This window comes from Melozone crissalis, unplaced genomic scaffold, assembly GCF_028551555.1.
Source record: "Melozone crissalis strain CALT ecotype California unplaced genomic scaffold, PUWL_Pcris_2 ptg000062l_1, whole genome shotgun sequence".
Classification (NCBI taxonomy): Eukaryota; Metazoa; Chordata; class Aves; order Passeriformes; family Passerellidae; genus Melozone; species Melozone crissalis.
The window spans coordinates 709,317-852,257 of record NW_026535840.1 but is presented as its reverse complement, the minus strand read 5'-3'; the positions used below and the strand labels follow the sequence as shown (position 1 = coordinate 852,257).

Below are 142,941 nucleotides of genomic sequence, written 5' to 3'. Positions count from 1 at the left end.
CAGGTTTGAAGGAGCTGCTGATAAAGGTGCCAGCAAACAGAGGGAAGCTCCAGCTGCCATCCCTCCATCCCCATTCCCTCTTTTTCCTCTCCCCTGGGGTCACCCTGCTTCCAGCTCTATCCTCATGTGTCGCTGACAACTTTTATGGAAAATCCTTTCCTTAGGATTTTTTCTCCTGAGAAGCTGACAGGCCTCAGAAACAAAATGTAAACATTATCTGCTGCTGTGGAATGCAACAGGTGCATCTGGGATTGGTCTCATGTGGTTGTTTCTAATTAATGGCCAATCACAGTCAGCTGGCTCGGACAGAGAACTGAGCCACAAGCCTTTGTTATTATTCTTTCTTTTTCTATTCTTAGCCAGCCTTCTGATGAAATCCTTTCTTCTATTCTTTTAGTATAGTTTTAATGTAATTTATATCATAAAATAATAAATCAGCCTTCTGAAACATGGAGTCAGATCCTCATCTCTTCCCCAGTCCCAAAACCCCTGTGAACACGGTCACACTCATGTCTCCCAGAGGGGATGCTGGGCTGGCAGCATTGGCACAGAGAGATCCCTTCCTCCAAAACACAGCCAAGAGTCCAGAATTAGTGATGAGGAGGGAGAGAGGGCATTTTCCCTGCTGAGGAGGGAGAGAGGGCATTTTCCCCGCTGAGGGACCACAGGAAAAGACCCATGGGTCGCGTCCTGGGGTGAGCTGGCAGCTGCTTTGCAGCACCTGCAAGGCAAATTGAACCTGGCAGCTGGGATGACCCCTTCCCACAGCCCTGGCCAGCACCTCAGCTGCCTTGGCATCTCTCTAGAGCGCTGCTGGCCATCAGGAGAAGGAGCCCAGGCTGAAAACTAATGACCTTTTCCTTTATGCTAATACATCAGAGAGGCATGAAGGGAATGCAGCTCCAGCAAGGAATTCAGCCGGGTTTTCCATCTCATCTAACAGATCTCCCCCAAAACAGTGTCTGGGACAGCATCCCAGAAGGATGAGGGCAGTGGGAAGAGGAGAAGAGCAGCTATTGCCCCTGGGTTTGAGTTTCCACAGAATTCTGGATTTACTCCCCACCTGCACCCAGGGAAAACGCTCCCATGTCTGGCACAGCAGAGCTGGGCTGGTGAAATCTTCATGTGGAGGCACCCCAAGCTAGCAGAGCCAAGGTAATGCTGAATAAATAAGGAGGAGGCATGAGAATTTCTATATTCCTTTGGCTGCTTTAGAACCCAAACCAACAAAGGCAGGAGCTGAGGAAGAAAATGGGATATTCAGTGCTTTGAAGTCATTCTACAGATGTGTGATGCAAAGGGCTTAATCTGGAGGGAAAACAAGGCACAGCCAGCTGCCTTGTACTTGGCTTAGAAGGTTTGACCTGGCTGGGATCAGAATAAATGTAATTGTGACAATGACAAAGCTGCCTCGGGGCCATATCCTGTGGGTCCGTGGACGTGGCGAGGAGTTGGAAGGAGCAGGCAGAATTTTACAGATTCAATTCTTCCCAATTCGCCCCCTTTGAGGTCTTGGCAACATCAAAGAGAAGTTTGAACAGCCCCACACAGTGCTGTGCCCACAGCATCCCTCACCCCACGGACGGGGTTTGTCCCGCACAGCCCAAATCCCTCCCTGGTGGGATCCAAGCAGAGCCTTCTGCTCCTCCCAATGGGGACCCCCACAGTCCCTCCTCAGTGACCCCTCCATGAGGTTTGAGCACACTCTGCTGAGACATTCCCCATTTTTACCCTTCCATAAATGATTTATTCAGCTTTACCTGCAGCCCAATTACACAGAGTTAAGGGAGTAAAAAACCTTGATGCATGCAAACTGTTGCTTTACTAAATTAGTTTGGTTGCGTTGTTTAGGGTTATTATTTTAATGCATTCTGATCTGGTATCTGTTCTACTTTGCTCTACGAAAAGAAAGGACTGATAAGGATGAATCTCAAACCCTCAATAAAGACAGGATTTAGCAAAAAATTGGCATTAGAGGGTTAGAAACTTTAGTGTTTGAGCTGTGAAGCAGTGAGGAAATGAGGTGGAGCATCACAGCAAAGGGGGTTTATTTCCCACATCCCTCCCTCCTTCCCCAACTTCCCTATTGATCCTGATAACTAAATATGTAATTGCAATTAACTGCAGGCAGAGTGAAGTTCAAAGAGATGCACTTTGCAGTCCTCTGGCAGAGCTGTGTGCGTGCAGGAGGCAGCAGCAGCAGCAGCCCTGCTCCCTCATCAGGAGGAATTGTCTGGATGTGGGATGGAGCACGCACGTGGCTCGGGTTAAGCTGTGACACTCAGAGAATGGGAATGAAGACAGGAGCTTTTGAAGGCCTTAGAAGAATTAGGCACCCAAAACACACAGGCTGGCATTTAATTCCCCTGAAAACCCAGTATTTCAACTGCCTTGCTGAAAAGATTCCCTTTGATAATCCAGAAAGCTGACATAATACCTGACAAAGGCTTCTAATTTTTCTCTTTTTTCTCCGGCACACTTGGGATTCAACATTATGATTCGGTTGAAGGAGGAAATTTGGTCTTATGCTTCTCCTTGCAAGGCCTCCAGCCTTTTGGGAAGTTTCACGGGGCTTCATTATGGTAATAAATGAAGAAAAGCTCCAGCTTAGGGTAACAGGTACAACCTGCAAGCAGAAAAATCCCTTTCTTTCTTCACACCTGCTCTCATCCATCCGCTGCCCATATTTTTAGCAAAAAGTCAACCTAAATATTGAACATTGCTGCACCTAAACCAAACAGAAACATCCAATTTCACAAGCCAAGAGCATCACTGAAGCCCTCCTGGAAGCATCCCTGCAGACAGGGAGAGCTCAGCCACCTCCCTGCTCCATCCCCTCCACAGCAGCTTGAGGGGAACCTGAGAAAAGGCACTCAAAAAGCCAACAAAGTTACTCTGAAGTTACCCCATCATTTCCCAATCCTAGAAAGAGCTGCCCAAATGGGATATCTCTCAGAAAGAGCTGTGCAAATGGGACAGCTCCCAGGGCTTAGGCTGCAAGCTACTGCTGTCAGCATCCCAAGGCTGCTCAGCATCCATGCTCCCAACGCTCCGGATTTTCCCAAAGCCCTTCTCCATCACCGGGGCAAATTATTTTCAGCACCATGTGATGCAAGGGCTGGAAACAGGCTCTGATTGCCATTTTGTGCCTATTTAACCCAAACAGGACACATCAGAGCTCCCCCCAGGGAGTCTCTTACCTGCGTGGGCCTTGGCAGAGACACCTTGGTTGGAAGCCACCAACCGTCCCCCGTCTGGACCCCTCCATGTGAGAAGGACAAACGGACAAAGAAGGATTGGGCAGAGATTAGAAAAAAGGAAACTAAAAAGCACCAGGAATGCTGCAGGCTCCTGACCATGTGGGGAATTTATTGCTGTTAGAAGAAAGCCACCTGCATCAGGAGGGAGCAAAGCCAGCAACCGAGATCCGTATCAGGCGACAGAAAGGAGGGTGGGACGTGATGAGAATTGGCATAAACAGGAGGCTGAGGCAGAAATGACAGGAAAATAAGGAAAGGAGAGGGAGTGTTGGGCTGCATGGCATCCCTGGGTCATCAGATCCAGCCCTCCTGCTAAAAGCAGGAAGGGTTTTATCCCCTCTATTCCCACAGGAAGGCTGCTCCATAGTCCGACTGCTCTGTAATTGTCAGAAACAATCTTCCAGTTTCCAGGCTGAATTTATTCTGGGCCGGTTTATGTACATTTGTTCTTGTGCCAACACTGTCCTCGGGCATAAATAGTTCTCCTCCAGTGCTGCTCTGCCCTCCCCATCTTCCACCGGTGTATTTATAGGCAGCTATCTTCCTCAGCTTTCATTCTGCTAATTTAATTAAGCCAGGCTTTCCTTGTCTCCCCTCCAAAGGCACCCGCTTCATTTCTTTTATCGTTCTAGCAGCCCTTTCCCAGCCCTGCTCTCCAGGCTGGCTCCAGCATCCCTCAGAAGAAAACACAAGGCACACAATCACCAGCAGTGATCTCCCCTGAAAACAGATGCTTGGGAGCACGGTGCCTAATTGCAGAGGAACAGAAACAGGCTCCTCTTTTATCCTGCCAGCTCTTCTGGATCAGTTAAGGACCATAAATAGTGCTGTGGAGCAGGGGCAGGTCCCGGGGTGTTTGCAATGCGTTCAGTTCACATTTCGGCTGAGTTGTCTCGCTGCGATCCCGCACTCGTTCTTCTTTTTCCAATTATGCTACAGCGCTTTGGGAAACCACACCATGTCCCTGGGATTAAATATGATCCTATTTGGTGCTAGACAGCAGCTCATATTGCAAAAGGAGAGAGCTGTGACCAGCAGAGGGGATGGCAATAGGAGTTTTCACTCCTGCTTTTCCCAGGAAAAGAGAACTCCACGGGATGTAAATATTGCTGCTTCACTGAGCACTGGGGAAGAAGTATAACCCATGGACTTCCTGACAATTAAAGACTACGAAAAAGTAGCAAAACATGGCAACATGGGATGAGAAGTTGGACTTTGCTAATCCTTGTGGATCCCTTCCAACTCAGCATATTCTACAATTCTTTTTTATTTAGATATACGTCAAACAACGCCAATAAAATCAGATCTTACATGCCCCTTTTATTTCTCATTTTCTAGCCAGAAGATGTCATTTCCTTCAACATGACGAAAAGGGGACAGATTAATAAATACAGCCTGAGGACTCGATGGTCTTTGAGGTCCTTTCCAGCCTTAGTGGGTCTGTGATTCTGTGAGGGAATTGCCATCCTCTTTCCAGGAGGGAGTTTGTGTCTGGGAATGACATCTTAAGGAAAGCAGAGGCACAGAGACTCAGGATCCTGTCAGAAACTCAGAACGCTGTCTTTGCAGCTGGTGAAGGCTGACAACTAAAACAGGACTCTGCTGAAGAGCAGCTCTGATGATGTTTGTTAGCCCTGTCTCATGTAAGAACTTTCTGTCCTGTTCTCACCAGTGACCCAGACCAGCGCTCAACAACTCCACAAAGAATCCCAAACTTCTTACACTCCATATCAGTCTCCTCCACCCCATGGAGGTGCTTGAAAAGGACAGATTCCCCTTCTCTTTCCTTGCTAGTTTTGTCATTCTGACAAATGGTTGATGTGTTGGTTGAGTTTCTAACGCTGCTGGAAATGGTTGTGGCTTTCGTGTTTTCCAGCCAGCACTGTGATTTCCACAAAGAAATGAGATATCAACCAGCCAGAGCTGTCCCTGGCACCACCAAAAGCAGAGGTGAAGGGGTACAACACTGTTTCCATGGCCATTAACCAGGAGAGGTGCCAGGGCTCCACGTGGCAGAGCAGAGGAACAGGGGATTGTCCCTGTGTGCCACCACATCCCTGCTGAGCTGCTCCACACCGCATCCCCAAACTGCTCCTTGCAGACCATTCCTGGGATGATTTTTGATCCCCCAGCAAGCCAGACAGGCTCCCTCCAGCCCAAACTGAGGGGAAAAGGTGCAGCTGGGGACCAACTTGCTGTAGCACAACCACCAGAGGTAGTGGAGAAAAATGGAAATATCCCCCCAAGAATCCCCAGCTTTTCAATAAATAAGGAAAGCTGCTGTCAAGATGTAAAATAGGCAGGTGTTATTTGTAGGAAACCAAATTGTGGAGGGGTGAAATAGAGCCAGAGGAAGAGTCAGGCACAGCCTCTCACTCTCATTTCTTTGTGGAAATCACGGTGCCGGCTGGAAAACATGAAAGCCACGACCACTTCCAGCAGTGTTAGAAACTCAACCAATGCATCAACCATTTGTCAGAATGACAAAAGTAGCAAGGAAAGAGAAGGGGAAATCTGTCCTTTTCAAGCACCTCCACGGGGTGTTTGCAGAAACTGGGTGAGAAAAACTAGGCAAATGGCAAACTCACTTCATTCGCGATTTTACACCTCTGGGTTGCTGGGGATTTTCTGAGCCAGCATTTTCTGCTCAAAGAGAGAAGTGCCCATTGCAGAGGACTCAAGGAGGTCTTGTAACGGGCTCTCTCAGGTAGAAACAGGCAGATTCAGAGCCAGGGTTTTGTTTGGGTTTTTTTTAAGATCATTAATACCAAGAGAGCAATTGCAAATCACCCAGCACTGTGGAAACATTAACTTTTAATTGCAGCGTGGCAATTCCTACAGCCTGTGCCCTTCTCCTGCAAGGAGCTCACAGGGGAGAGGGCTGGCCAGGCTTCCCCTGGCACTGCTGAGGAAGGAGATGGATGGGCAGCCCCAGGGCAGCATGACTGATTTCCCTCATTATCCAGAGCAGGAAAGTGGGGTGGAAGGGTGGCAGCATCCCTGGGTGTGGGGTTTGTCTTGTTCCAGCTCAGCGTGAGCAATTAGTGGCAGCAGTTATTTTTGACAAGGGTTATGTGTTGCACGACAGCTGGAGAGCCAGGTAGGATGAGCCCTTTTTTCCAGAACAAATTGTTTTTTATTGTTGTCCCTCCTCCAGTGAGCTCTCCCCTTTCCACAGGTAGAATTAAAGTTCAAACAGCTCTGATGCTGCCCAGATGTGGTAAAGGAAAAGGTTGATGGTGAAGCCTCCAACCATCCTGAGTTCATGCTTGCACAGCCTGACAAAAAATGTTCTCAAAACTTTTTTTTTGGTGAAAAAAATCAGTGAAAAAGTTCCCAGAAAAGTTTCTTTCTAACTCACAAAGCTCAGTTTAGCTCTTGAGATCGATCCTTGGTTCTCATTTCCATATTGTTATCACTCCCAACTCAATGCCCATAACACTGAAACCAAATCTTACAGTGAGGCTGCAAAGGGGGTAACAAATCACTAAAAACTTCACCACTTCCCATGGAAAATTCTCCTGCAGTCTCAGTTTTAAAGGCAGGTTAACCATGGTCTGGGGCTTGGTGGTTTAAGGTGGTTTAAGGTTTTTGGAACTCGAACAAAGGCACCAACCATGACACTGTGACACCCACAGGGTGATGGATGTGTGAAGCAATCGCTGCCACTGGCCACAGCAGAAATGAAAGATGGGAAATGGTAAATCAGGGTGGGAAGGAGGAGGAGAGAGCACTGGAGGGCTACCGGAGGCACCGAGGTGGGGCAGCCCCTGGCTCAGTGAGCATTAATGGATGCAGAGAGGGAAAGACTGCCTGGATTTTTCATTGCTCCCTCCAAACCAGCTGCATCCCTCACTCCAAAGGAAAATAAACACCATCTCATCTAAACACATCACTGCAACGCCCTGAGCTGCTGCTGAGCCCTCTGCTGACATCCCAGGATCTGGGCAGGTTGGTTCTCAGGAAAAACTCCACTCTGGCAATTTTTTGTCCTGGCTCAGCCCCTTGCTCTGAGGTGGGAAGAGGGCATCTGCCTGTGTGCATAACTGGGCACGTAAATAGGTCAGCACCAGCTCGTGGGGCTGCTGCAGACACAGATGCATTTTTCTTGCATCCTTAGGCAAGCTGGAAAATGTCACTTCCTCGCTCAGCGATCACTAAACATTTTGCTGCCCTCAGTGCCCACCTGCTTCGTGTCTGCAGTTCTGGGAATAAGCTGGAAGAATAAGAACAGGTTTCTCTTTTTTCATGCATTTTGTTTGGTTTTGGTTTCTTTTTTTTTAAAGGCACACACAGAGTGATTTAGAGCCCAAAACCGGGGTCAATGCCCCGACCCACATCTCGTCCCTGTTCTCACCTGGGCCTCTGCAGCATCCTTCCCCTCCCTTTTTATTTTAACTGTGTAAGGGAAACCCCTAAACCAGCAAGTTTTCATGGGAAGCTGAAGCAGAGAAATGCCTGCAGAGGGGTGAGAAGCTGTTGCAATCCCAAGGGCAAATCCTGACCCAGGAGATGGAAGGAGCTGCCTGTGCAGATCTGCATGCAGAAGGGGTTGCACAGATCCCAGAGGGGCTTCCTTCCCTTAGTCCTGACTCCTCCATCCCTGGGGAGGAACATCTGGAGCAGGAGTTCAGCTCACAGACAGGTGTTTGATGCTGAATCCTGAGCTAGTTAAAACCAGAGGATTTGGGGAGCAGGCTCACAAGCAGGGACGTGGCAAATCCATCCTGACCCCCGTGAGGGGAGAAAGATGAAAAGGATGAGCCCAAGGGAAGGAAAGGAGCAGGGACACTGAACAAAGCTGAAGCTCTCCAGGAAGGTGGAAGGCAGCTGAAGATGCTTCAAAAAGAACTGTGCTTTCTATCTCCTAGCAACAGATGCCAGCAAAAGGAGAATAAAAACAACCCAGGGAGATGGTCAGGAGATAGTGTTGGTAGAGGAAATGGGGCTTTGCCAAGTCTCACCCTGCTGGACCCTCACCCCTCCCCTCCTATGGGCACCACAGCAGTGCCCTCATCTCAGCCAGGCTGGTTTTGCCCCCAGTGTGGCCAGGGTAGGAGGTTTGGGCGTTTTCAGCCCCTCTTGCTCTCTCCCCACCTTAACTTGGGCCAACAGGGCTTCAACACCTGTGCAAAAATCTTGGTAGCTTAAAGAGGGGACCCCAAAACTACATCTAGGATGATGCTCAGCTGAGAGCGAGCGCTCTGCTGGGGTCTTCTGCTGCTCAGTGTTTCAGGCTCCATCTGCTTCCCTGCAAGTGTATCCATCTGCAAGCAGGGCAATATTTACAGAGCCCAAAGCATCTGGCACCAGGAGGCTTTAACCCATTAGGAAATGGCTGGAGGACACCACACTCAGGGCTTTTAAAGACATTTGGAGGGGAGGAAAAAACCCTGTGTCTACAGGAAAATCCCCCCCCGCCCATCTCTGTATCAATTACAGAAGAGGCATTAAAAGGTTTTAGTAATGATTTCTTGTCAATAACCTGGATCTTCGCGTCCCAGCATTCTTATTCAAACTCTCCAGGGAGCAAGAACATCCCAGCAAAAAAAGGGACACGCCACACACACATCACAGCAAAGGCAGAGGAAAGATAATAGAAAGGAGATATTGGGCAGAGAAAAAAAAAGATCAGAGACAGCAATCTGTAGGAACAGAGACAGATCACGAGTTTAAAGGAAGGTGATTCTTCACTCCACGCCTGTACAAATGATTTTCTTCCCTCTGCAGCTCCCCCCTCCCCTCTCCCCTGATGATTTGAAGGCTTTGGGAGCTCTGCAGTAAGTGTGACTGTTTTTCTGTGCAACTCAGCCAAAGATTTAAGTAGGCAGGAGGAAAGCACTCTCCTTTTCCATCAGCGTTCAATAGAGGGGGGGGGGGGGGAAACCAGATACCAATAAAAAAAGGGAAGAAAAATCAGGAAAGAGTCCAAGCTGCGAATCGTTAAAAGCAAACACAACTAGGAACATAAAAACCAAAGAGATGGAGTGGAAAAACACATCCTGGTGATCCTTCCTCCCTCCAACGCTTCTCAGTGTGTGTAAGGTCTTAAGGCACAGATGAATCTGGGCAAACTGGGCTGGCAGGAGCCTTCTCCTCCAGATCTTCTGATCATCCTCAGGAGAGACCCAGGGCAGGATACTGGCCCTGGGTTTGCTCAGCCCTTGGGTGATGGAGAGGAGGAGCACAGGGCTGCTGCTCGGGGTGATAAGCTCTGTGCATGCTGTTCATCAGCTGATTATCAGTTATCCTGCTAATTCAGATTTCTGGGTCCAAAACCCTGCAAAACCCTCTATGGTGGGGCTGTTTGAGGCAGGCTCTTGCGTTGTGGAGGCTTGGTGACACATCCCCCTTGCTGGCCTGAGGAAAACAGGGAACACACAGTCACAACATCCATCTGTCCTTCCCTTCACTAATCAGTTCCAAACCTGTCTGTCCATTTTTACTCCATCTAAAAAAAAAAACCAAAGCCAGAGGAGATTCACAGTGGTACCCACTGGGCACCACAAGTGTTTTCCTCCCCAGTGAAAGCAGGAATTCAGAGGAATTCCTACCTGGAGGAACCACACAGGAGCTCCACACAGAGCCCAGGCACCAGTAAAAAGCAGGCTTTTGAGCCCTGCAGATCATGGGTGGCTCATTTTCATCAGATCAGGAAAATTCAGTGGGGTGGAGCAGAAGCAGCTGTTACTGATGCAATCAGAACTCACCCTCAGACACGTCGTGTTGCAGGAACACATTCTTTCTGTCCTTCCCATGCTCCAGTGGCATTCCCAGCTCACAGAAACAGCAATATTGCAGGATGAGGGCTTGGCTGATTATTTCCTCTTCTTTCCAAGCCCTTCATCTTTCTTTGCCACCAAACATTGCCTGGAGCCCATCCAGAACTTTCCAGGAGCGCAGCGTCTCGAGCGTGCGTGCCTTGCAGCTTTTCCATTCTTCTTGATGTTATAAAACTGTCTTGTAAAAGCAAAATTAAAGGCTTGAGTGCTGGCCACAAAGCCCTTCCCATGGCCATGTTTTCTGTTGTGTGCAACTCCAAGACAGAAGGAGCGGGGCAGAGAGCTCTGTGCATTAAACTTCTTTATAAATCTATTGAAGGTATTTCATCACTTCCCGACATTCCTCTATAAAACCCACTCAGCAACGTTTACAAATTATAAAATTAGCTTTATGTGCAGGGTCCAGGCTAATGGCACAGCTAAATCTAAGGAGCAGGAAAATTAGATGCCTCTCCCTTGCTCGTGGTGGGATTTATTTTGCACCATCCCCTTCGTGGAGTAGAAGAATTTCCCTCCCAAGCCAAAGCTTTCAAAGGTCAAAAGAGGTTTGAGCACTGAGTGGAAAGTTTTGGAGAAGCCACGTCTGTGGGGGGCACACAGGGCTGGATGGCTCAGGGCAACATTTGTACTCCACAAACACAAAACATTTCTGGAAAATGAGGGAATGCAGAAGTGTAATCCCAGGCAAGACAGTTCAAGCACGGAGAGGGGGGCAATACTGAGAATATTCAGGGGAAAGGGGCAGTTTTCATTCATCTCAGGGTTTCACACAGGTGCAAGCCTGGCTGCTGTGCTTGGCACCCTGCCACAACGTTCAGGGAAACCTTGGGCAGTACCAACCCAGTGCTCTCCCAGCCCTTGGCTATAGCTCAGGGCAGGTCTCTGAAGAGTGCTAAAATTCCCATTACAGAGACAGGGCCAGCAGCAGCCTGAGCTCAGCACAGCACAAGTGCCAGAAGGGAGGGCTGGGACGCTCCAGCCTCTCCTGCCCAGCTCACAGCCCCTCTCCAGCACACAGAAAGAAGGTTGATGTTCTCACCTGGTCCACAGGGTGCTGCCAGTCTCCCCTGAGCAGCCCAGGCCTGTGAGAAGGGGTCCTATGGCACAGCAAAGGCACCTCCTGATGCTTTTGGGCACTTCTTAATCCTCACAGAGCTAGGGATCAACACTGCAGGGCAGGAGGGAGCACATTTCACCAGTTCCCTTGTGCTGGAGGAGGAAACAAAAGTTAATCAGCCTGAAGCACAGGGGGCATGAAGGGAGCAAGCATCTTCAAGCTTTACTTCTGTGCTCCCTTTAAAAAAAAAATAATTTCCCTCTGTGGAGTATTAATCACCACAAGTCAGCCTTAGGAAGAGTTATCCATGGAGCCACACAGGCACTGCAAGGACACTGTGTTAGAGCAAGATTATTTACTTTTATAACCTTTATAGAAACAAGAGATAAGTGCATTAGAGCAACGTGCTCACACACAGCAGTGCCTGCCTGATCCCTCCCTGCACCCTCCCCTTTGAGATGCTGCTCTGGATGCCAAAGGCAGAGCCCACAGAGCATCCTGAGCCCTGCTGGGATGGATTTGGGAAGGAGGTTTGATTTTGAGGGGCAGTGACACTCGGGGAGCCACCCAGGGCTGCCCGTGGCACTGTGTGGAGGCAGCAGCACCCTCAGAGCCTCCCACTGCTCCTGCTGGGCTTTCCTCTCCAGCAGGCATTGTCCACCAGCAGGAAGCCCCCCAAGCTCATCAGACACAAATTTTGCAGAGCCTCACATTGTGGGGAGCCTGCAGGGAGCTGAGAGCCCTCCCCTGACAGCCTGACCTGCAGCTCAGAGGGGTGGATGCTCATCACCCATCACTGAGCCAACAAGGGAACAGCAGCTCTGCACTGCTCCCTTCCTCTTCCCCCTCTCCCTGCCCTCTGAGGAGGAGCTGAAGTTCTGCATGGTGGTTTCTGTTTCCCCTGGCCCCTGGCACTGCGGCCATGCCCAGAAGCCAAGCACTCGGGGGTGTTGGGGAAGATGGAACAGGAAAGCCTTATAAATACGATTGTCAGGCAAAAGATTTTGTGAATATAGAAACTATAAGTGAGATGGAAATGAAAGCAAGCATTGAGATACCTCAGTTACTGAACAGCTGGAAAACAATGGTGTGGCCAGCTGAAGGTGATCCCCTTTTGATGGAACAACACCCTCTGCTTGCAGACAGGCCCCAGGGTCAGAGCAGACCCTGCAGCTTGGCCGAAGGGGCCCAAAAAGGAGTTTTTAGGGTTTAAAATGTAGCACAGTATGGTAATGTAATGATTCTTATAGGCTGTATGGAAATGCTATAGGATTTGTATGTTGTACTAGATTGGTTAGTGAGAATCAGAATATTCAACACAGAACATGATTTATTGTATTGTAACGGGAACTTCGCTCTCTTACGTCTTGTCTCTTAGTTCTTAGTTCTTAGTCTTAGTTCTTGCTTCTTGCCTTTTACTCTCTTATGCTTTTACTCTCTTACCCTCTTACTCTCTCACCCTCTCATCCTCTCTGCCCCTCTCTTCTCTGGGGCCTGCTCTGGGCTGTGCCTGGCAGCTCCCAGCAGGGCCCTGCACCCAGGCCCTCTGCAATAAACCCCAAATCCCAGCAGGGCCCTGCACCCAGGCCCTCTGCAATAAACCCCAAATCCCAGCAGGGCCCTGCACCCAGGCCCTCTGCAATAAACCCCAAATCCCAGCAGGGCCCTGCACCCAGGCCCTCTGCAATAAACCCCAAATCCCAGCAGGGCCCTGCACCCAGGCCCTCTGCAATAAACCCCAAATCCCAGCAGGGCCCTGCACCCAGGCCCTGTGCAATAAACCCCAAATCCCAGCAGGGCCCTGCACCCAGGCCCTCTGCAATAAACCCCAAATCCCAGCAGAGCCCTGCACCCAGGCCCTGTGCAATAAACCCCAAATCCCAGCAGGGCCCTGCACCCAGGCCCTCTGCAATAAACCCCAAATCCCAGCAGGGCCCTGCACCCAGGCCCTCTGCAATAAACCCCAAATCCCAGCAGGGCCCTGCACCCAGGCCCTCTACAATAAACCCCCAGTTCCTGACCTGGCTGCAGAGATCTCTGCTCTCCATCCATCCCAACCATCCTACCCATGTCGCTCCTACACAGGGGCAGCTGTTGAATTTTGGGGAGGCATTGCAATTTTCCAGCAAATTCACCTCCCTCCCTCTCCAGTCTGAGATGGCTTTAAAAAAAATCAAAAAAAAAGTCAAAGGTGCATAGAAAAAACACAAGTTACCTCCAGTCTCCGCTAGGATGAGGCAAACCTCAAAGTGAAAATGTTCTATATCCCTCTTTTCCACTTGCCCCTGAACTTGTGTCTTGCACCTCTGGAGCCACCTCCCATTTCCACAGAGCTCTGTGGGTGACATCCTGATCTACAGACACAGAAAGGAGTCTCTGCCTACAAGATAAGAGCCTCAAAATGCAAATAAAAAGCCCCAAATAGCTCAACATCAAACGAGGTCCATATCTACCCTTTCAAAGGCATCCAGGCTGCAAAACACCACGAGCTATGGCTTTGTTTGGAACATTAAATATGATACTAAAAACATCTCCTGTGCTAAAACAACGTGCATACGAGTTTGTTTATGGTGGAACTTTAATCTCTAAAATAACAGGCTTGTTTTGGGCTGAAAAATTAATTCCAAATAATGATTCAAGGTGCCTTGGGCTGGCATGGCCAGGTTTTGGGAGTGGGGGACTACAGGAGGGGCTCCTGTGAAGTGCCAGAAGCTTCTCCTGGCCCCAGCAGAGCTGGTGCAGCCCTGGAAGTCCAGGATGGAGCAGGGATCCATCGTCCTGCAGTCTGCAGAGGAAGGGGATGCTCCTGAAGGAGGCTGTGATCCCGAAGGATGCCCCAGAGAGAGAAGCCCACTGCAGCCTGTGGGGAGGATTCACCTTTGGAATATTTCAAATATTTCCTTCCCGAGGGAAGGACCCTGCAGCAGGGGAAGGATGAGGAGGAAGAAATGGCAGAGACAGTAAATGTGTGATAAAAGTGACCACAACCCCATTTCACAGCCCCTGCACTGCTGGGCAGGAGCAGGGGGAAAATCCAGGAGTGAAATTAAGCCTGACTAGAAGGGAGGGGTGGGGGAAAGGTGTTTTTAAGATTTGGGTTTATTTCTTATTACACTGCTCCAATTTGATTGGCAATAAATGAAATTCATTTCCCCAAGCTGAGACCTTTTGCCCATGGTAGTAATTCCTGGGTGATACTTCCCTGTCCTGGTGTTGAGCCTTCCTTTAAATTTCCTCTCTCCTGTCCAGCCAAGGAGGGGAGTGCAGGAGCAGCTTTGCTGGGCTCATGGCATCCAGCCAGGGTCATCCCAGCACCACACAAGGCCTGAGGAGGCTGGGAATGGTTCCCCAAAGCAGAGAGTGCAGCCCTGATTTAATTAAAGCCTTAAACGTCCCCCAAGCCACACCATCCATCCACCCATCAGTATGATGAAAAGACTGCAAGTTCCCTTAAACTCACCCAGCCACCTCATGAATCTCCTGTTTGGGAGAGCAAGGAAAAATGAACTCTCACTTCATTCTTCCATTTCCACACCAGCCTGGGCCGTTTTGCTGCTCCTGGGATGTGCTAAAGGGAAATATTGCTGTGCAGGGAGCAGGGAGGGGGCTCCAAGCAGGAGCACAGCAAAATCCAGGATGCTGCAGGGATCCCATCCAGTTTTTGGTGTCCCTTGGATGCCCAAAAGGATCCAGAACACCACCAGGCTCTGCTCTGCTACAGGAGTTATTCCAGGTTTTTTTGGTGTCCTTTGGATGCCCCAAAGGATCCAGGCTCTGTTACACTACAGGAGTTATTCCAGGTTTTGGTGTTCCTTGGATGCCCCAAAGAATCCAGAACACTTCAAGGGTCTGCTGCGCTACAGGAATTATTCAAGTTTTTGGTGTCCCTTGGATGCCCAAAAGGATCCAAGACACCTCCAGGCTCTGCTACATTACAGGAATTATTTCATTTTTTCAGTGTCTCTTGGATTCTCAAGAGGATCCAACACACCCCCAGGCTCTGCTGTGAACAGGAGTTATTCCAGTTTTTGGTGTCCCTTGGTTGCCAAAAGAATCCAAGACACTTCCAGGCTCTGTTACACCACAGGAGTTATTCCAGATTTTTAAATGGCTTCAACCAGTTAATAACCATGTGGATTTACTTCCTTTAGGTCAGGCTCATCCTGAGCCAGCTCAAGACAAACTATTTCTTCCTAAACAAATTTTAAAGCAAGGAGAAAATTTGAGGGTGGGGGAAAAATATTCAACAGGGAAGCTCCAAAGAGCATCTTTTTAAAGTTAACCTTAGTTTCATTTTGGCTCCAAACACGGCTTCAAAAAACAGAAGTAAAAGCATCTAATTTCTAAAAATGCACAAAAAAAGTGGTTTGGTTTTTTTCAAATTGCTGCTTTCTGCTGTCATCTTTTTTGTTGAGTTCAACACAAATAATTTCAGCTGACCTGAAATGTTATTTTTCAACAAATGAATGCTTTAAAAGAAAAAGAAAAGAGAAAGAAGGAAAGGAAGAAAATCTCATTCTTTAGCCTGCGTGTGTGTGTGTGTGTGTGTGTGTGTGTGCTACACCACTAATTTTTAGTTGTTGGCTTTCTGCTAGAAATAATGGCACTGACAAAATGGCTGAATAAATTATTCTTCTCACAAGTGTGTCAAAAGGGTTGACAGAAAGAACAATAAAATTAGATGGTGTACCCAAAAAGAAGAAGAAGAAAAGAAAATAAAACGTGCAGCCAAACTTTATATTTTATTTTTTTTTAGATGGGAACCACTGGAAGCATTTCTAGGAACTGAGCACCGGTGTCAGCACTTGGATGCTTGCGTCACTAAAACCCTCTTTGCAATCAGGTTTCCCACCTCACAGCACTACAAACGATCCCAAAAACACAAACCAAGGAGTGATTTTGTCTGGGAGAGCTGGGGGTGACCTCAAGAAGAGCTCATTGCTTGGGGCTGGTGCTGCTCCCCTGGGTAACCCAGCTCCAGGGCCTGGGGGAGGCTGCTCCATTCCCTCATTAAATAATTCTGACTCATGAGCACATCAGAGAACTCGAGCTGTGCCCTCTGACAGTTTACCTCCAGGAAGGCAAAGTTTGTCCAAGAGATCCTTTTGTGCAAATCATTCAGGCAGCATTAGTCATGTTTGTCCCTTCCTGGCCGAGACAGCTCAGGGAATTTGTGTTATTTTCATTGCCTTCCCCTGCACCCTCATCCATCCTGGCCAAGGGAGCTTGCAACTTTATCTCATCTTCCTGCAGCGCTGGAGCAAGACAGAGCTGCTGCTCCTGGCCAAGAGGAATGGCCTGAAATGCAATTTTCATCCTTTATTTTATTTTATAGACAACACAAATGTCCCCGATACCCCCAGGCCGAGCTGGCTTTTGGCCTTCAGAAGGGTCTGAGCAGTAAGGAACAACAGGCATAAGGACATGACTGGAAGGTCAAACATTACTGATATTATATGTAAATATATTTATATTATGTATATATATTTATATGCATACACCTCCACTGCTTTTATTTATATTTCTCTTTCCCTCCTGATTTTTTTTTTAGCCAGGCAAACTACAGACACCCCTCATGCTCACATGAAAAAGATGATAAAAGTGCTCCTAAGAGTAATCCTAAAGTTGTTCAACCCTGCACATTTCTGGTCCCATGAGCACACACCCTGTTGGGTCACATCCTAGGGTGAGAAACCAATTTTTCAGGAATTTTTCCAGGCAAGAGAGAAATGCCCTAAACATCTGATATTTCCCTGTCTGCCTTCAAACCCCAGCACATTTCTGGCAGCTCTGTACATTTGTATCTGACTGCTTAGCAGGGAAAATCTCTTTCTGAGCCATTTCCACCATATAGTTTCTTCTGACATAAATATGAATCGAGGTTATGGCCCGGTATGATCTTCCCAGGAAAAAGTGGAGATTACATCAATGTGACCCATTAAAGCAATCTTAAATACCCACTGATGGGTCATTATTGCAAGTTACTTTCCTTCCTGATGTAAAATTTATTCAATATATTGGAGGGGGAGAAAAAGGTCTCCAGGAAGGCATTGCCTGTGCATGGCATTAATAAAAAGGGACAGAGCAAGGGATGGGCCTGACAAGTTGGAAGAGGAGTTTCCATTTACACAGCCCCTCAGGATGAATCAAAATCCTCCTCCTCTAGGGCATGGAGGCCAAAAGGAAAACTTGAATTAGGTTGTAGCCAGGGGAGGGTCAGGCTCTTCTCCCAGGAAAAAAAGGACAGGGGAGAAGAAATGGCTCCAAGGTGCACCAGGGGACGTTTAGGTTGGATATTAGGAAAAAATTCTTCACTGAAATTGTGGGCAGACACTGGAGCAGGCTGCCCAGGGAAGCGTTGGAATCCCCATCCTTGGAAGTGTTTAAAAAAGGTGTGGTGGATGTGGCACTTGGGGACACAGTTCAGCGGTGGCCTTGGCAGTGAATTAAGGGTTGGAATCGATGATCTTGGAAGTGTTTTCCAGACCAAAGGGTTCTGTGATTCCAAGAAGGAGCCCATGGAGCTGCCAGCTGGGCTTGGGGGCAGAAAGGGGGTGAGGAGCTCCCCAAATCACCACTTGCCCCCTTCCCATCCCTTTGCAGAAAGTGGTGATGGGAGGCAGATGTGAAGCTCTTCCACCCAGGTAATGTGGGGCCTCACAAAATAAATCCCCTCTTCTTCTGTTTTACTCTTTGTCTCTGCAGCCTGGATCTGAATTTATAAACATTTTGCTGTGAGTCAAGTCTAGAGGGCTGGTTGTTTTCTCAGCACCTCTACAATTCAATTTAAAAAATGTATTTTTGAAGAAGGAGGAGTTTGTTAGCTAGGGAAGAAAAAAAACCCTCAAAGCCAAGGCTGAGAGAATCACAGAATTATAGAACCACAGAACCATTTAGGTCAGAAAAGGCCTCCAGGATCATCAACCCCAACCTTTGATCAATCACCACCTCACAACCCCAAAAAGTTTCCAGTTGCATCCGCTTCTTTATTTGCTCCAACTCTCCTCCAATTTTCTGTCTTCTTCGTGCACCTAATTGATGACTCAATTCATTAATATTTTTGCGGCAGAATTCTCTCCCCATCTATAAAGCGGCCGTGCCAAATTTTTTGCCTTAATTATAAACAGTACCTTTTTGTTTAAAGCTTTCTGCAGAGAAAACAGCAAAGACTTCTGTCTCCTCACAAGACAATTATTCAGAATGTTATCAGCAAATCTTCATCTCAGGAGGAGGATTTCTCCCAACACAGTCCACCCACCTATAGATGCACTCAGGACTACAATCAATACATGTTAATTAAGCCGTAGCCCACTCCAATTAAAATTATAGAAGCTGAAGGACAGACATTTGTTTTTGTCAGTAAATTAATTTAAGCATTCATTAACTTTAATTTTTAAATTATATATCACTTTAATGATAAATAATTCCTCTCATTACAGAGGAAACATATGGAAAGGGAAGATAAGATGGGAGAGACTTGAACTCAGGGAGGAATTTGTTCCCCAGCACTTCCCTCTCCTTGGGCACATCAGCAGCCCCATTTGTGTCAGCAAACTGGGCTCTTTTGGAAAATTTGGCTGGCAAGTGCAGTGCTGAAATAAGAACAGAGATTCTTTGAGTATCTCACCTCCTTCTCTGCTGGGAACATGAAAGCTTGCCTGTGAAATCTCAGGGTTTTAGAATAGCTGAAATTTTGTGCAGGCTACCAAAATAAACACTTTTCGGCGGAAATCAAAATATTACCATGCTAACGAGTTTTTTAATTCATGTAGAGATTTGTTTTGCAGCTTAACCCTTCCTGCACATAGGCAGAAAGGCAGAAAGGGTGGTTTGTAACGTGGTGTTTGTGCAGTGCCCTGCACTCTGAGTTAAACCTGTGGCACTAATTAAACAAGGAGCAGGCCAGCAATATTTGGGGTTTTCTGTTCCCACCAGATGCTGCGTGGCACAGCAAAAGCTGATAGGCCAAGAAACACTTATAATGTAATTAAGAAATAGGTTCTGATTGTGACGGTGTGAATGATAACATCTGTATTGTCTCACCCCACACATGAGACTGAAAATGGAATAAAAGTTTTTAAAGTGCCTCTCAGTTGCCCCATGTGAGGCAGAAATAGCCCTGATCTGACTGCACATGGTTTGGGCTGGGTTTTAACCCTCAGAGCTCACCCAGCAGTGCCCATCGCGCCCTCACCGTGAATTTTCCCTGCTCCTCCGCACTGCCAAACTAATCCAGCGTCCCCAGGTCTTTTCCTGCTGGAAACTCAGGGGTGTCTGACATCCCAAGTGCTCTGAGATCACAAGCTCTTCACCCCAGCAAGCAGATCCTCGCAGCTCTTCCCAGAGCCAGGGTGCTGTATAAATAGCAGAGCTGCATTCCCAGCCTCCTCCACACAGACCCTGCCTGGGACTTTCTGTCAAATGACAGAAATCAAAATAGATTAACTGAATAAATTATTCACCCCAGAGTGCCTTTACTGCTCCAGCCTCGTGCTGGACTGGTAAGGACTGATCAGCTTCACAGCTGATGGCTGCAAGCAAACAGCAAAACAAAATTATCCAGGGGAGAGACTGACAACAAAAATGAGTGAGAAAAGCACGAGGTCTCAACCTCTGTGGAGCTTTAGACCTCAGTGCAATTATGGACTCTTCTGACCATATTTCTTCCTTTGAAACAACTGATTTGAAACAAGTTTCTCTCCCCAGCCTGATTGTGCAGTTGCCACCACGAGCCATTCCTGCTGGGCTCTCAGAACACCACATCTGCTGCAAACTCCTGGGGACAGGGACAGGGTCCCTCTCTGAGTCCCACTGCACAGACACTGCTTGTAAACACCTCTCTCCTGCCTTTAATCCAAAAGCCAAAATTGGAGAGAGCCAGTGGCCAGCCAGGACTTCCAGAGATAACCCAGGGCTCCCAACAGCCAGACAAGCAACAACTACTTGTGCCCACACAAAGCAGAGCATCCCAGCCTTCTCAGAGCCAAAATCCACTTTTTTCCATCTCCTCTGCCTCTTGACATCACTGTCTCACACTGTGTCAGCCCCTCCACCTCACAGAGCCAAAATTATCTGTATTCCCTTCCCTCGCCCATGGAGAACCATGCCTGGCTTTGCTGAAGGCAGGGGGATTCCTCCCGCAAGGAGAAGCTCTGCTGCTTCAATTTCCACATTTCCAGGTCAGTGTAAAAGAGAGCAGGGCTCTGAGCAGGCTGAGAGTGGGACCTGCAGCCTGGAGAACTTCTCTAGGAGGAACACACAGGACCTGGGCAATGCAGAAGGTTCCATCACGAGGGAAATGGGGCAGCAAAAGAGAAACTGTGCAAAATATTATTTTATTAGTAATCTGTTTACTTAACTACTGCAGAGATTTTTTAAAAAAAGAGCTTTCTCCCCATTTATCCATTAGCTCCTCTTCCATCCAGCTGCACTGCTGAATTCCCATATTTATGACATCAGTGCATGTTGCTATAGAGATAATTAATTAATGCAACATAATCAAGTCAGCAATTTTACTACTTTACAGCTTAACACAGGGCTGGAAATAGAGTGGGGAGAACACCAAAGCTTAGTTCTGAAAAGCAGGGTTTTTAATGGTCCTTCAAGCCCTGAGAGTTGGGTCTGAAAGTCATTTCGACAGCACATGAAATGTGCTGCATTTGGCATAATCACTGTCATTAGAAGCCCAGAGAAAAATTAGAAAAACAGCAATAAAGAGGAATGAAAGTTCTGACAAAAAAATTACAGGTGGAGAGCAGAGCTCTCCGAGCACCCAGCAAAACTCTTCATCTCCGCCTGGCAGAAATGCCAGGCTCCACAGGGATCTGGCCAAAAAGGCTGCAAGCTGCGGTGTCCTAGTGCCTAATCCCAAATACACCGGGATTTTCCCAAGAGCCATGCCAAAAATCATCTTTCCTGGGTGCCTGCCTTCTCTGCTCGTTGTGGGACCTCCTGAGCCAGCTGCCGATGAGAGGGGGGTTGAGATGTGGGAAATCCAGGACTCCAGGACCAATGTGATTAAGGAGAAGCCATTTATTGTTTACCTTATACACTTACTTATAGATTCTGCCACTACTGTACACACTGATTAAACATTTCTTGTTGGTGCTTTGTCTCGTCCATGCACCTTTCAGGATATGGGACTGGCCACAGTCCAGGTGTGTCAGGAGCCAGGACATCCCTCTGGCTGTCCTGAGCATCCCAGACCCTGCCAGGGGGCTCACAGACCCTGGCACAGAGCCCAGAATGCCCCTGTGGGTTTGATTGTGACCCATGCAGCAAATTACCAACCTTGTATGAAGATCTGCAAGCCACAACAAATTAAGTAGAATGATCGTGAATTTATCACGAGGTGAAAAAGTAGATTTTGGGGTTTTGGTATGGGGGTTCAGGGGCAAGATGGAGGAATCTGGGTGTGTCCAGCCTTTCTCCTTCTCCTTCCTAGCCTCCATCTTCTGCTGTGATGGTGGCACTTTGGGATTGGTTTAGAGTAGAAGCTCATTGTCTAACATAGGTGATAGGTATTGGGAAGTTATGGTAAATATTGTACACTTAGTTTTTAGTATAAAGACATAACACCACCCTGGGGCAGGCAGAGTGCCTGGACTGTCCTGCTGAGCAGACCTCAGCAGGACAGGAGAAAGAATTTTATAGATAAGGAACAATAAACAACCTTGAGACCGAGAAATTAAGAGCTCTGACTCCTTCTTCAAGCGCCGGGCTGGAAAAAGAGACTTTCCAAACTTTCTCTGTCAGGTTCACTCTGACAAGCTAAAGATCCTGACACAGGTGGCTCACAGCTCTCTGCTATCTCCTTCTTGTGGTCTTGGAATTTGGTTTCTCAGCTTCTTCTTTCACATTTTAGCACAGTTCATGTCTTAGTAAATTGATGAATTCCAGAGGGCCCTGAGAGGGTTCTGATAAGCGCAGTGCCAAGCAGGATGGCCGGGGCACACTGAGTTCTGAGGTACATTGCTCCACTGAGGAGAGCTCTTGGCATGGCAGGAGGCTCCATGCCACCCTCAGCCAGGAGCTGGTGGCTCCCCAGCTGCCACCAGAGCCAGGCGTCCCTCCTGTCACAGGTGGGCCACACCAGGAGGCAGGAGGTGACACCCGGCCCTTTCACCTCTCTCATGCCTGGCAGTCAGGTTGGCATTTGCAGTGACAAGGACATCAGTGCCTTGTCAGCATGGCCAAACAAGACACTCTTTGATGGGAGCTGTAATTCCACCCCAGGAGCTTGCCTTCCTACCAAAAACAAGGATGCTGTGGAATATCCCAGTACGTGCCACACTTGCTGCTTGTAACTCCACCCTTTTGCTAATTTAGAAGATTAAAATCAGTCCCATTTTCAGGGGAAGCCTTTTTTTTTTTTTTTTGTCCTGTACTAATTAGAATCTTTTTATACACTTTTCAGTCCAGGGTCTCTGCCTTCTGAGGGTAGAAAGACAAAAGCATCACAGATAAAATTAGGTCACTTAACCCTCAGGATGCTCCCATTCCTCAGCAAAAGTTGCTCCATACACAGTGGAGCAAAGGGGAAAAAAGCTTTAAGAGAGACACATGGAGAATAATTGAGCCAAAAACTGTATTTTTGGGCCAAGAGTGATATCATAAAGCCACGTTTGCCTTCCACAACCATGAAGTTTTTCAGGCTGTGGCATTTCCACGGCAAGCTTCACTGCCAAGCAGTGACTGAAGCCACCTACACTTCTCAGAGAGCTGCCCAGTGAAGAAACAACCAAGCAAATTATTGCTAAATAATTTTTTTTTAATAATTGAGCAGGAAAACCATCAGACCAGACTACTGCTGCTCAGTTTTATTAGCTGTCTCTACAATACACAAAGTAGAGAGACTTTTCCCAAAGGCATGAAGTGATAGAACAAGGGGGAAAGCAGAAGGAGGGAAGGTGTAGATGGGATATTGGGAAGGAATTGTTCGCTGTGAGGGTGGGCAGGCCCTGGCACAGGTGCCCAGAGCAGCTGGGGCTGCCCTGGATCCCTGGAATTGTCCAAGGCCAGGCTGGATGGGGCTGGGAACAAGCTGGGACAGTGGAAGGTGTCCCTGTCCATGGCAGAGGTGGCACTGGCTGAGCTTTAATGTCCTTTCCCACCCAAACCATTCCATGTTCCCACACCCTAGCTCAATTAAAGCAAGGAAAAGTGCACAGTTCTTATGTTGCATTCATGTACAACACAGTTGAAGAAAATTAGGACCAGAAACCACCCAAGCACTAAATGCATCACGATTTGTTTGGAGACTTCAGCATCCTGATTCTCCCCAGGCTGAGCCACTTTCAATGCGATAAATTGCAGAGAGTCACTGAAATCCAGAGCTTATTGCACACCATCTGCAGGCAGAGAGAGCCCTGTGTTCCCAAGCAGAGCTGCTTCCCTGGTGCTGTGACCTGTTGCAGGAGGGGACAGCTCCACCTGAAGGGCTCAGCCCAGCTGCAGGAGGAGAGGGGCAGAACCTGCAGGACAATTTTCCTGCCTCACTTTGGACAGCAACATCCAAGCCACCAGGAATATTTGTGCTTGATCTGCACAAAACCCAGAGGAAAAACTCACTCTTACAGCCGCCAGCTGCTGCTGCTGCAAAGGTTTATGGCTGGAATAAAGAGAGAACACATCCTCCCTAAAGCCAGACGACAGCCCAACCCAGAGAGAGGCAAGAAATCCTCTCTGGTGAGAGCAACAATGAGAGCAACAATTTAGCTTGATTATATCCTTGCAGATCTCCCTATTTATAATGGTTTCCATTATTTTAAATGCAAACTGGTGGGGTTTTTGGGTTTTTTTTTTTCCCTCTGCATCAGCTCTCGTGACCAAAACTTGTCATTAGCTCCTGATTAAAAGAGATTTTAAATGAGTAGAAACAAGCCCAAAAAAGTGCTGCTGCATCCCCCATCCTCCTGTATCAGACGGACTGCTGCAAATGTCAGCTCTATTTACTGTTTGCAGCCCACTAAGCTTTTTTGTCTTGCAAGGAGGTAAAATTGGGAACACTGGATCAGGTGGGAGAAAAGAACAACAGAGGAGAGGTAAATAAATAAACAACCACGGGGCCCATGTGCCCAGGAGGCTTCTGGCAGCTTACACTTGCAACACACATGCAAGTTTGTCCATAGATGCGGCAAACAAATGAAATCAGCTTCGCCAGTGAGAGCCTGACCTTTTCCATCTTCCCCCCAGCAGAAATCAGGCACCAAAAAAAGGGTCAGAAATAGCAAAGATAATAAAGTCAGGCATCAGAAGCACGGGGGGGCTGAAGGGAAAAGACAGGCAGGTGAAAGGACAGGCCAGGGAAACCTGAAATATTGCAAGTCATCCTCTGTGGCCAAAACACCAGGAGATAAATATCCCTGTAAAACAGTGGCAGTGGAGGGCGAGGCCAGGAGAGCCCAGGAGCTCCATTTCCATGCTGGGAGCAGGAGCTGGCCCTGCCCCAGACAGGGACCTGCTCCTTTTGGCACAGCACAGCCCTCAGCAGGACAGAATTCCCCTCCAGCAAGGTGCAGGCAGACACCAAACAGGATCAGTTTGGATTTTCCAGAGCACAGGAAACGCTGCTGATTGTTCCAAGCGGAGGGTTCCTGACCACTCTGATGGCTGAGCCCAGCCGGGAGGGGGTGTCTGAACCCACAGTGAGCTCAGCCACCCCATCAGCACAGCCTGGGCTGCATTTTGGGTGTTTGTGGGTTTTATATTCACCTTAAATGCTGTGCCCAGGTCTGGGACCATCACAAGAGGGATACTGAGAAGGGAACACCGCACACTGCTGTTCTCAAGGTGAAGGAAAAGGGAAGTTTATTTTCTGACTTTAACATTTATAGTTTTCTAAGAGTGACAGTGGATTGGAGGGTGACAGTGCCACCTCTCCAATGACACTGTTGGTCAAACCAACAGTCTATTAACTTTTTCTTCTTATATAAAGGAATGCAAAACAATGAGTTATTTACAGAAAGTGTGTGAGAAAGTTCACTACAAGGATGTAAACATCAGAAGGCTCAGAAAGCCTTAAATAACTAAAGTGAGAGGGATCCTCACCCTGCATCCTCCTGGCAGCACTCACAGCACTCTGCCTTCATTGCTGGTGAGCAAATCCACTGCTCAGAGAGCCCAAACTCCTCTCTCAACCCTCAGCCAAACCCACACTAATGCACTGCTGCCCACTGCACAGGTACTCAGCCCTCCCCCAGGCCCTGAGAGCAGGAAAAGCCAACTCCAATAAATGCAAAGCCATTCCTCTCGATTCCAGCTCTTAAATGCAGCACTTAATTAACTCTGCTGGGGCTGCTCTGGCTCTCTCTGCTCCCGTTTCCATGCCACCAAGGTTAGGAAAACACCTTCTCCCTTTGCACAGCGGGGCCCTCCCTGCTCCCTGCTGGCACCACACCAAGCACAGAGCCCCACAAATCCACCACCATCTCCTCCTGCACAAAGCTGGGAGCAGATGGTGCTGGATTTTCACTGCTCTGGCTGCCCCTGGCTTGGACTCCGAGCCAGCAGCCCTCACCAGGCTCTGGGGCTGGAGTGGAACTGCAGAAACCAAGCTGCCACCCCTCCAGATCCAACATTCCGAGTCAGCAAGGCTGAGCTCTCCAGAAGAAAAGGAAAAGAAAAACAGCAGGGATGGGGAGCGGAGGGAACAACCCAAACCAGATGTTTTAAGCAGCTGGCATGGCTGTTTCTCCCAAGATGCTGATGAAGGCAAACTCTGTGGCTTGACAGACCCCCATCAGCCACCCCCTTCCTGCCAACACAGAATTCAAATCAGCCCTGCTGGATTTAATCATCTTCTCCCCTTAAATAATCAACTGGGGGCAGGACACGAAAAGGATTTATTCATGTTACTTACTGTCAAAAAAAAAAAAAACAGTTTACTGGGCTAAAATAACCTGCAGTAAGAAAAAAAAAATAAAGGATTAAGAAAGAGAAAGAAAACAGAGGAGAGGGGAGTGTGGGAACATCAGTTCTGCACGAGGACTTGGACATGCCCAGGTGGATGTTGAGACACGAGCCCTTCCAGCAGATATGAACAGGGAAAGCAGAGCAGGAAAGGAAGGGGCAGCACACTGCTTGGCTCAGGGTTTGAGCATTGGTTTTTGCGCAGAGCTGAGAACACACAAATTTTTTTGAGCAGAGTTTGTATGACTTGCACCAAACCCCAGCACAAGCTCAACAGGTTGCCCAGCAGCTGCCTCAGCCCTGGCCTGACGGCCTGCATGGCAGCAGACCACATCCTCAAAAGATCTTCAGAAAAAGGGGGAAAAAAAGGTATAAAAGGTATCAGGAGCAGGGCTGCAAGATGCTCCTCCTGCCAGAGAAAGGTCAGGGGATGCCAGAGGCCTGAGAAAAAACAGCAAAAATTCAACGTACCAGGAAAAACAAAGACTTTGAAGCATGACTGGAATAGCCCCCAGCTCTGTCACAGCAGCATGAACCCTTTACAGCAGGGCACACCAAGGGCCCAGAACACAAACGGCTTGAGCAACCTGGCAAAAGTCCATCAAGGACTATTAAATCCAAAGTTACAGATTAACTTCCAGCTCGGGAAGCCCTGAGGCTGCAAAATGCCCCAGACTGGGAGGGAGGCAGCAAGATGTGGGTGCAGATTCTTTCTCAGGCCCCTGCCCCTCACTGGAGCCCCTCTGGGGAGCTCAGCACAGGCAGTGGCACTGCAGATAGAGGGGCTGAGGCCACATTTCACATTTCACGTTTAAACTGTGGTGCTCACAGCGGGAACCCTGCATAGATCAGTTTGGTGATGTTTTGGGCACGTTTCCAACCTTCTGGAGCTCTCCCTGAGCTTCAGGAGCTGTTTCTCATCCTCTGCTGGTGGGATTGAACAGCACATGGAGGGAGGTGCACTGGGAGCCAGACCAGGGGTCCACATTCCCAGCTTGAGGCTTAAAGGAAACAGAAAATAGCCAGCAGGAAAATTAGGCACCAACAGCATGGAATTTTTGTTCTCACCTCCCCTCTGGGTGCCCAGCATCTGGGAATGCCCAGAGGCCTTTCCAGATAAATCAGTGCAAAGGACAACCTCATCACGGCTAATACCAAACAGCTGAAGCCAGGAACAAATTGTTTTCTGCTCCAAGACTGCGCCTCTCATCACGAGTCCTCAGGGGACAAGAAATGGAACGAGATTCCCTCCTGCCGGAATAAAATCAGGATGAGTGTTACAAGGAAATGAGCACAGCACGATGTCCTTGGCCATGGCAGTGTCCTGATCCAGAGGCGCCCAGATTCGGGCACGTGGAGGGCAAGGAGAACACCAAGAAGCTCAGGGAGGCAGAGCCAACCGTGCCTCAGAAATTCCAGCAGCACGATGGCATTCCAGCTCCACCTGCAGGAATTTCTGGGGCTGAGAAAGCCCCGAAGGTGAGGTGGGAAAGGCGGGAAGCTCTGAAGCGAGGGAGGCTGAGGCCGGTGGGGAGGAACAGGCCGCAGGTGAGAGAAGCAGGGAAGGTGGGCAGCCTGGGGGTTGTGTAAAAACACCATTAAATACCTTGGGAAGCCGAGAGGGGTGGGTTTCTTGCCATAATCCCAGAGGCAAATGCTGAATGCGGCTTCTCAAGAGTGCATTCCCTCCCAGCAAGGCCCAAGAATTCCCTGCTGCAGCCCTGTGTCCACCTCCCCACACAGCTCAAGCTCCCAGGAGGAGCATTTGCTGGACTCGGACTTTACAGGATTATTAAAGAACAACGGCAAAATGAAATATCAACTGGCGGAAGGGAACATGCGTGATACAACTTGCATTAAAAAAAAAAAAAAGCAAAATAACTGCTCTAGATTGGGGAATCACTATTGGTATGTCCTTCCAAAATTATTCCCTCCTTTAATTAGATGTTTTGGGTGGTTAGGAGGTCAATTAAGTCTCTGAGATGTTTCAAGAATCCTGACATGATTTGGGCATCGAGCTCAGGCTAAAAGAAGTAGAAATCCAGCTGGTTTCTCAAGTAACCCATTCTGTAGAATCTTTGAGGTTGGAAAGAGCTCCTAGACTGACTCCAACCCCTAAAAAAGGAGAACACCATTAAGAGGTACAAAAAAGGCCTTCGGTACTTTCACACCTACAAAAAAAGCCCCTCAAACTTATTCAATTCCAGGGGAAAACACATCCCAAACCTTCAAATCCGCACAGCTTTAAAAATCTGCAAAATTTTAAAATTTTAAATTTTTTTTAAATTAAAAATTTTTTACTTTTAAAAGAAAGGCCTTTCAATGTTATCTACACAGCAGCAATCACAGGCAGGAAATGCATGAGCATGTTATGGCTCGCATGAGAAATCCCTGCAGGAAAAGAAGGGTGAGAGACAGGAGAATTCCCAGCATGGATCACCAATCCCAGAGAGAGCCTCACCCAGGGAACAAGGAAAACTGTGACCTTGAGATGAGAGCACATCTATAACACTTCTGTAATGATGGCAATCTCCTATTTTTATAAAATAAATATAAAAATATAAAATGTATATAAATATATATAAAAATATATAAGTATATAAGTATATAAATATATAAATATATGTATAAATATATAAAAATATAAATAAATATATAAATATGTAAATATATAAATATAAATCTCCTGTGCAGATAGCTAGGAAGTCATGCATAAAATTCCTGCACCAGGCTTCCAAGAAAACCCCTCATTTTTCTTCTCTGCTGCCATCCCTGTATCAATCCATGGCAAAGCTGTTCCAAATGCCTCCTTTCCTCCCCACAAGACCTAAGTGCTGGTCTATATTCCAATAATTCTGCTTCATTTTAGATGAATTATCAGCATTTCCTCTGTTGGGCTTTACCTATGCAGACGGCAATCATGGGGGAAATAAAAAAAGTGGAAAAAAAAATTTTAAAATTCTGTACAACTTATTCAAAGGCTGCAAATGCCTCACAGCACAGGCTGGTTTTCTTGCATCTCTCTTCAAGCAGAAAAGCAGCACAATATGGACTCAGAGATCTAAAGTGGCAGCTGGACTGACAAAGAAAAATGTTTGGTGGGGTAGCACACGCTCAGCAAAACCAACAGCATCCTAAACTGGATCGTTTTTACCAGCTTTACAACCCAAATTGAGGCTTGTAGGAGACTCCAGAGAATACTGGTGATTCAGAGTTCAAAATGAGCCCTTTTTCCCAGACTGGCTTTGCAGGCGTTTTGGAGAGGAAGAGATGGTAGCAGTAACAAATATAAGAAATATAAGAAATGTAAGAAAATAAGAAATATAATCAATAATATAACAAATATAATAAATAATATAAATATAACAAACAATATAACAAATATAGCAAGTATAACAAATATAACATTAACACACACAGGGACAGACTGAACACCAACAGATTGATATTATCCCACTGAAACACAAACAGAAGCCAAAATGCCTTTTGCAAGGACAGAAGCTGTTCTGAGAGAGCCACCTGGGGAAATAAATCCAACCAAACATCCAAAGGGATCTCCCCACTCCCTGCTCTGCTCCAGCACAGCTCCACCACCAAGAGCTTGGTTCTCTTGTGGCTGGGCTGGGCAGAGATGGGTTCTGGCCAGCCAGAACAGATTCCTGTCACCCTCCCAGGGCCACTCCTCCCAAATAAGCACACACCACCATGAAGGATGAATTAAAACCCGCAGGAGCAGAGGAGAAGCTGCAATTCCATCCACTGTTCAACTTCTCCATCCCAGTTTTCCTGATTTTATATTTTTGGGATCGGTACCTTTTGCCTGTGAGCAACAATAAAATTACTGATTAAACTTTAAAGGGGGGCTGCCTTAGAACCAGAGGAGAGGCACAGCAGGGTAGGGATGCATTACTGAAAGGAGGGTTTGTGTTTTCTACCCCAGCAGCCACCAGGAGATTTACCAGGCAGAGCACGGTGCTGCTGCAGAGTGAGAACCCGAGTGCCTGGAGATGAACATTCCGTGGTAATGCATGCCTGAATAATCCCTTTATTACACCTTCTGATTGTAACTTTAACAAGGAACAAGTTTTACAGCTCATATTTTGGAGAGCTGCAACGGGGGGTTTTTATAAGCATGCCAAGAATTCACAGGAGAACGAGTCTCACCTAAGTTAACGTCTTCTATCAGGGGACTAAAGAGATTTTTCACATAAAATTACCTATCACATGCTGCCTATAAAAAGATGTGGCTGTAAACATCCTGGTTTTAACCTCGGGGCTGGAAGTGAGCAAAAAACTCCTCTAGGAAACCTGTCTGGCAAGCTCTTCCTTCCCTGCCCAGGTATCCCATTCCAGCTGCTGGAGCAGGGCTGAGCTGAGGATATGCAGCCAGCCCCTGTGTTTGCCTATCATTTCAAGTCCACGTTTCTCCCTTTCTTTTTACCTTCTAAATCAAAGAAGAATTAACCTTTGGTGGGGAAAAGACAAATAAAAAAGCCTGCACGGCCCATCTCCTGCAGTGTTGACAGAATTGTTTTCATTTGCGAGCAAATGGAAGTTGAACTCAAACGTCAAATATTCATTTATCAGCATTAACCCAGCTGCCCCTCCCCTCTTTGTCCTCACTCACTCAGGCCTTTTCCTTGTTTGCCTTTCAGTGGGCTCATCAATGCGAGTACAGAGTCGGGTTTGTGCCACAGATTACCCCTGAACTCCTCTGGTGGGACTGTCTGTTCTAGGCAGCATTTAAAATGCGTAAGTAAGTAAGTAAGTAAGTAAATAAATAAATTTTTTATATATATATATATATATATATATATATATATATATATATGTAAATGTATATATATATGTATATATATATGAAATATTAAATTATTATTATATTTTATCTATATTCTTTTATAGCGTTGTATAAAATAAGTTATATATAATATATTATATGTAACATATATATGTTATATATAATATAAATTATATATTTTATATACTATATATAGTGCATATATAGCATGTATATAATATATTATATATTATAAATAACGAACGTTATATATAATATATAACATTTATAGTATAATATATAATATAGTTGCATATATGTATTATAGATAATTATATTAAATATAACATAGTTTAACATATTTTATATAATTATATATATTAACTTATATATACAGTATAGTAATATATTATATATATTATATGTTATAATATTATTTATACAATATATTATATGTAATAATATATCTATAATACATTATATAGTATATAATCTAATTTATTATTGTTATATTTTAGATTTTTAATATATAGATTTTTTATATATGTAAAATTATATCTAATAATGTATATATTATATAGAATTTATATTCTATACACGTAATATATTCTATATATAGAATTCTATTCTATATACCTTCTATTTTATAGAATATATAATTTTATATATTTATATATATTATATATGATATATAATTTTATATATACATATATACACATATATATGTGTGTGTATATATATATATGTGTGTGTGTGTGTATATACATATACATACACATATACATATACACACACACATATATATATATATAATATTCCCTGCCATCCAGGGCAATCCATTCTCATCAATGCTGAGACTCCCAGAATCTGTTCTTCACTCCTTTTTCATTTGCAGATGTCAATGCCTGTTGTCAGAGCTCGATTGTTTTCCTTAATCACCCGCAGCAGTGCAGTAGAAAGCGCTCATCTTTTCGGGGGGTGGGAAAAGCCGCTGGCTTTGTTCCTGCCCCTCTCCATTCCAGAGGATGCTTTTGGCCCTGGGCAATCACGGCTTGTGCTCTCATCTCCCGTGCCAGCCATGAGGATCCTTCCACCGGGAAATTCGGATTTCTCTCACTACAGTTGCTGCTGCCGGAGAGGCGCAGACACAAGGACACGTCTGCGTGCCAGAGGAGGTGCCAGAGAAACCTTAGGAAAAAGCCATGAAAAACCTGGGCATTCTCTTGCTTTGAATGTGGGAAATGGAAAAATAAGTGGGGCTTTGTTGTCGCCTCGTTTTTGCCGAAGCCACAAAGGCGAGGTGCAGAACGTTCCTTTATCGCTCTCCAGAGCCTCTCCTCGGTGCAACAAGCCACTCACCATCTTTTCACTTCTGTAATTGTTGGGGTTTTTTCACCCAGCAATCACAAAGAAAAGCTGCTGAAAGGTGCAGGCAGCAGACTTCTTAAAGAGCTGTTGACAACTCCCAGGAAACTTTTACATTTCGAATGCATTCTGCCCACATTTCCTGTATTTTCTGTGCTTCTTAAGCTCCTCAATTTAGCACACAAAGCTATTTGCATGAAAATAGCATCTTGAGAGTTTCTTACAGAAGACTTACAATACCTTGCCTTAAAAAGAATAAAAAATACACCACATAATTGTAGAATTATGTGTCGAACATCTCAGGTAGCCGGGGTGAGAGGAGAATGAAGCACAAAACTGATTGCAAACATTCTTCTTTCATTTTAGATCCCATCAAGCTCTCATTCTCCAGCTGCCACTCACAATGGTGCTCCTGGATGCTCTAATCTAGTGCCATTATCATTCTCTGAAGGCGAGAAGCACTTTTATTAAAGCAAATACAAATTAATTTAATGGTTTCGCTGTCTGTGTTTCTAAAAGTACATGAAGATTTCCTCTTGACCTGCAGAGAGAAAATTCTGTATTGATACATTCTTGGGTAAACCCACTCCTAATGGAAAATAAACATGCATCTGGTAAGCACCTTTTTCCCCAAGTCCCAGAGAAATGGAACCTGTGATGCACCACCCAGGCCAGCTGAGTGTTAGCTGAGAGGTTAAATCTCCTTCTGGAGGAGATAATCCTCAATAAATCCACCAAACTACAAATCCCACCAAGATAAAATGTTTTGGGTAGCCAGCAACTCTCACCTAAGGATGCTGCACCTCCAACCAGCATCTTAAATTACACCATGGAGTAAACAGGACAGCTGGCAGTTCAACATCCTCCAGATTAAACAAAACAAACACCAAAAAAAAGCCAGAAGGATGTGTTAACCAAATTTTACACTTGCTGGTGTTTCTGGGTGAAAGTCTCATGAAGAGAGGTTGCTCCTACTGCTGGAGGTTGGGATGAGCGAGGTATTTTCCAACCATTTTACTTGCTTAGGTCTTGGAATCCACATTTCTGCTCCAGAAATCCTGGCAAAAAAGAGGAATCTGGCCTCAAGCTGTGCCAGGGGAGGTTCAGGCTGAACATCAGGGAGAATTTCTTCACAGAAAAGCTTGTTAAACAATGGAAGGGGCTGCCCAGTGAGGTGGGGAGGCGTTCAACAAACAGCTTGTGGCACTCAGTGCTCTGGTCTGGGTGACTAAGAAAACCAAACAACCCCAAAAAACCCAACAAAAACCACCAAAACACCCACAAAGAATAGCAAAAAGCTGGAAAGAAGCCCAGGAAGCACATGGACTTTTCTTTGTGGACATCCCAGCTTCGACCTTGCCTTTCTTACAAAAAATGTCAGGACCATCTCCTAAAATGGCACGTAGGAAGAACTTCTTGTAGTGTGAACAAATGCTGAATTATCTTGATGACTGGCTGTATTCAGCACATCATCACACAAATTCATTTTTTTAAAAAAATCACAAGGACACCTCCAAACAGCACTTTGAGTAGCTATTCTCACTATTCTCATGCAAGTGTTTGTGTGCACAAGTGCCAGAAAAACACAAATAGCAAGAAATATACCAAAAGTTAAAAAAAGAAAAATTAAAAATCACTGTGAGTAGAGGAACTCTGTCCCACAAGGCAGCCAGGAGAGGTTTCTTTTTTAACACTTCTGCCTGTTATTGCTGCAAAGGCCGGAAGAAAAGACAAATTAGAAAGATGAGAAGGTGGCAAAGCACAAGGTCAGCAATAATGTGACTCTGAGGTATTATTGAATCCAGTCAAGGTTAATCACAGGAGCCGCGTTTTTACCTCGCTGCCTTCACCAGGTGCCTTCACATGATGTAAGGATCCAGCCCAAGAAACATTAGACTCTCTCATTTCTGCCTCACTGAGGAGTCTTTGCGAAACCCTGGGTAATTAAACTAATAAACCACAAGTGAAAGCCTGGGCTGGAGCCACTTTTTGACAAACACGTTGTGTCACGTTAAAAACCTTTATCCCACCGTGGGCATGGGAGCAGGGGAGGAGAACGAGACAAACCAGCTGATTTTCAATTAAGAGCTGAAATAAAAATGAAGTGCTTTTAGCACTCGGCCTTCCAAGTGCCAATACTCTTAAATAACACCTCAGATACCTGGCCATCCTACAGCCCTGGTAAATCACCTTCATTTGTTTAAAGCTCAGCGGCACTTATTTAACAAGAACGGCTTCAAGCATGACTCAACACAGCAGGTAGCATTTTGGGTGAAGGAAAATGTCCCTGAAGGATGCTGGGAGGGAAGAAATTCCCTTTGGATTAGAAATCACTCTGCACAGAGACCGTCTGTCTCTGCCCAGGGTGAGGCAGGTCCTGGGAATGCTGATGTCCCCAGAGGTTCAGCAGCTGCTGAGGGGTTGGTGTTGGGATTGCAGGCTCCTGCAGGGAGAAGCAAACACCTCAGAAGGTGGCTGAGCTCAGGACACCCTAAAAACCCTCCTCAGTTACCACTTCCTCCTAGCTGGCTTTGCTCGAGGACATCTGGAGTCTTTAAAGCATCACTGGTGGTTCTGGCCTGGAGGTTGAAGGTTGAGTTTGAAAGATGGGTGCTGATGTCCTCACCAACAACCCAATGGATGGGTGAGGGTCCTTAGGAAAAATTGGGTGTTAATGTCTTCAAAATGGGTTTTATGTCAGTACCGGGGTTTGTTACAGAACCCAGTCTGACTTCTGAATTTTTAATTAATGTAATAGGAGAATTGGGCCCACAGGAGCCAACTGCAGAGCCCAGACAGCCTGAACTTTTAATTTTGGGGGGAAATAACATGTTCAAGGGAGGGAATGTGTGATGGGCAGTTCAGGAAGGCTGCACCTTCCTCCTCCCTCAGCCAAAGGAAGAGGGCAACATGCAGCCCGGAGTTCAGCACAGGAGGCTGAGCCCCGTGAAACTGAGAGCGACAGAGACTTCACAGGGATGTGCCTCTCTCCCCTGATCCAAATTAATTGCAGGACTCCTCTGTCTCCTTTGTGGACACCGATCCTTCTCAGCATGGGTTTTCTGTGCAACTGGAGCCCTGTTTTGGTGGGTCAGTGGCACCCAAGATGGCAGTGGGATCCATTGATGGTGGATGGCTCCAAAGCCCCATCTCTATCACTGTTTCAGTCCCTGTAACATTTCACAGCCTATTTATGACCTGTCCCTTGTAATTCAGCCATCTCCTGCCAGCTGTGCACACACTGTGCAGATTCCAGCTTTTCCTCCAGGAGTATCCAGGCATCCTCTGCAAGCTCCCCCTGCCCTGGCCTCTCCTTCCTCACCAGCTCCACCTGGGTGGATGTACCCCAGGCACTGCTGCCACCTCACCATCCTGGCTCTTCAGGGCTGAGGGAAGCTCCTGGACCTTCTCCACCACATTTTAAATGATTTGAGCCTCACATTTCATTAGTGGTGACTCCTCCCTGTCATTATCTTCAGCTCCAGTCTCTGTCTCCAGATCTCTTTGATCCATTTACAATAAGATCCACTTACCCCAATCCCTGACCCCGTGTCTTTTGATGCAACACAACTAACTCTTTGTGAGAGCCTCTTTCCTTGTGCCAAAGAGCTCTCAGGAGCAGCTTTGTGTCACAGCCAAGCCCATTCAAAGGCCCCTTCACACGCTCATCCTGAAGCTCTGTTTCAATCAGTTCTCCTCGTGGAAGTGCTCTTGTCCACACATGCTCCAGGCTCTCTTTGTATGTGCTCCATACAAAGCCTCTCAGAGCCTCAGTGGGGTTTATGGACCAGTGTGCATTAACCTTTCCTCTAAAAAAGCTGAATATGGAGCACCAAGCTTATCTCAAAGCCTAATAAGCAGTGGAGAGCAAGAGGAACAGTGTTGAACTGCCTTCTTGGGATGCTTGGATGAGGGAAACAAGCACACAAGTATTACGAAAGAGTGCTCCTTCATCTCTCTCAAAACTACCAGTAATCAGGATCTAATTTTCTCTGTCCTTTTAGAGCTTGTTAGATTTCTTGAGAAATTAATACCTGTCCTTAAGGTTAGGATGATACAAGCACCAATGATTTGTCAATGGCTCAGCTTCAGCCTCATAGAACAGCAAAATGATCATCATGTATCATTAGGTAAAGCAGAAGTTTCATTATTAAAAGGAAAAAAAAGCATGCATTAATATTCTCTGTGATAAATGCAGAAGCACATCTGATGGAATCATAAAATATCCAGAGCTGGAAGGGGCCCACAAGGATTATCAAGGATTATTAGCTGGATTATCAAATCCTGCTCAGACACCCCAACAACCCCACCCCATGGCTGACAGCATTGCCCAAATGCTCCCTGTCTTGTGCCAGGTTTGGGGCCATGACCATTCCCTGGACAGCCTGTTCACTCTCTGACCACCTCAATTCTGGACGCAAACATTTTTCAGAATTCTAATAATTATGAGGGTGGGGGTTTACATTTTCCATTCCAGGAGGCTCCTGCCTTCCTTAGCAGACACCTGTCTTTCCAAACCATCCAGTGAGACGTGGCCCTTTCCTTAGGGATGCACCCATGCTTTGGGGAGTGGAAAAAAGGCCGGAAGGCTTTCAGCGCACAGGAGCACTCCACTCCTCCACACACCGCAGCCCAAAGGTCAGGACGGTGCCAAGCCATCCACCCCACTCTCCAAACCACAAAACCTGAGGCTGGGAGCCCTGGCAGCCCCAGGACAGGAGCACAGAGCCCTGGGAGGGGGATGCACCCCACACTGCCCCAGCCCAGGGCTGAGTGCTGAGCAACAGAGGGGTCTCTGCTCCTCCCTTTCAGAAGCAAGTAGAAAAAGGGACAAGGCTGCCATCATCATCATTATTATCATTATTAGAGGTTTCAGAAGCAGGAGGGATGGGGGAGGCTGGAAAATGTCACAGGCTTCTTGGGGACGCGACACAGGCTGGCTCGTGGGCAAATTAACACGAGCAGAGAACTGGCTCGGGCTCATCAGGGTAATGAAATGTGATATCCACTGGAGGCAGCAGGGGCAGGCACAGCTGCACTCTGCTGCAGCAGCAGCGATGTCCTTTAGCCAAAAGACTCCCTGGTGAAATGCAAAACAACTCTTGGGCAGAGTGTGTTCAAACAGGATCCGAGGACAGCAAACCCAAACCTCCCCTAAGCAGATCCCTTCTGTTTGTTTCTGGGCTGCACCAGGATGTGCCTGAGAGCGTTTGGGGAGCAGGCACTCAGCAAACCTGCCATTTTCCCTTTCTCCTCCCTAACTGTCCTGTTGTGTAGGGTCCAGAACAAAAGGTCTCACCCCAAAACTCCTTGCTGACTGCACGGGTACAGGCCACGTTCATCAGCCTTTATGAATGACTTACAGCAATTGCTGCCCCACTCAGGGAGGCAAATCCACCTGGCAAACAACTCTGCCCATCCAGACACCTCTTCTCTCCTCCAGATCAAGCCAAACCTCATTTCCTGTGAGGGCAGACACATTTCAGCTCCTTTCACGCTCTCCTGTTCAAGAGCACTGGTTGTTGGGATGGTCTGTGTCATCTCAGGGCCACCAAGGGAATATTCCTTGCTAACAGCTGGGACTGCCATTCCCACCTCTTCAGAAATGCTTTTTGGTGCTGTCCCTGCCTCTGGTCCCATGGAACATCCTTCAAACAGCTCCCAGTCTCTCCCCAGGCTTGCAGATGAAGGCTTGTCTTTTGAGCAATTGCAGTTTTTCTGTAATTCCACCTTCTCTCAGGGCCCTCTGCCTTGCCCTTACCTCCCCATCTCCTGTCATTACAACCAGGTTAATTTTTCTAGGAGCAGGATTCCTGGAAAACACTTTCAGAGGAACTTCAGGGAGATCCTAGGAAAGGTTCTCCAGAACAACTCCATTTTTGCTCTAACATGGCTTGAGCGTTGTACACATGTACAGAGAAGGAAAATTCCCATTACCCAATGGTTCCTCTGCCAGTCTGCTGCAGCTCTGAGTAAAAGGGAGTCACCAGCCCTGGGGAGAGGAAAAATAAACCGGGATCACAGCTTTATCTTCACTTTTCACACTTTCCTTCACAGAGGAAATGCTGCATTGAGGTGTTGGGTGAAGGATAACACACCCCACACTCCCCCTCTCAGCTCAAAACGTGCATCCCTCAGTTCCAAAATCCCAAATTGCTGTGCTCAGGCAGGTGATCCATTTGTTAAATCATTTCTTTTGTGCTGCGTGGACTTGAATGAATTTTAGTGAATCCGTATCCAAAGATGCCAACCCTTGTTCCTGAAAGCCTGAACTGCTGTGGCATTCTGTTTGCCTCAAAACCACATCCTGGGCCTTGACACCAGCAACAGACAGATATTTGTTTCTCCACACAGCTTGTTTTGGGGGTGTTTTTTAGGGCTTTAAATATGCTGTTGCCAAAACGTTGACTTCGCAAACAAAGTTTCCACAGGGAGCAATTTGTCTGCTGCATGGCACCTTAATTTGGATGTGTGTTTTGAGGAGGGTTCAGCAGCAGCCAGGCTGTGGGAGTTACATAAATCAGTGCAATATTCACGTCTGTGTGTGCTAACAAGGAATGAATGCCTCCCCTCCTTCCCTCCCATTTAGCATTTGTGTGTGTCACAGGCACTGCTCCCTGTTCAGGATCTGAGCACAGAGCTTGTCACATGGAATTGCACTGATAAACCACCCAGTTTGGTGTCCTCCCTCCTGTCACACCCCACACCAGCTGCCGGGGGTTTACCTCTCCTGATGATTGACCATGATGGAACAGCACCACCACCAGGGACAGATTTCCTTTGCATCAGGGGCCCCCTCCTTTCCTTCTGTGTTTTGCCACGTGGATTTTCATCCTGCATCACTTACCTGGGAACGCTGAACGTTTAGAGCATCTGCTGTGGTTTTTTGGGAGGGACGCGGCAGCACCAGCCATGAAGATGTTCTGAGGGCTGGAGCATCTCTGCCACGGAGATATCTGGGGTTGTTCAGCCTGGAGAAGAGCCCAGGGAGACCAGAGAGCCCCTTATTTTGCCTAAATGTGGTTGTATGAAAAGGAGTGAGAGTGGCCTTCTACATGGGCTGACAGTGACAGGACGAGGGGCAATAGTTTTAAACTGACAGAGGGAGGTTCAGATGGGATATTAGAAAGGAATTGTTCTCCATGAAGGTGCTGAGGCCCTGGCACAGGGTGCCCAGAGCAGCTGTGGCTGCTCTGGATCCCTGGGAGTGCTCAAAGCCAGGTTGGATGGGGCTTGGAGCACCCTGGGATGGTGGGAGGTGTCCTTGCCATGGCAGGAGGGTAGAACAAGATGGTCTTTAATGTCCCTTTCAACCCAAACCGTTCTGTGACTTTGGAGTTTTGCAGTCTGGCTCATGAACTGAGTGAACAGCTCTTGATTCCTGCACTGCCCCTCAGCTGCAGGTGACCATCACCTAAACCTCCCAAAAAGAGATACCTGCACCGTGACTTGCCAGCGTCATTCAGTGACCTGAACACCTCAGTTACCGTTCTGTCTCTTCTGCTGATGAAATTTGTCTGGCTCTGCATCCCCCAGACACATCACTGATGGGAATCCTCCATCCCACTGACAAAACCCTTCCTTGATGTCATGGTGCTTACTCATTGCTTGGAAACCTGCACATGCTTTGCCCTCCTCATCAATTTTTAGCAGCGGCTCGGTGCCATTTGCCCTCCCTTGATGCTCCCAAAAAAAGCCATTCCTTTCAAGCTGGGCAGCACTGTCCCCCTTGGCCCAGAAAATTATTTATTTATAATTCTTTTGAGGACACAAAAGTTCTCCATCCAGATCCCCAGAACTATACATACTTGGTGTGCCTTGCTCCTTGCAAATAAGGAAAACATCTTGCTGGGCTGGATCAAGCATTTCACAGCAGAAGAGAAGCAGAAGAGTCCTTGTGTCACATTCACATTCTCTGAAAAATCCCTTCGCCCAGGATTTTTCGCCTGGCAAGGTGAGAAGCCTCAGAGAAAAAGGAAAACAATACTTATCTGATTTGATTCTCCTGTGTTTTGCTCATGTGGAATGTGTTTGGAGATTGCTTCAGTGGTTTCATGCGAATTGTTTTCACTCATTGGCCAATCAGGGCCAAGCTGTGTCAGGACTCTGGAAAGACTCACAAGTTTTCATTATTATCTTTTTAGCATTTTGTAAGTATCCTTTCTGTATCCTTTAGTAGAGTTTAGTATAGCATTCTTTAATATAATATAGTATAATAATAAATTAGCCTTCTGAGAACATGGAGTCAGATTCAAAAACCCACAGTTTGGATGTTGCAGGGATCCCACAGCAAGGAGGGGAAGGGGATGGGCTGCCTTGCAGAGTTCAGCTTTCTCCCTCAGCCAGGAAATTTGCAGCGTGATTAAAGTGAAATGTTGGTGTCTGTGTTGCACGTTGAAATATTGATGGAGGGAGGCATAAAGCATTTTATGAAGGGAGGCTTCCACTCTGTGATTTACTGCCCCCAAACACAGCTTTCACAGAACCTGCTTGGGAGGAAAAGGGGAGAGATGAAAGAGCAATTGGGGTTTTATCACTGCAGAAAATGGGAAGGGAATTGGGCAAAGTTAAATACGATGGATTGAGATAGTCTTTGGCTCTGAACTTCACATACAGCAGGGGCTCTCTCACACCTGGGAAAGGTCCTCTGAAGTCCGGGGACATTTTTCCCCCTTTCCTGGTGCCATAGCAATGCTGGGAAGGGGCTACACAGCTTTTAGCTGCAGTGAAGAAGAAGTCAAGCCCTGTTTGTGATGAGATTTGCAATGAAGCACTCACAGCTGGGTGGGAAGGCACAGCAAGGGCTCCCCATCTCCTTTACCTGCCACTCTCTCATTGTCCCTCAGCCCACCAAGCACGGCCAAAACGCTACTTTCAAGTTCCATTTCCTCTGCTAAGCTGAAGAACTTGGCTCTCTGAGCTGACTTTAAACCATTAAATGTTGACCATACCTTTGAATTCAAGTGTTTACAGGTACAATTTTGAACCCCTGGCACAAAGCAGCTGTTCTCCCACAAGCTGAGGCAGAAGGGGAAAAAACACAGAAGCAAAACCAACCAGGTTGAATATTCAAAGCTGGCTCGGTGGAAGAGCCTTTACTAACTGCCCATCTTGTGAAAATACATTTCATTTTAAGGTTTCAGCCTGTTTTAACATAGAGATGGGATTCATCCAACAGGGCAACTTCCTTGCAAGATGAATTTTTATATTCCACGCTCCCTTTACAAGTAATTCACTCAGAGCCATGCAACAAAACACTTTATGAAGCCCCTGGATTTACTGGCTCCTCAGCAGAAAATATCAGCGAGAGGTCTGTGGAAAATTAAATATATGCACATATTGAGAAAAACAGTAAGTGATAGATACCACTCAATGGAGTTTTATGTGACCAATTGCTGTTGGTGGATAGGTGATTTAAAGGTTGCATTAAATATCTGAAGCTTTAACTAATCACTGTATAAATAACTTACAGTGGTGGCTCCAGGAAAACCACTGATTTTCATCTTCTCAGCAGACCTGCATCAACAGAGGTGGATTCCAACTAAGATCTACAGGAGGATGGAAACAGAAATAATAATAATTCCAGGAATGCTACTGGAAAACCAGAGAGCAAAGCTGAGTACAGCAGCCTGCAAGGAGCAAAAATATAATTTTTTGTTCATCTCCAACAGCCACAGTGCCACAGGGAGCAAGGCCCAAGTAAATTGTTGGGGGGGGGGGGGGGGGGGGGAGGTAACAGGGACATGAACAAATATTCATCTTCACTTTCCCTCCTTCATGGCCCCAGAGACATTCTTGGATTCCTTACAAATAATCATACATTATTTACCACCTTTAAAGAGCATCCTGTCTCCTTTTTCCCCAAGGATGGTCACTTGGGATGAGGAGAGGAGCTCAAGCTCCTGCCCACCTTCTCCTTCGACCACCTCACAAGGGGCAGGGAGGGGAAGAAAGAAAAATATCATCAAGGTCAGTTTTCACAGGGATGAGGAAGAAAAGTGCCCTTTCACTGTCCCTTTTGGCTCCTGCTCCTGATGCTGAAATCCAGGAGCTAATGAAGATAGATGGGTTCATCCATACTGGTGGGGTCTGGATGCTAATGAATATTATTTAATGGTCAAGGGCTGTCACGGGGCACATTGATTAATTAGCAGAGTTAGGAGGAGAGTGACTCCAGCAGCACATCAGCTGCTAAGAATAGAACCCAAATCAGGCAGGAAGCGGAGCCAAAAGGATGAGGCAACTGCAGGTTCAGAGCTCACCTTCACCACCAGAAACAAAGGCAAAAACTCTTCCAGGTGGGTTTTGTCCACCTCCCACTGTGGACAGTGTTCACAGGGGTCTGAGGATGAGGGAAGAGACGAGGATTTGACTCCATGTTTCAGAAGGCTGATTTATTATTTTATCATATATAATACATTAAAACTATACTAAAAGAATAGAAGAAAGGATTTCATCAGAAGGCTAGCTAAGAATAGAATAGGAAAGAATGATAACAAAAGCTTGTGTCTCGGACAGAGAGTCCAAGCCAGCTCACTGTGATTGGCCATTAATTACAAACAACCAACATGAGCCAATCACAGATGCACCTGTTGCATTCCACAGCAGCAGATAACCATTGTTCACATTTTGTTCCTGAGACCTCTCAGCTTCTCAGGAGAAAAAATCCTAAGGAGAGGATTTTTCAGAAGATATCATGGCTACACTCCCAGCTCCTGCTAGGAGGAGATGTGTTGTTGCAGGGCCTGGTGTCCCCAGGGAAGGGGAGGTGACCAATCCATGACCGTGGTTGTGGGAGGTTGTCCTGGATTGCAAAGCAAATTGTGTTCTATTTACCATCTGTATGGCAGCTGTCTTCTGTTCAGTGGGCAGATTTCCTTATCTCTTCCACAACTGGGGAGACATCTGCTGATAACAGCTATTGAATGTCACTGCATGGCTGATAAGAACTGTAACATCCCATTGGGAGATGCTCCGCCCAGGGGGAGGAGCCAAGCATTGCTACCCAGATATAATCCAGAGGGAGGAGCCAAGCATTGCTGCCCAGATATAATCCAGAGGGAGGAGCCAAGCTTTGCTACCCAGATATAATCCAGAGGGAGGAGCCAAGCGTTGCTACCCAGATATAATCCAGAGGGAGGAGCCAAGCATTGCTACCCAGATATAATCCAGAGGTTTTGAGACACCAGCACAGCTTCTCCATGGGATTCCCCAGAGGAACAGCAGCTGCCTCTTCTTCCACTGGATCTTCAGAGGCAGAATACATCCTTCTCTACAGGATCCCCTTTCTCCAGCAGAACCACCCCTGACACTGCAGGAGGGCTGCAGCCACATTTCCAATGGGACTGCCACCAACAGCCTGACCCACAGGGTGTCAGGTTGGGTTCCGACTCTGTCAGTGTTGTTTTGGTTTACTGCATTGTTTATTTAATCCTTTTATTTTCTTCCCTAGTAAAGAACTGTTATTTCCTGCCCCCATATTTTTTGCCTGAGAGCCCCTTAATTTAAAATTCATAGCAATTTGGAGGAGTGTTTACATTTTCCATTTCAGGGGAGGCTCCTGCCTTCCTTAGCAGACTCCTGCCTTTCCAAACCAAGAGGTCAGGGAAGGGATGCTCCTTTCCCTAAGGATCTGCTGCTCCTTTTCTGCCAGGGGATCTACACCCCTTGCAGACCTGACAAGAGACCTCAGCACAGCCCTCTCTGTATCCTCGCAAGGTAGACAATTGTAAAGTTTTACTCAGAACTGAGTCTTAAACACTGAGGTCTCAATTTCTCCTTGCTTCAGCTCCCTACCTCTACAAAGAAACCTCCCCCACATCAATTTCAAGCATAATCTACTCAAAACATGAAATCCTTTTCCCCTGTGTGGCTACACGTCCCAGGAAAAAAACACAAACAACAACCCCGCACAACAAGCGGCCTGTTATAGAAGTTTTCTACGCTACTGGAAAACAAACCAAGAAACAAATTGACAAAAGCGACCCCTGGGAGGGGAGAGCTGCACTGAGGAGAAGCTTCCCAGGTGTGTGGAGGAGTGCAGGGAATGATGAGGAAACAGCTCTACCACATGTACGCACATTTGTTAGAGCACACACTGACACAGCTGGGAGACACTGACAGCTCTGCAGAGTAAGACTAATTTCTGAGCACTGAAAATCATCTTGGTGTAAGGCTTGGGAGTAAAAATTATCCAGCCAATCTGACAGACTGGTCATAATTTTGGCACCTAACATCTCAGTCATGCCTGAGCCACAAATTATCTTTCTGCCTCGGCAGAAAGCAGAGATCTTTTCATGGTTTTTGTTGACATGGCAGACTTGACTGCTTGCTACAGAGGCTTGGAAAGTGAGACAGGTGGGTTTTGCACCGTGCTTACAGCCAGCAAACACAGAGGCAAAGAGGGGAAGGATCCTGGCCTGTTCCCTGCTTTGCTGGTTTCCCACAAGCTCTAAAATACCCTTTCTGAAGCTCTGTAAGGAAAAACCACAATCCCATGCTCTAAAGCACAGCTAAATCTCCCAGCAGTATAAACTGAAGCAAGTGAAATAAAAGCCAATCGCTTAAATAAACCTGGAGTATATCTCAGGTTCTCCCTCAAATTTTATCAGAAGATGGTGCCACAAAGACAGCAAAAAACTTCTCCCCAACTCCTCCCTCTTTCTGGTAATGAACACCCAGAACCACAGCACCTACAGTCACATTTTTCTGCTTTGCAGCCCAGAAAGCAGCAGGTATTTTACAGCATCAATTAATAAAAGCTATGCACCACTAATCAAAACAGGAGCCTGCTGCTGCAGTCCACACCTGAGCTCCAGACACAGCAATTCAGATCCCAAATTCTGCTGTGCTGATGAGGTGGGCTCTCACTCCTTCCCTCTCTGTGAGCCCCACCTGTGCCCAGGAGAACTCCAGTGGCACCAGGAGTGTGGCAGAAAATGCCAGTGCCTGTCAATATCACAGTTCTCCCTCCTGCCCTCAGCTGGATTTGCCCACAAAAGCCAGGCTGAATTTTTAAGGAGCTGCTGGGGTGAGACCCTCTCCAGTGTCACGGATCAGCCACAAAAACCCTCAGTTACCTGCTTAAGAAGGCAGAGCAGCTGCAGACACCAGGCTGGAGGGGATCAGAAGAGACAGCTGAGTTATTGCACAGCTCCCCATGGCCTCAGGCTCTGCAGCACCTGTATTTATGTCCGTGCTGGGCACTTGTTGCAAACTGCTGATCAATACCTGGAGAAAAACCCTCCCTTTGCTGAGTGATGCCGCTGCTACTGACACAGAGGCTGCTTTTGGATCCTGCTGCCTTTAGTCCTTGCTGCCATGGTGGTCAATATCACTTCTCCCACTTGCCCTGGGGCTGTTCATCCTTTTTGTTATCACAACAGGAGCAGGAGTTTGGGGAGAAAAGTTCCTGTGTTTTGTTCTCCCTCTTCTTCTGCCCTTGGCCACTGGGTCTGTTCCTTCTCTGCTTTGCAGGCAGTTTGTCCCAAGGCACTGATGATGCACTAGGGGTGGATTCCCTGGTGTGCCCTCCCGGTGGAAACCCTCCCATGCCATGAGCAAACACTGTCTGCCCTGTGGGACACGCTCCCCCTCCTCTCCTTCCCTTTGTGGGGACCTCTGCAAGGACAAGCACCTTCTGAGGGGCTCAGGGCTGAGAGAAACCCTACAGGGCACAGAACCCCTGCATGGTTTGGGTTTGAAAGGACCTTAAAGCCCTTTAAGCCATGAGCAGGGACACCTCCCACTAGTCCAGGGTGCTCCAAGCCCTGTCCAAGCTGGCCTGGGACACTTCCAGGGGCGGGACAGCCACAGCTGCTCTGGGAATCAGTGTCCCCACCTGTCGCAGACAACTTTTATGGAAAATCCTTTCCATAGGGTTTTTCCTCCTGACAAGCTGAGGGGCCTCAGGAACAAAATGTAAACATTGATTATCTGCTGCTGTGGAATGCAACAGGGGGATCCTTGATCGGCCCATGGTGGATGTTTGTAATTAATGGCCAATCACAGTCAGCTGGCTCAGACAGAGAGCTGAGCCACAAACCTTTGTTATCATTCTTTCTTTTTCTATTCTTAGCTAGCCTTCTGATGAAATCCTTTCTTCTATTCTTTTAGTATAGTTTTAATGAATATATATCATAAAATAATAAATCAAGCCTTCTGAAACATGGAGTCAGATCCTCATCTCTTCCCTCATCCCAGAACCCCTGTGAACACCATCACACCCACCCTCAGAACAATTTCTTCCTAAAATCCCACTTAAACCTTCCTACCATCTGAATTCCACCCTTGCAGGAAGCAGCCAGCCCTGTCCCAGCACTGTGACCACCACCCTCCCTCATTCCCCACGGTGCCCAGGGCAGCAGCAGCAGCAGCTCCCTGTGAGAGCTCTCCTGCCACAGGACACAAGCTCTGTTATCTGATTTGCTACCCCCAGCAGGTGGGGCACGGTGGCTTTTTGGCTTCTCAGGATTGCCACTACACAATTTTCCCATTAATTTTGATCCTGCTTTGAACAAAGAGCGCAGACAGCATGTTCCAGTGGTCCTTGCCACTAATAGCAAGAACAAGCAGAGCGCAAGGATTCAGTCTGTGAGAAGCAGCACAAAGCTCATTAGGCTGGGGAGGAAGGGAAGAGGTAATGTAAATAAGAGAGTAACCTCATCAAAAGAGTATGTCTAATGCTAACAAGGAAAAAAAAAACAGTGCTGCACCTGACATGAATACCATGAGCTTCCAGTAGCAAGTTCTGCGTTAGGAAAAATGCAAAATGGGACAGTGTGTCTCCAGCAGCTCCACATACACCACACTCTGTGCTGGGTACTTCCAGCAGGGTGCTTCCACAGCTCCCCTGCTCACCCACCACCCTCCTGGCGTGGCCACAGATGAACCCACGCAGAATGAAACCATCCCCAGGTGTTAAATACCTCACGAGTCTCTGAGCACCCGAGCACACTCCCACAGACAGTCTGTGAGAGACAGGCCACCCCCAGCCACTAGTCGGGCCCTGTCCCCTCATCATGTGCCATGACCTATAAACTTCTCTTTTTCCAAGCAAATCGCTGCCTTAGCAAATCTTTTATCCTCTCACCTTCTCTTGTGGGCCACAGTCACTCCTTCCTCCCAAACCATCCCCAGGTGTTAAATACCTCATGAGTCTCCGAGCACACTCCCACAGACAACCTGTGAGAGACAGGCCACCCCCAGCCACCATTTATCACAAAAAAACCCACTCTGTCTGCTCTCTCAGCCCTCAGATCAGAGGGAAAAACACTACTATGAAACCCACCCAAAGGCAGATTTAGGAAACAAAATCCACAACTCTACCGTACAGCAAAGCTCCTGGAGTTGGGCCCTGTCCCTTCTAGCACCGCATCATGTGCCATGACCTATAAACTTCTCTTTCTTCAAGGAAATGGCTGCCTTAGCAAATCTTTTATCCTCTCACCTTCTCCTGTGTGCTACAGTCACTCCTTCCTCCCAAACCATCCCCAGGTGTTAAATACCTCAGGAATCTCTGAGCAACTCTCCTCACCTGGCTTTGCAGCCTGACGGGTTCCTGGTTCTGATCAGAGGCCTTGTTTGCCCAAAAGCTTCCCTGCCTTCTCTAATCCTACCCCATAAAACATTTGCACAGACAGATCTCACCTTTACATCCACACCCAGGGCCCCTCTCCTGTGCCCTGATTTCTTTTTCCCTGCAATTGCAAAGTTGGGAAAAACACCCCAGGAATTCCAGGACTTGAAAACAGAAATGGCAACCAAATGATCTGGGGTCTCTTCATCAGGAACTGAAGTGATAGGACAAAGGGGAATGGTTTTGTGAAAAATGCATATTTTATGATTGGCTTTTCGCAAATATTAAAAATGAATATAATATGTGTTATGTTAGAAAGTTACGCTGTGTTAATTTTCCTAAGTAGTGTGTTAAATATAGTTTTAGGTTATAACATAATGTTAAAATAGAAACTATGCTACGTGAGATGCTTTTTTTAAAAAGAGAGGAATGAGGTAGTCCCACTAAGATAGCAGCCACAGGACACCCGAATCTTTCAGAAAAAAAGAATTTATTGCTCTATTATTGAGTTCTTCCCACCTTGCTCAGCCCTGAAGACTCAGCCAGGATTCAGAGGAAGAAGCTGACACTGCCCAGACAGAATCCTGTGTTTGAATGGAATTTATGCATCATGGATGAGGTGTATGAATATGCAACAGGCTGTTGCTTTTAAGGGTTAATCCTCTGTTAACGTGGGTCCTTCTTTGGGCTTATTTTGCCCAGAAAAGGTACCCAGACATCTATAACTCTTTGTTCCTATTGTCTGGTATTGTCCTAAATCTTAATTGTCAAATTATTATTACTCCAATTATATTACTATTTTTATAACCATTTTATTAATGTTAAAGTTTTAAAATTCTAAAAACAAGTGATTGGCGTTTTTCGCAGTTTTAAACTGAAAGAGGAGAGATTTCAAGGGCATATTCTGAAGAAATCCTCCTGTGTGAGAGTGGAGAGGTGCTAGAGCAGGGTGCCCAGGTCCTGGTTTTTGGGACCAGGTGGGATGCTGAGAGCCCTCACTCACCCTGTGCTGTTTCAGAACATCTTGGTTTTCCAGCATTTTCCTGACCCCTAGTGACAGGACGTGGCTGTACAGCAGCTGCTTAGCATGCAGTGCCGAACCCTCCCTGAATAAACAGGGAACAAAACTCCTCAACGTGGGAAAACGCTTTCCAGATCTGTCTAGATACGCACTGTGAAAAATGCGTGTATTTCATGATTGGGCTTTTCGCATATAATATTAAATGAATATTATATGTGTTATGTTAGAAAGTTATGCTGTATTCATTCTCTTAAGTAGTGTGTTGCATATAGTTTTAGGATATAACATAATGTTAAAATAGAAACTATGCTATGTAAGATACTTTTTTTAAAGAGAGGACTCGCACCAGATAACAGCCATAGGACACCCAAATCTTTCAGAGAAAGAGAATTTATTGCTCCATTATCAAGTTCTTCCCACCTCGCTCAGCCCTGAAGACTCAGTCAGGATCCAGAGGAAGAAGCTGACACTGCCCAGACAGAATCCTGTGCTTGAATGGAATTTATGCATCATGGATGAGGTGTATGAATATGCAACAGGCTGTTGCTTTTAAGGGTTAATCCTCTGTTAAGTGGGTCCTTTTTTGGGCTTATTTTGCCCAGAAAGAGGTACCCGGGCTGTCTGTAACTCTTTGTTCTTCTTGTCTCCTATTGTCCTAATCCAAATTGTCCAAATTTTTATTACTCTATATTGTTATTTTTGTAACCATTTTATTACGATTAAACTTTTTAAATTTTAAAAACAAGTTATTGGTGTTTTTCACACTCACTCACCCTCTGCCACCCCTGCAAATTTGCCAGAAAACCCAACCTGTTCAACAAAGAAATTTGGGCTGAAAGTCAGGAAACAAACTGGATGGAATACAAGGAGCTTCTTCCCTTGAGGCAGGCTCCAGCTGTGCCCAGGGAAGCACAGAGCTCCAGGACTAACCCATCAGCAAACCAGGCAGTTTGGATGGATTGCCTTTCCCTGGCACAATCACATCCTGTTGCAGCACCTGGGTGACCTTGGCAAGGCCACAACCTCTGTGATCTCAGCCCTGTCTGCTCCTGGGAAGCAGAAAAGATCTGTGACACACGGGTACATCACCTGCCAGAGCCCTTGTGTGTGGCTTCAAGAGCAAACACAGAATGCAAACAGAATTATTCTGTCCCAACCCTGAGTTTCCTATTCTCAAATTTTTGGAGGATGCAGCCTCCTTTTTATTCCAATTTCCCAGCTACATTTCCCTTCTCTCTTTCCCCCTTGGCTGAGGCACTTGAGAGGTTCAGACTCCCAAAATGCCTGATACCAAAGATTTCCCTCTAATGTACAACCCTCCCTTTAAATTTCAATTCTTATGGAATTTAGGGAGTTTTCTTCCCCAGTGTTTCTTTCATCTTTCAATGTCTATTTTCACTGATCAGCAAACCTAAAGTTTATTTGTAAAAGCAAATATCTTTTTTCATTCATCAATCAGTGGAACCCTTCCCATTGTTTCTTTTATCTCGCAGTGCTAGTTTTATCTACCAGCAGACCCACAGCTTGTTTGTAAAGACAAATCTGCCATTCCTCTCAGAATCCATGGCACTCCTGGCATTCCTCTCAGAATCCAAAGCACTCCTGCATACCTTGGACTCAGGTCTGCATCATCATCCTCCTCTGGGAAACCTGAGAAGCAGTCATGAATATGGTGAATCATTTATTTGTCACTTGTCTCTCTGAATTCAGTCAGTATTAGGAAAATCAAAACAAAATGAGCTCAGTTCTGAATTATTGTTGTTCTGATCTAAAAGCAGGATCACATCCCATGGTTACATGTGAGTTACATGGATTTAAGAGCTCCCCAGATACCAGGTAATTCATGAGACATCCCATTAAAATGAGTATCCCAGCTAGCAGAGGGAATGGGGACTGAGGACGGTTAAGCAGTTTATCCAAAGCCACTTGTAAACCACAGCAAAACTCAGATTTGTCACAGAATCACAGAATCTCTGGGTTGGGTTGGCAGAGGCCTCCAAGATCAGCCCCAACAGCTCAGACAAACCCTGGTACCCAGTGCCACGTCCAGGCTTTGTTAAACACATCCCTGCGCAGGCCATTCCAGAACTCCATCACCCTTTCTGCATAAATCTTTTCCTAATACCCAACCAAGACCTCCCTTCAGTGAAACACTGCTCACTCCTATATGCCCTGATATTCCTGAAAGCAGGAATTTCAGAAAGCACCTCCCCTCCCACTTTGGGATTTGTGTTCAACATATTAGAAGTGGTGATGCCATTTTATTGCTGGTTTTTTCACCTTATTTTCCATGCAGGGTACTCTGCCTGAGACACAAAAGACCTTAGCCTGACACACAGTGTGAGCAGAGCAAAGCCCCAGTTTCTGCCAGCCTCCAATTTATTTTGATCATTGCTCCGAGAGCCCCACTGGTTTTGATAAAACACTGCTACAAGAGGGAATCTCGCACACAATTAATTAATGATTCATTTCTGTTTATTGGGCCCTTTTGTCAACTTAAACCTGTCACACCGGCCATAAATCCCCTCCAGTGCTAAGCAAGCTCTTTAATTAAATCTATTTTGCCATGAGAGCAATGCTTCAGGTTGCAGATGATGAAAGAGTTTGGCCCACCCTGGTTTAAAACACCCTTTGGGTCTCAGCTTCTCTCGGCACCCTGTGCCAGGGCCTCCCCACGCTCACAGGGAAGAATTTCTTCCCAATATCCCATCTAAAAGCAAATTTTGAGATGGGAGACAGAACATTGCTCCCAAGCAAAGCAACTTTCAGGTCAGGTATGTTTTGTTAAAAAGTTATTGACAAAATAAGAATTTCAGTAGTGATATGAGACCCCCCCGCCAAATATGCAGAGTCCCGTACACACGTGGGGTTAGCTGCCACCAAAAGCAGCACAGCTGTAAAAAAGACAAAAAGGAGAGGGGCAAAAGAGCAAAAATCTGTTCCCAGTACACAGGTTCGCCCCTTGCACAGGGTGCAAACTGCTCTGAGCAAACACCTTGCCCAACACCCCTCAGTTAATCATTAAACACAAACCTAAAGGGTCTCATTTCAGATGGGGCAATTAAAGCTGTGCAGAAAGGGAACGCACACAAATCTACAGAGGGAAAAATTTTTAAAAATTAAAAAAAAAAAAAAAAAAGTATTTGCTTCCCTCTAACGTGCCTGCTGGAAAAACAAATCATCTCTGCAGAACCCACAATCCCTTACAGTAGAAAACAAAACGTGCACAAGAGTATATACAAGGGATGTATATCATTAAATAAATGAATCTGGAATTAGTTGCTTCAGAGGTGAAGAAAGCCATGAGGGAATAGCAGGGGGCTGAATTCCTGTCTGTCACGTACAGCAGCACAATAAAAACTGGTCAGCACTGGAAAACTGCCCATCATGTGCGTGGGCTGAGCAGACAACGAGCTGCAGGACATGGGCACAAATCCATCTGGCCTGGAGAGGGAAAATGCCAGGGAGCAGCACTCAGCATCCATGAACACACCATTCGCTTGGCAAGGGCAGAAAATGCCTTAAAAGCGCTGGGAAATGTTGTGTGGGGCATTGCTCCTTCTTCTGCTCCATTTGCAGGGCTCTCAGCTGATATAACCTGGCCTAACCTGGACAGCAAGCCAGTGAGTAGCAATATAATTAGCGTGATAAAAATTTGGACAATTGAGATTAGGACAATACCAGACAATAAGAACAAAGAGTTACAGACAGTCCAGGTGCCTTTTCTGGGCAAAATAAGCCCAAAAAAGGACCCACGTTAACAGAGGATTAACCCTTAAAAGCAACAGCCTGTTGCATATTCATACACCTCATCCATGATGCATAAATTCCATTCAAACACAGGATTCTGTCTGGGCAGTGTCAGCTTCTTCCTGTGAATCCTGACTGAGTCTCCATGGCTGAGCGAGGTGGGAAGAAGTTCGTTTCTTCTGATAACAGAGCAGTAAATTCTCTTTCTCTGAAAGATTCAGGTGTCCTGTGGCTGCTATCTGGTGCAAGTATCTCATTCCTTTCTTGAAAAAAATATCCCCCATACATAGCTGCTATTTTAACATTATGTTATATCCTAAAATTGTATTTAACACACTACTTAAGAGAATGAATACAGCATCACTTTCAAACAAAACACATATGTGTATACATATAATATATATATACACATATAATATATGCATATACATATATATACACATATAATAGATGTATACCCATATATATACATATAATATATAGGTGTATATATATAATATATGTATATACATATATATAATATGTATATATATGTATTTTTATATATGTGGGTATATATAATATGTATATATATGTATTTTTATATATATGTGTGTATATATAATATGTATATATATGTATTTATATATATGTGTGTGTATATATAATATGAATATATGTGTATTTTTATATATATGTGTGTATATATAATATGAATATATGTGTATTTTTATATATATGTGTGTATATATAATATGAATATATATATGTATTTTTATATATGTGTGTATATATAATATGTATATATATATATATATATATATATATATATATAACATGTATAATTCCTTTGAATATTTGCAAAAAGCCAATCACAAAACACCCATTTTTCACATCAAGGGAGCGGCCCGCAGAGAGGGGTGCGCGTCTCGGGGCCCAAGCCCATGGCGGCTTTGGCGTGCGGGGCTCCCAGCGCCCCTGTCCGGCCGTGCCCGGTGACCGGGGCTGGGAAGGCTCGGCCGGCCGGGGGTGGGTCCGGCGGCCTCGCCACGCCTCCGCCGCCCCGAGGAGCCGCGCGGGATCGGCACGGCGGGAGCGTCCATCGCCGGGCGGGCACGGAGCAGCAGCGTCACCGTCATCATCACCGCCACCACATCGCCCCGGACCATGGTGAGTGGCTGCGGGGCCGGCCGCCCGCTCGCCGCGCCTCGCCGGAGGCAGCCGCAGGGTGCGAGGAGCGGCAGGAGGAAGGGGAAGGAGCGGGCGCTGTGGTTAATCAGTAACGCGCAGCTCCGCCGGCTCCTGCTGCTGCTTTTCCAAAGGCAGCGCTCGCTCTCCAGGCTCTGCGAGGGGGAGGGAAAGGGCCCGCCAGGAATGACCCCCTCCCCACATTCTGTAGGGCAAGGGCGACCCCCGCGTGTGCTCCATCTGCGCGGCCCCACAACGCGCCCGGCCCCGCTGGAAATCGGCTTTTCCACCGCAGCGAATAGAGCATTCCAGGGCTGCCCTCCCGTGCCTTTGCCTAGGTGGAAATTCTGCTTTTCATTAGGGAAAACCGGTTCTCTGGCAGGGTGGGCAGGCCCTGGCACAGGGTGCCCAGAGCAGCTGTGGCTGCTCCTGGAATCCTGGAAGTGCCCAAGGCCAGGTTGGACAGGGCTTGGAGCCACCTGGGATAGGGGAAGGTGTCCCTGCCCATGGCAGGAGGTAGAACTGGACGGGCTTTAAGGTCCCTTCCCATCCAAATCACTCCATGGTTCTTTAAAAGGGAGGATTTTAGAGAAAAGAGGGTCCAAGGGCAGGTTGGATGAGGCTTGGAGCCACCGGGGATAGTGGAAGGTGTCCCTGCCCATGAACTGGATGATCTTTAAGGTCCCTTCCCACCCAAACCATTCCATGGTTCTTTAAAAGGGAAGATTTTAGAGCAAAGAGGGTTCAGATTCTCCCAATTTCCCTTGCTGGTTCCTTTCCCTCTGTTGCACAATGCATCTACTTGGTTTCCTGCTGGCAAAAAAAACTCAAAAATTAAAATCCCAACTTTTTGGCGGTTGAGAGCCAGCAGAAGAAAACAAAGCAATTTCATCTCCCTAATGAGAAGAGTCTGTTTTTAGGGAGTGAGGGCACATGAAAGCATTACCATGCCATCCTGACAAAACCAGCAGGCTGGCCCATGTCCTGGTGTGGCGAAGGATGGATTAGGGCAGGATGCGTTGGAGCAGGGTGCTCCAGCAGAGGGTTTGCCCTCGGACACAGCCAGAGGAGTTGGCTCTGTGTGCCAAACCTCAGCCTGGCCATGCCTCCCGCTGGTGCTGGGAGGAGCTGGGCTGGAAAAAGCCCCGGGGCCATCCTCCCACAGAGCCACGACAGAGAAAAAGAACAATTACACCACGTCCCTTTGCTGCTGTGCCCGGGGAGGGCTGGTTTGGAACCCTGCATCCCTCTGCTCCAAGCCGCAACTCCGGCTTTACCCTTCCTCCTTTTAGCACCGATACGGAGAGGTTTCAGCCCCTGGTCCCGAATCCTGGTGCAGGAATCTCCTGCCCTGCTCCCTTCAGAGCCATCCTCTGTCTGTCCCCACCTCACCCAGTTGCTAAGCTACCTGTGCCCGGCTTATCTCCCCATCAGCAGGGAAGGGCAACGGCTCCGCGTTTATTGAGCTCCGTCCTGTTTGCTCACTGCCTGCCCTGCCAGCACAGCATTGACATTTGGGGGGTGGGGACGGGGGTGACAGAGTCAGGGCTGCCAGGGGGTCATCCAAAATATGCACCCTCCCCAAAAATCCTGCAGGTGCAATGCCAGGGGATGGGAAGCATCCCACTACCAGTGACACTCTGGCACTCTCCATTCCATGCAGACAGGCACCCACACAGCCATAGGAATGGGGTGTCATCATTCCAGTCTTCCCCAAAACATGCAAGAGCCACCCACAAAAACATCAGTTTCACAGCTGGTCCTTTGGGTTTGTGCAGCCTGTGAGCAGGGAAGCCACAAGAGAGGATGATTTGCCTCAGTTGCCCAGTGCCATTTCTGAGCATTGATGCCCGGGCAAAGCATCTCAAGGGGCTGCTGATCAAATACCCACCAAAAAACTGGGCCAGATTTGTCAAAACTCATATCCAACTTGCCACACTTGGCTCTACAGCACACAAAGGAGAATAAATTACAAGGATCTCTTTATCATCACCAGCTGGAAAGATCAACTCACCCAAACCTGCCAGGGCTCAAGGAGTGTTGGGACAATGCTCTCAGGCACGTGGTGAGATTCTTGGGGCTGTGCTGTGCAGGGCCAGGAGCTGGAGTTTGATGATCCTTGTGGGTCCCTTCCAACTCAGAACAATCTATGATTCTGTGAAAGAATTTCAGTTGCCAGAAGATGACATTTCAGAGAGCAGTGCCCCTTTGCACTCACTCCTGCCTTCCCCACTGAGCCAGAGCAGAGCTGGCTCAGGCAGCCCCCATCCCCAAGAGCTTCATTTTAGCTTCATCTCTGCCCATAAACACCCCTCAAAGCCAACAACTGCTGCTTCCCCACTACCACCCCTTACAAATAAGTACCAGCAGCTCTGCCCAAGGCACAGCTCAACCACAATCCCTCCCTCTGCCCTTTGTTCCTCACGGGGAGAAACAGCCTCTTAAAATCCATTGTAACATAAAGGAGAGGGGGGAAAGGAGCTGAACTGCAGCTTAGCGTGGCTCAGCTCTGATCCACAGCACTTCTTTCTCCTCAAAAGCAGGCTCCCAATGGGAAAGAGAGGGGGAAAGAGAGGGGGAAAGAGAGGGGGAAAGGCCCTCCTATTCAGGAACCCTAAAGCAATTCTCAGATCTAGAAATGATCACAAGATCTTCTGCTTTTTAAGTTGTTGGTTGTTTTTCTTTTTTCCCTAGGGGATTATATGTATTTTGGGGTTTAACTTCACACAGGTATCATTTTTTAGCACCTCAGGCACCGTGGCAGGTGGTGCAGGTGAGAAGACAGAGGGGACCAGCTGGACTCTGTTGGTACATGCAGGATGTACTCCAGGCAGGGAGCAGAGGACATGGATATTCCAACCCTCCCACCCACTCCACAACCCATGGGATGCCTCGCTGCTCTCAACACCTGCTTCCTCCCACTGCTGCCACGCTGACCTGCTCCTCTTCCCTCTCCAGGCAGGCAAAGCCCACAGGCTGAGCACGGAGGAGAGGGAGCAGCTGCTGCCCAACCTGAGAGCTGTGGGGTGGAACGAGGTGGAAGGCAGAGATGCCATCTTCAAAGAGTTCCACTTCAAGGACTTCAACCGGGTACGAGCACCAGGGACACGGAGCTCTGCACACTGAGAGGCCCCTCTGCAAAGCTCTGCCAAAGAAAGCTCTCTGTGTCTCTCCTGAAATGGAATGGCTGAGCAAAATACCCTCCCAAGGACACCAAAGGGATCAACTCAGCACAGAGTTTGTCTGGGAAACGCTCCTCAGGAAGAGGAAAACCAATAGAAAACCCCCAGAGTAGCCCAGGCCTTGCATTTGGTTGGGTTACGTAGACACAGGCAGTGTAAAATCATTAGTAATGGGAGTGAAAACCAATATGTTGCAGGGTAAATGGTTGAGAGTTAACTTTCCTTCTTACCCTGCAGGCCTTTGGCTTCATGACCAGAGTGGCTCTACAGGCAGAAAAACTGGATCACCATCCCGAGTGGTTCAATGTGTACAACAAGGTAAGGAACACGATGGTGGGGACAGAGCAGAGCCCTTCAGGGAGCAGCTCCCTTTTCTGAGGGACAAAACAGGAGCAGCAAGTGCTGTTCTCATCAGCAGGACCTCTTCCCTCAGATGCTATTCCCATATCACAGCCAGCCTTCAGCTACCACAGATCCTTTCCTGCTCCTTTTATCCCATCCAGCTGAGCAGTAGCTGCCAAAGGCTGGCACCAGCATTGCTTATTAAAATCTCTATCAAGTAGCAGCCACAGGAAAAGCTTCCAGGGAAAAGAGTGAGTTGGAAGTGGGCACAGGTGGCTGCTGTGACCAAGGCAGGGGTGGCAGTGACAGCTTGTGGCCAGCATGAGCTGTAGGAAGGAGGAAAAGCAGGCAAAGTGCCAGAGCGCCTGTGCCAGCCCAGGGACTTTGCTAACAAGTGTGGAGCTCCTGCCTCATCAGATGCAGCACTGGGGAGAGCAGCTCTGCTGTTTCTGCCAACACCTCTGGACCTGTCTGTCTGTCTGTCTGCCCTAGGTTCACATCACCCTGAGCACCCACGACTGCGGGGGTTTGTCGGAGCGGGACATCAACCTGGCCAGCTTCATCGAGCAGGTGGCAGCTTCCCTCTCCTGACCAGGGGTCCCACTGACCAGCCAAAACCCCACTGTGCCACTGTGCCCTGCACCCAGAGCCTTTTCCCACTTCCAAGCCAGATCCTGGATCCAGAGAGCCCGACACCCTGCCAGCCCCCCCAGCGCAGCTCGGATGGATGGAGGCACTGCTCAGGGTGCATGTATCCATCTCTGATCGTGCAGGTTCCATCCTCAAACCCTTCCTTAGCCATGTGATCCCACAGCCCCAGCTGCTGAGCCTCTTACCAGCAGTCAGTCATATCACAGAGTCACGGGATGCTTTGGGTGGGAAGGGACCTTAAAGATCACCCAGTGCCACCCCCTGCCATGGCAGGGACACCTTCCACCATCCCAGGCTGCCCCAAGCCCCATCCAGCCTGGCCTTGGACACTGCCAGGGATCCAGGGCAGCCACAGCTTCCCTGGGCACCTGCCCACTCTCACAGGGAAGAATTTCTTCCCAATATCCCATCTAAACCTATTCTGTGTGAATCCATTTCCCCTTGTCCTGTAACTGCCTGCTCTTGTAGAAAATCCTTCTCTGTGTTTCTTGTCAGTTCCTTCAGGCACTGGAAGGCTGCAGTGAGGTCACCCCAAAGCTTCTCTTGTCTGGGCTGAACAATCCCAATTCTCTCAGCTTTTCCTCACAGCAGAGGTGCTCCATCCCCCCGATCATCCTGGACTCACTCCAACAGGTCCATGTCCTTCCAGAGTCAAGTTACACCAGTAAATCTGTCCAGAGCCTGCCCCCATCCTGCCCCTGTTGTTGCTCCTTACCTCCTAGAATGTGCCTAAACCCATTTTGTGACCCCTTTGGCTTCTCTGTAGCCGAGCAGCAAGGTGCTGTGCAGTTTGTCATTGCTGTAACCCCTCTCCAGCAGTATTACACCAGGCACGTGGTCTCATCCCCACTGGAGCCAGCCTTTCCTGGGATACCAACTGAAAGTGTTTACAATAAACATCTCGTTTAACCTGGTGGCTCTTTGCAAAGAGGCCTCACTGACCAAAGGACACCAACAGGTTTCCCTGGCTGCTCTCAAGGTGATGCTGCCACAAAAAACCTTCACACAGAAAGGGCAGGTGCCTTCACCTCAGAGTGACTGGGCTCTGAAAGACTGAGAGAGGATCAAAACCAGGGCAGGTAAAATCTGCTTGTGTAAAATCACAGCCAAGGCACAAACACAGGGAAAGGACAGCCAAAAGGCACAAGAGCAGCATGGCACCAGGGCAAGGGCTGCTTAGGGTAGAATACTACCCAAAAACGGGGTTGTGGTGCAGGATCTTCACTGATACAATGATCTCATGTGAAACCAACAGCATTTGATTTCAGCACCACAGCCTGGGGAAAAGCACTACAAACACCCAGTTCAAATCTCTTTTTTCTTCTCTTTTTTAAACCCTTTTAAATTCTACAAAGTATTAATAGAAAATCCATAGCTCTTAACTTCCAGCATCCTTGAACATCACACACAAGATGCAGACATGGACAGCACCTTCATTTTGACAGAAGGACAGAGCAGCCCTCAGGCAGTTAGTGAGATTCATAAACCATCCTCCCTGCCACAGACCAGGCTGTGCATGAGCAAATTCCAGGAACAACAGGTCCACATTCATTCAAACAAGCACTGCACTGAAGCAGAAAAATAAGAGCTCAGTGAGCCTAGACAGCTAAATGCACCATTTTAATACAAACCAGGCCCATTTTCACCATCTCTCCAGCCATTTCAGCCTCCAGTTCGACCAGCGGCAAATCAGAGCAAAGCAGAAAACGGCCATCAGATCAACTCATCCCATTTGTCCATTAAAAAGTCCTCGTGGATTTATTGGGCAAGGTATTATTGTGTTGTACGCAACCCTTCCGCTCCCCTCTCCCCCAAGTCATCAGAAAAGTGCAGATGAAATCCATGGCATGAAGACACACATCTCTTCTTGGTCCATCCCATTGGATAATTCTTCATTCTAGTACCTAAGAACAGGTGAATCCCTTGGGAATGCTTTGTACAAGCCACAAATTGAGTGTCCTGCTTGGAAAACCAGGAAATCCCGCAGGAATTAACACTGGCAAGGATCCCTCCAGGTCTAAAAGTACCGTCCAGTTTCAGATCATAATCCAGTTCATCAAATTCTTCTCCTTTTTTGTCTTTAAAACAATCATACAGCCTGTAAATCTGTTTTTCCAGGACCATTTGGCATGATAAAGTAGATGCAGATTACATGTTAGGTGACAAGGATGAATAAAAACTACACACCAGGGAATTACAGTGGCCTACTCCCGACCACAGGATTACATTTACAGTACAGGACAAATACACATGGAACAATTAAACCCACAAATATTATTAATAAGCAAAGCCCAGAATAGAGTACATTGACTTACAAATAACATCTTCAAATACATCCAAAAGTGTGAAATGGAGCACTGATCTGTTAGATCCACCTACTTCCTGGGAGGAAAATGCAACCAGGGAAGGAAGAGAAGGGAGTTTTGCTCTCCTTCAGCCCACCCCAATCCACCCCTTCTTTCTTTTAAAGCAGAAACAAAAAGAGTACCTCCCTTTTTTTTTTTTTTTTGTTTTGTTTCATTAAATCTCGGTTCCAAAGAGAACCATCACAGCAGCCAGACACTGAAGACTGTCTCCAAACTCAGAGATACAGTAATGGTCACATTGGCAAGACCTCGAGAGAATAAATAGGTCCAGTACAAACTACCAGAGCTGATATCACCATCAAGAGACTCTCAGGCAATTCAATGATTTCAAAAGGGCTCAGAGACTTGCATGAAGTCATCAAGCTCAGGGCAAATGGCCAACATGCTTGTGTCTCCTAGCACAGGGAATAAAGCTGTTGGAAAGCCAAGATCCTTCCCACAGTGGCTGGGCTGGTTTGTGCAGGAGCTGGTCAGTGACCTTCTCATTCCTTACAATTCCTGTGCTTCAGGCTAGCAGGCTGGAGCAGAGAGATGCCTTCAGGTGCCCTACACAGGACTGTGCAGACACGGCATGACGTCTTCACCCACATGTGGGATTCTGCCTGGGAAACTCTGCTCCATGCAAAAAGCTGAGAGGAAACATGGGAAAGCCCTGCAGGAGTAACTCCAAGGCTACTTGAGAGATTCTGGCTTGTCCTTGAGGCCACAAGGCTGCGCTAGGAAAACTCTCTCACGCTAAAAACAGCGGGGAAAAATAGGAAGGCTGAGCCATGCCCAAGGCTGGAACAGCTCTGACTTGCTGCATCCTTTCCTCTGCTTCTCCCAGCATCTCTGTAATACTGTGAAGGGACTGGCTCATTACAACTACTACCTAACAGGCAAGGGTGTTTTTTCCTCTGAGGCCAGCCTGCCTTTGAGGTTTGTTTTCAGAATTAGTACCATAAAGAAACGACCAGAACCAAGGTCATGGTCAAACAGCTGAACCCTCCAACCCTCCCTGGCCTGCCACAAAAAAAAAGCCAGAGAAGCATCAAGGCACAATGGTGAATGCCCTTTTGAGAATGTGCCTTAAAAGAATCAGTGCAAAGAGCTGAGATTACTGCTATTACAAAAGTCACCTTTTTGATACTAAAAGACCGTGGTTAAAAAATCGTCTGCGCACGACGTCCCTGGCTGTGACAGGGGCCAGGGCCCTGCCACAGCATCCTGAGGGGACAGTGTAAAACCTTCAGGTTCTGAACAGTGAACTGAGCTTTGCACCTCCCTCCAGATTTGTGCAAGGGAAAACAGCACTCCTGGGTGGTCAATGCATGTCTTCTACGAGAGGCAGGGGAGCAGAACAGCCACGATGCACCCGGGGGTTTCAGTACCTTCCAGTTCCTCTCCCTGCACCACCTGCTTGGTTTCTACTTCTGCTGTTGTTCAAGAGATTCCAGGAAAGGAGTTTGTGTTGTTTTTTTCTCCCCCTCGGCAGATATTGATTGCAGTCTCACTCAGATTTCAAAGGGAGGCCATGACTACCTTCCTCTGCCAATTTATCAGCTCTGCATTACACAGGTATAAGGCTCCCAGCACGGTCTGTTAAATGCAGCAGCTTACAGCAATACTCAAGAGAAAACAAAATTTCCAATTTACTGTCTGCCATTAGCTTCCAGGAAGACTGGAGCCATGGAACACAATGTGAGAACTCAAATTTAACACTTGGCTGGACACTGGCTGAACACCAGGTCTGAGGAGGAGAAATAACACGGAATGAAGTGACACGCAGAATACCTGAGGAATTCGGAGCTGTGGAATGGACATTCAATTCACCATCAACAGCCATGATGAAAACAGGCAGGGGGGAGGGAGGAAAAGCCCTAAAACTGAAATTGGGCATGAAAACAATGCAGATTTCAGAAGAGACTAAGACAGGGAAGGAATTCTTCCAGATCAAGCCACCCTCAGACCTGCAATTGTAGGAACAAAGGAACTGCAATCTCTTTCCCTAGGAAACCTTTGGAACTACCCCAGTGCTGGCTGGCAAGGCACAGATCGTTGCACTACAGTCAGTGGTGGCTGGGAGAGCCGTTCATGTGCTTCTCAGTGCTCAGAACATCCGTGCTGTAGAGGCCATCCAGGTAGGCCTGGGAAATCTCTGCCACCAGGCTCCTGTCTGGGACGGACTGCGCCATTCCATAGATGGCTCCCTGAGCAGAGGAGAGAGGCTGTTACACAGGAGAAACACCAAACACCCCCTCCCCACCGTGTGCTGGCTCCTCACCATGCCCGTGGTCTTGGCGCTGAGGTCCTTCATGATGTCCTGGATGCTGTCCCTGACGTCCTTCAGGAACTGCTCGGCCACGCCGGGCTTGGTGTGCAGCTGCGTGATGCAGAGATGGATGCTGGCAGGCAGGCAGAGGGCAGACATTAACCACCTCCAGCACACACAGCTCCGTGCTTCCTGAGCCCTTCTGTGGCCACTGAGAACTGTGCATCTCCTTGAAACAGCACTCCCACTAAGGGCAATCCCTGCAAAACGCTTGCTAGAACCAGCTCCTTCTGCCTTCCTTCCTTCCTGACTTCACAATTAGGTTAAAGGTTCTCACCTCATTCCAGGTATCTCTGGTGAGAAAAACGCAGCTGCCTGCAAGCATGGGGACCCCTGCCATCATCTCCCTCTCCCTCCTCTGCAGCTTCGCAGCCATCACCACAAGGAAGCACCCATCTCTGAGCTACCACCTCAGGCTCCCTGGACTTCACTTCCCATGGCCACTCACAATTCTTTTCAGTGCAGTGCAGTTGCATCTGGGAGCACTGGCCCCTTCTGCCCACAAAAGGCCAATTTCCTACTTAAGGAAAGTCTCTGACAAAGATTAATTTTACATGGAAAATGATCAGCCATTCACTGTTGTTTTGATTTCCTTCATCTTCAGCAGGCAGAAGGAAGACAGTAAAAATCAATAAATCAATCTATAAGCCCTCAGTTAACTAAACATGAGATAGAGTCTTAGTTATTTACATTTTTCTGTTTGTATTAGATAGAGCTAAGAGAAAGTCCTCTGCCAGGCTCATTAAATTTACTATTACTTTATCTTCACTGCTGTATAATGGCAATTATGAAAGTGATTCCTGCTCTGTGGAGGAAAATTCTACATACAATTTATCAGCTATGGACAACAGTACTCAGCAAATCACGAGAGCTACGTGGCCTGAAGTTGAGCATCTTGCTAAATACATCACTCCCTGGTCTCCACACTCACCTTGGTGGGAACTGTAGGACATTCAAGTTCCATCCTTTTGCAGCTAAAAAATTAGATAATCGATAGATGTCAAAAGTGTCCGAGCCAATGGACAGGACAGACACCTCTGGCTTCCCAAAAATGAAGATGCTGTCGATTTTTCTCAACCTTGAAAAGAAGGAGGAGAAAAGAAATGACTGACCAACGTTACAGGGTTCAGACATTCCGGAGCCTTAAAGGAAAAGCTACAAGAGGGAGCAGATGGCAGCACATTCCCACCCAAAAATCATGCACCCAGCCTGGGCCACTGGGGCTTGCCACAGCACCTGGGTTATTACATACCCCCTAAGGTCAAGTAAACCCAGGAAGAAATGGAAAAGAGGGAAGACAGAAAAGCAAGGGAAGAGAGAAAATCATCTTCTCTTACATAGCCACCCAAGCACCCAAACAAGGAAGAGTATAACCCTTCTTTTGTCCTCCCTCCAGATTCCCCCTCAGCCATGGCTCAGGCATCCCTCAGAAGGGATTCTCAAAGCCAAGCTGAATGCAGGTGCCTGCACCCCTCAGCTAGCTGGGCACAAACAAATGTTCTAGAACTGCCCAGCAGGTACCAGGGAAAAACAAACCAAAAGCAGTTTGCGAGGAGGGGTCCAGCAGCACCCAAACACTTACTCTGACTCCAGGAAACGAGCTGTTTTAATGATCCTCTTGGTAGCCTCAACGTAGCCCGACTCTCCGATGTGCAGCAGGGTTGCCCAGCATGCAGCTATGATCCCACCAGGCCTGGAGCCTGCCACCGAGGGGGAGGCATAAATTCCTCCTTGCCAGTCAGGGGCTATGAAGAACTGGTGCTTCCTGTACTCCTTGTCACTGTAGAGCACCACCGAGGAGCCCTTGGGAGCGTAGCCATACTGCAGGGGGCACAGGAAGGGTCAGAAAGCAGCAAGAGGGCACAGGAATGCACCCAGCTCCTCACCAAGATCCCATCTGTTGATGTGCTGGAGAGCAGAAGGCTCTGCAGAGGGCTTGGGACAGGCTGGATCCAAGGGCTGAGGTTCAGCAAAGTGCAAGGTCCTGCCCTTGGGTCACAGCAAGCCCCTGCAGCTCCAGGCTGGAAAGCTGGAAAGGGCCTTGGGGTGCTGGTGACAGCGGCTGGACATGAGCCACCACGTGCCCATGTGGCAATGGCACCTGGCCTGGATCAGGAATAGCCTAAGCAGCAGGATCAGGGCAGTGACTGTCCCTCTGCTGGGGACCCTTGAGGGCTGTGTCCCGTTCTGATCCTCCAGCCAGAGAGCCCTGGAGGGGCTGGAGTATGTCCAGGTAAGGGAATAGAGCTGGAGCCCCAGGAGGGGCTGAGGGAGCTGGGCAGGGGCTCAGCCTGCAGAAAAGGAGGCTCAGGGGGACCTTGTGGCTCTGCACAGCTCCTGACGGAGGGGACAGCCGGGGGGCTCAGGCTCTGCTGAGAGAAAACAAGGGGCAGGACAAGAGGAAATAGCTTCAAGTTGCGCTAGGGGAGGTTAAGGTTGGAAATCAGGAGAAGTTTCTTTGTGTAAGGGGAAAAATGGGCTGTCAGGGTTGAAGGGGCTGCCCAGGAAGGTGGCGGAGTCTCCGTGCCTGGAGGTGTTCATGGAATGGCTGGACGTGGCACTCAGTGCTCTGCTCTGGCTGATGAGGTGGGGACTTTGGCACACCGCACACAGCACATGAACAGAGCAGCCCCCACCCCTGCACCTCAGTGCTCCTCCACACAGCAGGGAAGAAATGCCTGAAGGCCAGGATGGAAACATGATTCACAGCCCAAACATGAAGCCCCTTCTCCTCACCTTGTGGGTGTCAGCAGAAATGCTGGTCACACCTTCCACACGGAAGTCAAAGGGACGCTTGAGGGGGAACCCTGCCTTGTCCATGAAAGCAATAAGGAATCCACCCAGGCAGGCATCCACATGGAAGGGGATTTTGTACTTCACTGCAAGCTGTGGGTGAACAAGAGATCAAAATGATGTGGCTGGAGCGCCCAAACTCCAGTCACCAAAACGTATTTGGCATTTCAGAGTCAAATGGTCACTGAACCCTTTGAGAACATCACACCACGCTCAAGCAGTGGAGGACAGGAGATGTGGAAGGGCTGGCTGGCTGTGGGAAGCCTTTTCCTGCTTTCCACACACAGGAAAAACAATGTGGCATTTTGGTAGTTTGCTGTGTTTGCCAGAGGAATGTGACAACATTGTCTGAAAGGAGTATCTACAGTAAAATAAAAGGGTGTGAGCCAAATGAACAGAAGATCAGAGGCCCCGGCTGGTCACATACAAAATAAATAACTGGAGTACAGAGAGGAAAGAAATAAATCAAGAGGTGTGTTCAGAAAATAAGATTCCAGGCCTTTGACTCCTTCTCCCTCCACACCAATTTTGCTACAACCAGCAAAGCCTTTCTACCAAGTGAGCCATTTAGGTGTTCTTTCCTTTCAGGTAGCAAAGCATGAGCACTTCTGGTTGGTCTCACAGTCACACATTGCCCCTCAGTCCCAAACTGCATCCCACATACCCTGCTGCTGCTCAACAGCTCAATTTGAGGACAGTAATGCAATGCCCTTCCAGGCAGCGGGATCCCCCCAAATTCACTGCTCAGCATCCTGGAACCCCTCCACTCCTCCTGTGCTGGTTTTACTGCTGCAACACACAGGTTCCTGCAGGCAGGGGTATCCTACCTCTGCCACCTCTTCAATGGGGTCCATAATTCCATGTGGGAACTGGGGAGCAGAACAGACCAGCATGGCTGTGTTCCTCGAGATGGCTCTCCTCATTGCCTGAAGATTTAAAGAGAGAAGATGCTCACATTCCATTTACCAAGTGCCATCCTGCCAAAAAAGATAAAGAGTGAGAACATGCAGAGTTCAAGGCATACAAGAGTACAGGGAGGAAAGCAACAAGCTACAACCACTCATCCGCTGGGAAACACCATAATATTTTTGTTCACTCTCCTCTGAAATCTGGGGCTATTTAAGAAATACATAAATTATGTGAGTCTAAATGAATCCCACAGGAAAAAGGGTTATCCAGTTATTTCAAATACAACTTCATCTGCAATGACACTTCCTCATGCTGTTTTTCATTGTTTCCACAAACATTCCTCCCCCTTTATCCACTGACTCACTACCTGGACAGGCAGATTTCTTGCCTAGTTGCTGTGCAATGTTAATTTCCTCACAGAGACTGAGGTGATACCTGAACATCCACTTCCATAGCCTTGGTCAGTGGTATTTGGATCAGCTTCATCCCAAAGTAGTGTGCTGCCTTATCAAAGGCGGCGTGGGCACTCACAGGCACCAGCCTGGAAAAGGAACAGATCAAATGAATGCAACATTTGCTGTCTCCCATCTCCAGTGGCAGTGGCTGAACATTCTCAGTTAACCCTGTTTTCTGAGGCCTCACATCATTATCAGAGCCTTAAGTGCTAGAGAGGGAAGAAAAGAACCACCAGTGTTTTATTTTCTTTAGCATTTTCCCCTTAAAGCAATTAACCAGAGAAATATTTCCCATGCACCATCTAGAAAAGAGACAGCACATTAGAGACAGCAAATCCTCTATTAGCAGTGTAATGATTAGCACAATTCCTCATCTGAGCTCCAACTCCAGCCTCAGAGTTCTCAGGCTAAGCCTTCTTTGATGTGAATAAATCAAACCCCTTGAACACTTCAAAGGGCCTGACAGTCTCTGCTCAAGAGCAGAGCTGATCCAAGCAGGCTGTCTGGAGCAGCAGACAAGTATTGCCAAAATACAAAATACAGCTGCCCCTGCAACATCTGTGTCCCCCAGGCTGCTTGATTTAGAACTTCCTATGCTTCCTTCCTTCCACACAGAGATGGACAAGGAAGAGGTGGCAATGAGCTATGAAGTGAAGGATTATTGAGGTCCAGCACCACCTCAGCTCAAGGGGACAGTAAAGGAAAAAGCTGTGGTGGCACAACTCACATTTCTGGCTGCTTGATGCCTCTCTCATAAGCCAGGTCTCTGTACGCCTTGCAGGCCATCAGGATGCTCTCAGTGCCCCCAGATGTCATCTGTCACCAGAAAAGAAGCAAACAGGAAAAATAACAATGAATGTTGCAGGAGGGAAAAGCAAAACGGGGATGCAGGAAGAGCATTTTTTGACCCTGCTTCAAAGTGCACAGGACAACTCAGGGTTTAAAGGGCAGCAGAAGGCACTGAACAGCACGAGGCAGCTTTCTGACACTCAGCTTGAAAATGCACATTTAAATACTGAATCCTCTATTTAAATGGGATGAGGGACGGGAAAACAAACAAAAAGTATAGAATTCCAGAGCCTAGCATGAGGGGACACACTGCACAGTCACCTCACCTCACAAAACTGCTGGTACTTAAGCTCTTGATTACCTGGGGATTGTTTATCTGCATTACAGATTAATTGTGCCACGTACACAGAAACAACAAGGTTGACTCTGTGTTAAGTCAGCTGCAGTCCAGCAGGGTTTATTAGGTCTGGAGCAGTGCCACACTGAGGCACAGCCAGCCCAGGGCTGGCACCACTCCTCAGCTACAAAACCTTCCCAGAACCTGGAATGCTGCAGCACTTGGAACTCTCCCGCCTCTCCTCTCTGCTGAGACCAGCCCAGGTCTGCTCAACACCAGAGCTTCCAAGCCCTCAGGGACACGAGGAATTTTACACCGGGAGGAATTTGTGCATTCCCCTCCCCAGCCAGCCCAGCCAGCACCCACACCACCCACCGAGGCTGCTGTCCCAGCCCTCTCCACCCTGACCACAGCGTTTGCATCAGGAGGTGGAGGAGAGGAAGGCACACACAGGTTTAACTGTTGCATACTTGAACTCAAGAGCTGCTGCAAATACACAAATTAAACTCCTCACAGGAAGGAATTCCTCAAGTGGAAGGTCTCTTGTAGGTCAGCTTCTGTGAGTTCTGGCATGCAGGGGTCACTGGGTACAACCTTCCCCAGTAAAATTTTAACCTGGGAAAATGTGAGGCTGGTTTTTTAAGCAGCCTGAAGGCTGACTTACTGGGTGAGCCAAAAACTGAGGATACGGAGTACCTGGGACAGTTACACAGAGGTTCACATAAATGAGGAATCAAAACCTACTTACACTGCTTATGGGGGACTAATTTTGCTCCTCAGACCTGCTGAGCCAACTGCAACTTCCCCTTTTAAACCTCCTCCCCCTCAAAAATAAACAGAAAAAGGGGCCAATCACATTTGTGTGCCTTATGTCATTTGGGTTTTCCTTCGGTTTTTCCCTGCTGACATGGCTGCAAACCCTGAAAACGTCAAGTGACTGTGTGACAATGACTAAACACCAAGTACAGAGATCAGGAACAAAGTTCACAGCCTGCCAAGATTTGTTCCTAACACAATCCAAGCAGCAGCTGCTGCCACAGGCAGTGCAGAAGCAACTGTCACACCACAGACAATTCCTGCTTTTTGGGGGAAGTTTAAAAGCAACAGCTGTCAGAGATAAAACCTTACAGAGCTCCTCACTGGATAAAGACATCTCTGCATTAATTGTGGAGCAAATGGATGGCAGCAGGAACAATGTTTTAAAGGTTTTATGGGCTGTGCCACTCACTTCGCAACGCCCTTTATGAATAAAGATCTGTCAGGTTGTGATTACCTTTGGGGAAAAAAAAACCCAGCTGGTGACAGACTGCCTTCCTGCTGGGTGGGAGAAGAGGAATGGGATTATTGCATACTTGCACCTACCCTTGCAACACTGCTTAGGATAATGATTGTGAAAACTTTGCTAGGAAGGACGTGGGGATCTCGGGATTCGTGTTACTGAACACCTGCTCCTTGCTGGGCAGCATTCCCTGTGCTCACCTAGATAAAGTGCTCTTTAAAAAGCAGCCTCTGTACAGTCTTATTCCCATTTCAATCCTAACACCACAACACCCACATCTCGCCTTCATGTGTAACAAGCCTTTCCCCAAAGTCTGGCTCTATCGTGGGAATGCTGGGCCACACGCAGTTTTTGGTAGTCAGAGCAGCCAGTCACATGCAGGGTAAGGAAAAGCATCCAGCATGGATCTTCTCCCAGGCACCCAGACTGGCAGATGACCACAGAAAGCTTGTTCAGACAGCTGAAAATCCACCCAAAAAAGCTGAATTTCAGCCAGCTCAGCTTCCTAAATTGGCCCAAGTCAGCACACTGCGAGTCTGCAGGAGAGAAGTGCCCAAGTCTGGAACAGCACCTTCAGCCCAGCACAGCTCCAACACCAAAATCCACATGGGTGATACCTGTGCATGGGGGCTGCTCCTTTACAGGAGGCCTTGTCAGCTCAGCCACTGACAGCAAACTCGTTGTGCTGCAGCCAGAGCCTGAATCAGTGTCACAGGATCAGCTCCCCAGTGCCTGCGGTGATTCAGCACCTGCCCAGCGCTCACACACACACATTCCTCTCTCCCCTCCATGGAACACACAGGCTTTTCCATGCCATGGGAAAAGGGGCTGGAAACAAGCATTGTTTAGGCAGCTCTGCAGTCCTGCACTATCTTCAAAGGCCAGGCAAAGTGTGGGGGAAAAAGGAAGGTAAACAGACATTTTGTGCTCTTGATTTATTTGTTGTTTTGCGAATGGGAGGGGAGAGGAGAGAGCACAAGGAATAAATATCCCTCCTGCTTTCCAAACTCAGTGTATCATTTCCATTGCTCCCTCCCTCCAGATCCCAGAGCTCTGGAACCTCAACATTACAACAGCAATAGGAGATATGGCCCCTAGTGCAGGATTCCTTTGGCCATGTGACTGTCAAACTGTCAGACTTAAAGAACCATTTTGGTTCATGGTCTCTGAAGTTTTGCTGCCATTTTCACCTAAAAACATGTCCATTCAGACCCTGGAGACAAAGCTAACCAGAAGTTTCACTGAGCTGAACTACCCATGAATTTAAAAAAAAAAAAACAAAACAAACAACAATTTATTTCTAGGGTAACAGAATAAAAAAAAAAAAATCACACCACAATCCACTGCATGGTCATAATGTTGTGGCAGCCTCCCATAAAACCCCTGGAAACCTGCAGGTTGTAAATTCCACAACTTGTGTCTCTCAAGGTGACCTGCTCATCACTACAGATAAAATCTGACAGATCTGCACAGTTTAAGGCCCCCTCAAGACATGTTACTCACATCTTCCTACTTCAAATGTGCAGCCAAACTTTGTAAGCCACACAACTGGGGGAGAAGAGACAAAATGGGTTTCTACAGGAAGCTTGTGCTTGCATCTGGTGATTTTGCCTTCTCTCTCCTGTCCTCAGCTGTAGAATAAGTGGAAGAAGAATTCCCAGAGAAATCCACATCAAATACTCGCATGTCTCACACGCACACAGAATTCTTCCCTACACTTCAAAGCTGCCCTTTCTCTTTAAAATTCAAAAAGCCACTTTAAAACAAAACTACTGCAGCTGGCATAAAAGTGCTGATTTCTCCCCAAATTACAGGGGAAATCCACACAGCTAACACTGCAAAACAAAGCACCTTGTGAACATGAGCACATCAGAGGAGAACAAACTCCCCTGTTCCTCTTCTATGTGCTGAGCCTAATTAGTCCTTCCAAATCATTGCAGGAATGTGATTAGAATCTTCCAGGCGCCCCAACTCACTGATCCCTGTCTCTTTGCTCTTGCATAACACAATTAAAGTAAGAACAATAGTAGTAATTAGTGAAATAGTAGTAAGTAGTAACTTCCAGCCACTGCTGAAAATGATTACTTTTAAAACTGCTTAAACACTTGAAGCATCTCCCAGAGCAATTTAAGGCAAAGGCATGTCTGAACGTTTAGCATTAAAACCTCTCTGCTTTACAGTCTCACCAGTTCTAGAAGTATAACTGCAGCACTGAGCCACCAGCTGCAGCAGGGCCTTCCCAAGACAGAAAGCAAGTCATCAGTTTGAAAAAAAATCCTCTTTTTAATGGGGTTTGCAACTGTCCAAGCCTCCAGAAATTATTCTGAAATGTTAATTCAGTTCTGGGGAGAAGAAAAGAAGGTAAGAGAAGTCTTTGAGCCCAACTACTTAAAGAGCATGTGACCTCCATATACCCACCCACATCTCTCCATCAGTGATCAGCAACTCTGGATGTCACAGTTGTGTTTTCTGAAAAATCCCTTCGCCCAGGATTTTTCTCCTGGGAAGCTGAGAAGTCTCAGAGAAAAGGAAAACAATACAATCTCATTTGCTTCTCCTGCATTGCACTCACGTGGAGTGTGTTTGGAGATTGTTTACCCACAGGTGATTGTTTCACTGGCTTCTGCTGTGAGTTGTTTTCACTCTTTGGCCAATCAGGGCCAAGCTGTGCTGGGACCCTGGAGAGAGTCACGAGTTTTCATTATTAGCTTTTAGCATTCTGTCTGTATCCTTTCTGTATTCTTTAGTGTAGTTTAGTATAGTACTCTTTAATATAATATAGTATCTTAAAAAAACGAATTAGCCTTCTGAGAACATGGAGTCAGATTCATCATTCCTTCCTGCTATGGAGCATCCTGCAAATACAAAACTCTGGATCCTTCACAGTCAGGAAGAGCAGTGGGAGGAAGACAAGAAGTCCACTGGAAACACTCAGACAGGGTAATTACAGGAGTGCAATTCATCTTCTGTTTCTGGCTGATCAGCCTTCCAGCCCTCCCCTTCTCCCTGCCACTGGGACTGTGTTTCAGCAGCCAGGACAGAACCCCACAGCAGGCTGTGCCCTTCCTTTGCTGCGTGGCACCATCCTCACGACAGAGAGGAGGACAGAAGGAAAAGCAGGATCCCCCAGAGTATATTCATGCAGGTCTCACTCTGGCTATGCAGTTTTTTACCTCTTCTGACCTTCTCTTAGGCAATCCCACTTTTCCATTGCAGCGGGAGAGCACCCAAGGCCAAGGCTGACACCTTCACATTGTGCTTTACATAACAAAACCCCCAGCACCCACCAGGGGCACAGAGCTCTCTGCCTGCTCTGCTGTGCCAGCTGATGTCCCAAGTGCTCACAGAAACCAGCCCCAACAGCTTCATCCCAGCCCCTGTCCCACTCCAGGGATAATCTCAGCTCTGCAAGCCAGGAGGCAGCTGAGGTGAGGTGAAATGGTTTTTGTAAGCAAAGAGGCACATTCCTCCTCTAAAGCTTGTGAAAAATACGTATTTTATTATTGGCTTTTTGCACATAGTCAAATGAATATTATATGTGTTGTGTTAGAAAGTTATGCTGTATTCATTCTCTTAAGTAGTGTGTTAAATACAATTTTAGGTTATAACGTAAGGTTAAAATAGAAACTATGTATGTGGGATATTTTTTTAAGAAAGGAATGAGGTAGCAGCCACAGGACACCCAAATCTTTCAGAAAAAGAGAATTTATTGCTCCATTATTGAGTTCTTCCTGCCTCACTCAGCACTGAAGACTCAGCCAGGATTCAGAGGAAGAAGCTGACACTGCCCAGACAGAATGCTGGGTTTGAATGGAATTTATGCATCACGGATGAGGTGTAGGAATATGCAACAGGCTAAGGGTTTTTTAAAAACCCTTGTTTTTAAGGGTTAATCCTCTGTTAACGTTGAGTCCTTTTTTGGGCTTATTTTGCTCTGGACTGTCTGTAGCACTTTGTTCTTATTTTCTTGTATTGTCCAAAATCCTAATTGTCCGAATTTTGATTACTCTAATTATATTACTATTTTTATAACCATTTTATTACTATTCAACTTTAAAAATTTTAAAAACAAGTGCCACAAGCTGAAGGTGGCACAAGGAACACAGTCCTGAGAGGACAAGTCAGGTCAGAGGCTGTCACCTCCTCCTCCTCTCAAACGCAATCACATCTTGCACTCCCACACAGCTGAGCTCATCTTCAGTCCCCCTGGGAGTCTGATCCCAGCTACACCTTCTACAAAGCTGCTCCAGGCCTCAACTCTTCACCACAAGCAAGTCCCCAGCTGCCAGGGAGAGCCCACTCAAGGCCAGCTCAGCTCCTAAGCTCTTGTGTCACCACTGCCCTCCACCAGCTTAAGAACACACATTTGGCCTCTTGCTGGGAATTGTATCACGACTGTACAACTGGTTAGCACAGGAAGGCCACATGGAAATGCAGCTTTCCAGCTGGCCAGCTGACAATCCATGCCATGCCTGCCTGCTGGTGGGCAGCCAGGCAGCCAGCTGGGCTTGCCCTCGAGCTCAGCAATCTGGCAGGCTCACACATCTCCAGCTCGGAGAGGGAAACTGAGGGCAGCTTCTCAGCGTGACACTTGTCTGCCCACAGCTCCCCACTGACACCCAGCCAGGCTGCATTACACCAGTTCTCCTTTGCCATCAAGCCTGTGGCACTTCAGAGTGGGGGAAAAAAGCTGAAGTAAATGGCCATGTTCAGAAAACTGTTCCTCTGAGTGAAACTGTCTCTCTCAAGAAGAGGAATTAAGCAACCTCCACACAGCTGGCATGGAATACACCAGAATGAGCTCACCCGGAGAGCACGAGGTGCATTTGCACTTATCAAAAACACCCAAAATGCTCAGGAGGCAAAGACATTTCACTTACAGCACCACAAGATTTGGGGCCCCCGTGGAAGAGCGTGCAGGCAATCCTCACTACTTCTGCTTCCATCTTCCTCAGACCAGGGAATATATCTGGATGGAGAGGATTACTCCAGGCAAACTCTTCATACACCTTCAGAAAACAGAGAGACAAAGTTAGACTTGCAGATGAGGCTTTAAGAACTCCCCATGTGCACTCTAGAAGGAAATGAGCTGCATTTTACCCTAAGAATATTACAGGACTTAACTGCTCCTGCAAGTAAATGCCACAAGCTGGGAAGCTGAGGAGTAAAATAAAGAAAAAAAATAAACGTTTTTCTAAGGCATTCAGACCTCTGCAGTGGATTCTACAGTACAGCAACCTCTCTTGTTGTAAGGACAGATCTAATAATTTTGCTGTTTTTAAATAACACAAGATACATCCTGCAATTGCCTTACACGAATCAGGAAAAAAAAGGTGACTTAGCAGAACTTGTTCTCAAGTTTACTGTTAAGAGGGGGCTCTGAAGCAGGCAGTAAAGCACAAATGCCCACCCACAGCACAAGGAAAGCGGCTGTGGAAACCAGTATTTCTGCTCATTCCACAACTGTGGACTCAGAGGGTACAAGGCTGGAACAGGCCAGCCCCAACCTCCTGCAGTCCAGATCAAAAAGCAACTGCAGAGATGTTAAACGAAATACAGCAAAACAAACCAGTGAATAATCAGCACAAACAAAGGGAATGTTTCTACAAAGTGATCCAACCCCTCCAGAAAAGGCTGCTCTGAGCTTTGTTTCTCCAGAAGTGGCACAGAAAATGTCAACATGAGGAAGAAAACAGCAACAGGAGCCACCCAACAGAGCCTGCAACAAAAACTGTTCCCAGGAACAAGAGGGCCAGACTTCCCTTTCTAGCAAAACAACTCTGGAAGGAGATGTACTTGAAAACAAACCTTTAGGCTGTTCAGGTTATTTTGCAGCCCTCTCAAAGCGGGGAGTTCCTGAGCAGGCAAACAGACCTCACAGAAACACCACTGAAGCACGCCAGTGCTCCATTGTCCAAGTGCTCCACTGCACCTGGACGCTGTGACGGTGATTCAGTGCTCCGCTGCTCAAAACACATTTCCCAAAGCTTCTCTTTTGCTCAAACCAAGAGGAGTTCAGTTTTGCTCAAAACAGTGAAAAGTTTAGTTTTGCTCAAAACAGTGAAAGCTCAAAACAGTGAAAAATGTTCCAGTACCAGTCTCCAGTTCACCTGTAATTGCTAATTATTTTCTCACCTGTAATTGCTAATTATTTTCTCACTCAACACCTCATCTGATTAGATCCCAGTTATCTCTCCAAGGTAAGATAACTTGTAGAGTAACCTTTCACAGGGACAGTTACCTGGCCAGAGTCACACTGCCCAAACTGCCACTAATTCCCCTTCTCAGAATTAAGTTTTAGATCCTCCCTATTTACTGTGGGATGCTGGAACAGCTCTGAGGGGTTTCTGGTCACCCTGAAAACGCAAAGTTGGCCTGCTTGCACCTTACCTTGACCAGCAGGTGGGTCAGCTTCTCTTCACCACTGTACACAGTCCCAGAGACTTTCCCGTCCTGCCAGCGCACATCTCCTGCAAGGGAGGGAAGGGCACACTGCTCACAAACTCAGCCATGCCCAGCCAGGGTGGAAAAGCACGTGGAAAACCCCCTCAGTTCCACAGAGGAGGACTCAGCTTTTGAGATCTCCCTGAGTTTTGTGGCCCAGGGACGGCTGTGTGTACAGCTGAGCCCCTGGCACTGTGTGAGGTTAGCAAACAGCAAGAAAATGATGACTAAAGAGTCAGCAGATAACCAACATGTAGCTGGAGCAAGCAGTTATATTAATAAATAATCCACTTAATCCCCAGCAGCCCCCCCAGACTGCTGTTCAACCAACTGGACACTAAATTAAAGCCACTTTCAAAGAGCACCCACCACCACAGTAAGCTGAGAAGAGATGAAAAAGCCAAGTTTGTACCGCTAAAATCCACAGTGCTGGCACCTCAATTAAATTTCAATTAAGTTTCCAGGCAACTTCCAAAGGGGTGAGAGGGGTGAAAATGGCAGGGAGGACTTTAGGGGAAAAAAAAAAAAAAGAACCCAGTGAAGGAAGGAACAAAAATTTAAGAGAAAACACAGACAGAAACAATATTAGCAATACACAGCAGTAGAAAAGAACGAAGTTGTTCCAGGATACTGGATCATGAAATTGTGTGTTTCTGAATTTGGAGCAGAAAATTCAAGGCATTTCTCAAATCTGGGACAGGAGCAGGGCAGTTGTATCTTCTCCCCTGGACAGGAAGTCACCCAGATTTGCTCACTTGGAGTAAGACGCACACAAATCAGGGAAAACGTGTTCACATGAGAGAGGCAGCTCAGATGCAGTGTCAGACACTGCTTGTGTGGACTCAAGCCAGGAGAACACCATCATCACTCTGCCTTAAAAGGCTTCTGCAAGGCACAAACCATTGTCTCTCTTAACTGAGGTCACAGTCTTGGAAATTCCCTAACAATCCTACTTGGAAATTGCTTTTTTTGATTGTGAGTATTTTCTGGGGCTTCACATTTCTGGTAAAAGTCAAACATCAAGGCAGCTGCTCAGAAATGCATTCCAAAAAGAAAACCTCCTCCATAATTCTCCTCTCCCCATCAGCCTAGAATTCTGGTGGAAGGAAGAGAATTTCAATGTAAAGCATTAGAACTCATAAATCTCAGTCACATCCAGAAGAAAAACAGACAAGAACTTGCAAGGGGACAAAATCTTTAAGCTGAAACCATGAGTAGGAGTCCCTGGGACTCATTTAGGAGAGGAAGTGTCATGTGCGGTGCCTGCTGCAGTACAGGCTCACCTTTTGAGCTGTACTCTTTCATCTTCTGCAGCACTTCAGGCTGGCTCATGCCCTGTTCCGGCAGCGCTTTGATATATTCCCTTTCATCTTTCAGGAAGGATAAACTGGAAGTGACATCATTCAAGGCCTCATCAATCTTCTTTTGAATCTAAAATGAAAGAAAAAAGCCTATCAAACTATGGCACTGGTCAAATGCTAAATAACTGCTGAGTGTGTGCAGGACAGGACCTGCTGCCTGTATCTGTGGTGCTGATGGAGCAGACAGGAACTGCTCCATCCCCTTTCCTTGGTGCTTGAGAAAATAAAACTCAAGGAAAAAACCTGCATTTTTTATCCAGCAAACCTTTTCAAGCCATAGTTTTTAATTTGTGGAAGTCTTCAGGAGCATTGGTTTGGACTTTGCCTCCTCTACCCCCACGCACGCAGCTCAGAAACTCACAAAAATGGAGACATAATAAAGAAATCTCAATAAAGAATCAATAAAGAGAGATTTTCTTTCTTCCCACCCACACCCTGCACTCAGGAAACCCCAGACTTCTTCTCTCAACACATTCCAAAGTAAGGATTCTTCTTCCAGGCAACACAGGTGTTGGGATATTGACCCTTGGACGTTGGAATGCCTCAAAGTCAAGGCCCCTTGCGAGCACCTGATAAGTTATCAGGGAGCAGGAACAGGTCACGGATAGGACAGAGCAGGAGCGCTCTGGCACAGGGGAGCACGGCCAGCCCTGGGGAGGGAAGCCTGGACACAACAGGGACTGTATAAAGCGTCCTTTTCTAACAGGCAGGCAAGAAACAAGCAGAGAATTTGCTTGACCAAGGACTACTCAGGTGAGGAGGTGAAAGCTGGGGCACTTAACAGGCCAGGGAGGGGATTCAGCCCCTTCCAGAGGGATGTGGGAGAAACTGCAGAACTCCTTCTGTCCCACACCAAAAGGAAAAAAATTCCTCTGTGTCACAGTCGTATTTTCTGAAAATCTCTTGGCCCGGGATTTTTTCCTGGGAAGCAGAGAAGCCTCAGAGAAAAAGGAACACAAATTCTTATTTCATTTGCTTCTCCTGTGCTGTGCTCACATGTGGGATGTGTTTGGAGATTGTTTACCCAACAGGTGGTTGTTTGATTGGTTTCATGTGAATTATTTTGTCTCTTTGGCCAATCGGTGCCAAGCTGTGTCGAGGCTCTGTAAAGTTTTCATTATTATCTTTTTAGCCTTCTGTCTGTATCCTTTCTGTATTCTTTAGTATAGTTTAGTATTCTGTACTATAACATAGTACCATAAAATAATAAATTAGCCTAAGAACATGGAGTCAGATTCACCATTCCTCCCTTCACCCACAAATACAATTCCTCTGTGCTCCTCCTTGGATAAAGCTGCCTGGAAGAGATGTGACCCCTGGAATCAGGGTGCAAACACACAGCACAGCAAGCAGCAGGAAGTACAATCCTGGAGTGTGATGCCGTGGTTTACGAGGTGAAATAAACCCAGCTGTGCATTTCTTCAGCCCCAGTCCTTGGCCTGATAAAACATGCTGACAGTTGTGGTTTCAGGTTTTTTATGAGGGGGGAAAAAAAGAAAGAAAACAACAAACACAATTTAAAAACCCCCAAACCCTTCCCAAAAAAGCCTCAATAAATTTTTAAAAATCCTCCCAAGAAAACCCTCCAAAAAAAATAAAACCTCCCAAAAAATAAAACCTCCCAAAAAATAAAACCTCCCAAAAAAACCCAAAAACTCCAAAAAAAAACCAAACTCAAAAAAAAAACTCAATAAAAAACATGAAAAAAAAACCAAACCAACCACAATAATACTCCAAAAAACCCCCCCAAAAAACCCCAAAACAAAGCAAAAACCCAAACAAACAAACAAACAAAAACCAAAGACCAGCTCCCAAACACCAGAGCTCCTGGGACATTTTAATGATTACACAAAAGTGCTGATATCCTTCTGCTAACTTGTGCTAATAGTTACCTGAGCCTTGAACAAATCCTAGCCAGCTGCTTGAGTAAAATAAAAACACATTGCACAACAGTGTGGAATTGCTGTCAGTGTGACAATTGCTGTCTCACACTCCACACTGCTTCAGAAGAATAATTCCAGTTCAATCCTGAACCTTCTCCCAGAATTAAAATAATTTTCTTAAAATCTAAAATGTTACTGGCAAATTCACTCATTATTGAGTTTATATTAATATAAATAGCTCAAAAGTTAAAAAGAGGTGGAACCCCCTTATTATGGGAGTGATGCTATGACATAAAGGTGGGATAGAAATTACATCTGTCATTAAACCAGAGGCAGCAGAAGACATTCCAGATGTGTGTCCTGGCTCATTAGGATCACAGTGACACGACAACAAAAATGCACTCAACTGTACATTCTCCAAAAGAGCTGAAAAAAGGACCTGGAATAGTCTTGTAATACTTGTTCAAATACTTACTATAGCCCCAACAAATGGCATTTTCCTCAGCAGTTTAAAGAACTGTTTTTTAGTTCGGGACGTCAAACCTGGAAGACAGAAAGCAGAAAGGAACTTAAGGAACAAAAAAACAAAATAGAAACTTCTGATGCAGCTCACGATCCAGGCCCAGCATTCCTGATCCAAGCTGAAATAACACAGAGTGAGACAGATGAGTGGATCCAAGGGCAAGGTTTTCATGGATGGACCATGCCATGGAAACATCCGGACTGCAGGAATCAGTTATTTGTTTCTTACTTACATGGGAATTCACACCCACGTATGGATTTTACGGGAAAAAGAGGGATTTCAGGGTTTGCTAAAGGTAAGGAATTATTAACATTTCCTGCCTCTAAAAAGCAGAATAGTTACTTAGAAAAGCACTGAGCAGTGTGAAACAGGTTCCCGGAGCAAAGAGGGAACAGGGGCATGTGTGAGAATGGATTTGCCCTGTTGGATGCACTGGGAGGTGACTCAGGGAAAGGGGATGGACAGAGGGAAGAGCAGAAATTCCGCAGAGATCCAAATGAGAGAAGCCACTGATGACAAGCATGGAAAACTCCTCGGGCAGTTCCAAAGGCAGGAATGAAATCAGGATGACACAGATGCTTTACAGCCACCAAAAATGCCTTCCCAGTCCTGCCTGCACACCAGCAGTTGCAGGACAAACCAAAAAAATAACCAAATAAAGCTTAAAAATCAGCCATTTGAAGACTGAACTTTTATCTACACTTCATATACATTTCACTTCATATATACAATTTGGAAAGCTACCAAGGATACTAACTGGCGCGTTCTGTAATAAATACTTGTTAGTGCCCTGATAATTAAATTTCTGTTGCACATCTCAGAGTGCACACTGTTCCATCAATAATTTTCACAGCAAGAAAAGACTGCAAACTCCTGAAAAATTCTGACAGTCTAACCAGATCTCCTAAGAGCCAGACCATACTTAAACAAAATACATTGGGCAACAGTACAAATACTAGCTAGGAAGATAACTGTCCTGAACAGAAGTTTCATAGCAATTTGTTCTTTACAAACATTCAGAAAGGGCTGCTTCAGAAGCAGGCACAGAAGGACAGGTTAAAAGCTTGACTGTTTTTAACAAGCTGCCACCAGAGTGCAACCCCAAGGCCTGTGGGAACTGAAATGCACCTCTGAGGGCATCACACCAGCAGAGGAAACTGCAGTTCTGCAGATCTCAGCTCCACTGAAGAGCTGCCACTACCACAAACCACTCAAAACAGGAAGACACTCCGGAAACACATCTTTAAAAAAAATCACAAGAAGAAAATTTCTTCACACTGCCACACGCAGTTACATCTCGAACATTCTGAGGATGAAATGTGCCCCCAGCATGGAATCAAGGCCACAGCTCCTCCCCCGGCAGGAAGGGAAACAAGCAGGAGTCATCCAGGCACTCTGCAGCAGCGACTGAGCTCGCAGGAACCCAGCTCTCCATAAATCCCCCCAGGGCTCGGGCAACAAGAGTGCGCTGTGACGAGCACATGGCTCAGCCAGAGGAAAACGGGAGGGGAGGGAAAGGGAAGGAGAGAGAAGCACATTCCACGCACCCTCTGACAGAACAGGGGAGCTTCATTTACCAGGCAGGCCTTGACCTTAATTCAGAAGAATTTGGTAAATATTAGGTGACAGCAAAAAGTCTTGTGAAAAACGCCAATCGCTTGTTTTTAGAATTTTAAAAGTTTAACAGTAATAAAATGGTTATAAAAATAGTAATATAATTAGGGTAATAATAGTTTGGACAATTTGGATTAGGACAGTATGAGACAATAGAAACAAAGAGTTACAGACAGTCTGGGTACCTTTTCTGGGCAAAATAAGCCCGAAAAAGGCCCCACGTTAACAGAGGATTAACCCTTAAAAGCAACAGCCTGTTGCATATTCATACACCTCATCCATGATGCATAAATTCCATTCAAACACAGGATTCTGTCTGGGCAGTGTCAGCTTCTTCCTCTGAATCCTGACTGAACCTTCAGGGCTGAGCAAGGTGGGAAGAACTCGATAATGGAGCAATAAATTCTCTTTGAGAGATTTGGGTGTCCTGTGGCTGTTATCTGGTGCGAGTCCTCTCTTTAAAAAAAGCATCTCACATAGCATAGTTTCTATTTTAACATTATGTTATAACCTAAAACTATATTTAACACACTGCTTAAGAAAATTAACACACCATAACTTTCTAACATAACACATATAATATTCATTTGAAAATTTGTGAAAAGCCAATCATAAAATACGCATTTTTCACAGTCTGTTTTAACAAGAGCTTGGCCTTGTTCCACCCTCCTTCCTTCCACTGCCCAGGAAGGGCTCAGGGCCACCTCCCCTCCCTCAAAGGTAAGGAAACGTCCCATACTTACTCTCAGGCTGGCAGAGGAAGCCATGCAGCCACACACTTGCAAGCGTGGAAGAAAAAGTCAGCCCAATGAGCTGCCAGGGCTCCAGCCCCTCACAGCGGGCGTTCACAAAGCCTGTCACCTTCTCCCAGTACATCTGCAGGATCTCCTTGTAGGGAGCAATGGCATCCTGTGCAAAGTTAAGGAAAACACAAATGTAAACAAGCAGGGCATCAAAAATCCGGCTGTCAAGAAGAGGCTTTCTGGTATGCAGATCCCATGCTTTCCTCAATTCCTACAAAAATTAGTTTGAGTTCTGAAGTGTGTGTCCTAGAGATACATTTCAACTAAACTGGGCATCTTCTCCTTTTTCTTCAAGTAAGGAAATATTTCTATTTGCCTTTCAAAGAAATCAAATTATTCCAGCCATTTTTTGGAGCGGTAGATGATCTGACCTTTCTAAATCAGTGCTATAGATCCTAGATACACCGCTTAGTTATTTCTAGAAATAATTTTAAGCAAGCGTGCTTCTGGCTGTTTATTTCTGAAAACTGAAATGTTGTCAGTGAGGGTTTCATTTTTTGGAAGCTGCATTTTGGATCACTGTTTGTGGTACAAATTTAGAGAACAGATATATAGTGTCAAGCAGTCTGCCCACGTGAGATTTGAGGTGAAGATGAAGAAGAAGAGGCAAGTGTCCTGCTCTGTGAGGAATCAGAGGATTTTGGTATATGAGCTGCCCAAGGCCATTTGTGAGCTGTGGACCTCACTGAAGGACCTGTGACATAAAAAGCAGAGATAGGAGATAATTTTTATTCCCTTCCATTCAAGAGTCACAGGTAAAAGCGCACACACCTTCAGAGACATCAGACACTGAGAGAGAAGCACCAGGAGCAGATGAGTAACGCGAGGTTCTCTGCACAGTCCCAAGAACCACCACCAGATCCCACCACTGCCCGAGAGAAGGAACTGTGACAATTGTTTTCCAAGGAATTCTCAGGTGGTGAGTGAAGGCACCACCAAAACAGGTCCATTAAGTACCTCGGGCTGGATTTTCAATGAAGATGGAAGCACTCAGCAAGTCCTTAATTTAAAGATATAATTAGCACGTTACACACCGAGGGGGATGGGAGAGGAAAACACTGCTGCTGCCAAAATAACCCCCAGAAAACGGTGATGCAAGCACAATTACAGCGTCAAAGCAGGAATTACTGTCGGGACACAGCCCAGGCTCCTAATCAATAGCTCCAAACCAGATGCCCTTCAAGAGTGTCACAAAAACTGGATGTGCACGGGAGAGAAAGGACATTTCCCCCTGAACAGGGTCCTCCATCCAACCCTCTGGGAAAGGGTTTCTAGAGACAAAAAGAATGAGCAAGGACTGAGCCCTGTTCCAAATCCCTCTTCCCTTTTGACCAGCCCTGTTTAACTGGGGAGATTTCCAGCACTTGAGAGCTTCACCCTCCAAACAACAGGGAAAGTATGTGGGGCTTTTCCAAAGATTGTAACTAAACCTGGGAAGGAAGGAATTAATCCTTGCTTCCTGTGCTGTTGGATTTCAGGGGGGAATAGAGCCGTTTTTTCAACAAGCACTAAATTAAAAAGTTCCCTTCTCAGGTCTCACTTCTGGGTCAAGCCAACAGCTGAAGCATCATTTCATTAACTTTTCTTTAGGGGGTAATATGTCATCCCAATACAACTGGAGAGGCTACTAACAGTATTTTTAAAAAGCCAAGGTTTTTTTCTAATAACCAAAGGAGGAAGGCAGGTTTCCTTACCAAAAAGCAACACTAATTAACACTCACTACATTGGAAAAGCAGTAGAATGCATATAACACGGCAGAGTTTGAAAGTATTTAAGCAACCTAAACCTATTTTTTAAATTAATAAATAAATCTAAATTAAATAAAATTAGTAATTAATTATTAATTAATAAAATAAGTAAAAAAAATCAAACAAATTTTAAAACAGAATTAAGAGCGTTTACCCTTAACAGAGAAGGGTTTTCATCCATGTCCCAGCACAGGCTGAAGGGACAAGGACTGAATGGGGCAAAAGCAGGCAGGACTCGGCTCTGAGAAGGCAAATTAGCACCTATTGGCTTAGCAAAGGGCAATTTAAAAATACATCAGAGCTGCTTCAGCCTCCAAAACAAGGCAGCCACACAAACCGCTGCAATTAGGCAATGTCCCAGCTAATGAATGCCCCTTCCTCCAAGCCACTCACCACAAAGCCCAGATTTAACCCCAGAATCCCAGAATTCCAGCTTTTCCAGCTAACCGGAGGTGCCACTTAAGTTCCAGCGCTTTGCACCATGTCCACTGGCAGGGCCCTGGAAACGAGCGTTTAGCCAGCAGCGATGACTTCGGTTCTTTGCCTGCCTGGGATGAAATTCCAGGATATCGTTCTGGTCTGGAGCCGCACTTAAAGGATGGAAATGGAGCCACTAATGGGCTGTGCCTCAATAGCCGTTCTCAGCTCACGGCAGGAAAATGCTGCAGCATCAAATATAAAGCCCTTTTTATTTTATTTTTTTTCCCCTGAAGATGGAGGACGCTGTAAGCCCTGAGTCAAAATGGAACACGACCTTCTTGACAGAAGTCACTCCAGCCAATGGCCAAGCCAAAATCATTAAATCTGGCAGGAGATTGACCTCACTCTCGGGGAAAGCTCGGGACACAAGATCCCAGCTGTCTGTCCGCACATTTTGTTGTCACTGAAATCCCTGAGAAATGACATACAGGAACTCAATGGTAAATCCAAATTTTGAACAAATGAGAGAAGATTTTCACTATGTTCATAAGACATTGAAGAATTTCTTCCCCTTTCTTGCTTTAAAAAAAACCCAATCTGAAATCAATCCACAAGCGTCAGTTTGACCAGATAAAGCTCTCTGTATTTCCCACTTTCCTTCTTCACTCGTTTCATACTTAGATGAGTTTGAAGGATGAGGTTGATCCATTTAGGAGGATAACAAAAACTGGGATTTAAAAACCCGGTGAAAATTGGCATGGAAGATGAGTTAGCAGTGAATTACAATTTCTCAGCTCCCTGCCTCAGTTTTTCCCAAATGCTCCTTTCCCTCAAAGTATCCAGCACAACATGAGAGACCTTTACGTCCTGAACAATTCACTTAATCCCACAGAGGGCATTGAGAAGGCTGCACTCAAATGTCTTTGCTACACCCAGGAACGCGCTGGGTTAAAAGGGAGCCTATAAAAAAGAGACAGAGTGACTTGTTAGAGGAGCAGAATGGACAGGACAGAGGGATGGGTGTCAGGAGGGAATCCTTCCTTCCCTGCGGCTGCCCCTGGATCCCTGGAGGTGCTGCTGCTCAGAGTGAATAAACCCTTCCTGCTTCCCCAGCTGGGCTAAAGACAACAGGCCCACCCGATTTTAAACCTGTCTACAGGACAAGACTTCATGGAAGACAATAAACTGCTTTTTTGTGAAGGCATCAAAAAAGAAAGGTTTCCTTTCCCATCAGAAGAGTGTGGATAAGCTGCTTTTATTTCTGTAAGAGAACCTTCCCCACATAAAAGCTTCCCAAGCCACAGGATTATTTCAAAGCAGTTTAAAAACCTGACTTATGAGCACACTAAAGTGCAGGGAGGAAAAAAAAACCTCCACTGGAGGATTTGATTTTATTCTTAGAGCAGCAAGAAAGACCCAGGTATCAGATAAAATACTAATTGCTATCATTAGGACTTGCAGTGCTCATTTGTACTGATATTAATGCACTCAGCTACCTAAGCAGTTTACATATTGAATTTTTAGCTGCACAGATTAGGAATATATCCTTAGTACTTTATTTCTGAAAGTCATTAGCTAGCTGAGCTGGTTCCAGGGACGGCACTTATGCCACTACAAAAGAGCACAAATTAACTGCAGTAATGCTCTTCTGTCCCAGATGATGGAAAAGGGAGGGGGGAGGAATGCCAAAGCTAATGAGAGCACATTTTGCATTTCTGCCAGAACAGCATTTCCTCAGCTGCAAGCTGTAGGACACAAAAAAAGCTTAAAAGAAAACAAAACAAAAATGAGAAACAGAATGGCAATAACCTGGAGAACCTCAGCCTTTCATTACAAGGGCCCTCTGTGGAAACTGAAACACTGTCTGAGCTTACCTGTGGGAAAAACAGGAAGAAAGATTTCACCAGCTGAACCTTCCTCCCTCCAGAAGAACCTCTAAAGTGGGTTTAAAATGGGGCCACAGAATAAAAGCAGCTTTTAAAGGCAAGCTTACGTTATTCAATACCATGAGGCCGACTGTCCAGGGAGGAAGTGCTAACATCAAAGAATCGCAGAAAGGATTAGGCCAGGAAAAAACCTTAAAGCTCATCTTGTTCCAAACCCCTGCCACGAGCAGGGACTCCTTCCACTATTCCAGGCGGCTCCAAGACCCACCCAAACTGGCCTGGGACATTTCCAGGGATCCAGGAACACCTTCCACTATCCCAGAGGGCTCCAAGCCCTGTCCAGCCTGGCCTGGGACACTTCCAGAGATCCAGGGGCAGCCACAGCTTCTCTGGGCACCCTGTGTCTCCACCCTCTCAGGGAAGAATCTCCTCCTAATATCCAATCTAAACCTGCTCTCTGTCAGTTTATACCACACCCTCAGCTTTCACCTGAGCCCACACGTATTCCCAAATTAGGGACCCTATGACCACTTCCCCACACGGCCTAACCTGAGCATCTGTGTCTGCCACCAGCTTCCCTGGTGTCCCCAGAGCTGAGAGGCAGGAGGTGGCTGTCACACAGTGACCCAGGCCAAGGGAGAAGACTCCAAGGGCCCGAGCAGGTCAGCTCCGATTACGGGAGCAGGCGGGACACCGGAACATGGGTGCTGCCACTGTAATTGAGGCCCAGGAGAAGCTTCCTGACTGAAAACAAACCACACCAAGCCAGCAAGCACACGGCAGCCTCATTTATTCAGCTCCTAAGTGGAAGGAAGACTCCAATTAGCCCTGCCTTCGCTGACACCTCACTGCCTGCACGTGTGCTGGCCACAAAACTGACCGGAGTGACCAGCCTGGACTGGGAGCCACCAATTCCTGCTGGAGAGGCAGCCATGGGATTGAGCAATGGCACAGAGCCACCGTGCTGCCCCATTCCTGCTGGAGAGTCTGTAATGGGATTGAGCAATGGCACAGAGCCACCGTGCTGCCCCATTCCCGTGGGATTGAGCAATGGCCTCCTCAGAGCGCTGGGTGCTGCCTGTGCCTGCGGTGTTTTGGTTCGCACCCGGTAATGACTCTGCTCGGTATTTTGGTTTGCACCCCAGCAATGACTCTGCTCCTGCTCCCTCCCTGCCAGCCCCAGCCCGACAAATACCTTTGCATAAGCAGCAGGCAGGGAATGTTCGTTAGTCAGCTCCTAATTGCAGCTCGAGGTTTGGGCCACGTGCTGCCCAGCAGGACCAGAGGATGCGGGCAGACAGAGCGACACGGGATGCGTGATCGCTCTGAAATCAAAAACCATGAACTTCTGGGTGTATGGAATTAAGTGAAATTAAAAACACATTCAGGCCACACTCATCTTACCACAGCTCCCCAGCTCCACCAGTTTCACCTGCGTTGCATTTATTTCCACCACTGCCATACTGAAGCTTTTTCTTTTTCAAGCATGACAGCAGCTGGGGGGAGGTTTGCCACGTATAGTATCTGCAAAATGAATGTATACATACTGTACCACCAGCCCTGAGAGCCCAAGGGGAGTGGCCACACAATGGCTAATTATAGCTTCAGCACAAAAACAAACAAGGCAGCGAGTCACAGTAAGTACAGCAGCATTCTAGCTTCCATTGCAGAGATGGAATGTAAAACTACCGAAACAAAATGGGAAAAAACTGATTGGTGGTTCAGGAAAAAAGTACAATTTCACAGGAGCCCAAAGGACTCCAGAAATCAAATTCAAATTTCATTTAACCTAAAACACAAGGTGTCACATTCACATTGCTCCCTTAGGCAAACCAACTTATAGAAAACTTCTGCAAACACTCCAGGCAGCACAGACCCCACAAGAGACAGGATCCACCCAATGGTGAGCTCACCATGGATCTCACCAGCTCCAGGAACGTGCAAGGAAACATCCTCTGCTGCCACCCACAATAATAAGGGCAAAATAAGTTCCCAGCTCCCTGCATGAGGGGCTCATCTGGACACATTTCATTCCTCCACACCTCAGATCCCTGCACACCTCCCAGAGAATAAAATGGGCATTTCTTGGCAATATTAGCGAGCACCCGGGTGCCACCGAGTGGTACCCCCAGCACTGAGCCTTGGCAGGAGCAGCGTGGAGGCAGAGCCCAGCGTGGCAATTGTTCTGGGAGCAGGCATCCACGGACAAAGGCAGCAGCAGGGAGCCCTGGCACGGCTCCCCAGCAGGGTTATGCAAGCCTGGGACACACAAAGCCCCCAGTATCCGCACAATCTGAATGCTGCCACTCTGCAGGAAGGCCCTGCTCCTGGGCAGGTCCAACCACGGGGCAGAATCCTCAAAATTATCTTATCAACACCCACACACAGAGCCCTTTGACCCCTGCAATATCCATCGTATGTCCTTCCTGATACGGCAGGGGTAAATCCTGATGAGCAAGGAGAGGCAAGGGAGACAGAACACAATGATCGTGAGGGACTTCTACACGCAGATTCCTAGGAAATACACATTTTCCTAACACAGAAAGCTGTATCACAATCACCACAGCAAATAGACCAGGACACCTGCAGCTGGTAGAGGAGAAGATGGAGACAACTTTTTATCGGCAAAGTCGCGTATTTGGAAAAAAGAGACGAGCAGAACCCCAAAATACTTACTCGGAAGTGGGGTACTCCACTCTGAGCCACAGCCAGGCTGCGATTGCTGCCACGCCACACACAATAAACGCTGGGATTGGGGTTATCTCCACAGCACCCAGCACTGCTGCAGAAACCCCAGGCAGGAAGCGAATGAGGCAGCACCCCAGCAAACCCTGCCCTGCTCATGCAGATACAACTTCTCGGGGTTGGAAGAGTGTGGGAAACTCTGAGCAGGCTGCTGGACACGAGCAGAACACGGGAAAAGAAAGATTTTACTCGTGTAGGTCATAAAATTTCCAGTGCTTCACCCTGCCTTTTGCTAAGGTCACAGGAAGGATGCCAGGGTGAAACCACCGTTGAGGGAAAATGTTGTGTGTCAGTGTTTCTCCTCCTTCCCCGAGCACAAATAGAACTTCCTAAGCTTTCCAGCAGCCGGGAATCCCGTGCAATAGCTACTGCCCAATCCAGTGAATAAAACAGCCGACCCGAGCAGGTCTTTCAGGTGCAATAAGCAGCAATTTCCTAAGCAAAGCTTTGGCACAGCAGGGCCCCAGCAGCCCCAGGCCAGTCTGGACAAGCAGCCCAGGATTTACCCAGTGCCAAATTTCGGCAGCTGAAAGCAGCCCCAACACAAGCTGTGCCGGGCTCTGGGTGCTGTGCCACGGCACTTGGAAATGCCGTAAGCAAGCGGGACAAAGGAGTGGGACAAAGATAATGCTGCTTCATTTATCACTCAGCAGCTGTGATTTCAATTCCCCTTGCTGACGGGGGGTGAAAAACCCCAACCAAACAACCAAGAAATCTAGTGCCCCTTGCAGGTTTGAGGAATTGCGAGATTCACGCCAATGTGGGCTATAGTCCAAGCAATCGCGAAGTTTGCTTCCAGCTAAAAAAATAACAGCCAATTAGCAACCAGCGTCTCTTAAAAAAACAACAATCAATCAGCAGACACGATCTCTCTCGGCCAGATCGGCACCTTCAGCAAAATCACGAGGAAAACATCACTGTGCCCCACCCAAGGGAAATTAACCAAGACAGGCGAAAACACCGCTCCCAATCCTCACTGCCCCGAAACCAGGTAATTGTGGAAAAGCAGCGTGTGCATAAAAGGATATATTTAGGCTCAGGGGAAGGGTACGGGCCTCAGATGGCGGACAAAGTGAGAACCTGACCACAAACGCTGGGCCAGGCATCCCCTGAAGCGCGCCCGGGACCCCTCAGCCCGCACCCAGCCCCGCCGGACGAGGCCCGGGCCTCGCTGCCTCACACAGGCCGCGCCGGGACACCACTCCCCGGCCCGCACCGGCCCCGCAGCCCCCGCTCACCATCGCTGCTGCGGCCGCCAGCTCCGTCGCTCCGTCCGCCCTTCTTTTCTTCTTCCCCGCTCCTCCTCCTCCTCCTCCTCCTCCTCCTCCCGCTCCCCGCGGGGTCCCGGCCCGGCCCGGCCCCGCCCCTCCGGCCACGCCCCGCCCCGCCGGCCACGCCCACAGCGCGGGGAGGCCACGCCCGCATCGCATGACGGACACGCCCCCGTAAATACAAGCCACGCCCCCTCAGAGCGAGGCGGCGGCGGGAGAGCAGCGCCCTCACGTGGAGACAGGCGGTAAAACCTTAAATTTTTTGTTAAAATACCAAAGAATTTTTTGTTAAAATACCAAAAAAACCTCAAATTTCTTTGTTAAAAAAAAACAACAAAAACAACACCCCACAAACAAACGACAGTTTGTTAACCCGTCCTGGTTATTAATTATCTGGATACGGAGCTCCTCTGCTTTGGATGCGGCCTGTGAGAGCTCAAGATGTCCACCTGGAGAGAAGTCTCCCGGGAGATGAGACCTTAGAGATGCTGCAAGTGCCTGAACAGGCTCCAGGCGAGCTGGAGAGGGATTTGGGACCAGGGGGAATGGTTAGGTGAGATGTTAGGAAGAAACGCTTCCCTGAGAGGGTGGAGATGCCCTGGCACAGTGTGAAATATGTTATTTTATTATTGGCTTTTAGCAAATATTCAAATGAATATTCTATGTGATGTGTTAGAAAGTTACGCTGTATTAATTTTCTTAAGTCGTGTGTTAAATATAGTTTTAGGTTATAACATCATGTTAAAATAGAAACTATGCAATGTAAGGTACTATGTGTGATACCCACATCACACTGAGACAGCAGCCACAGGACACCCAAATCTTTCAGAAAAAGAGAATTTATTGCTCCATTATCAAGCTCTTCCCACCCTGCTCAGCCCTGAAAACTCAGCCAGGATTCAGAGGAAGAAGCTGACACTGCCCAGACAGAATCCTGTGTTTGAATGGAATTTATGCATCATGGATGAGGTGTATGAATATGCAACAGGCTGTTGCTTTTAAGGGTTAATCCTCTGTTACCGTGGGGCCTTTTTCGGGCTTATTTTGCCCAGAAAGAGGTACCCGGACTGTCTGTAACTCTTTGTTTTTATTGTCTCATATTGTCCTAATCCAAATTGTCCAAATTTTTATCATTAATTTTTATTTTATTATATTGCTATTTTTTATAACCATTTTATTACTGTTCAACTTTTAAAACCTTAACGCTCTTAAAATTTTCTTATTAACCATTTCATTACTATTCAACCTTTAAAATTTTAACACTCTTTAACGTTTCCTGCACTCTTTTGAAGCAGACACAGCAGCAGCATCATCTCCTGACGTTTGCAGTTTGCTGTGTTACAGGTGGTGGCTGTTTGTCTGCTGCCGCCTCTCGCAAGGTGACACCTGCAGACTCTGCTTTTATCTCAAGCACACATATTATATTAAAACTATACTAAAAGAATAGAAGAAAGGATTTCATCAGAAGGCTAGCTAAGAATAGAAAAAGAAAGAATGATAACAAAGGTTTGTATCATGGACAGAGAGTCCGAGCCAGCTGACTGTGATTGGCCATTAATTAGAAACAACCAACATGAGACCAATCCCAGATGCACCTGTTGCATTCCACATAATCATTGTTTACATTTTGTTCCTGAGGCCTCTTAGCTTCTCAGGAGGAAAAATCCTAAGGAAAGGATTTTTCAGGAAATATCATGGCTACAAATACCAGCCTCACAAAGTTGGTCTTTCTACATCCTTGCCAAGGCAGAAATCATCTGCTCAGGAGAACCCCAAAGGAGCTGCGCTTTCCCTCTGCAAAAACCCCTGCAAACTCCAGTGACCCCAGCCCTCAAGAAAAACAGCCCTAAAACCCATATTCATGCATTCTAAGTGATATCCTGCCCTCGGGGAGGTGAGAGGAAATCTTGTTGGTTCCTCCAGCCCTGAAAAGAGTCTCTGCAGGTGCATCACTGCTAATCTGCACAGATCAGCGCCAAGGAAACAGAGATTTTGGCGTGTTTATCATGGCTAAAAAGCACAGGTAGAAGGGAATATCTTGCTGTGAATACCTGGGTAGAGAGGACAAGCCACACCAGGGAGGGACAAGAGCCATTTGAGTGAGGGGACAGCGGTGGCTCGAGAGCAAAGGGGGGCAGGTTGGCCCTGAACCCATTTCCATTTCATTTTGGTCTGTCACACAGCCCAGGTAGAAACCGGCTTTCCCACTATTCAGATGATTATTTGAAATATCAGAGCGGCTTGGCCTCTCCTCACAGGCGTCGGGATTGGTGCTGAGGCTGTGCCAGGGTGGCTGCTGTCCCACGGAAGGCAGCTGCCCTTCCCAGCACAGGCCAAGCATCCCCTGGCACTGCTAGAACTCTCACCCCTCCTTTAAAGCCCCTTGGAAGGAGGCTGGAGAGAGAAAAATCCAAGTTATTCATGGTTGTGCAGGGCTCCAAGGTCCTCTGGGGGGCTGGCATTGCCCTGTGCATTGGTTACGTGTTTATGAGAGAGGAACGGTCAGAGATCCAGCAGGACCGGTCAGTTCATGTTCTGATGCAAAAGTCGAGTCTGAAAGCAGTCAGGTTTGAAAACAAGGAGGGCTTTTTCCTCTTTCCAGGCAGAAACGGGAGGGGGAATTATAACTGCTGTCTGAATGGACTGCCCCAGGATCCCTGGGACCATCTGGGGGTGCCAGGGAGGGGGACCTGAGGAGGTGGCTTTGGGATGGAGAGAGCGTGTAAATACTACTACTACTACTGCTACTACTGCTACTACTACTATTATTATTATTATTATTATATTGTTATTTTTATTATTGTTACTACTATTACTATTATTATTACCATCATTATTATCATTATTATCATTGTTATCATTGTTATCATTATTATTGCGTTCTTGTTTATATTTATATTTATATTTATATTTATATTTATATTTATATTTATATTTATATTGAATTTGTCTAATATTGCATTAATAGTAATATTAATTATATTTATATTCATATTTTAATATCGTATTACGATATTAGTACTATATTAATATATTATACTGTATCAATATATTAATGTTATCTTAATAATTATATTAATATTAAATATCGATTAATAATTAATATTAATGTTTATATTATTGAATATAATAATAGTAATTATATAATATATCATAAGTAGTAATAAATATATAATAATAATATTATATAATAATAATATAATATAATGATAATATATCACAATAATATATCATAATAATATATAATATTATTTTATTGTTATATAAATAATATATATAAATAACATATGAATAATATATATAAATATATTTTAATATTTTATTTATATATAATATTATTTTATTTTATATATATTATATTAAAACTATACTAAAAGAATAGAAGAAAGGATTTCATCAGAATAATAATAATTATTATTATATAATAATAAGTCGCTGGGTTTTATTATTATTATTATTATTTATTTATTTATTTAATAATAATTCTCATTATATGAGAATTATTATTATATAAGAATTATAAGAATAAGAATTCTTATTACATAAGAATTATTCTTATTATATAAGAATTATATAATAATTATTTAATAATATTTATTTAATAATAATTCTAATAATTATAATCATGATTATGATGATGATGATAATTATAGTAACAAACCCCCCTCTCCCAGCATCCTGCCCTCAGGGTCCCCAGCCATGTCCCCAAACCCTTGCAAACCCTTCTGTGACCCCCAAAGGTGGGGAGAAACCCCCAGAAACGGGGAGACCCTCTGGAAAAAAGCGGAAATCCCCCAAAAGGCTCCTCAAACTGGGGATCCCCACCCCGAAAGCAAAGCAGCAGCGTTGTCCCACATAACATCCTCGGGAATGGGCTCCGGGGAGGGCAGCAGCTGGGAAAATCCTCGGGTTTGGCCCCCCCAGAGAGGTCTGGAAAAGAATTTTAATTAATTTTCGGACAGGTTCTGGAATTTTGGAAGGATTTTGGGGAGGGTTTTGAAGATATTTTTAAGATATCTTCAAGTGAGAGCTGGGGGGTGCCAAGGTGAGCACATTCGGGGGAATGGTGGCAGTATGGGGTTAAATTTATTAAAGTTTCGGGGTTTTTAAGCGACTTTAAGGGATTTTAAGGGATGCGCGGGACGGATCGATTGATACATTTCCAGATGTATCTGAAAAGGGACTCATCGTTTTGCAGAGCTCACGGCCCGGCTTTCGCTGCCCTGTGCGTGCAGCGGCACCACCTCCGAGAGGAGAGAAGCCCTGGGCTAAAATACCCCTTAAAACACCACGTTTCTCCCTTTCTCCCTCCCTCTTCCCGATGTTCGCCCCAAAAGTGCAACTCTCCAAGTTATGTTAAGGTTTTATTCGGTTTTTTAGGTCCATTTCTCTCCTACATCGCCCGCCTCGGGCTGCGGCTCCGCCCATCCCCGGGGGACGCTGGCACCGCGGGAATCGGGATTTTTCCCGCGTTAACGCTGGTTTTGGGGTGCAACGGAGGCTCAGATCTCGACAGATTCTTTCTGGCAGATCCACTGCAGCGTCGTGTCGCAGCGCTGAGGCCCGATCCCATTCCCCTTGAGCGTTCCGCAGGATCCGGGCGCCTTCCCGAGCTCCAGCTGGAAGCTGCGGGCGAGGCAGGAAGGAGCCCGTGTCACCCTCGGGGGTCCCTCGGGGACAACGGGGTGGCCTTGGGGACAACGGGGTGCCCTTGGGGACAATGGGGTGCCCTGCCGACCCCCAGCGCTCACCGCTCCTGGTCGAGGTCGGAGCCGTTCTCCCACGTCCAGCCCGTCCCGGCCACAGGCACCGAGAGGCCGATCCAGAAGTGCCGGGTGGGATTCTGAAGGCTTTCGTTTAGGAATTCCTGACCCGGGAAAGGAGAAGTGATGATGGCGCTGCTTTGGTCACCCCAAAACTGGTTCTGTCCTCAGCCCGGATCTGAGCCCCACCCGTGTCCCTCTCACTCTGCCACCGGCACTGGGGTGGGGGCTTGGACACAGAGAGGGGGCTGAGCTCAGGATTTTGGGAAGCCCCTCACCCTTCCATGGCTGGGCCGAGTTCAGGGTTTTGGGAAGCCCCTCACCCTTGCATGGGTGGGCCGAGTTCAGGGTTTTGGGAAGCCCCTCACCCTTGCATGGGTGGGCGAGTTCGGGGTTTTGGGAAGCCCCTCACCCTTGCATGGGTGGGCGAGTTCGGGATTTTGGGAAGCCCCTCACCCTTGCATGGGTGGGCGAGTTCGGGATTTTGGGAAGCCCCTCACCCTCCAGCCCCTCCGGCAGCACCAGCCCCCTGGGTACAGCCACATCCAGCATCCCCACCATTCCCTTCACCAGCTCATCCTGATCCCAGGGCATCAGCAGCTCGGAGCCCCGACCCCTGCAGTCCGCCCGGCTCCTGTTCCAGGGGCTCATGCCGTCGGAAATCCAGTAGCACTCGGCCCCGAGCAGCCTCCAGCCCACGGCGCACAGCCGGCACCCCTCGCTCTCTGCGGGCACACGGGCGGGTCCCGGCGGCTGAGGGCATCTCCGGCCTCGCTTTACCGGGGGGAGGCCCCAGGGAGCCCCCCGGGGGTTGTGTTACCTCGGGGCGGGCACAGGACCCTCCGCATCTCCCTCAGCACGCCGTCCCAGCCCGAACGGGCGGTTGCCAGCGAGGCGTTCCCGTAACCTGCGGTGCCCTCGGACGGCCACTGCTGTGCCACACACCAGGAGACTGCGAGAGGGGGATGCCGAGCCCGGTCAGGGAAATCGGGGTGGGGTGGAGTGGGAAGGGGTGCCCGGAGCCCTCTGTCACCCCCAAACTCACGGCAGAGCAGGAGGGACAGCGCCAGGCCGGCCGTCAGGGCCACGAGGAGGCGGCGGGGACAGCAGGGGGATGCTGCGGGGACCCTCTGGGATCCTTGATAGCCTGATCCTGCTGCTGGGGAAGGGATATGGGAAAAAGAGCGGGCTCAGGAGCGCCCGTCGCCTCCCCGAACCCCCAGGGCCCAAGGCAGGAAGCCCTGGGGCAAAGCAACTCAGCGAGACCCCCCCCTGCACAGGGGAACGAGGAGTTGGGTGACCCCAAAAACCCCCTCTGCCCCATCTCTTGGGGACAGACAACCACAGCATCAAGAAAAGCCCCCCAGACCCGCCCCCCTGGAGCCGTGCCTCAGTTTCCCCACCCTGGGCGGCTCTTGGTGACTCCTGGGTGCCGTCAGCCCGCACCCGCCTCTCTCCAGTTCCTCTCCCCCAAAGATCGGGGGAGCCCAGCGGACACGACCCCCCAGTACCTGCGCCCTGCCGGGCCGGGCATCTCCCCGCAGAGCCCCGCTTGTCCCCTCGCTCTAAGATCACGTAGCCGTTCTTGTCCTCCATGCCACGGCAGAGCCCGGGGGACACAGGATGGGGACACGGGGGTGGTGGCACTGGCTTGGGCACGCGGGGGAGGCGACAGGAAGCCAGAGCATCTCTGCCCGCTGCCGCTGGCCCGGTGCGGTGCGAGCTGGTGGCGGGGCCGGAGCTTCCCCCGCCACAGCACGACAGCGACCGGGGGGACTCACCCGGGGAGGGGACCGAGGGGCTGGGGACAGCGCGAGCTTGTCTCCAGAGAAGGAGAACCGGCATACGGGGCTGCTGCCCACGGGGGAAAGGACTGGGAGCTGCTGCGAGAGAAAAAAAAAACCCTCAGCCCCCTAGGGAAGGGAAGCAACTCCTTTTCCATAATTGTCTGTTTCGATTGGGGAGGATCCCCCTTCACCTCCGATTTCCACGGTCTCAGTTGAAGAAAAATACAGCTTCTTTGTGATTTTCAGTGTTTCAGTTGACTGGGAATCAGTTTTCCACTGTTTTCCTGTTTAAATGGAAGGAGAATACCTTTATGGTGCTGTTCCACGGGTTTGAATTGAGGGAAAGAACCTCATTTTCATCATCTTCAGGTTCAAACTGGGGGCAAACACGGCTGTCCCTGGTTTTAAAGGGCTTCCCTTGAGAGAAACCCCTTGATGTGCCACTGTGAGATCCCACTGCAATATGCAGATCACTTCCAGAATGACACGTGGAAGTGTGACCCTCTTCCACCCTCCCCCATTCTTTTTAGCAAAAAGCCTTCCCAGGACCCTGAGCTGCATCAGCACCCCTTGAGGAAACAATTAAACTCAGCAATCAGAAGGTTCATGCACTAATAAAAATACTGTACGGTTAGTTGGGCCAAGGGGTTTGGAGATGGATTTCCTCAGCCCTTTCCCATTTCTTTCTGGGGGTAGCAGTGCTCCCTGTCCCCTCCAGCCTGGCCCTTGAAGTAACTTGGGCCTCCAGGCTGCAAATCCCAGTCTCCAGCTAAAAGGCTGGAAAAGCTGTTTCCCCCTTCCCCCTTCTGGGGCTTTTCTTTTTAAAGCAACTGTTTTCTATCCTGTGGTGAGGAGACATCTCCAAAAGACAGAGCAGCTTTCTGAGCATCCCCCTCCCATATCAGGACAAACTGACAATTCCTCCTCCCCTCAATGCTTCTGGCTGCTCTTTTTCTTCCAGCTTTCCTCCCCTCCTGGCGGCTGATTTCCAAACCCTCCGTGGCTGCTGGATGTTGGTACTAAGGTTTAATTATTTCCCTTTTCTTGGGTAAGGCGGGGACAGGCAGAAGGTCGGGCCCCATCGCCCGGCACTGCGGTTCCTCTCTCCCGCCCCTCTCCCTTCCCTGCCCGGCCCCTGGAGCCCACCATGGACCCACGGGCAGTCTGGGGACGCTTGTGCCTGCTTTGCTTTTCCTTCCCGAGAGCAGCAAAGGTAAGGGAGGCTTTGGGCTGGTTTAGGTCTCAGGACTCGATGGGGTCCAGATGCCGGGAGAGGGGAGATGCTCATCCCAGCATTTATCCTCCCAGGCTGCAGCCAAGCAGGGAACAGGGACCGGCGAACTGCCAGCGCATTTGGGGAGGGCCGGCTCGTTACCAGGAGGGGCCACAGGACAACACCTGAGCTCCACTCAAGGTGTGAGGATGTGATCTCCACCAGCGGATGGCAGAGAAGGAGCTGACTGACAAAACCCTGGGAGGGGCTGAGGGTATAAAAGGCAGAGCACCATTTTGTAAACGAGCACGTGGCTGACAGTCCCAGAGACCCCCAGAGCTGTAATTTTTCCTTATTCAGTCCATTGTTGTACTTTTTTGTTAAGGTTTAATAATCCTTCAAAAACCTTGAAATGCGGGTCGTTTCTCACATCTTCCAAGGACAGTCCAGTTCGTGATGATTTCCAGGAGCCCAGGGTGATTTGGATTTCCCATTTGAGCTTGCTGTATAATGTTGTAAATAACAAATATACCTAATGGCTTTCACATTTATGTATTAATTTTTGGTTTGCAAGTTATTATTGATCACAAAAATCCTGATACAGTACAAACTGTAATTGCTGCTTTTGATATAGTATGATCTGTCAGTTTATGTATGCACCCTATAGCTTTTACAAATAGAGGTGTCATAGATACTATCTTAGACCATAGCATAATAGAGACTGTGAAATGTTGGAATGATTTTCTCATGTAACTAACTCAGAAAATGGTGTAAAATAAATAAGTGATTCCCCACATTTAGGGACTTTCTTACCAAAAAGACAAGATTAGTAAACAGAAACCAGGGCACCGAAAAAAATAATTTATTGACTGTTGTTATCAGGGAGTGAAAATACAAGACAGAACCACAAGAAAAAAAAAACATATTATTTTATATAACAATAGAGCATGAACACAAATCAAAGGTTAAAATGAAACAAAAGAACATGGTAAACCACAGGAATGTTTGAACATCTATATATTCTTATAAACATCCACATAGCTCTAAAATGTAACAGTACATAAAAAACACAGTTTAAATTAACCGTGTGCAAATAGCCAAGCACCCCAAGGCAGGATTTTAATGCTTAAAAAACTTTTTATAAAAAGTGTAAATACTGAGCCCTATTTCTCACACATAATGAGGGTACTGCACTCACTCCAGGCAGCATCAGCGGCAGGATGGATTGCAGAGACTTTTCCTTTGCACCCCCAGCCCAGCGTTGGCACTGAGGTGACCCTGAGAGGAAGTGCAAGGCACAGGGCGCAGCTGAGGAAGGACAGCGCTGTGCTGGGCTCAGAGGTGGAGCTGGCACTGCCCAGCGTGGAGAAGGTCCTTTGTGCAGCCCCTGTTACAGGGGAGCGTGGGCCTTGCTGCAGAGATATGGCCGCTCACTGGAGCAGTTCCCAGTCATCAATCTCTTGTCAGCCAGGTACACGCACTGGGAATTGCCGAGGACAGGATCCCTGCAGGGAGGAGCAGAGGCAGCGCTGGCTGCCAGGGGAAGCCCCTGTGCCCCCAGGCCCTGCCCAGCTCCCCGGCACTCACCGGGAGCTGTAGCTGCTGTTGTTCACCCACTGCAGGCGCTCGCCCCGTCTGCGCAGCCCGAGCCAGAAATCGACGTTCCCAGAGAGGCGGGAGAGCAAATCCTGCCCAGGAGAGAGGAGTGGGAGCTGCCCCGGCCCCTCGGGGCTGCCCCCGCACGCCGGGGCTCCTTCCCTGCAAGGCCCCGGCCCAGGGCTGCAGCCCCGGCCCTGCGAGCACCGAGCCCGGCCCAGGAGCGCCCCAGGCTGCCCTCAGCCACCCCACAGCCCACTCACCAGGGTGTCCTCATCCTTGACAATGGCCAGGGAGGCGTTGAGCTCGGAGCACCGTTCCTGACCCTGATCCCACGTGCTGTAATCCTTTGGGAAATAGTAGCAGACCCCATTGTACCGAACCCAGTCAAAGGGACAGCCCGGAACACACTGTGGAGTCGCAGATGTAACTGGAACCTGTCGTGCTGCAGGGGGAAGAGGAGAAGGTCTGAGGATTCCCCTGTGCAGGGAGCAGGGAGCCCGCTCTGCCCCAAGGGGCTGGGCCCAGGCTGCTGCCCCTCCCTTACCTGCCAGCACAGCCAAGGCCGCCCCCAAAGCCAGAGCCAGGAGCAGCAGAATCAGCACCGCCGTGCCCATGGGATGGCACCTGAACCGTTTACCTGGAGCGGGAAAGAGCTGCTGGCTGCCAGAAGCAGAGCCGGCCCTGCAATCTGCTCAGCCCACGGCCAGGGAGCAGAGCAGGGAGCCCTGAGGCAGTGTGGGCCTCCCTCAGCTGGCAGCCAGAGAGCCGAGAGCCTGGCCACAGGCAGGGACACAGCTGTGGGCACAGACAGGCACACAGCTGTGGGCACAGGCTGCAGCAGGAGAACTGCACAGCCTTGGGGGCAGCTGGGGCTCTTGCTTCCAGCCACGGATGGGGCCCAGCAGAGCATGAGGCCTCTTCCAGACATTGGGAAATGGCCACACCCCTGCCAGCCCTGGCCTTGGGAGGGGACACAGGCCCCTGCCTAGAGGCCACAGGGGTGGCCCTGTACTCACCCAGAAATCTTCTGAGGTTCCTTCTGTGTTCATTGCCCATTGCTGCTGTGCCCTGGGGAGCCAGGGGCTCCCTCACACTCCCATCCCTGGTGCAGAATCCATTCTCCACATCCGCACTCACTGCACGCTCACAAGTGGCATCCCCCTGCTGATACCAAGAGGCTTCTTGGGCCCCAGGCAAGTGTGGAACCGCGGCTGCTGGTCCCTCCTGGAAATGCTGGGGCTCGTGGGCCGCTCCAGGAATGGAGCGGAATTCACTCTCCTCCTGGTCACAGCCGGCATCTCTCTGCCCAGAACAAACAGCACCTTGCTCCCGACACATCAGGAGCGCTGACAGATCCTTTCGGAGCTCGGCCTCGGGAACAGCTTTACGGCCGCGCTGATGGCACCCTGAAAGGGACACGGTGAGAGCTCACTGCTGGTGCCGGCCCTGCGGGACACCGAGGCTCAGGCACGGACACCTCCCGTCCGAGCAGCGGCCCCGAGCCCGGTGCCGCACGGGCGGGAACGGTGCCGGGCACGGAGCAGCCGCCTCCGTCCTAGCGAGAGCAGCCGCGATGAGCCATCGCTGCCGCGGCACCGGCTCCATCCCGGCCATCCGGGCACGGAGGAGAGCGCGGGCAGCCGCTCCCTCGGCTGCGATCCCAGCGCAGGGGGACACGGGGGCAGCCGGCACCAGGAACTCGCCAGAACCCCCCGGCCCTCACCGCGGCCTCCTCCGCCCGCAGCGAGCCCCGAGCTGGGGCAGCGCCGACCGCGGTCCCACCCGGGCTCCGGGTGCCGCCGCCGCTCCGCTCCCGGCCAGACACACCGGGCACAGGTCAGAGCCGTAGGTGTGGGAGACCTTTTTGGCCGCTTTTACCAATCAGCGTGCCCAGGAAAGCGGCGAGGAGCTCGCCTGCCGGCCCCCTAAGAGAAGAGATCGCATGTAATGACCCGGCCTCTAGGGGATTACATTTAATATCTGCGAAGGCGATTGCTAGGGGATGAAACGCCTGTAAATATCTGGCGGGCTGCCCGCTGGGAGATGAGATTGGCCCTCAGTATCTGCCCGGCTGGTCGGCCCGAAGATGCGATCGGACTCCAGGAGCTGACGGCTGCGGCGAGCCCGAGGGGGGCGGCCGACAGGGTGGTTTTTTTCCTGTCCCGAAAAAACTACGCTAAGAAAAAGGGCTCAACGCCGGAGAAGCTGCTGAAGAACCCCAGCCCCCGGGAAGCTGCTCCTGGGGCAGGCGGCTGCTGCAGCCAGGGCAGGGGCAGGGGCAGGGGCAGGGCAAGACACATCGGAACGCTGGTGGTGCTTGGAGTCTGTCGGCCTTTGCACTGCAGGCAGATCAAATGAATCCCAATTGTCGGCGATTTCCACCACCTGCTATTTCTCTCCTCTTTTCCTGCATGGATTTGACAGTTCCTTTGTTTCTTCCCACATGGCAATCCCAGCCTCCTGCCACCGCTCCAGCCTTGTCCCTCTTTCTCTCCCCTTTACTTTGCAGCACTTTCTCCTTCCTCCTCTCCCTGCCAGCTGGCAGCAAAGACATTTCACCCACTGGCTCCCATTTTGCCCATTCAGAACTCCTGGAGACGCCTGCCCGCGGAGCCGGAGCCGCTGTGGGGACGGGTAATGCTGCAGTGAATGGTGGAAGGGATTCTTGGAGTGACCTGGGCCAAGCCAGGTGCTCGGTGCCACCAAAACCGCTCTGTGCCTCTCCTCTTCCCCCCGGCCCGGCCGCCTCATGGCGGACCCTTACTCTGCCTGCGAGCTGCCGGCTGCTGCTGGCCCGGGGCAGCTGCGGCTCGGAGTCCGCCTGCCGAGGGGCAAGAAGCAGCAGCCCCGGGCTGCTCACCATTGTGCCCCGCATTATTCCCTGCCCCGGCGCCCCGGAGACCGGGACATCAAGCGCCGGCACAGTCGCTGTGGGTCCCGGCCTGTGAACGGGGGAAGCCGGCACAAGGAACTCGCCAGAACCCCCTCGGCCCTCACCGCGGCCCCCTCCGCCCTCAGGGAGTCCCGAGCTTGGCAGCATCGACCGCGGTCCCACCTGGGCTGAAGCTGCCTCCGAGATCTGCCGCCGACTGGCCGCCCTGTCCGCGCCGCCTCAGCTCTCTGGGCACTCGAGCTGGTGCCTCTAGGTGCCGAGGGCGGTGTTTAGGCGGCTTTTGGCCGATTTAACGAATCAGCGTGCGGGAAAGCGGCGAGGGGCGGTGACGAGAGCCCGAACAGGACAGGAAGCGCGGGGGGGGGGGGGGGGAACGGCGGGACAGGGCCGGGCCGGGCCGGATCGGATCGGATCGGATCGGATCGGATCTGTCATGGAGATTACCCAACAGCGGTTCTGTTTATTTGTACCAAAGTGACACCTGCAGAGTCAGGGGCATATTCAGAAGCAGGAGCCACGCGAGGGGAGCAGTCAGGTCACTCCTGTCCTGCAAAAACCTTGCTAAGGAAAAGGACCCTATGCCGTTGGCGCTGGTCGAGAACGGCAGCCCCGGGAAATCCGCTTCTGGAGCTCTCAAAAGTGAATTACGGAAGGGATTTTTGAAGTGAACCTGGCCAGGTGCCCGGTGCCAGCCCCGAGCCGGGCTCCGGGTGCCGCCGCCGCCGTGGACTGAAACGAGCGCTCCGCCGGCCGTCGCTCCCATTCCGGCCAGACTCCGCGGGCACTGCAGCTGGTGCCGCTGTGCGCTCACACTCCGCGGGCACACAGGCTGGTGCCGCTGTGCGCTCACACTCCCGGGCACTGCAGCTGGTGCCGCTCTGCGCTCACACTCCGCGGGCACACGGGCTGGTGCCGCTGTGCGCTCACACTCCCGGGCACTGCAGCTGGTGCCGCTGTGCGCTCAGACCCCGCGGGCACTCGGGCTGGTGCCGCTGTGCGCTCTCACCCCGCGGGCACTCGGGCTGGTGCCGCTCTGCGCTCACACTCCGCGGGCACTCGGGCTGGTGCCGCTGTGCGCTCACACTCCGCGGGCTCTCGGGTTGGTGCCGCTGTGCGCTCTCACCCCGCGGGCACTCGGGCTTAAATTTAACCTCGCATCAACTTGCAATTTCTGACTCATGAACTTCATATTTAATTTTTTGTATTGATTATAAATTTGTTGAGCACTCTGGTAATCATGGTTACTTAACTTTGTTACCTTTCTTGGTTTCTTCAGGTTAGAATTTTTTGAGATCTTTAGGTTGGTCTGCACGGCCAATACTACTATTTTAATAAAACATGGAAATAAGCATGGTAAAAAGAGCAATTCTCCAAGTATACACACAAGTGAGCAAACCTACTTTTTCCCATACATCTTTTTTGAAAATCTGTAGGTTATCCCACCAACTGGAATCAAGTGTAGCAGTTTGTTCTTGGTTATTTACACATGCTAATTTTTTTTATTTCATTTGAAATGTTTCTAATAATTGCATTCTTTATCTCTAATACTGCCTGGAGCCTGATGATTCTGTTTAACATAGATATTGGGCTCTGAACTTGGCCTTTACAGCTTTGGATGTTCTCAATTTCTATTGCACTTTGCCTCTTCTGTTTAGTTTCTCCTAAATCATTGTATATAGGAACTCCTAAACTTGATCTAGCTTCTTTGGGTAATAAGAAGAAAGCTGGTTTTATTATTCTAGCTGTGCAGCTGCCAGACCAGTCTCCTGGCAATTTGGTGTGTGCTGTGGTATCAGAGATCAAAACCAGGTGTTTAGAGCTCTCCCAAAATGTGTTATCAGTCTCTGTTGGACATTCCTTATATTTACACAGTTCTTTCATTTTCCAAAAGGGGTTTATCTTTTTTCCAGTACACTCATAACATTCAAAAACTTCATGGTGAGTACACTTGTCTCTTTCTCTTTTCTCAACAGACTCTAATTTATTTGGATCTCTTGGGATCCACTGGGTAGCTGAATACTTTTAAGCAATGTTAGAGCTCTGATACCAATTATTTTCCCATACAGTTCAGTCTTTTTGACTCTTCCTTCTGAGAGCCAACTTTAAATCTTTTGGTCCTTTTGTCACGGTGTACTCAGGTGAATTAATTTGTGATGTGGTTGAATCCTGTCCAGTGCCCGGAGGTGAGAGTGGTGTGGACTCTGGCCCAATGCCAGAGGGAAAAACTGATGTCAAATCCTGGTCCAATGCCAGGGGGTGAGAGTGATGTGTGTCCAACCCTTTTCTTTTGGTCTGCACAGTCAAATTAGCAATGTGGAGTGCCTGAAATGGACTTTCAAATATAGGTATTAATGGTCTGCTATTTTATGATTCTGTCAAAACTCAGTTTCTTTGGTAAATGTTATGTGTAATTGGTTAATTTCTCTTTTTCCATGGCTTGCATGTTGCTCTTACCAACCTCTGCATACTCTGTATTTTGCCGGGTGTTGTATTTCTGTTAGCTAACTTAATTCCCAAAGTGCTTTTATTCTCCCATTTTTCTGTGTATTTAACTTACTGGTTTTTCTGTTCTATTTTCAAGATCTTATCTATTTATCTCTTGCTTCTGTTTCTTACTTTCACTAAGAGCTTAAATACTTTTCTTTTAACTCCTTACTCCTAAGACAATTTTTTTTAAATTTTTTTTTTTCTCTCACACTATTTTTCAACACAACACACCTCTCTCCAAAGAGATGTGGTAAAACTTATAATGCACAATCCACGTTACCTATACTTTAATTCGTCTACATTCACTCACTTTTATTTCTCATTCACCTTCACACCCTCAAGACACAAACTGGATCATTATTGCTGGTAAATCTCTGTGCCCCCCTCACCTTGGGGTTGGCCCACAGGTCTCGGTATCTCGGGGCCTCTTGGAAGGGCCTGACTCTGGTTGCCTCTGGTGCCCATTCACCTGTGAGGCTGTCTGCAGGAGCACCGGTCTGCTTTGCAGGTCACACACACACTGTATACCAAGGGCTCTTCCAGATGTTGCATCGGGTCCCCTAAAGTGTAAAGCCCTTGACCCCCTTAATCATCACCTCTAGGAACCTTCCCCAAGGCCTCTTGTTCCCTGGCTATTGCCGCATCGAGACTGAGCTTTCTACAAAACCTCCTGACGTGTCCTGGCTCTCCACAGTAATAGCAATGTCGCTCTCTCAAAGGGCCTTGAGGTGTTTCCATCCCTCTTGCACCTGACAGTACCGGCCTATCCTTGCCTCCTCCTGGTGGTGGACCCGCCCACCCTGCACTTTCTCTAGCTACAGCAACCATGATCTTAGCCTTGGCCTTTGCTTTTTCTTCCTCCCTCCTTAAATACACCTTCAATGCCTCTCTCAATAACTCATTAATGTCCTTCTCTTGCCAATCTTCATTATTTTCCAGTTTTCTCCGTACATCTGGCCAAGATTTGGTAACAAATTGGACTTTTAGTAGCATTTGACCTTCTAGGGTGTCTGGGTTTATTCTAGATTACAACTGGAAGTTCTGCTTTAGGTGGTTAAGCCAAGTAGCAGGAGCTTCATCCTTCTCTTGTGCACCCTCAAATGCCAATTGGGTGTTAGTTCCTTTGGGAACTGACTCTGATCCCCCGTATTATCAAAGACCTATATTCCCTCATGGCCTTCCTCCCCTCCTCCTGGTTAGGGTTCCAGCTGGGCTCCGTTAGTGGCAATTTCTGTTCACCTGATGGCACCTGGGGTCCTGGATGGTTCTCTTTCTCCAAAATTCTTATGCCAGCAGCTCTAATCATCCGGTCCTCTTGTGGGGAAAATAATATGTTTAGGATGGAATTCATCTCCCCCCAAGTGCAGATATTTGGACCTAAAAATTGATCCACCTGGTTGGCTATGCCCACTGGGTCCTCAACTAAATGCCCCAACTCTTTCTTGAATCCTCTCACCTCAGAAGCAGTTAGGGGAGCATTCACAAAGCCAACACCTCCCGCTACTCCTCCCATAGGAACCTCTCTGAGGGGAAACAGTCTCCTGCCCTGTTTATTTCATTATAGAGGTGTAATTTTAAATTTAGAAATATACAATCAATATATAAAGATATTTATAAAAATACAATATAAATCAATATTAATAATAGGAATACACAGAATATATTATATAAGTTACATACCACATCAATGTCCACTATAAATATAAATACGAAAACTATGAAATTTATTTAAATAGAGTTTTAAATCAAGGGGGCTTGTTTGGTTCTGGTCGGGTACGATGCAGATTATTGGCAGGAGCATCGAACGCACAAGTGCACGAATTTTGCTTGGATTTAAACTCAGAAGTTGTAAGGAATTTGGGAATGAGAAGGGACATTTCAGGAGAAGGAGAAGAAGAAGTGTTGTTATAGTCCTGGCAAAATCTTTTGTTCTAGCTAATAAAAGAAGTTAGTTTAAATTAAAAAAAGAAAAAAAAATGTTTTTTCCGTTCACTATAATATTCATTGGTGGTGTATGGTGTGTTGTTTTATTTCTTGGTATTGTTAACTCTGTGTAAATTGTTTTTTGAGTGAAGCTAACTTTCTGGATGGGTTGGTTTGTATTTGAGGTAGGATTAATTTCAATGGGATTCTTTCATAGATTTCTGATAGGTATTATTGGGATTTTAGTTTTGTTTACTGTATGTATAAACATACAGATTTGGTAGGGCCAGCTGGGCTGCTGGAGTTTTGAGTGTGAATTTATTAGATGGCTTTGGTTAAATACAGAATAATTATGTAAGTTAACAGCAAATGACCCAATTTATCCAGCTATGCTACCTAACCACAAACTTTTATGTCTTACCAGTTTTCTGTTCTTCTGCTCCAAGTAGTTGTTGCAAAAAAGAAAGCCCTGTTATTTTTCTGAAGAGTTTTCTTCTTTAACAAGCCCCTTACTGCCCTTGAATCTGAGTCAGAGGGCCAAACAGCTGCAGCTGCTCTGAGGGCTTTTATACCCGGTGGGATTCACCCCCTGCCTTTTCCTGGGAGCCACGGGAATGAGGGGCGGGCACCATCAGGGGTATATTAACCCCAGCCGTGGCTGAGGGACTTCATTCCCTCTCTGGGATGTGCTGGGGTGAGAACTCTCCTCTCATTTCAGTGAAGAGGCTCTTTCAGCTCATCTCAGCTTCTTTTCAGCAAGTGTTACTGGGCATCTACAGCACAGAGGCTTGGAAGAGACTGTGAAGAAAACACCATGGAATACAGGGAGTATTTGTGTTCACAATTTTGGGTTTTGTGTTTAGGGGTGTTAAAGCACCTTTGTAATTTCTGGTTTTATTCTTGTTTTGTTTTTTATTGTTTTCAGGAGGAGCACACCTTTCAGAGATTCCAGGTTGTGTCAAGCACGACACTTTTTTCAGCAGATTCATCCTGTCACAAGACAGATCTTCCCAGGGTCCAAGATGATGTTTGAGATTGGGACTTCAGGTGAGTTGAGGATTGTGATTAGGAGACAGAGGGTGAGCAGGTTATTGTGGGCAGGGGGAGGTTTGCAGGCAGCAGGGTGAGAGAGGGTGTTTATTTGTTTATTTGAGGGCCCCCCTACACAAGGCTTCTCAGAAGCCTAGCAGAGGTTTTCACATGTCTTACAGCACACAAGGTCATCCACTGCACTCACAGGAATGCCATTTAACTTTGCCTTTCTCTAACCCAGGTGCCACTCCTAATAAAGGCCACAGCCTTGGAATCAGGATGAAGCTGGAGCCTGAAGGAGCCAGGCACACTCAGGAGAGGGCAAGTAGATGCCTTGCTGGGATTTGGCCCACATAACTCCGGACTCACACTTTGGTTTTGGTTTTCTTCATTGTAGCTGACCGAGAGGCTGACAGGCCATCACGGGGCCCTCTGAGGCAGACTCATTTCAGGTGCAACGTGGATTCCCATCACCGATCATGCAAAAGATAAGTTGGGGGCCACGGCCTGGAGATGGGATGATGGGAGAGTAGTGGGTTGGGAGTTCTTGGGGCAGATTTAAAGATTAGCAGAGGGAAAAGCAATCTTCTCCAAGGGCCTCTTAGGACAGCTGAAGGGAGAGGCTCTACTTTTGATGGCAGCTTTCAGGCGGGCAGTGCAGAACAGCTCTGGTCTGTGTCTTGTTGTCCGGTGTGCTGTGTTCCCTGGTGTGTCTTTGGGGTCCCTTTTGCCTTTTCCCCTCGAGGCCCTCACCACAAGCATGATGTGTCGTGTTTCGTGTCCCCCTGTTTGTCACGTTCTGTGTCACGGGTGTCTGCACACATTTGTGCCAGAGCTGTTTTGCCCTGCCACATGGGGAGTTGAAATTTGTAATGTGGGCTGTACTTGGGCTCTAGATGCTATTCCTAGATTGACATAAGGTGTTTGCAGCTTGTGAGTTATCCTGGTGGTGTTTGAGATATGTTCTAACTTTCTTTCAGGTGCAGATGCATTCCATGTGTGGCAGAGGGTCAGGGTTAGGAGGTGCTGGGCCTTCCTCGGAGCAAGGTGAGTAGCAGAGTGGTGGGGATTTGGCTGATGTGGTGCCAAGCTCAGGCACTGACGTTTGGTTTTGTTTAATATAGCTGTCTGAGAGACACCAGCCCTGTGCCAGCAGGACCTTCCCAGCTGATGAGGTGGCCTTTCTTTGCACCTGACACAGACTGGCGTCCCCAGATGTCTGCGAGATAAGTAGAGGGCTACGAACCACAGAGGGGATGAAGGCAGGGTGCTGGTTTGGGAATTACTGGGAGGGGTTTCTGAGTCCACTTTGGAGGTGGGGGGTGTCCATGAAGTGGCCCCTTAGGCCCCATAAAAGCAAAGTCTCACTTTTGATCACAGTGCTGAGGTGTGCAGCAGGGCAGAGCAGTTCCGGTGTGTCTCGTGTCACATGTCTGTTGTGCATTATGTGTTGTTTGTGTATCCCATGTCTTTTACCTTAGGGGGGCCTGTCAGAAACCTTGGCATCATTGTTGGCATCTGTGATCTCTGCATTCCTTGGTCTGGCACCCAGGCCATAGAACTTTTGACTCAGGAGCTCAGACAGGTATCAGACTTCCATCTCTCTTTGGAAGCATCCAGTCAGATGTCTTGTTAGGTCTTGTTCTGAGCTGTATGGACAGCTGTGCCCCACCTGGATCCATTATGGTGGACTAGGACTTGAAAGAATGTGAGGTTAGCTAGAGGCTTCTGACCATAGGGTTCCTGGGCATCCATCGTTGCTGTTCTTGGAATTAATCATTCAGTTAGCATCTTCTTTCTCCAGGATTCTCTGAGCCTCATCAGCTCACCATCGGTCTCAGCTTGGTCATCTCCTTTTGCATTCTCTCAGTCCTTGCAGCCATTTTCCTTGCCAAGAGGTTTCTGTCTGTGTTGTGTCCCCGTTGTCTGTCACGTCCTGTCCTGTGTCACGGGTGTCTGCACACATTTGTGCTGGTGCTGCTCTGCCCTGCTGCCATAGCCTGGTGCAATAGGAGAAGCCCCGGGGTTTTGGAATTTGTAATGTGAGGTGTAGTTGGACTCTAGATGGGATTTGTAGATGGATGCAGGATATCTGGAGCTCTTGAGTTATCCTGCAACAGTTTGACTCTTGTCCTAACTTTTTTTTCAGATTCAGATGGATTAAATCTGGGCCAGAGGGCCCCATCCTTGGTGAGGGGATTGCCCCGAGCAGGTGCGGCATCATTTGTCTCTGTAGCAGAAGTGTGTATGGTGACTCTGTTACAGCTCTGTTCTTTGTCTTTCTTTTTAGGAAGTAAATCTGGATACCAGCAGCCAAGGTGAGCAGTGGAGAGAAGTGGTTGTTATTGCTCAGCTCTCAAGCACAACAATTTTTCAGCAGATTAATCATGTCACAAGAGGTATGTGCCCAGTGTGAAGGATGATGTTTGAGATTGAGGTTTCAGGTGAGTTGAGGATTGTGACTGGGAGAGGGAGGGTGAGCAGGTATCCAGTTAGGAGTTATTGTGGGCAGGGGGAGGTTTGCAGGCAGCAGGGTGAGAGAGGGTGTTTATTTGTTTATTTGAGGGCCCCCCTACACAAGGCTTCTCAGAAGCCTAGCAGAGGTTTTCACATGTCTTACAGCACACAAGGTCATCCACTGCACTCACAGGAATGCCATTTAACTTTGCCTTTCTCTAACCCAGGTGCCACTCCTAATAAAGGCCACAGCCTTGGAATCAGGATGAAGCTGGAGCCTGAAGGAGCCAGGCACACTCAGGAGAGGGCAAGTAGCCGCCTTGCTGGGATTTGGCCCACATAACTCTGGACTCACACTTTGGTTTTGGTTTTCTTCATTGTAGCTGACCGAGAGGCTGACAGGCCATCACGGGGCCCTCCGAGGCAGACTCATTTCAGGTGCAACGTGGATTCCCATCACTGATCATGCAAAAGATAAGTCAGGGGCCACGGCCTGGAGATGGGATGATGGGAGAGTAGTGGGTTGGGAGTGCTTTGGGCCGATTTAAAAATTACCAGAGGGAAAAGCAATCTTGTCCAAGGTCCTCTTAGGACAGCTAAAGGGAGAGGCTCTACTTTTGATGGCAGCTTTCAGGCGGGCAGTGCAGAACAGCTCTGGTCTGTGTCTTGTTGTCCGGTGTGCTGTGTTCCCTGGTGTGTCTTTGGGGTCCCTTTTGCCTTCTCCCCTCGAGGCCCTCACCACAAGCATGATGTGTCGTCTTTCTTGTCCCCATGTTTGTCACGTTCTGTGTCACGGGTGTCTGCACACATTTGTGCCAGAGCTGTTTTGCCCTGCTGCAATAGGCCTGCTGCAATGGGACAGGCCTGGGGAGTTGGAATTTGTAATGTGGGCTGTACTTGGGCTCTAGATGCTGTTCCTAGATTGACATAAGGTGTTTGCAGCTTGTGAGTTATCCTGGTGGTGTTTGATAAATGTTCTAACTTTCTTTCAGGTGCAGATGCATTGCATGTGTGGCAGAGGGTCAGTGTTAGGAGGTACTGGGCCGCCTCTAGGAGCGAGGTGAGTAGCAGAGTGGTGGGGTTTTGGCTGATGTGGTGCCAAGACCAGACACTGATGTTTGGTTTTCTTTAATACAGCTGTCTGAGAGACACCAGCCCTGTGCCAGCAGGACCTTCCCAGCTGACGAGGTGGCCTTTCTTTGCACCTGAGACCAGCATCCCCTGATGTCTGAGAGATAAGTGGAGGGCTACGGCCCACAGAGGGGATGGAAGCAGGGTGCTGGGTCAGGACTCCCTGGGGTGGGTGGGGGGTTTGAGTTGGCTCTGGAGATGAGGGTAGCCAAGATGTGGCCCCTTAGGCCCCATAAAAGCCAAGTCTCACTTTTGGTCTCAGTGCTGAGGTGCGCAGGGCAGAGCAGTCCTGGTGTGTCTTGTGTCACTTGCCTATTGTGCATTATCTGTTGTTTGTGTATCCCATGTCTTTTACTTTAGCCCTTTGAGGAGCCTGTCAGAAACCTTGGCACCATTGTTAGCATCTGTTATATCAGTATTCCTTGGCCTGGCACCCATGCCATGGAACTTTTGACTCGGGAGCTCAGACAGGCATCAGAGATGCATCTCTCTTTAGAAACATCCTGTCAGATGTCTTGTCAGGTCTTGTTCTGAGCTGTATGGACAGCTATGCCCCGCCAGGATCCATTGTGGCTGATTAGGACTTGTAAGAATGTGAGGGCAGGTAGAGGCTTCTGACTGTAGGATTCTTGGGCATCCATCTTTGCAGTTCTTGGATTAAATCATTCAGTCTAGCATCTTCTTCCCCCAGGGTTCTCTGAGCCTCATCAACTCACCATCGGTCTCACCTCAGTAATCTCCTTTTGTGTTCTCTCAGTCCTTGCAGCCCTTTCCCTTGCCAAGAGATTTCTGTCTGTGTCTTGTGCCCTTTGTTTGTCCTGTCCTGTCTGTCCTGTGTCACGGGTGTCTGCACACATTTGTGCTGGAGCTGCTCTGCCCTGCTGCCATAGCCTGGTACGATAGGAGAAGGCCTGGGGACTTGGAATGTGTAATGTGGGGTGTAGTTGGACTCTAGATGGGGTTTGCAGATGGACCCAGGATATCTGGAGCTCTTACCTTATCCTGCAACAGTTTGACTCTTGTCCTACCTTTTTTTTTCAGATTCAGATGGATTAAATCTGTGCCAGAGGGCCCTATCCCGGGTGAGGGGATTGCCCCGAGCAGGTGAGGCCCCATTTGTGTCTGCAGCAGAAGTGTGTATGGTGACTCTGTTACAGCTCTGTTCTTTGTCTTTCTTTTTAGGAAGTAAATGTGGATACCAGCAGTCAAGGTGAGCAGTGGAGAGAAGTGGTTGTTATTGCTCAGCTCTCAAGCACAACAATTTTTCAGCAGATTCATCACGTCACAAGAGGGATCTGCCCAGTGTGAAGGATGATGTTTGAGATTGAGGTTTCAGGTGAGTTGAGGATTGTGACTGGGAGAGGGAGGGAGAGCAGGTATCCAGTTAGGAGTTATTGTGGGCAGGGGGAGGTTTGCAGGCAGCAGGGTGAGAGAGGGTGTTTATTTGTTTATTTGAGGGCCCCTCCCAAGGCTTCTCAGAAGCCTAGCAGAGGTTTTCACATGTCTTACAGCACACAAGGTCATCCACTGCACTCACAGGAATGCTATTTAACTTTGCCTTTCCCTAGCCCAGGTGTCACTCCTAATAATGGCCACAGCCTTGGAATCAGGATGAAGCTGGAGCCTGAAGGAGCCCGGCACACTCAGGAGAGGGCAAGTAGCTGCCTTGGTGGGATTTGGCCCACATAACTCTGGACTCACACTTTGGTTTTGGTTTTCTTCATTGTGGCTGACTGAGAGGCTGACAGGCCATCGCAGGGCCCTCCGAGGCAGACTCATTTCAGGTGCAACGTGGATTCCCATCACTGATCATGCAAAAGATAAGTTGGGGGCCACGGCCTGGAGATGGGATGATGGGAGAGTAGTGGGTTGGGAGTTCTTGGGACAGATTTAAAGATTAGCATAGGGAAAAGCAATCTTGTCCAAGGTCCTCTTAGGACAGCTAAAGGGAGAGGCTCTACTTTTGATGGCAGCTTTCAGGCGGGCAGTGCAGAACAGCTCTGGTCTGTGTCTTGTTGTCCGGTGTGCTGTGTTCCCTGGTGTGTCTTTGGGGTCCCTTTTGCCTTTTCCCCTCGAGGCCCTCACCACAAGCATGATGTGTCGTGTTTCGTGTCCCCCTGTTTGTCACGTTCTGTGTCACGGGTGTCTGCACACATTTGTGCCGGAGCTGTTCTGCCCTGCCGCATGGCCTGCTGCAATGGGACAAACCATGGGGAGTTGGAATTTGTAATGTGGGCTGTACTTGGGCTCTAGATGCTATTCCTAGATTGACATAAGGTGTTTTCAGCTTGTGCGTTACCCTGGTGGTGTTTAAGATATGTTCTCACTTTCTTTCAGGTGCAGATGCATTGCATCCATGGCAGGGGGTCGGGGTTAGGAGGTGTTGGGCCTTCTTAGGAGCGCGGTGAGTAGCAGAGTGGTGGGGTTTTGGCTGATGTGGTGCCAAGATCAGGCACTGATATTTGGTTTTGTTTAATACAGCTGTCTGAGAGACACCAGCCAGGTGGTGCCAGCAGGACCTTCCCAGCTGACGAGGTGGCCTTTCTTTGCACCTGACATGGACCAGCATCCCCAGATGTCTGAGAGATAAGTAGAGGGCTACGACCCACAGAGGGGATGAAAGCGGGGTGCTGGTTTGGGAATTACTGGGAGGGGTTTTTGAATCCAATTTGGAGGTGGGGGGTGTTCATGAAGTGGCCCCTTAGGCCCCATAAAAGCAAAGTCTCACATTTGATCCCAGTGCTGAGTTGCTCAGGGCAGAGCAGTCCCGGTGTGTCTGGTGTCACTTGTCTATTGTGTGTTGTCTGGATGTCTCATGTCTCTTAGCTTAGCCCTTTGAGGGGCCTGTCAGAAACCTTGGCATCATTGTTAGCATCTATGATCTCTGCATTCCTTGGCCTGGCACCCAGGCCACAGAACTTTTGACTCAGGAGCTCAGGCAGGCATCAGACTCTCTTCTCTCTTTGGAAGCATCCAGTCAGCTGTCTTGTCAGGTCTTGTTCGTGGCTGTATGCACAGCTCTGCCCCACCTGGATCCATTATGGTGGACTGGACTTGAAAGAATGTGAGGGCAGGGAGAGGATTCTGACCATTGGATTCCTAGGCATCTGTGGTGAGATATATATATATATATATATATATATATATATATATATATATATGTATATATATATATATGTATATATATATGTTTTTTTATGTCAGGAGCCCTCGCTTACCAAGGAAACTATTGACTGCGGCAACTACGTCTAGATATGGATAACACTGGGCAATCTAGAGTACAAGAGCTTTTTTTTATTTTCAGCACATCAGTCTCAGGACATTGTTAGACAATGGAGACAGCATGTTAACAGCTCGCTGATCTACAGGGAATGCTAAGGAGGTGGCGCATTACAGCGTAGCATAAAACGATCTCAGCTTAGATTTCAGCTAATCATACGTAGAACAACACATATTGACAAGCATTCTATCTCATCTTATAAAACACATGCAATGGTAGTTAAAACAAAGGCTGGTTCATAAGAGACAAAGAACAGAGCTCTATTTATTCTAACTTTCTAAAGATGTACATTAAATAACTTTGATGCTATCTGTAAGCTAATTCTTCAGAGGCTTATTGTTATTTGTCACGTATGCTCTACTGTTTAGAAAACTTTTCTACTGTATTTGCAATGCTAACAAAACTTCAGTCTGAGGCTTGTTCTTTTTTAACCATTTCCTAAAACCCCTCTAATTTTATGAATTCCAGCAATTCCCCTTCTCTGACTTAAAAGCTTTCATTTTCTTGTCACTTACTACTTGCATTTTATAGCTCTATTTTGCAATTTCTGCTCATTATCTGCTGAAGATTTATTTGCACTAAACTGAGGCATTGCTATATTACAGTACAGCAACTTAATGTTGTGAAGGCTTAATCTTTGAAAGAGATATGAGTCACGTTTGGCAATAGTCACAAGTTATTGTTTGAAAAACTCTGGTTGATTCTAAGGTCTTAATTCAAAACTTTCGTTCATGTCTATACTTTTGTTTACTGCTTTCGTGAGATTTTGAACGCTCTCTGTGCTTCTACTTTTTAACTCTCTTGCTTGTATGACAAACTTCTTGGACTGTTTTGTTCATCATTCACTGTACACAACAAAGTATACAGGGTATTACTATCAGTATTAATAATAGAACACTTAATACGTAAAGACCTATTTTGTAAAGTTGCTGTAGCTAAGGTGCCAAGCTCTATTTTTGAAACAAATCATTTAGCTAGGAACTTTTATCTTCTTTAATTTGGATTGTCAGATTTTTTCTATTTTTGACTGTTTTTGTGAATGGATTTAGAATAATCAGACAAATTTATACAACACAATCTTTTAAATTTTTCACAACTATGCTTTTGTGCTAGTAAAAGAAAATCAATGGGTGCTCTATTTTGAAGAGTACCATGTCTAATATTATCAACATCGGTTAACATATCACTGATTGCAGAGGATGTGGCATTAGCTTGTTTGTTCAGTTAGCATCTAACTCGATCTAATTGTTTTAATGCTATTGCTGAAGCTAATTGGGGTGTAAGTATACTTGCTGAAACCCTTTTGGCAGCATTCTAAGGCATAAAATCACTCTGACAGCTCTCTTTATAATGAGGGACAGTTCTCGTGCTCTTTGGTTTCTTTTTCATCACTGCTTTGGCAGTGGGCGCAATTATGGTGAGCATACTAATGCTACAAGGGCTATTTTCAAGGTGAGTTGGAATGCTTTGCTAAGCTCTGTCTTTGCAAATGAACTAATATCTTTTTGGCAGTTGCTGTGGATATTGATCAGTCTCAGGAAGCATATCTTAACTGTTTGAAACATTACACTAAAAATTCAAATTTTAATATGCAAAATAATGAGGGGTAACACTGTACTTTGGAGAATCTCTTTTTCGCTAGGTACAAGTCATGAAAGTAAAACAAAAATCTATGGTTAAAGAACTAAGGATTTCTAATTCTTGAGGTTTAGATGCTGCTCTGAGAAGTTTTTTGGACTAAACATTCTAATTCAATGAGGGATTGTTTTTATTGTCAATTCCACTTGGCTTACTATTGGATTGTTTTTTGACTAAGGGCAACTGTTTCACTGGCACACTAAAGAGACAGGGTGAGAGGCTTTTCTGGTTCTGAATTAGACAAACATAGTATCTGATCTGGCAGCTTTGGCTGAGGTCACTCAAACATTGGTTTTCGCTTGTTCTACAGGCAAATCTGCACGACAAAAAAAAATTAAAAAAACAATTAAAATTTAGTAGTACAAGCATACTATTTGGATTTGCTCTATCTCTTTCATGAGCTAAGTTTTGGCAGAATTCTTTCTACACAAAAACAATAACTTAAGCTTTTGCTAAAAATGACCTCTTGTTAAACGAACATTCAGCATTCAATTGGCATACTCATAAATAACATGGACACAAAATCAGAGTTCATGGGTTTTATCGACGCACAAGGAGCGTCAGGCGAGACATGGGATCTTTGGGTTTGGCTCACGTCTGCGTACTTGCTTCCTCGCTTCTGGGCTCATCAACAGGTTCTGAGGTGCGATATGGTTTGACGTTTTTGGCAGGGACTCGCTTCATTTCAGCACTTGTGGAGACAGAAGCATACTCTTCCTTCACGTTATTAATCGAAATGGACTTTCTATCTGTCTAGATTCAGGGTTTCTAATTAGAACAGGAGGATTTTTTTTCAGTTTTGCTTGTGTGTTATTTGAAAAGTGCTTAAAGATTGGTGGATCAGGTTCTGTACTCGAACTGTTTAGAAAATCAAAAACATACAGAGCCTTGTTCGGTCTCAACTGTGGGGTGATCTCTATTATATATATATGTTTCATTATGTCAACAGCCCACACTTAGCAAAAAAACTATTAACTACAGCAACCACATCTAAATCTAAATAACACTAAACCATCTAAACTACAAAAACTTTTTTTTATGTTCAGCACATCAGTCTCAAAACATTAAACAATAAAAACAAAATGTTAACAACTTGCTGATCTACAGAAAATACTAAAAAAGTAAAACATTACAACATAACATAATTATCTCAACTTAAATTTCAGCTAACCATACATAAAACAACACATGTTAACAAGCATTCTATCTAATCTTATAAAACACATGTAATAACAGTTAAAACAAAAACTATTTCATAAAAAACAAAAAACAAAACTCTATTCATACTTTCTAAAAATATACATAAAATATCTTTGTTAGTATCTATAAACTAATTCTACAAAAGCTTATCACATATACTCTACTGTTTAAAAACTTTTTCTACTGTATTTGCAATACTAACAAAATTTCTATCGAAAACTTATTCGTTTAACCATTTCCTAAAAACCATTTGATTTTATAAATTCCAACAGGCATCCATCTTTGCTGTTCTTGGAATCAATCATTCAGTTTATCATTTTTTTCTCCAGGGTTCTCTGAGCCTCATCAGCTCACCATCGGTCTCAGCTTGGTCATCTCCTTTTGCCTTCTCTCAGTCCTTGCAGCCATTTTCCTTGCCAAGAGGTTTCTGTCTGTGTTGTGTCCCCGTTGTCTGTCACGTCCTGTCCTGTGTCACGGGTGTCTGCACACATTTGTGCTGGAGCTGCTCTGCCCTGCTGCCATAGCCTGGTGCAATAGGAGAGGGCCCGGGGATTTGGAATTTGTAATGTGGGGTGTAGTTGGACTCTAGATGGGATTTGTAGATGGACCCAGGATATCTGGAGCTCTTGAGTTATCCTGCAACAGTGTGACTCTTGTCCTACCTTTTTTTTCAGATTCAGATGGATTAAATCTGTGCCTGAGGGCCCCATCCTTAGTGAGGGGATTGCCCCGAGCCGGTGAGGCCCCATTTGTGTCTGCAGCAGAAGTGTGTATGGTGACTCTGTTACAGCTCTGTTCTTTGTCTTTCTTTCTAGGAAATAAAACTGGATACCAGCAGCCAAGGTGAGCAGTGGAGAGAAGTGGTTGTTATTGCTCAGCTCTCAAGCACAACAATTTTTCAGCAGATTAATCATGTCACAAGAGGTATGTGCCCAGTGTGAAGGATGATGTTTGAGATAGAGGCTTCAGGTGAGTTGAGGATTGTGACTGGGAGAGGGAGGGTGAGCAGGTATCCAGTTAGGAGTTATTGTGGGCAGGGGGAGGTTTGCAGGCAGCATGGTGAGAGAGGGTGTTTATTTGTTTATTTGAGGGCCCCCCTACACAAGGCTTCTCAGAAGCCTAGCAGAGGTTTTCACATGTCTTACAGCACACAAGGTCATCCACTGCACTCACAGGAATGCCATTTAACTTTGCCTTTCCCTAGCCCAGGTGCCACTCCTAATAAAGGCCACAGCCTTGGAATCAGGATGAAGCTGGAGGCTGAGGGAGCCAGGCACACTCAGGAGAGGGCAAGTAGCTGCCTTGGTGGGATTTGGCCCACATAACTCTGGACTCACACTTTGGTTTTGGTTTTCTTCATTGTAGCTGACCGAGAGGCTGACAGGCCATCACGAGGCCCTCCGAGGCAGACTCATTTCAGGTGCAACGTGGATTCACATCACCCATCATCCAAAAAGATAAGTTGGGAGCCATGGCCTGGAGATGGGAGAGTAGCGAGTTGGGAGTTCTTGGGACAGATTTAAAGATTAGCAGAGTGGAAGGCAATCTTGTCCAAGATCCTCTTAGGACAGCTGAAGGGAGAGGCTCTACTTTTGATGGCAGCTTTCAGGCGGGCAGTGCAGAACAGCTCTGGTCTGTGTCTTGTTGTCCGGTGTGCTGTGTTCCCTGGTGTGTCTTTGGGGTCCCTTTTGCCTTTTCCCCTCGAGGCCCTCACCACAAGCATGATGTGTCGTGTTTTGTGTCCCCCTGTTTGTCACATTCTGTGTCACGGATGTCTGCACACATTTGTGCCAGAGCTGTTCTGCCCTGCTGCATGGCCTGCTGCAATGGGACAGGCCTGGGCAGTTGAAATTTGTAATGTGGGGTGTACATGGGCTCTAGATGCTATTCCTAGATTGACATAAGGTGTTGGCAGCTTTTGAGTTACCCTGGTGGTGTTTGACATATGTTCTAACTTTCTTTCAGGTGCAGATGCATTCCATGTGTGGCAGAGGGTCAGGGTTAGGAGGTGCTGGGCCTTCTTAGGAGCGCGGTGAGTAGCAGAGTGGTGGGGTTTTGGCCGATGTGGTGCCAAGGTCAGGCACTGATGTTTGGTTTTGTTTAATACAGCTGTCTGAGAGACGCCAGCGTGGTGCCAGAAGGACCTTCCCAGCTGGAGGTGTGGCCTTTCTTTGCACCTGACAGGGAGCAGCATCCCCAGATGTCTGAGAGAAAAGTAGAGGGCTGTGACCCACAGATGAAGGATGAAGGCAGGGTGCTGGTTTGGGAATTACTGGGAGGGGTTTTTGAGTCCAATTTGGAGGCGGGGGGTGTTCATGAAGTGGCCCCTTAGGCCCCATAAAAGCAAAGTCTCACTTTTGATCACAGTGCTGAGGTGTGCAGGACAGAGCAGTCCCCGTGTGCCTCGTGTCACTTGTCTATTGTGTGTTGTCTGGATATCTCATGTCTTTTAGCTTAGCCCTTTGAGGAGCCTGTCAGAAACCCTGGCATCATTCTTAGCATCTGTGATCTCTGCATTCCCTGGCCTGGCACCCAGGCCATAGATGCGATTCTAAAACCTGTCTGAGCTCCCCAGTCAAAAGTTCTCTCTTTAGAAGCATCCAGTCAGATGTCTTGTCAGGTCTTGTTCTGAGCTGTATGGACAGCTATGCCCCACCTGGATCCATTATGGTGGATTAGGACTTGTAAGAATGTGAGGGCAGGCAGAGCACTCTGACAGTAGGATTCCTAGGCATCCATCTTTGCTGTTCTTGGAATAAATCATTCAGTTAGCATCTTCTTCCTCCAGGGCTCTCTGAGCCTCATCGGCTCACCATCGGTCTCACCTTGGTCATCTCCTTTTGCCTTCTCTCAGTCCTTGCAGCCATTTTCCTTGCCAAGAGATTCTGTTCCTGTTGTGTCCCCGTTGTCTGTCCTGTCCTGTCTATCCTGTGTCACGGGTGTCTGCACACATTTGTGCTGGAGCTGCTCTGCCCTGCTGCCATAGCCTGGTGCAATAGGAGAGGGCCCGGGGACTTGGGATTTGTAATGTTGCGTGTAGTTGGACTCTAGATGGGATTTGTAGATGGACCCAGGATGTCTGGAGCTCTTAACTTATCCTGCAACAGTGTGACTCTTGTCCTAACTTTTTTCAGATTCAGATGGATTAAATCTGTGCCAGAGGGTCCCATCCTTAGTGAGGGGATTGCCCCGGGCAGGTGAGGACCCATTTGTGTCTGCAGCAGAAGTGTGTATGGTGGCAGTGTTACAGCTCTGTTCTTTGTCTTTCTTTTTAGGAAATAAATCTGGATACCAGCAGCTATGGTTAGCAGTGGAGAGAAGTGGTTGTTATTGCTCAGCTCTCAAGCACAACAATTTTTCAGCAGATTAATCATGTCACAAGAGGGATCTGCCCAGTGTGAAGGATGATGTTCGAGATTGAGGCTTCAGGTGAGTTGAGGATTGTGACTGGGAGAGGGAGGGAGAGCAGGTATCCAGTTAGGAGTTCTTGGGTGGGGTAATTTGCAGGCAGCAGGGTGAGAAAGGGTGTTTATTTGTTTGGGGACCCCCCACCCAAGGCTGTTCAGAAGCCTAGCAGGGGCATTCCCATGTCTTACAGTATACAAGGTCATCCACTGCACTCATAGGAATGCAATTTAACTTTGCCTGTCTCTAACCCAGGTGCCACCCCTAATAAAGGCCACAGCCTTGGAATCGGGATGAAGCTGGAGCCTGAAGGAGCCCGGCACACTCAGGAGAGGGCAAGTAGCTGCCTTGGTGGGATTTGGCCCACATAACTCTGGACTCACACTTTGGTTTTGGTTTTCTTCATTGTAGCTGACTGAGAGGCTGACAGGCCATCACGAGGCCCTCCGAGGCAGACTCATTTCAGGTGCAACGTGGATTCCCATCACTGATCATGCAAAAGATAAGTCGGGGGCCACGGCCTGGAGATGGGAGAGTAGCAGGCTGGGAGTTCTTGGGCCAGATTTAATAATTGGCAGTGGGAAAAGCAATCTTCTCCAAGGGCCTCTTAGGACAGCTAAAGGGAGAGGCTCTACTTTTGATGGCAGCTTTCAGGCGGGCAGTGCAGAACAGCTCCCATGTGTGTCGTGTTGTCCGATGTGCCGTGTTCCCTGGTGTGTCTTTGGGGTCCCTTTTGCCTTCTCCCTCGAGGCCCTCACCACAAGCATGGTGTGTCATGTTTCATGTCCCCCTGTTTGTCACGTTCTGTGTCACAGGTGTCTGCACACATTGGTGACGGAGCTGTTCTGCCCTGCTGCAATAGGAGAAGCCTGGGGAGTTGAAATTTGTAATGTGGGCTGTACTTGGGCTCTAGATGCTATTCCTAGATTGCCTTAAGGTGTTTGCAGCTTGTGAGTTACCCTGGTGGGGTTTGACATAGGTTCTAACTTTCTTTCAGGTGCAGATGCATTGCATCCATGGCAGAGGGTCAGGGTTAGGATGTGCCTGGCCTTCCTAGGAGCGCGGTGAGTAGCAGAGTGGTGGGGATTTGGCCGATGCGGTGCCAAGATCAGGCGCTGATGTTTAGTTCTCTTTAATACAGCTGTCTGAGAGACAACAGCCCAGTAAGAGCAGGACCTTCCCAGCTGATGAGGTGGCCTTTGTTTGCACCTGAGACAGACTGGCATCCTCAGATGTCTGAGAGAAAAGTAGAGGGCTCTGACCCACAGAGGGGATGAAGGCATGGTGCTGGTTTGGGAATTACTGGGAGGGGTTTTTGAGTCCAATTTGGAGGGGGATGTTTTTCATCAAGTGGCCCCTTAGGCCCCATAAAAGCCAAGTCTCACTTTCGGTCACAGTATTGAGGTGTGCAGCAGGGCAGAGCAGTCCTGGTGTGTCTCATGTCACTTGGCTTTTGTGTATTTTTTGTTGTTTGTGTATCTCATGTCTTTTTCCTGAGCCCTTTGAGGGGTCTGTCAGAAACCTTGGCATCATTGTTAGCATCTGTGATCTCTGCATTCCTTGGCCTGGTACCCAGGCCATAGAACTTTTGACTCGGGAGCTCAGACAGGTATCAGGCTCCCATCTCTCTTTGGAAGCATCCAGTCAGGTGTCTTGTCAGGTCTTGTTCTGAGGTGTATGGACAGCTATGCCCCACCTGGATCCATTATGGTGGACTAGGACTTTTAAGAATGTGAGTTTAGGGAGAGGATTCTGACCATAGGATTCCTAGGCATCAATCTGTGCAGTTCTTGGAAAAGATCATTCAGTTATCTTCTTCCACCAGGGTTCTCTGAGCCTCATCAGCTCACCATCGGTCTCACCTTGGTCATCTTCTTTTGCATTCTCTCAGTCCTGGTAGCTGTTTTCCTTGCCAAGAGGTTTCTGTCTGTGTCTTGTGCCCTTTGTTTGTCACATCCTGTCTGCCCTGTGTCACAGGTGTCAGCACACATTTGTGCCGGGGCTGCTCTGCCCTGCTGCATAGCCTGGTGCAATAGGAGAGGGCCCGGGGACTTGGAATTTGTAATGTGGGGTGCAGGTGGACTCTAGATGGGATTTGTAGATGGACACAGGATATCTGGAGCCCATAAGGTATCCTGCAGCCCTTTGACTTTCATCCTGACTTTCTTTTAGTTGCAGAAGGATAAAATCCAGGGCAGAGCCACCCATCCTGGGTGAGGGGATTCCCCCGTGCAGGTCAGTCACTGTTTGTCTCTGCAGAAGAAGCAAAATGGTGGCTGTTTCAGCTCTGCTCTTTGTCTTTATTTTAGTCAGGGCTGAATGGGCAAGGTGAGCTTTGAGTAGGGTACCGAAGCTGTTGTTATTTCTGAGGTCTCAGTTTTTGGTGCTGCTCTAAGTATGTATTATCCTTGTTTTTATTTTAGATTTTCTGCTTGCCATCTATCCTAGCCCCGTGTGCCCATGCCCGGTGGGTGCAAGCTGAAGGTATTGGTGTGGCATACTTGTCAGGGTTGGGAGGCTGTGTTTTCACAGTATCTCAGCATGGTTTTCTGCTTTGTTTCTTTGCTGGTGCTGTTGCTGTCCTAGGCATGCCAAGGAACAGAGGAGGGCAGGTGACTTGGGGTTTAGGCAGGCTGACTCATGGGCAAGCGCTATGCAGCAGCATGCTGGGCGTGTCCGTTTTCTTTTTGCAGGTACCTTCTGGGCAGCCTCTGGAGTCAAATCAAGACTTGAGGTGAACTGGGGCAGTGATGCAGAGGACTCCCGGGGATTACTGTTTTTGAGGGCAATAGTCACCTTTTCTGTTTTGCCTTAGGTACCCTGGGGAGGCTTGTAGCCACAGCTTGGAAGCGGCAGCACCAAAGCACACACATTGAGAACATCTCAACGTCCCTGTCTGACCGATGATGGCTTTGTCCGCTCGTCTTCCAAAAGCTAAGTGTGGGGGCCAGTGGTTGGGAGAAGGGGAGAAGCCTTTCCTGTCACAGGAGGCAATCTGATGTCAGCTTAGCGGAGAGGCCTGTAGTGGGACGGGCTCCCTGGAAGTAAAGGGAGAGGGTTTCTCCTCAGCCTCACCAGAGCCTTTGCTGGGCAGGGCAGTTCCGACCCATCTCCACAGTGTCATGAACTTTGCGTCGTCAGCCTTCCTCGACTCGATGTCGTCACTGCTCTTTCCCCCGAGGAGCTCGCCTTCAGGTCCGGAGCTATAGCCGCGGTCACCCGGCAGTCCGCTTCCTTCTCTAGGCTTGCTGAGCCTCTTGGGCATCCTCTTAACTGCTTTGGCCCTAACTTCCTTTAATGAGCTACGTTTCATCATCACGTGCTGTCATCATAGGGCTTCCTTTCCCTTGGCCTCATCGGCCTCTGGCTCATCTTGTGCTAGGACTCTTGGGTCCCTAAGGGGAAAGTGCCAAGCAGTAGCAACTTGTCTCTGTGTTATGTCATCTGTGTCTATGTTATGGTGTCTGTGTTACGTAGTCTGTGTCCATTGTCTTCCACGTCACAGGCCTTTGTTACATCTCGATGCTTTATCGGCACCCTTCTGTGCCATATAGGCCATGTTCTACTCACATTCCTTTCCAGATATCCCTTATTCCAGCATCTTTACATTTTTATTCTTTGAGACAGGAATGTCTCACAGCAACAAGATGTTCTCATCCATCTTCCTTCTCACTACCAGCTTTGGTAGTGCCTTTTTTTCCGTTTTCTTGGACTTCTAGAGGGAGCATCTTACACCCTCCTCATGTCACTGCAGTAGTTCTATAGGTTCCATCTTCTGCAAGGGTATAGGGCTCAATAAGTAATCTTCTAGAGAGTTACCTTAAGTTGTGGTTTATATTGTATGTTCCTATGTTGGCTTATTCTGTATGTACTTATATTGCATATACCTATGCTGCCTTATACTGTATATACCCATGTTGGCTTATACTGTATGTACCTATATTGCATGTACCTGTGTTGGTTTATATTGTGTGTACCTATGCTGGCTTATACTGTATGTAAGTGCATTACCTTATATTGTCTGTACTTACGTGTATGTAAACATGTTGCCTTATATTGTGTGTGCTTACACAATATGTACACTTGCACTGTATGCGTCAGCTTACCTTGTGTGTACATACACTGTACCACTTATGATCGGAGCTGCCCTGCCCTGGCCTGTAGTCACAGTTAGGTAGAACAGTTATAACAACTTTACTGTTCATCTGTGTTTTGTGGGATTTTGGGTAGAAAATTTATCAGTCCAGAGTGGGGACAAGTCCTAGCTTTCAGATAGCCACTTGTTGACCCTTCCTGTCATCTCACAGGTCCCCGAGGCTGCTGATTTCCCCAGGATCTGCCATTTACCTCAAGGAGCGGCAGCCAGAAGATGAGTCAAAGCACCTTCTTCAGCATCTCAGGTAAGGGCCGCAGCGAGCGCATAAGTGGAAGGAGTGTGTGAGTGTGTGTGAGAGCACGTGGCTGTGTCTATCTGCTCATCTCTGCGTGTGTGAGCGCATGCTGACTGGATTTAACCTTGTGTATATGACTTTTGCTTTTCAGGTTTTGCAACTCATTGTTAAATTGAGAATAAAAAATCCCCAGTCACCTTCAACCCTGGCTGGTTTTTTTTTTTTTTTGGTCCCGGCCTAGTAATAACCCAGAAAAATACCCCAAGATAAGCTAGAAAAGACCCAAAAAACCCAGTAAAAAAACCCAAGATGGGCAAGAAAAACCAAGAAAAAATGCAGGAAAAACCCCAAGATGGGCAACCAAAAAACCCCACAAAAACCCAGGAAAAAAACTTCAAGATGGGCAAGAAAAAATCAAGAAAAAACCCAGAACAATCCCAGGGAAAAAACCTCAAGAGGACCTAGAGCAAACCCAGGGAAAAAAGCTAAAAAACCCCAAGATGGGCAAGAAAAACCCAAAAAAAATGAAGAAAAAAACCCCAACATTGGCAAGAAAACCCAGGAAAGAAAAACAACAAGATGGGCAAGAAAAAGACCCAGAAAAATAAAACAAGATGGGCAAGGAAAAGATCAACAAAAAACCCAGAAAAATCACCGAACAAAACCCCAAGATGGGCAAGAAAAAACTCAGAAAACACCCAACGAAAAGCAAGAAAAAAACCCCCAAGATGAGCAAGAAGAATCCCAGAAAAAAACCCCAAGATGGACCGGAGAAAACCAAGAAAAATAAAAAAAAACAGGAAAAAAGCCGTAAAAAAAAACCAAGATGGGCAAGAAAAAACCCAGAAAAAAACACAGGAAAAAAACCTCCAGATGGGCAAGAAAAACCTGTCGTAAAACCGGCCGTAAAGCGCGTCTGTCGTAAAACCGGCCGTAAAGCGCGTCTGTCGTAAAACCGGCCGTAAAGCGCGCCTGTCATAAAAGGTGCGGTAACGTGCGACTCTTGTAAAAACCGGCCGTAAAACGCGCCTGTCGTAAGAGGTGCCGTAAAGCGCGACTGTCGTAAAACCAGCCGCAAAGCTCCATTGTCGTAAAAGGTGCGGTAAAGCGCGACTGTCGTAAAAGGTGCCGTAAAGGGCGACTGTCGTAAAAGGTGCCGTAAATCGCGACTGTCGTAAAAGGTGCCGTAAATCGCGACTGTCGTAAAAGGTGCCGTAAAGCGCGACTGTCGTAAAACCGGCCGTAAAGCGCGACTGTCGTAAAAGGTGCCGTAAAGCGCGACTGTCGTAAAAGGCTCCAGACTACGTTCTAGACTACGCTCTAGGCATGTTCTATACTGCGTTCTAGATATGTTCTAGATCACGTTCTAGGTGTGTTTTAGACTACGTTCTAGGCGTGTTCTAGATTACACTCTATGTTTGTTCTAGATAACGTTCTAGGTATGTTCTAGGTTACGTTCTAGACTGTGTTCTAGGTGTGTTCTAGACTACGTTCTGGGTATGTTCTTGACTACGCTCTAGGTGCGTTCTAGACTACGTTCTGTATATGTTCTAGATATGTGTTAAGTATGGTTCTGGATACAGTTCTAGGTATGGTTCTATGTTATATAGTATTATGTATAATATATTTTTATAATATATAATACATACAATATGTAATTCTATATAATATATATAAAACTATATCTAAGGTATATATTCCATTTGCAAATATTAATTGGTTTCACTCCAAGGATGAATTGAATTTGGCTGCTCAGTCATGCAACAAGCCAGTCCTTCATCTGAATGGATGTGCTTGCTTGAATGCTGGCCAGTGCCTGATGGCTGGAAGGCAAATGAAACTTTCCCTCACAAAACTGTGCAGTGGTATCATGGGTTGACTGGGAAAAAATAATGTATATTCCTATGCCCGTTTGAGTTACTGATGATTATTTTCAAATTCAGAATGGAAGCATAAATTGTCAAAGCAAAATACCAGGTGAGAATTCTCTGAGGAAGAAGGAAAAGCCAGGCGTTTTTATCATCCCTAAAAGTTTGTGTTTTGAAGAATCCAAACATAAACTTAATTCTTGAGCATTCATGTTTATACAATTCATTGTACTCACAGGAAACAACATTAGGAATTGATTACTGCTGGTATCACCCCCTTCATAGCTGTGTGGACTAAGTTGATTCCAGTCATGTACAGAACTTGTGGCATTTTACTTCTACAATTTTAATTGTTATCCCAACCTCAATTTGAACCTGAAATGTCACCAGACTATATATATACTATAGTATACTATATACTATATATTTCCATACATATTTTCAACTGCTTCTCAGATGAAAATGATTCAAGAACACTCCTCTTTCCAGACCAGTGACAAAATTGGATTTTCAGCAGAACAAAACACATGTGAGCTCTCAGGTGGGGAGCTCCTGAGTCCTGAGCCCCCAGCTGATTCCAGTGCTGCCTTCTGTCTAATCCCAGCCTGTGTTGGCAACCTGCCCTCCCATTTCAGCAGAAATTCAGAGAGGTGAGCTGGAATCACTGGGCACAGCACAGTGGCTGGAGCTCATCAGCCTGTTCCATACAGAAACCAGCTCTAGCAGAGTTATTCTGCTCCTGTGGTGTGCTCAGCTGGGCTGAGGTGAATCAGTCTGTTGGAATGGATTGCCTGGGAGCATCATGCAGTAATAGTCTCAAAGTGCATTGTCACCATATCCTTACCTGCTCAAGGAAAATTCCCTGGAGCTTTGAGTGCTAAGAACATGGAGTTCATGGAGGAATGGTTTCCTTCAGGCTCTCTGGTTTCCCCATATGTTTTTGGTGGCAACTGGTTCATGGAGAGGATGAGAAACAAGTATGATGTTCTGTAGAAAAAGGTTAATTAGTTCTGTTGGTCTCTGACTATATTTCTGTTATTAATCTGTTTTAGTTAGTAATTGGGCAGGTCACCTGTGCATAGGACTGGGAGTTGTTATAACTCCTCTAGGTGAGGCTGTAGCATGTTTCTTCAATCCTTGGCATAGAGAGGAGTCAATACCATGTTATTTAATGGAGGCTGAAGAGTGTTTGTGCTCCTAAAATATTTGAGACAAGGAAGATCCTATCCATAGTGATTTGATAAAGGACAGGGATCCTGCCCTTTCTGTCTGTCAGTGCTGACTCGCATGTGTTTGCTATTTGCACCATACCACTGCCTGTGTAGCTCTTAAGACCCCCTTAGGCATCCAGACACAGTCTGTATCTCAAACAGCCTAAAAATTCAATGATGGGATGAATTCTTTTGGAGAATATTTTTCTCTTATTAGGTTCCTATCTCAAGTGAACAAACTGCTTGATTTACAGCACTGTTGTTTGAGAGGTTCCCTTTTGTAGCTGAAGATTCGTGTAATTGCTACTTTGCAGCAAATAAAAAAAATTTCTCTGGTTCAAACTGCAATTTGACTATTTCTGCTGTGTAGAGCCCATTATCAGAGCCTTGATGAGGCGCAGAACAGATTTGGATGAAAATGATGAGATTTGGATGAAATGGCCCTCCATCAGGGCAGGCTACAAAGATCCTCCTCTTTGAGGTATTGGCCCTTTTGATGCATAAAATGCATGAAAATTTGCTTGAAAAGTGCAAGTTGATGAGTAAAAGAGAATTCACAGTAATTGTAGTGAAATGAAAAAAGAAAACAAGGCAAAAGCATTGGAAAGAATATGTTTAATTGCATGTAATTACTTGATGTGGGTTTCAGTCAGGGAAAAAAGGAGAAAGGAACATGCTAAATAGCGCTGGTGTGGCAATTACTCTTTGATGATTTTCTCAAATGACTGAATTTTGTGTATTATTTAAAAAAATAAAGATACAGCAACAACAAAAAAAACCAGGAAAACCACACACACTACTTTATGTCGTAAGAACTTTGCTGTATCAGTCAAAATGCTCTGCCACGTCTTTCACCTCATGATTTTTGCATGTGTAGACAAAATGAACTTTGTTTCCTGGTAATGCTGTGTCAACATGCTAGGTGGGATGCAAGTTTAATAATTTTAACTATCAGGGTGTGAGTAAAACATTGCCTGGGTTATCTGATAGCCTAAGCACTTTGAGATGGAACTTCTCAGTTGAACAATTTTTTGACATGCCAGGTTTGCTGACAAACAAATCTGAACGAGTTGCAGTCTGGTGAAATAAAAACACAAGAGAAGCAGAAATAGAGGTCCAATAGAGGTGGGACAAGGTTCCTAGCACTAATTCAAATGGTTTTGTCTCTAAACAAGTAATCAGACTGTGGTGGTGTTTGAGGGTCCCCAGGACAAGGAAAGCAATGACATCTGATAATGCCTCATCTTCCCTGAGGAGGCTTCCAGTAAGGAAAGGACAAATGTGGGAGTCTCGGGCTTCCCTTCTGGGAAATTGAAAATCGAGGAAGAAAACTAGATAGGGACAAAGAAAACTGATGCTATCCTTCTGATAACAGAACTGAACTCATAAATGAATTTAGGACTGGTCCTCAGCATCTTTTAGGATTCTGTCAATGCACCTGTGACTGAGACTGGCAGTGATTGCTGTGCTGGGCAAGAAAACTGGAAGTGAATTCCAAAATGTTGAGGAACCAATCCAAGACTTTTTAACATGTGAATAAAGGAGGTATTTCCCTTCTCTATCAGAATAGTTTCTTTGACTATACTTATTAGAGTTTTCCCAGGTACAAAAATACAACTTCATTTCAATGTGAAGGATTAGTCAAGGTCCAGCTGTATTTTGCTTGGAAAAAAATTCTGCCTGCTATATCTGCACCAGAGCAGGCTTATTGGTGGAATTCTCTTCTGCAGATGTGGCAATTTTGGGGGGGGCTGGTTTTGGTCCTAATCTGGATTATTTCTTCTGGGTTTTGTGATAACTTTCACAGATAGGCAGGTAACTGGTAGTATTCTCCCAGTCTAAGTAGGTTTCTAGGAAAATGGAGTAGTAATAAAAATGTAGGCATAGCAAGCTAAGGAAAGAAAAGACCTGTGCTGCATCTTTGTAGCCTTTTTTTTTTATTTCACTGTGATGGAACACCACTCAGCTGAGTAGGGAAATATTGTCCAGTTCAGACTGTAATTGAGTAGAATCTGACTTATTTGGGGCTGAACACAAAAGTGAGGATAAATCAAGGAATTAACAAGACCAAGACAACAGACTCTACTTTCCAAATCCCAGAGTGCCAGTGCTGGAAAGTTTATTGTAATGGAATTTCAAGCCGGGATTTCCAGGCTCAGGAGGTTTAGTTATTTTGGATGCATTTCAGATCAGCAGTGCCTACTTGGCATGCTGTCTGCTCCTGTTGCAGCATTCAGTTTTGTGACAGGTTCTGTGTGAGAAACAAGAATGGCCCATATCAGCACACCTTGGCAGCTTTATTTCAGCTGTAGCATTTTCAAGGAGAAGTTCCACAGCTGTTATTCCTTGTAACCCTGGGCCGGTGTCTTTGCTTGGAGTGGTTGAAAAGGACGTGCAAACTGAAGGCTCCTCCCCATAGAAAAGTGTCAGCTCAGCTGCTCTCGCTCCCAACGTGTGCAGAGTTACAAACACAGAGCCCTGGGGCAGCAATGCCATCAGCTGGCAGTTCAGCAGTTATAGTTTACCACAGGGGATGGAATGGTTTTTTTGTGAGGGTTATCTTATCAAGGCGCTCGCTGGGGGACCCATCTGTTTCTGCTCATGTGCTTCCAAGGGTGACGTTTGCTAGCAGGGCCAAAACCCCCCAGGGAAACTGCATGTGAGCACAGTTCTCAGGCGTAACCCATTGTAACTGCATTTGCTCCTGTCTGTGGTCTGCAGAACTCATCTGATAGGGAGTTTCTTTCCCAGTACTTTGGGTGAGTAGACTCACTCTAAATCCTGCTTCCTCTGTTTCTGCACTAGGGTTCATCCAGCACTGAGTACTGTGGGAATGTGTAAAATCAGAGGGGTTTGGGAAAGCTGCAAAAGGCAGGCCTCAGAGACAGCAGAACTGTGATCAGAGCTGAGCAGCAGCCATGAGATTGGTCAGCAGAAAAACTATTTAAACTGTGGAAAAGCAAGGACAAATAGAACAATGGTCTGTGTATTAACACTCGCCTAGAATAACTCCCTAAGCTACAGGAAGTTTATCTAGCAAGATATTAGGAAGTTCTAGGCTTAATACTGGAGCTCTGTGCATTGTGTTTAAGGCTCACAAGCAGGTATTGTATTTGAAATAAGCAAGCATTGTTTAAGCAAAGGTACCTGTGCTTACAGTGGTTGGATAGAGCTACTGTCAATGTGCTTTTGCTTTGTGTGATTGGGCAAAAAACTGATAAAGTGAGTTGTGACATTGAGTTCTTGGTCTGCTGCCTGGGATGTGAGCTGGTGGCATCTTCCCATTGCTATAACCATGGAATGAGGCTGATGCTGGAAAATCAAACGGCTCAAGGATGTTCCCAGCAGCCCTGCCCTGTTTGTGATTTGTGCACGGACCCCTGCCAGTGTCAAGTACTTGGCACAGAGCTATGGTGAGAGGCACTGTGAAACTCCTGATCTCCTGCCTTCCTGCTTCCTCCCCATGTCCCTGATCCCTGAAAGCGTTTAGCCGTGACAGCACTTCTCTTCACTTTAGCCATGACAGCACTGCACTTCATGTCCTAACAAGTGTTGGTTGCACAGAGGTAGTGCTGAAACTGTTGATGGTGCTGTTATTAGATGACCCCTGACACTCACCAACTAACTGAGAAACTGGAGACCATGAATTTCCCATTTCTCCTGAAATCACTTTCTTTCAGAAACTGCTGCACAGTCTTCCACACAACGCATTACTTAAAGGCAGAGATGAGAATTCAGGGAGTGGGGTCTGACTTCCAGCTGAGGTAATTGTGCAAGGCTACTGCCAGGGAAGAAGCGAGGCAATCCTGGCTGGATTGAAAGCTGCCTCACTGTGAGCAGCCCCTGAACCTGGAGAGAACATCTGGGTGCTCGTTAGGCTGCTGAGAGGTGGGTCTGACAGCTGCTCCTTGTGTGCATAAAGACACAGAAAGCACACAGTCCTGAGGAAGGGAAAGCTGGATGTTAATTGGCTCCGAGTGACTTCTGGTGCCAGGAATGCTCAGCATGGGATGATGCTGGGGATGTAAATGGCAGGAGAGAATTAATTGCATATTGTGAGTGAGGAAGGACTGTGGTGCTCAGAAATGAGTTTAGCTCGTTTTGTTGGTTTTCTGGTAATTTTTCTACTTTGGGTTAATTTTGTGGTAGTGATTACACCTAAATATTTTTCCAAGTCTGAAATTAGTACTGTGGCTATCTGTTGAAAAAGTTCTTAGTCTCTTATCAGATTGTTTTTGTATATATATTTGTATATATTTATTTAATTTAAATAAATATAAGTAAAAAAATATATAATACAGAAAATATATATCTATTATTATATTAGAAGGTATTCTCTCTAATATATATAATATCTATGAATAAAATAAATAAAAATATCCATATAAATATCATTATAATTTTGAAAAATAAATTTACTTCCTAAATTTTAAATCTGGTTCAAATAAAGGGGTGTCCTTGGTTTTTATTTGGTTAGAGGCAGGAGTTTTATTTTAAATAATATAGGTAATATAGAAATGTGGATTTTAAGATAGAAATATATAATAAATATATAAAGAGAAATTGCTGAAGTATGAATATAAATTTATATATAAATATATGTAAGTAATATGAAGAGTTGTAGTATAGAATATATATAACATTATACGGCAATATAAATTATAAATGGGAATATAAATATCAAAATATGTAAATATAGTTTAAAAGAAATGGAATGTTTTGGCTTTTACTTAAGTAGAGGCAGGGGTTTTATTTTGAATAATATAAGTCTTCCAGAAGTAAAAATCTTGACGCAGAAACATTTAATCAAATATAAAAAAATATGAATAAAAATATATAAAAAATATAAATAACTACTCCCATCAGATGTAATATAGAATATAAATTTATTTCTAAGTTGACATTGGTAAAGATAAATGTATAAGTAAGCAATATACATTAATATACATTATAAATACAAATATGAACATAAACATTGAACATTAGGATAAAATCTATTTAAATATTGTTTACAACAAAGGGTTGGGGTTTTTTTTATTCTTATTGTGTTAGAGGCAGGGTTTTTATTTTAAATAATATGAATGTAGATATTATTGTCATATATTTCTAAATATTGAGATATACAATCAAGATCTAAATATATATATAAACACAAAATATAAAGAAAAACAAATAATAGGATGAGATGTAATGAAGAATGCAAATAACAGTATACATAAGTATACATTTTAAATGTAAATGTGAATATGAACCTGAAAAATAGAATTTTAAAAAATATTTAAATACAGTTTAGAAGAAAAGGGTTCTTTTTGGCTTTAATTTGAATGGAGGCAAAGGTTTTATTTTAAATAATCCAAGTGTTACAGGAGTAAAAATCGTAACAGAAATATATACTTATTATGTAAAAATATGTATAAAAATACACAAATAAATTTAAGTTTTAGGGATATATGCAATATGGAATAGAAATGTATTTATAAAAAGAAATGTATAAATGGACAGTGTACATCAATATACATTGTAAATAGAAATGTGAATATTAATATGAAAAAATATTTTAAAAAATACCTAAATATTTTTTAAAAGAAATTGTTTGGGTTTTTTTTTTTTTTTTGTGTTGTGTTTTGTTTTGTTTTGTCTTTTATCCTATTAGATTAGAGGCAGAAGTTTATTTTTCCTCTTCCCCGTTGTTTTGGGGCATTTATTTCAGAGCAGTTTTCGGCGGGGGCCGCCCCTGTTCTTTTTCGCCGCCTTCCCTGCCCGCAGCCCCGAGGCGCGCTGCGCCCCCGGCTGGGGCGTGCGGCAGTGCTGCCGCCTTGTGGGCAGAGCGCGGTACTGCAGCCCTGCCCCGAGAGGCCGCCACCTTGGGAGTGGCGCGTCGCGGGTGTCGCGGACTTTTAATTGACCTTCTCAGCATGGCGGCGAAAAGGACGGGGAAGTGGAGGACCGGTGTGGGTGTAACTGGACTGCCTGCACGGAATACCGACGTCATGGCGGCCCCGACGGATTTTTCTGTGGCATTTCATGTGTACCCGACATATGCTGTGGGCTCAGCGGCGCCGCGGGCGGGCGTATTTTGGCGGGTTTGTGCCAGGCATCTGGGTTAAACGCCTCGCTGTGCCGGGGTCCTCTGACGGCCGCCTTCCCGCCCTGAGGGAGCCGAGCCGGGCTGAATTGTTCCGAAGAGCCGAGTGTGGCCGGAAACAGCCGAGTTTACCCGAAGAGCCCAGGGTGGCCGAAAACAGCCGACTTGAACCGAAGAGCCCAGGGCGGCCCAAAATAGCCCAGTTTACACCAAGAGACCATGATAGCCGACTGGAACCGATAGCCGAGTGTAGCCGGCACTGGCCGCATTTAGACAATGTGCCCAATATGACCGAGTTTAGCCGAACCGTGCCGAGTTCGGCCGAAGAGCCGAACTGAAACGAGTTTAGACCAAGAGCCGAACCAAGCCGAATTCAGCCGAGTTTCATTCAACAGAACCGAACAACGCCGCAGCGCTCTGCCTGCAGTGCGCCTGTGCAGACGGCAGGGATCGCTGTGCCTGCAGTGCGCCTGTGCAGACGGCAGGAGGCGCTGTGCCTGCAGTGCGCCTGTGCAGGCGGCAGGGATCGCTGTGCCTGCAGTGCACTGCGGGCAGACGGCAGGGGGCGCTGTATAAAGAAAGTATAAAATATCAACTCTCTATAAGAAGAAATTAAAAGCTCTATGTCATGTGCAGCAGTAGAAAATTTCAGGCTCCCAGGGAATAAATAGTTTTCTTTAAATCAGTTTCGTTTTGGAGTTTTTTTTACTCCCAGGTAGCCTGAAAGTTACTACTGCTGCTTTTTTATTCTAAAGCTAGAAAGGAAAACCAAGATTAGAAATACAGGGAAAGAAAGAAAGAAAGTAAGAAAGAAAAAGAAAAAAAGAAAATAAGGAAAGGAACTGAAAGGAAGAAAGAAGGAAGGACAGGAAGGGAGGAAGGAAGGAAGACAGACAAAAAAAAAATCAAAAACCAGGAGGGCAAGGAGAAACCTAGGGGAAAAAAAAAAGAAAAAGAAAAAAAAAACCAACAAAAAACAAACCCACAGAAAAAAAACTCGAGATGGGCGAGTAAACCCCCCCCAAAAAAAACCAAGATGGGCAAGAAAAATCCCAGAAATACCACAGAAAAAAAAAAAAAAACAGGAAAAAAAAAACAAAACCAAAACCAAACAAACAAAAAAACCCAAACAACAACAACAACAAGATGGGCAAGAAAACACCCAGAAGAGAACCCCAAGATGGGCAAGAAAAATCCCTGAAAACAGACCAGGGAAAAACCCCAAGATGGGCAAGAAATAAAATCAGAACAAAAAACCAAGATGGGGAAGAAAAAATCCAGAAAAAAAAAAAAAACAAAACACCAAAATGGCAAAGAAAAACCCAGGGGAAAAAAAAAAAAAAACAAAAAAAAAAAAACCAAAAACATAAACATAAACAAACCCAAGGAGGGGGCAAGCAGAAAAAACACCAAGATGGGCAAGAAGAAACGAAGAAAAAACCCCAAGAAATGCCAGAAAAAAATCAAGGAAAAAGGGAGTAAAAGCCCCAAGAAACAAGGCAAGAAAGAGAGGCAATAAAGGCCACAAAAACTCAAGAAAAAAAAACAAGAAATGCCAGAAAAAGGTATGAAAATGGTTCTGCCAGGTGCGATCAAGGTGAGCGGGTTCAGTTTCAGGTCCAGGAGATGAACAAGTGTCAGATTCGCTTGGGGCACTGCTGTGCAATGCAGCTGTGACAGGATTTATGTTTAAATACAGTTTAAATAAATTGGGGATTGTTTGGCTTTTATTGGGGTATAGGCTGGGGATTTAATAAAAAATATAAAAATAGAAATCGAAATATATCATATATATGTCGATATCAATAAATATTTAATATATATAAATATAAGTTAAAAATATATTGTGTCAAAACAATATATCTATTATTATATAAAAAGGTATTCTCTCCAATATATATAATATCTATAAATAAAACAAATTAAAATTACAAATATAGATGTGAATAGAATTATGACAAACAAAATTAATTTTAAAATTTTAAATGTGGTTTAAATAAAGGGGTGTCTTTGCTTTTTATTTCGTTAGAGGCAGGGGTTTTATTTTAAATAATATAAGTACTATAGAAATGTAAATCGACATACAGAAATATATAATAAATATATAGAGATATAAAGATATAATATCAAACTATGAATAGAAATAGAAATAGAAATCTATGTAAGTAACATGAAGAGATGCAATATACAATATAATTTTTATTGTACAGTAATATAAATTCTAAATATAAATGCGAATATAAATATGAAAAATAGGGGGCTCGGAGCAGCCCAGGTGTGAGTGTGAGGATGATGGGGGCTCGGAGCAGCCCAGGTGTGAGTGTGAGGATGGTGGGGGCTCGGAGCAGCCCAGGTGTGAGTGTGAGGATGGTGGGGGCTCGGAGCAGCCCAGGTGTGAGTGTGAGGATGATGAGGGGCCCGCTCCTGCCGGGGCAAGGCTGTTTTAGGGGGAGGCTTTGCCTCAGCTCCCTTTAGCGTGGAGCTGCTGAGTGGAGGGGTTTGTGGGGCGCTCCCGGCGCTGTCTCATGGAAGGACTGCGAGAGCTTCTCACAGGGTCGGGGGGAACGCCTGGATCCGCGCTTGGATACGTGGAGCATTGCTTAAAGGAGGCGCCGAGGGACGAATCTTGGTGCCGGGGAGCAGCAGCCGAACAGGTGAGCCCGTGTGGGTTTGGAGCGGGGAATTTTCTCCTTTCCCTTTGCAATTTCACTCGCCAGTCCCTCCCCGGATCCCCAGGAACAGAAATGGGGCTTATGAGGACAAAAGGAATTAAGGAGAAGGAAGCAGCTACTCTTCTTTTATTGTCTGCGTTTGAGCTGAGGGGATCCCTCTTCACTTGGGGTTTTAAGGGTGTTGATTGCAGGAAAAGCTGCCTTTTCCAGGCTGTTACGGGTATCCCGGGGGTGACAGGGAATCCCTGCGTTCTATTTTAAGGGGAATGGGAAAAGTATTCTTGTGGTATTATGGGTTGGATTTGAAGGCAGCCACCCCATTTTCATCACCCTCGGGTTTAAATGGAGGGGGCAGCCCTGGTGTCCCTCCTTTTCAAGGGTTGGAATGGAGGTCGAAATCGCCCTTTCCCATCAGTCGAAGGCTTTCATTTGAGGAGCGCCCCTTCTTTTCTGCTCTCGTAGGGGACGAAACTGAAGGGGAGAAGGCATTTCTTTGCCCTTGTTGAAGTGAGGTGAGCCCCGCCGGCGGCGTCAGTTTCGGGGTTGGGCTGCGGGAAGCCGCAGCTCTGGCAGCGTTTGCAGGGCTGCAATGGGGCTGTGCCGCTGCATCGGAGGGCGCTGCTCGTGCCCGCGGCCCGGCCCGGAACGTTCCCGCTCGGGAGCGCCGCTGGCACGGCCCGGGCAGCTGCCGGGGCGCACGGGGGATTTGGCGCGGCCGGGCCGGCCGAGGGCGGCAGTGGCGGAGCCGCGCCGGTGCGAGCCGTGCGGAGCCGAGGGGAGCCGTGCCGGGCCGGCCGAGGGCGGCAGAGGCGGAGCCGTGCGGAGCCGAGGGGAGCCGTGCCGGGCCGGCCGAGGGCGGCAGAGGCGGCGCGGGCGCTGCTGCGCCGGCCCGGGCGGTGCCGGCCGCTCCGTCCGCTCCGGGCGCGGGCTCGGGCGCCGCCGGTAGCCCCGGGCCCGGTGCCGGCCCCGGCGGGCAGGGGCAGCGGGCGGGGCTCTCCGGCGTGCAATGCTTTTTACGGGTCGTAGCGTGAAGCAGCGGTTCGCATTTTAATTCTGTTGCGGCGGCTTTTATTAGCGTGAGTGTGTAGTGTTTGTTTTGGGGGGCTTGAGCTGTGTCGTTCATACCAGCGGGTTTTAAGTCTTGATAATTGCCTGTGTGTTTATCGTCTTCCAGAGCTTTTATTTATTTGATTTGTTTGATTGTAGTGTATGTTTTATGGTTACGGGTAATTTGGGAGACATTGTTTATGGTTACGTTTGTCTTTAGTCTTTGTGTTTGTTTCTAGGTGGTATTTTTATTTTGATAGCTTGAGGCACTATTGGTTTATTCAGTTGGGAGTAATTTTTTTGTTGTAAATTTAAGTTTATTTGGTTTTGGTTTTGGTGGGGGTTTTTTTGTTTTTGTTGTTGGGTGTTTTTTTTTTGTTTTTTTGTCCTTTGATGTATTTGATTGCAGTTTATTAGTTTAATTTTTGGGAACGTGGGTATTTATATGGTGGGTCTCTTTAAATAGTTTTTTTATTTGGGTAGGAATTTTCTTAGTTTTTAGTGGTTAAGATTTTTTTCCACTTCGTTAATTAGTTCGGTTTTTTAAATTATTTCTACGGAGTATTGGTTCTTCTTTGAGTTAGTGTAGAGGTTGTGTTTTAGTTGTTTTTTTTAAATAATGTTCAGGGTCAGTGGAACTCTTTGGAGTTTAGTAAATTGGTTTGATTTTTTTTCTAAGTAGTTTTTGTGATTTGCTGTGTGTGTTTCTATAGGGTTTTCTTTTATTTTGGTTCCATTTTTCTGATGTGATTAGGACTGTTATGGAAAAGAGCATTGTGTGGTTTTTTAGCTTGATGTTTTTGAAGATATTGGTGGCAATTCGATGCTGTTTGTTTCGTCATTTTATTTAGGAATTGGACTTTAAATGTAAAATTATAACTATAATTAAACAAAACAAAGATATGTATAGAAATCGGAATAAAAACTTAAAATTGAATAGAGACCGAATACATATATAAAAAATCCATGTAGTGTAAATCATTATATATTACACTAGGATATAGTATTTTTAAATACAGGGTAGGGTATTATATTTGTTTATAGATATACAAAAATAGAGATTATAAATAGAAACGAAACCACAATCAAAATATAAAGACAGAAATGTATGACAAATATATGCAGACATATATAGAAATAGAAAATATTCATAATTATAGAAAAATAAAAATTGATACAATGATTAATACAAGTAATACTGTATATATAGTATTCAATGATTAATACAAGTAATACTGTATATATAGTATTATAACATGTTATAGGAAATATGTATAAAATATTTATAAATACAGCAGAACAATATGTTATCATATACTATTTAAAAAACGATTACATCCATATGAAAATTATAAAAATAAAGATATTTTTAAAATACTCAAAAAAAGCAGGTTTTATATTTGCCAAAAGCCAGGGGTTTACTATAAAAATAATGAATATTAAAAAAATAAAGGTAGAAGTTTAAGTATAAAAAATGTGATAAATACAGACAGATATATAAAATTTAGGAATATAAGAAAAGATTAGTTGCAACGGTGGATATAATAAATGATTTAAATAATCATTTAAATATAAATTTAGAATATTATCTATATTCTAAATAATTAATAATAGAATAAGTCAAAAGAAACATGAAATAAAAATATGAATATAATTATAAAAAGTATAAATTAAAAATTACAGTATCTTTAAAAAGAAGGGGGTGGGTTTATTTTTATGTTATTAGAGAGAAATGCAAAATATAATTTCCTTTCGGGAAGGGAAAAGGAACCTTGCGATTTCAATGGGGACCAACAGAGGAATCCTTGGTGCCTGTCCCTGCCCTTGATGGCATGCCATGCCTTTTGATGGCTTTGACTTTGGGAAAGATTTTGTTCTTTTTTTGTTGTTTTATGGAGTGTCCATGCCATGTCCCTCATATCTTGCCCCCTAAGTTGTGTCTTCCTCCTTGACTTTCTCCCCTGCTTTTGCAACATCTGGGAGCTTCGTTTAAGCATGTTTTGATCCTTTGCAATGCAGCTGATTTCCTCACAACCTATTTTTTGAAGACACTAAAACTCCTGATTTTTTGGTTTTTTTGAGGTTTTTTTTCAATTGCATTTTATTTGATCCTATCTCCTTTCCAGAGTGTTTGTAAGCCTTTCTTTTTAGGCTTGCAAGATTCCTTTTCCTTTCCCGAAAGGAAATGAAATTTCATTTTCTTAAGAGAAAAGGGATCTTGCGATTTCACTCCGGACCAATAGACGAATCCTTGGTGCCTGTCCCTGGCCTTGATGGCATGCCATGCCTTTTGATGGCTTTGACTTTGGGAAAGATTTTTTTCTTTTTCTTTTTTTTTAAATTATCCATGCCATGTGCCTCATATCTTCCCCTCCAATTTTTGTCTTCCTCCTCGTCTTTTTCCCCTGCTTTTGCAACATCTGTGAGCTTAGTTTTAGCAAGTTTTGGTCCTTTGCAATGCAGCTCGTTTTCTAGCAGCCTGTTTTTTGAATACACTAAAACTGAAGATATGAGGGAAAATAGAATTTCAGATATTGTGTATATTAAGGGGTGTCTTTGGTTTTTATTTGGTTAGAGGCAGGGTTTTTTGTTGAAATATTTTAAGTATTATAAAATTGTGAATCTTAATATAGAAATGAATAATATATATATATAGACAGTTTACTAATCTATGAATAGAAATTTAATTATAAATATATGTGAGTAAAATTCAGAATTGTAATATGGACTATAAATAACATTGTATGGCAATATGAATTATAAATGAGAATATAAATATAAAAATAGGTAGATATATTTTAAAGGAAAGGGAATTTTTTGACTTTTATTTAAGTAGAGGCAGGGTTTTTATTTTAAATAATACAACTGTTACAGATGTAAAAATCTTAACACAGAAATATATAACCAATATATAAAAATATGTATAAAAATATATAAATAAGTGCTTGGAGTAGATGCAATATAGAATATAAATTTCTTTATAACTTGACATTGATAAAGATAAATGTTTAAGTAAGCAATATACATTATTATATATTTTAAATATAAATGTGAATATAAATATGAAAACATAAGGATATATATATTTAAACATTGTTTAAAAGAAAGAGCCTGACGGCTCCCAAACCCGCCAATCACGGCCCGCCTTTCTCCGTCTGCCCTGTCCAATCACAGCCGCCCTTTCAAACCGGAAGCGGTCCCGCCAATCTCAGCCCGCTCAGTCGCGGCTGGACCCCTCAGACTGGCCCCGCTCGCCCGTACGTCTGAGGCGCCGCTCCCGCCACCGCCGCTTTGGGAGCCGGCGGAGCAGCGTCCCCGCTGCCGCTGCCTCGGCAGGAGCTGTTGCGGACGGGAAGGGCGGCCGGGAGCTTCCAGTTCAGGTCCTGGTGGGGATCAGGTTCTGGTCCAGGGGAACGGGCAGGCGGCGGGGAGCGGGCGGACGCGGCCACTGCAATGGCGGCGGCGGGAGCAGCGCTTGAGGGGACCGCGGGGAGTCGCGGGGCCGAGCGCGGCGGGAATGGGCGGGCTGGGATTGGTGGAGCCGGCAGGCGCTGCCTCGGGTTGTGATTGGCTGGCTGTCCGCCCGCGGGGCATAAATAGCGTGCCTTGGGGCGGCAATAGCATCAGTTGGGCGGTGAAGCGGGGAGCGACGGGAGCTGCGGATGCGCGATCCGAGGAGCGGCGCTGCGCCCGGACGGGCCCCTCGCGGCAGCTGATCCGGGGAGCGCCGGTGAGCACGGACGCGGCGCCTGCGGCGGTGTCTGGGGGCCGGCCGTGTCCAGTTCTTTCTGCCGCGCCCTGCGTGGCTCGGGTAGCTGGCGGCTGATGTGGGGCCTGGAGTGGCGCGGGGGGGGGGCGGGGGACGGACGGACCGCCTGCTGTCACTGGGGGCTGGGAAGTAGCCGCTTCGCCGTTTCTGGATTTAAAGAAATGTTCAGAATACGCAGAATAAAGCTTGCTTTTTGTATTTTTATTACTTTATTTTGGTTTTAGTTGTGATGTTTTTTTTCTTAATTGTGTTATTTTATTATTGCCCGTTTTAATACATCTTTTTGGTTTGATTTGTTTTCTTTACTAGATGTCTCATGTTAACTCGGTAAGGGTTGTGGGACTGGGGCTGAAACACCAGTTGTGAGAGCAGTGGGGACATAAAACCCCAGGGTGTGGAATAATGATTTTGGCATGAGTCAGGCCCAAAACCGTGTGGAGTGGTGGAAATACTGAGGCTAGATAAATGCCATGGGAGGAAGGCATGGAGCTGCAGCACAGGGCCTGCAGGTTATGCCTGGGGGTTCCCAGCCCCTGCCCCGTGGTGCCAACGAGGGGCTGAGGGTGTGGGGGCTCAGAGGGTTCTAGGGCCCGAGAACCAGCCCGACAGTGCCTTTTGGGATGGGGGGCAGGAGTCCAGTGGCTATTCCCAGCCCCTGGAGCTGCCTGAGGGGAGGTGAGGGGGCCCTTGTGCAGGTGCTGGGCTGAGAGCCAGGGTGAGGGGCAAGGTGGATGTTGAGCTTCAGGCCTCCAGTGTCCCCAGAGTTGGGATGCCACTTAGGGTTGCCACTTAGGGGTGGGTGGGTGGATGGGACAGCTTCTAGAGATATTGAAATTGAAGGGATGGCAGTAACTGATTTGTGGCCTTGTCAACAGCCCCAAGGTGCAGTGAAAAGCATGAGCAGCTTTTAGCTGCAGCCAGTAGGAAGCTGAGGAGCTGGAGCTGAGGCAGCAGAGCTGGAGGAGACAGAAATATGGTAGGGTTTGGTGTAAAACTCCTGTGGAGCTGGGATAGGGATTGTGGAGCGGGGAGGTGAACTGCATGGTTGGAATTGAAATTGCTGTAAGGGCTGTGATCTGAGCGCAAGAACCAGAGCTAAAACAAAGATCCAGTCCTGAGAAGCAGAAGTAGTATTGTGTGGCACTACTGTGCAGATGTGGAGCAGGAAGTGCAAGAGAAGAGCTGGCAGTTAAATAAAGCTTGTGGGACTGGAGCTGAAATCACTGGGGACGGGGTGGGGAATGAAGTGCTGCAGAAACAGTCACTGCTATAAGGGATTCTCACTGTGGATCTGAGGACAAATCGCAG

The 142,941-nt window shown here is 46.9% G+C and overlaps 3 protein-coding genes across 3 annotated transcripts; 1 reads left to right on the top strand and 2 right to left on the bottom strand.

The window, feature by feature from the left end:
• Positions 1-53,425: 53,425 nt before the first annotated feature.
• PCBD1 (pterin-4 alpha-carbinolamine dehydratase 1) lies at positions 53,426-58,526 on the top strand. Its single transcript, XM_054288329.1, has 5 exons — positions 53,426-53,651; positions 54,962-55,044; positions 56,628-56,759; positions 57,089-57,169; positions 57,686-58,526. Exons 1-5 carry the CDS (start codon positions 53,426-53,428, stop codon positions 57,782-57,784), a joined length of 621 nt encoding a protein of 206 aa, XP_054144304.1. The 3' UTR covers positions 57,785-58,526.
• A 923-nt stretch (positions 58,527-59,449) lies between these two features.
• SGPL1 (sphingosine-1-phosphate lyase 1) lies at positions 59,450-89,792 on the bottom strand. Its single transcript, XM_054288455.1, has 14 exons — positions 89,750-89,792; positions 81,652-81,817; positions 79,247-79,314; positions 76,811-76,958; positions 75,474-75,553; positions 73,964-74,092; positions 67,406-67,494; positions 66,659-66,764; positions 66,142-66,240; positions 65,258-65,407; positions 64,104-64,342; positions 63,453-63,599; positions 62,474-62,594; positions 59,450-62,399 (listed from the first exon to the last, which is right to left on the bottom strand). The coding sequence occupies exons 1-14, from the start codon at positions 89,750-89,752 to the stop codon at positions 62,259-62,261; spliced, it is 1,686 nt and encodes a 561-aa protein (XP_054144430.1). The 5' UTR covers positions 89,753-89,792; the 3' UTR covers positions 59,450-62,258.
• A 4,404-nt stretch (positions 89,793-94,196) lies between these two features.
• Positions 94,197-96,390, bottom strand: LOC128944867 (killer cell lectin-like receptor subfamily B member 1B allele C). Its single transcript, XM_054288328.1, has 6 exons — positions 96,057-96,390; positions 95,591-95,704; positions 95,366-95,497; positions 95,116-95,270; positions 94,534-94,649; positions 94,197-94,408 (listed from the first exon to the last, which is right to left on the bottom strand). Exons 1-6 carry the CDS (start codon positions 96,388-96,390, stop codon positions 94,285-94,287), a joined length of 975 nt encoding a protein of 324 aa, XP_054144303.1. The 3' UTR covers positions 94,197-94,284.
• Between the last annotated feature and the right edge of the window lie 46,551 nt (positions 96,391-142,941).

Bases quoted from the DNA above. Each gene is read 5' to 3' on its own strand.
- PCBD1 (XM_054288329.1), top strand. From the start codon at position 53,426: ATGGCGGCTTTGGCGTGCGGGGCTCCCAGCGCCCCTGTCCGGCCGTGC. The intron at 56,760-57,088 runs GTACGAGCACCA...CTTACCCTGCAG, and splicing joins ACTTCAAGGACTTCAACCGG to GCCTTTGGCTTCATGACCAG. The intron at 57,170-57,685 runs GTAAGGAACACG...TGTCTGCCCTAG, and splicing joins GGTTCAATGTGTACAACAAG to GTTCACATCACCCTGAGCAC.
- SGPL1 (XM_054288455.1), bottom strand. The intron at 66,241-66,658 runs GTATCACCTCAG...TTAAATCTTCAG, and splicing joins CTATGGAAGTGGATGTTCAG to GCAATGAGGAGAGCCATCTC. The intron at 62,595-63,452 runs GTGAGTGTGGAG...CCTGCCTGCCAG, and splicing joins GTCCTACAGTTCCCACCAAG to CATCCATCTCTGCATCACGC.
- LOC128944867 (XM_054288328.1), bottom strand. From the start codon at position 96,390: ATGCCGGTTCTCCTTCTCTGGAGACAAGCTCGCGCTGTCCCCAGCCCC. The intron at 94,650-95,115 runs GTGAAGGGAATG...TTCCCGGGTCAG, and splicing joins CCTGGGATCAGGATGAGCTG to GAATTCCTAAACGAAAGCCT. The intron at 94,409-94,533 runs GTGAGCGCTGGG...CCTCGCCCGCAG, and splicing joins TCCGACCTCGACCAGGAGCG to CTTCCAGCTGGAGCTCGGGA.